Source organism: Pseudorca crassidens, chromosome 2 (assembly GCF_039906515.1).
Source record: "Pseudorca crassidens isolate mPseCra1 chromosome 2, mPseCra1.hap1, whole genome shotgun sequence".
Taxonomy (NCBI): Eukaryota; Metazoa; Chordata; class Mammalia; order Artiodactyla; family Delphinidae; genus Pseudorca; species Pseudorca crassidens.
The window spans coordinates 109,687,891-109,832,069 of record NC_090297.1 but is presented as its reverse complement, the minus strand read 5'-3'; positions in this window follow the sequence as shown (position 1 = coordinate 109,832,069).

Genomic DNA, 144,179 nt, shown 5'->3' with positions numbered 1-144,179 from the left:
TCCTTTGGTAGCGGGCAGCACAGCTTCTGCTTTGGATGATACATTCTGGTCTGGATGTGCACTGCAACGGAAAGGACGCTGAAGTGAGGACCCTAGAACCTTAGAGACACTCAACCCAGGAGAACCACTTGCCTCGTTCAAACCTGTGCCGTTTCAACCTTTGCCTGGTGGCTTCACCGATTAAATGTGTGTGTGTGTGTCTGCAATGATGTGAGTCAGTATAAATTGTAGCTACAGTTTGTAAGCCATAGCAAGGTTTTAATTGAGACAAATAAAGAAATATAGAAGGAAGGAAGGAAAGAAGAAAGAGAGGAAAAATGGGTGAAAGGAGAAGAGAAATGGAGAGGGGTAGTAAAAACAAAAATATAAAAATTGAGAGAGAGACAGACAGACAGAGACAGGAGAGAGAAGGAAAGAATAAGAAGAAAGGTCAGGGGCAATGAGGACAAATGTATTATCCTTCCACAGCAGATACTGTGGAATTTAGAACATGATTTTCTTGGATGTAAGTCCTGTCTCAAAAATTAACCAGCTGTGTGACTTTGAGCAAGGTACTTAACTTCTCTGTACTCTTCTTAAAGTTGTTGTAAGGATTAATGAGCATATGAAACTCCACACAAACACATGTAAATACACAGGTAAATATGAGTGTAAAGATATGTGTGTGTGTGTGTGCTCACGTGGTCACACACACACACACGAGAACCAAAACACGTTGAGTACTCTTGTAAAGATTTTGACCTTTTATATAAATATCAAACAGTTGTAATGGAGCTTGTTAACCACTCTGTAAGAGAATTCATAGAAAAGGCTCATCTAGAGACAAAACGACCGTTTAGATCGATACTAAATTCTAGGTGAGAATGCACATCTTAGAGAGGGAAGTCATGGATCCTCAGGCACTGAACACACGGGGGTGGAACATTGGTCCCCGACTCCCAGAGCAGGACATGGCCGCTTTACCACCTCCTCATGTCCTTGCTGCTCTGAGCTCCCTGGGCCTCTGCCCCCTGCTCCCTGAGGAGCTCTCCTCCCTTGCTGCACTGGCCTTTCCCTTCAGGGCAGCCCTGCCCTAGAGTTGGTGCCACCCTCTCCTTACCAGCTCCACTCAGATCATGGCCACGACAACAGCACCACCACACATGCCACCAGTACCCTAAACACAGGACTCTGGTCACACCCTGGACCCCCATCTCAGCCCCCACCCCACACACTTCAGATGTTGACTTGTAGCCCAAGAGAGGTGGGTCCCAAATGATACGGACGAGAGAGGTGCCCACACAAGTCCTTTCTTTCTGACCAGCCAGCCAGTGCGCAAGCCCCAGCTGCCCGCAGAGTTTTGGACCAGGTAGAACCAAGCTCCCAAGAGCTGCGTTCCTTTGCCCGACATACCTGATTTCACCAGTGGCTGGAACATGGAGATGCTGAGGCTTTTGAGATGCTCTAACACTGCACACCTTTTATACGTCTCAAATCCCTCTTGGAAGCCATGGGGTGGCCTACGATTGGGGCGTGCTAGGCCCCAGTCACAATAGGATGCATCTGCCCTTCCTCAAACTTGAGGTTTTACTCAACTCCTGGGCTGGCAAACTCACTCTCGGTTTGATGGTGCTTGAGGATGACAGTGCCTTCACGTGAGCCCTGGCCCTATTTCCCCATCACTTTATGAGCTGTGGCTTCCTCGTGTTTCCAAACCCACTCGTAACGTTTCCCCTAGAAGCTTGACGTCTGGGATGGTGCTAAGCAAGCATGCAGGACACTGCTGGGTGTGGGAGCGGTGAGGGTAGTGTTCCAGGATATTCCGGTTGGTGGGGGAAGGTGTGGGCCGATCAGCGTGCACAGCGAGCCTTGTTGTAAGAGAAACAACTACTGAGGTGTGAGTGGCTCTTGGGGAGACACAGTAAACTCAGCAAAGTTGGGACCATGACTAAACCTAGACTCAGAGCCACATTCAGCCTGATCTGGAAACAAACCTGGGCATCCCACTTTGATTTTTCACCTGCCGTAATATAAACAAAAAATGGGGGCTGCGGCTCTCTCTCCTGCCTCTTGGTCAGCAAAACATTAGTTTTCATTCACAGAAACTGGGCGGATACAGTGGACAGTACGTATCTCACTTACAGGTGTATAAGTCACGCAGACTGCAGGCTTCTCAGGAAATGATTATCATAAGGTGGAGAGGCTGGGGAGCTAAGAAACTTTGACCTGGCATGGGCTCCTGGACGAGTCACCCGTTCTGGCTCCTGGAATCTGAAATCCCAGGGCTTAAGGGCTGATGCGTCCTTCCCGTTCCACTTAGAGATTCCAGAACAAAGAGGGATGCCACAGGGCAGGGACCAGGATGAAAATGTTGAAACAACATCCATCAAAGGATGAAACATACCTTAAATAGTTCCCCAATTAGTGTTCCGACTGGGGCTCTGATCTTCACCAGCTGGGTGACTTTGGGCACTTTACATCTTTGCGCACCAGTTTCCTCATCTGCTACACAGGATAACCACACACTGCATGTCAGCTGAAAGGCTTATTTTGGACAACATGTGTAAGCATGTGCACACTGTTGGGCACAGAATAAGGGCTCAGTGATGGTTGGGTGCTCCGTTTAGTTGGGCTGTGAAAGCTGGGGCAAAGCCCAGTCTTAGAATTAGGGAGGAGGTCGTTGCCACATTTGAAGGCAAGTAGCGGCACTTGCCACCAGTGTCCTAAGACCTTGACTGACACAAATGGAAATGGGCAAGCCAGTCCTGAGGACGGCACATTTCATTCTCAGACCTGGAATTTAGCCACAGCTCAGCTGCAAGCACTACAGTAACCCTAGATCTTGGGAATTCACACTGCAGCATGAGAAGACAGCCTTGGATATCAATGGTGCCTCCTCTGGGACTCACCGTAAGGGCAGGCTATGCATGGGCTCTGCCCCGAAGGAAACCCAGAGGATCCCAGGCCTTCCCGGGAGAAGAACCCCTTCTGCCTGTTGTCACTCTGACAGAGGCAACCCTGATAGGCTTGGAGAGAGATTTCACCTCAGGTCCCTAGTAGCAGAGAAGAAAGGCCACGAGGAGCATGTGTTCTTGGATAAATAATAATTCATCAAGACGTAGTGAGCTCACACAACACACCAGGCCCTGGGGACGGTGGCAAGCCAGGAGGGCCAGAGCCTCCCTGGTCCCTATACTTCTTCACATCCTCTTCTCCGCCTACTGCTTCCAACTCTGTAGATACTTTTCAATGGTTTGCCTTGGATTAGCTGAAGAACTCAAACCCACTTGTGGCCGTAGCAATGCCTACGTAACTAGAGAAAATGTGAACGTCTGAAGATCCATGAGTTTGGGTGTTACATCCAGTCCATCTTTTCTGGCCTAAGCCCTCACTACCCAGAAAAGATTTTGTTGGGTGTGGAATCTGCTATCTCAAGCATGCATTATGTAGTATTGCATCTACCAACAGAGAACATAGGAACATGTCCTCTAGGAGCCACAGGTACAAATAAACGCTTATCCTTGGGATGGTATTGTTCCCTCACGTTCATTGGCATCACTCTTTCTCTTCCTCCAAACCTCTGCCTCTCATATACAAACACACAGACACACACAGACACAGAAACACACACACACACACACACACACACACACACAAACAAATGCAGAAGGGACAAATGGGTCCAAGGAGATTTCAGCAGAACTTGGGCCTAGGCTAAGCTCACTGTATCTTCTGTGCCAGGCATCTGTGAATGAACACCAGACCGGGGCCCGTGCACACATATGCAGGGGAAGGCCGAGCTGACCCTCTGGGGCCGGCCGCATCAACAGACAGGGTTCCGGACAAAGGACTCCTGGTGGCTGGAGCTAGAGCCTCTCTGCTGAAATCCATCGCCAGCTGGGCATCCCCTGGGGCACAGCAGGGTGTGTGCCATCATCTGGGTGGCTGAGAGACACCCTCCCTGTTCAAAGGGTCTTGTCCCAGGAGGATGAGGGAGGAGCAGTCCTCCCCTGACTGTCAGAATCTCTGCTCGAGTGTGTAATTCAGGCTTTGAAGTCGGAGCTATTTTCATTTTACAGCTTCGAAAGTTTCCGTTCGCTAAGGTTACTTAAGGAAAAAGCAGGGAAAAGAAGATTTAACCCAGCCCTGCCAGGCTCCAGGATATGTGTGTGTGTTCTTCTTCTTGCACTATACTACCTTCTAGGGAATTTCTTTGTTTGCAGAAGCTGGGAGGACGACGCCTGCCCAGCGGGGGCCTCTGGGATGCTGCTCCATCTTCTGTTCTCCATGGTGGAGGTGGAAGTCTTCACACGAGTGGAAGTCTTCACACGCGGAGTATTTACTCTGAATAATAAACCCGTGTGTGTCTTTGATATGAACGTGTACCCTTGTATAAACACGTGTGAATGTGTGACTGTTTGAAGGTACTGCCTTTGCCTTCCCAACGGATCAGTGAGTTTTAAGTTCTGGAAAGACGGGATCCATGCTTTATGCTTCTTCTAGCCACTAGCACGGTCAGAGCACTTGCCATGATGCAAAGATAAGGACCAGGGTTTGAATCTCACCTCCACCATGTGCAAGGTGTTGTTACATTGAACACATAAGGAGCTTCTCTTCACCTTGCCACTACCTCTCATAGGAAGAGCAAGACCTGCTTCCATATGGTGGTATCTGTGTGTGTGAGCGCTTGGCACACACCGTGCCCTTTCCATGCTTACTCATCTTATCTGCCTCTTCCTGGGTGTAGGGTCTCCCTCCAAGAGACATGCCTGGCTGTGTACATTGATAGGCAAATGTCACTGTGGGTCAGAGATGCCCAGGACTGTCTCAACAGCAGGAATCATCATGGGCAGGTGTTACAAAGGGAAGTTTGTGGAAGAAAAGGGCAACCACACAATGTGGTGAATAGGCCCTGGACAAAATGCCATTTCCGCCTTTGAACACCCCTCGGATGTTTTGGTCTACACAACTCTTCCTTGTACTGGCCTCAAGATGTGCCCTGCCCCTCACACCTTGTTCTTACTAAAGGTGTGGAGCCCATGTCGTCAGGTTGGTGGTAATAAGTGGAGGGTCTTGCTGCTCTGTCAGGAAGTGGAGAATAATAATAAAAGCAAGAGCTAACATTCATCCAACATTTACTATGTGTTACATCCTACTTACTATTTATTTACATTGTCTCATTGAAGACCCCTCCCCGTCAACCCCAGGTTGCAGGTATTATTCTGCCCACTATACACATGAGTAAAATGAGGCCTAGGGAAGTATTGGATTCAGTCCATCATAGACATGCATCTGGCATCCAAACCCACTATGACGGGATAAAGCAAAATTCCGCAAGGTGGTCCACACATAACCCCGTGTGCACACAATCCTAGTATGATAATTAGTGGAGGAGAAAATTAAGGGAAGCCCAGAGAGGCAAAATTCAACCTTGTCTTAATCAGCTGAGGGGGGAGGGTGAGGAAATAGAGAATAAGAACCCAAATGAGAGTTCTGGGGCAAGTTCATGTATATGAGGCAAGAGAGGAGCTATTTGGAGCCTGTGCTGAATGAGGTATCTGAGGATGGGGAATTGGCTCAAAGAGCTCATCATTTTCAGGGAGTTCACTTAAGGTGTCTAGAGCTTTTCAATTCATTTTGTGTGTCATCGTTGAGTTCTGTTGAATGCAACGCTCTGTTGGAAATATTTACGACACATGGGTCTGGAAACTGGACGCGCCCCCCAGCATTCCGTGGTGTCAAATGGTGAAGGAGGCTGCAGAGGCTATGTGCTCTCTCCACCACGGACAGGGGCTGAGACGTTGAAGACTGGCCTCCTGGGAACAACTAGCACTCGCAGCATTGGCTGCTGCTCTACGCAGTCCTGGAACGCACTGCTGCTTACTTACACACATCCCGCTGTCCTTCCGCTCTGAACCTCCCTTCTCCCGGTGTTCTTCCTGGAAAGACATTTTCTGGGAGCCCTGTGGTGGATGTCATTATGACACAGATGGCCAAGTTCTCCTTCCTACCCTCAACAACCTCAGTGTTCTCTCTCTGTCTCCTTTGAATTCTGAGGGCAGGAATGACGTATCTGTGGCTTCCAAGTCGTCCATGAGTTAGACGTCTTCCGGTCAAACTGATTTTTTTTGTCTTCATGGTCTGAGCTTGCTTTCCTTACGGGGATTAAACCAAGAATACTGGAGGCTTGTGTGTGAGTTTGTGCTTCCACAACATCCCACACATTCTAAACAAAGGGAGGGGCAGGTACTTAGGAAGGATGCGATGATGCATTGCTGCTTGAGATGGATGGATTGGTGATGGGTACATAGGTAGATGGATGGAGCCTCACTGAAGGGTATGAACAGAGGTGGTGGAGGACGAAGAGACCAGCCAACCATGGAACCAATGCTAAACTAAACCTAAAACTTTTGTCTTTAGCATATTCTGAATCCTACATGCTCTGCGATCTATGTTGGGGATAATTCACACATTTAGTTTATGTTTTGTTCCTTTCTGATTCCTTTGGGTACTTCTGTGGATTTTCAGTGATTCCCTTGTAGCCCAAAAACATGAAATGGGAGGCAGGTATAGGAAAAGAGATGCAAAGACCTCAATTTGGGGACTTTTAGTGAGAGAAGGATTCGGTGGAAAAGTATGGGTGTAGTGGATGTAATAGAAAGAAGAACTTTGGCTTACCTGTGGGCCTGAGGTTACCACCGGTTACTCAGGTTACCCTGATACCGCAAGGATTTAGGGAATGGAAAGTAAGAGGGCAGTGAGAGAAAAATAGCCCAGGAGAAACCCCAAGCTAGGGAATCAATGGGTGCTATGACTTTAAAACCTATTGACAGTGGGGCTTCCCTATTGGCGCAGTGGTTGAGAGTCCGCCTGCCGATGCAGGGGACGCGGGTACATGCCCCGGTCCGGGACGATCCCACATGCCACGGAGCGGCTGGGCCCATGAGCCACGGCCACTGAGCCTGCGCGTCCAGAGCCTGTGTTCTGCAACGGGAAAGGCCACAACAGTGAGAGGCCCGCGTACCGCAAAAAAAAAAAAAAAAAGTGAAAGTAAAGAAAACTAACTAAAGGTCCTTTGGTTACCACCATCAGTGCATATAGAAAAAGAATATATATTGACAGCGGATATGTGTGTGTGATGGATGTATGATTTTTACATAGACTGTCTCCTACTTACACATTTTGATAGCTTGAACAAAATCTCGTCTTTTCTTTTACCAGAGGTAGGGATTTTGAGGCCCGGTGCTCAATTCATTTTGACCCACATGCCCCTAGAGTATTCTCTGAATTTCCCTTTATTTGCCTCTGCTCTACTATTTAGCTCATGACTGAGTTTCCCTTACTCTTTTTGTGCCTCCGTTTTCGAGACGGGCATCATCTCCCTTGGGTCCAAAGGCTGTTCTCATTTTGCAAGTATGGCGGGATGTGTCTCCATGCGGCTGAAGTGCCCATCTCTCCTCTTCACCCTGCAGGACCAAGGAAAATGTCCTTCAGCTCAGAAGTGCATCTCCCCATGCCTTCTGCTCTACCTGCACCCACATGCCCAGCCCTCCTAGGGCTCATATTTAGGCAGCAGGATACAAAATCTGCAGGAGTTAACGACTGTAAGATGACGAAATAATCAAACCGACACATTCATGGCAGCGGAATTGTGTTTAATTGTTTGAAAAACTGGAGCAGAGACCAAGTGTGCTAGGAAAGGGTGGTCGGGCATGTTGCTTAAGTTTCCAAGAAGCCAAAAGGGTGAAGTATACAAGTCTGCAAACAAGATTAGAAGGTTTAGAACCGGATCCTTTTCTAAATGGAAATTGCAGCTGCTAATTCATAAGAAATGTTGATCCAGGAAGCTGCCAGCTTGGTGCTGCCTTTTCCACAAGTGTAGCTGCTTCCAGAAGCTGGTGCTGAGCGGTGCTGACAGGTAGCTGGCTGAGAGAGGGGAGTGGGCTTCAAGTTCTCTGTTCTGCAGGGAGCTTGGCCTCTTGCCCATGCCTGCAGTTTACTTCTGCTTGGACTTCTGGCACTGCTGAGGGGCTGGGCACGTTGGGACAGAGGGCTCCTTGGCCTTCGGTGGAGGTTGGCAAGGCTGCTTGCTGTGCTTAGGTGGAGTTTAGCAGTGTTTTGGTGGGGGGAAACAATACTTTACTGGGGGGCAGCATTGCCGCGGAGGGGCACAGTACTGCTGAGGTGGGGGACAGCAATACTTTGGTGAGGGGCAGCAATACTTTGGTGGGGTGCAGCATTGCTGGGATGGAGGGCAGCAATCCTTTGGTAGCGGGCAGCACAGCTTCTGCTTTGGATGATACATTCTGGTCTGGATGTGCACTGCAACGGAAAAGACACTGAAGTGAGGAACTCTAGAACCTTAGAGACACTCAACCCAGGAGAACCACTTGCCTCGTTCAAACCTGTGCCGTTTCAACCTTTGCCTGGTGGCTTCACCGATTAAACGTGTGTGTGTGTGTCTGCAATGATGTGAGTCAGTATAAATTGTAGCTACAGTTTGTAAGCCATAGCAAGGTTTTAATTGAGACAAATAAAGAAATATAGAAGGAAGGAAGGAAAGAAGAAAGAGAGGAAAAATGGGTGAAAGGAGAAGAGAAATGGAGAGGGGTAGAAAAAACAAAAATATAAAAATTGAGAGAGAGACAGACAGACAGAGACAGGAGAGAGAAGGAAAGAATAAGAAGAAAGGTCAGGGGCAATGAGGACAAATGTATTATCCTTCCACAGCAGATACTGTGGAATTTAGAACATGATTTTCTTGGATGTGAGTCCTGTCTCAAAAATTAACCAGCTGTGTGACTTTGAGCAAGGTACTTAACTTCTCTGTACTCTTCTTAAAGTTGTTGTAAGGATTAATGAGCATATAAAACTCCACACAAACACATGTAAATACACAGGTAAATATGAGTGTAAAGATATATGTGTGTGTGTGTGCTCACGTGGTCACACACACACACACGAGAACCAAAACACGTTGAGTACTCTTGTAAAGATTTTGACCTTTTATATAAATATCAAACAATTGTAATGGAGCACGTTAACCACTCTGTAAGAGAATTCATAGAAAAGACTCATCTAAGACAAAACGACCGTTTAGATCGATACTAAATTCTAGGGGAGAATGCACATCTTAGAGAGGGAAGTCATGGATCCCCAGGCACTGAGCACACGGGGGTGGAACAATGGTCCCCGACTCCCAGAGCAGGACATGGCCGCTTTACCACCTCCTCATGTCCTTGCTGCTCTGAGCTCCCTGGGCCTCTGCCCCCTGCTCCCTAAGGAGCTCTCCTCCCTCGCTGCACTGGCTTTGCCCTTCAGGGCAGCCCTGCCCTAGAGTTGGTGCCACTCTCTCCTAATCAGCTCCACTCAGCTCCTGGCCACGACAACAGCGTCACCACACACGCCAGCAGGACCCTCAACACAGGACTCTGGTCACACCCTGGACCCCCATCTCAGCCCCCACCCCACAACTTCAGATGTTGACTTGTAGCCCAAGAGAGGTGGGTCCCAAATGATACGGACGAGAGAGGTGCCCACACAAGGCCTTTCTTTCTGACCAGCCAGCCAGTGCGCAAGCCCCAGCTGCCCTCAGAGTTTTGGACCAGGTAGAACCAAGCTCCCAAGAGCTGCGTTCCTTTGCCCGACATACCTGATTTCACCAGTGGCTGGAACGTGGAGATGCTGAGGCTTTTGAGATGCTCTAAGACTGCACACCTTTTATACGTCTCAAATCCCTCTTGCAAGCCATGAGGTGGCCTACGATTGGGGTGTGCTAGGCCCCAGTCACAATAGGATGTATCTGCCCTTCCTCAAACTTGAGGTTTTACTCATCTCCTGGGCTGACAAACTCACTCTCGGTTTGACGGTGCTTGAGGATGACAGTGCCTTCACGCGAGCCCTGGCCCCATTTCGCCAGCACGTTACGAGCCGTGGCTTCCTCGTGTTTCCAAACCCACTCGTGATGTTTTCCCCTAGAAGCTTGACTTCTGGGATGGTGCTAAGCAAGCATGCAGGACACTGCTGGGTGTCGGAGCGGTGAGGGTAGTGTTCCAGGATATTCCATTTGGTGTGGGAAGGTGTGGGCCGATCAGCGTGCACAACGATCCTTGTTGTAAGAGAAACAACTACTGAGGGTTGAGTGGCTCTTGGGTAGACACAGTAAACTCAGCAAAGTTGGGACCTTGACTTTACCTAAACTCAGAGCCACATTTAGCCTGATCTGGAAACAAACCTGGGCAAATCACTTTGATTTTTCACCTGCTGTAATATAAACAACAAATGGGGCCTGCAGCTCTCTGTGCTGCCTCTTGGTCAGCAAAACATTAGTCTTCATTCACAGAAACTGGGTGGTTACTGTTGAGAGTACGTATCTCACTTACAGGTGTATAAGTCACGCAGACTGCAGGCTTCTCAGGAAATCATTATCATAAGTTGCAGAGGCTGGGGAGCTAAGAAACTTTGACCTGGCATGAGCTGCTGGACGTGTCACCCGTTCTGGCTCCAGGAATCTGAAATCCCAGTGCTTAAGGGCTAATGCGTCCTTCCCGTTCCACTTAGAGATTCCAGAACAAAGAAGGATGCCACAAGGCAGGGACCAGGATGAAAATGTTGAAACAACATCCATCAAAGGATGAAACATACATTAAAAAATTCCCCAATTAGTGTTCCGACTGGGGCTCTGATCTTCACCAGCTGGGTGACTTTGGGCACTATACATCTATGAGCACCAGTTTCCTCATCTGCTAAACAGGATAACCCCATACTGCATGTCAGCTGAAAGGCTTATTTTGGACAACATGCGTAAGCATGTGCACACTGTTGGGCACAGAATAAGGGCTCAACGATGGTTGGGTGCTCCGTGGAGTCGGGCTCTGAAAGCTGGGGAAAAGCCCACTCTTAGAAGTAGGGAGGAGGTCGTTGCCACATTTGAAGGCAAGTAGCGGCACTTGCCGTCAGTGTCCTAAGACCTTGACTGACAGAAATGGAAATGGGCAAGCCAGGCCTGAGGACGGCACGTTTCATTCTCAGACCTGGAACTTAGCCACAGCTCAGCTGCAAGCACTACAGTAACCCTAGATCTTGGGAATTCACACTGCAGCATGAGAAGACAGCCTTGGATATCGATGGTGCCTCCTCTGGGACTCACCGTAAGGGCAGGCTATACATGGGCTTGGCCCCGAAGGAAACCCAGAGGATCCCAGGCCTTCCCGGGAGAAGAACCCCTTCTGCCTGTTGTCACTCTGACAGAGGCAACCCTGATAGGCTTGGAGAGAGATTTCAGCTCAGGTCCCTAGTAGCAGAGAGGAAAGGCCACGTGGGGCATGTGTTCTGGGATAACTAATAATTCATCAAGACGTAGTGAGCTCACACAACACACCAGGCCCTGGGGACGGTGGCCAGCAAGGAGGGCCAGAGCCTCCCTGGTCCCTAAACTGTTTCACATCCTCTTCTCCGCCTACTGCTTCCAACTCTGTAGATACTTTTCAATGGTTTGCCTTGGATGAGCTGAAGAACTCAAACCCACTTGTGGCCGTAGCAATGCCTACGTAACTAGAGAAAATGTGAACGTCTGAAGATCCATGAGTTTGGGTGTTACATCCAGTCCATCTTTTCTGGCCTAAGCCCTCACTACCCAGAACAGATTTTGTTGGGTGTGGAATCTGCTATCTCAAGCATGCATTATGTAGTATTGCATCTACCAACAGAGAACATAGGAACATGTCCTCTAGGAGCCACAGGTACAACTAAACGCTTATTCTTGGGATGGTGTTGTTCCCTGACATTCATTGGCATCACTCTTTGTCTTCTTCCAAACCTCTGACTCTCATATACAAACACACAGACACAGAAACACACACACACACACACACACATACAGAAGGCAGAAGGGACAATTGGGACCAAAGAGGTCACAGCAGAACCTGGCCACAGGCTCAGCCCACTGTATCTACTGTGCCAGGCATCTGTGAATGAACACCAGGCCGGGGCCCGTGCACATATATGCAGGGGAAGGCCGACCTGAACCTCTGGGGCCGACCGCATCAACAGACAGGGTTCCGGACAAAGGACTCCTGGTGGCTGGAGCTAGAGCCTCTCTGCTGAAATCCATTGCCAGCTGGGCATCCCCTGGGGCACGGCAGAGTGTGTGCCATCATCTGAGCAGCTGAGAGACGCCCTCAGTGTTCAAGGGGTCTTGTCCCGGGAGGATGAGGGAGGGGCAGTCCTCCTCTGACTGTCACAATCTCTGCTCGAGTTTCTAATTCAGGCCTTGAAATTGGAGCTATTTTCATTTTACAGCTTCGAAAGTTTCCGTTCGCTAAGGTTACTTAAGGAAAAAGTAGGGAAGAGAGGATTAAACCCACCCCTGCCAGGCTCCCGGATATGTGTGTGTGTTCTTCTTCTTGCACTATACTACCTTCTAGGGAATATCTTTGTTTGGAGAAGCTGGGAGGACGACGCCTGCCCAGCGGGCGCCTCTGGGACGCTGCTCCATCTTCTGTTCTCCATGGTCAGTGGAAGTCTTCACATGCGGAGTATTTACTCTGAATAATAACCTCGTGTGTGTCTTTGATATGAACGTGTACCCCTGTATAAGCACGTGTGAATGTGTGATTGTTTGAAGGTACTGTCTTTGCCTTCCCAACGGGTCAGTGAGTTTTAAGTTCTGGAAAGACAGGATCCACGCTTTATGCTTCTTCTAGTCACTAGCTCGGTCAGAGCACTTGCCATGTTGCAAAGATAAGGACCAGGGTTTGAATCTCACCTCCACCATGTGCAAGGTGTTGTTACACTGAACACGTAAGGAGCTTCTCTTCACCTTGCCACTACCTCTCATAGGAGGAGCAAGACCTGCTTCCATATCGTGGTATCTGTGTGTGTGAGCGCTTGGCACACACCGTGCCCTTTCCATGCTTACTCAGCTTATCAGCCTCCCCCTGGGAGTAGTGTCTGCCGCCAAGAGACATGGCTGGCAGTGTACCTTGATAGGCAAATGTCACTGTGGGCCAGAGCTGCCCAGGACGGCCTCAACAGCAGGAATCATCATGGGCAGGTGTTACAAAGGGAAGTTTGTGGAAGAAAAGGGCAACCACATAATGTGGCGAATAGGCCCTGGACAAAATACCATTTCCGCCTGTGAACACCCCTCGGATGCTTTGGTCTACAAAACTCTTCCTTGTTCTGGCCCCAAGATGTGCCCTGCCCCTCACACCTTGTTCTTACTAAAGGTGTGGAGCCCATGTCATCAGGTTGGTGGTAATAAGTGGAGGGTCTTGCTGCTCTGTCAGGAAGTGGAGAATAATAATAAAAGCAGGAGCTAACATTCATCCAACATTTACTATGTGTTACATCCTACTTACTATTTATTTACATTGTCTCATTGAAGACCCCTCCCCGTCAACCCCAGGTTGCAGGTATTATTCTGCCCACTATACACATGAGTAAAGTGAGGCCTAGGGAAGTATTGGATTCAGTCCATCATAGACATGCATCTGGCATCCAAACCCACTATGACGGGATAAAGCAAAATTCCGCAAGGTGGTCCACACATAACCCCGTGTGCTCACAATCCTAGTGTGATAATTAGTGGAGGAGAAAATTAACTGAAGCCCAGAGAGGCAAAATTCAACCTTGTCTTAATCAGCTGAGGGAGGGAGGGTGAGGAAATAGAGAATAAGAACCCAAATGAGAGTTCTGGGGCAAGGTCATGTATGTGAGGCAGGAGAGGAGCTATTTGGAGCTGTGCGGACTGAGGTATCTGAGGATGGGGAATTGGCTCAAAGAGCTCATCATTTTCAGGGAGTCCACTTAAGGTGTCTACAGCTTTTCAATTCATTTTGTGTGTCATCGTTGAGTTCTGTTGAATGCAACGCTCTGTTGGAAATATTTACGACACATAGGTCTGGAAACTGGACGCGCCCCCCAGCTTTCCGTGGTGTCAATGGTGCAGGTGGCTGCAGAGGCTATGTGCTCTCTCCACCACGGACAGGAGCTGAGACGTTGAAGACTGGCCTCCTGGGAACAACTAGCACTCGCAGCACTGGCTACTGCTCTGCGCAGTCCTGGAATGCACTGCTGCTAACTTACACACATCCCGCTCTCCTTCTGCTCTGAACCTCCCTTCTCCCGGTGTTCTTCCTGGAAAGACATTTTCTGGGAACCCTGTGGTGGATGTCATTATGACACAGATGACCAAGTCCTCCTTCCTCCCCTCAACAGCCCTCAGTGTTCTCTCTCTGTCTCCTCTGAGTTCTGAGGGCAGGAATGACGTATCTGTGGCTTCCAAGTCGCCCATGAATTAGACGCCTTCCGGTCAAACTGATTTTTGTTGTATTGACGGTCTGAGCTTGCTTTCATCACGGGGAGTAAACCAAGAATACTGGAGCCTTGTGTGCGAGTTTGTGCTTCCACAGCATCCCTCGCATTCTAAACGAAGGGAGGGGCAGGTACTTACGAAGGATGCGATGATGCATTGCTGCTTGGGATGGATGGATCGGTGATGGATAAATAGGTAGATGGATGGAGCCTAACTGGAGGGCATGAACAGTGGTGGTGGAGGACGAAGAGACCATCCAAGCATGGAACCAATGCTAAACTAAAACTAAACATTTTGTCTTTAGCGTATTCTGAATTCTAAAAATCTGCTATCTATGTTGGGGATAATTCGCAAATTTAGTTTATATTTTGTTCCTTTCTGATTCCTTTGGGCACTTCTGTGGATTTTCAGTGATTCCCCTGTAGCCCAGTTACGTGAAATGGGAGACAGGTACAGGAAAAGTGATGCAAAGACCTCAATGTGGGGACTCTTAGTGAGAGAAAGATTCGGTGTAAAGGTATGGGTGTAGTGGACGTAATAGAAAGAAGTTTGGATTACCTGTGGGCCTGAGGTTACCACCGTTTACTCAGGTTACCCTGATACCGCAAGGAGTTAGGGAATGGAAAGTAACAGGGCAGTGAGAGAAAAATAGCCCAGGAGAAACCCCAAGCTAGAGAATCAATGTGTGCTATGACTTTAAAAATTATTCACAGTGGATACGTGTGTGTGATGGATGTATGATTTTTTTTTAACATCTTTATTGTGGTATAATTGCTTTACAATGGTGTGTTAGTTTTTGCTTTATAACAAAGTGAGTCAGCTATACATATACATATGTTCCCATATCTCTTCCCTCTTGCATCTCCCTCCCTCCCACCCTCCCTATCCCACCCCTCCTGGCGGTCACAAAACACCGAGCTGATATTCCTGTGCCATGTCGCTGCTTCCCACTAGCTATCTACCTTACATTTGTTACTGTATATATGTCCATGCCTCTCTCTCGCCCTGTCACAGCTCACCCTTCCCCCTCCCCATATCCTCAAGTCCGTTCTCCAGTAGGTCTGTGTCTTACTCCTGGCTTACCCCTAGGTTCTTCATGACATTTTTTTCTCTTAAATTCCATATATATGTGTTAGCATACGGTATTTGTGTTTCTCTTTCTGACTTACTTCACTCTGTATGACAGACTCTAGGTCTATCCACCTCATTACAGATAGCTCAATTTCATTTCTTTTTATGGCTGAGTAATATTCCATTGTATATATGTGCCACATCTCCTTTATCCATTCATCCGATGATGGGCACTTAGGTTGTTTCCATCTCCGGGCTATTGTAAATAGAGCTGCAATGAACATTTTGGTACATGACTCTTTTTGAATTTTGGTTTTCTCAGGGTATATGCCCAGTAGTGGGATTGCTGGGTCATATGGTAGTTCTATTTGTAGTTTTTTAAGGAACCTCCATACTGTTCTCCATAGTGGCTGAACCAATTCACATTCCCACCAGCAGGGCAAGAGTGTTCCCTTTCCTCCACACCCTCTCCAGCATTTATTGTTTCTAGATTTTTTGAGGATGGCCATTCTGACTGCTGTGAGATGATATCTCATTGAAGTTTTGATTTGCATTTCATTAATTATTAATGATATTGAGCATTCTTTCATGTCTTTGTTGGCAGTCTGTATATCTTCTTTGGAGAAATGTCTATTTAGGTCGTCTGCCCATTTTTGGACTGGGTTGTTTGTTTTTTTGCTACTGACCTGCATGAGCTGCTTGTAAATTTTGGAAATTAATCCTTTGTCAGTTGCTTCATTTGCAAATATTTTCTCCCATGATATATGATTTTTACATAGACTGTCTCTTACACATTTTGTTAGCTTGAACAAAATCTCGTCTTTTCCTTTACCAGTGGGAGAGTTTTTGAGGCCGGGTTCTCAATTCATTTTCACCCACATGCCCTTGGAGTATTCTCTGAATTTCCATTTATTTGCCTCTACTCTACTCTTGAGCTCCTGGCTGGGTTTCCCTTACTCTTTCTGTGCCTCCGTTTTCGAGACGGATATCATCTCCCTTGGGTCCAAAGGCTGTTCTCATTTTCAAAGTATGGGGGGATGTGTCTCCATGCGGCTGAAGTGCCCATCTCTCATCCTCACCCTGGCAGGACCATGGAAAATGTCCTTCAGCTCAGAAGTGCATCTCCCCATGCCTTCTGCTCAACCTGCACCCACATGCCCAGCCCTCCTAGGGCTCATATTTAGGCAGCAGGATACAAAATCTGCAGGAGTTAACGACTGTAAGATGACGAAATAATCAAACCGACACATTCATGGCAGCGAAATTGTGTTTAATTGTTTGAAAAACTGGAACAGAGACCAAGTGTGCTAGGAAAGGATGGTCGGGCATGTTGCTTAAGTTTCCAGGAAGACAAAAGGGTGAAGTATACAAGTCTGCAAAGAAGATTAGACGGTTTAGAACCGGATCCTTTTCTAAATGGAAATTGCAGCTGCTAATTCATAAGAAATGTTGATCCAGGAAGCTGCCATCTTGGTGCTGGCTTTTCCACAAATGTGGCTGCTTCCAGAAGCCGGGGGTGAGCGGTGCTGACAGCTAGCTGGCTGAGAGAGGGGAGTTGGCTTCATGTTCTCTGTTCTGCAGGGAGCTTGGCCTCTGGCCCATGCCTGCGGTTTAATTCTGCTTGGACTTCTGGCACTGCTGAGGGTCTGGGCACTTTGGGATACAGGGCTCCTTGCCCTTGGGTGGAGGTTGGCAAGGCTGCTTGCTGTGCTGAGGTGGAGTTTAGCAGTGTTTTGGTGGGGAGAAACAGTACTTTACTGGGGGCAGCATTGCCGCGGAGGGGGACAGTACTGCTGAGGTGGGGGACAGCAATCCTTTGGTGAGGGGCAGCAATATTTTGGTGGGGTGCAGCATTGCTGGGATGGAGGGCAGCAATCCTTTGGTAGCGGGCAGCACAGCTTCTGCTTTGGATGATACATTCTGGTCTGGATGTGCACTGCAACGGAAAAGACACTGAAGTGAGGAACTCTAGAACCTTAGAGACACTCAACCCAGGAGAACCACTTGCCTCGTTCAAACCTGTGCCGTTTCAACCTTTGCCTGGTGGCTTCACCGATTAAATGTGTGTGTGTGTCTGCAATGATGTGAGTCAGTATAATTGTAGCTACAGTTTGTAAGCCATAGCAAGGTTTTAATTGAGACAAATAAAGAAATATAGAAGGAAGGAAGGAAAGAAGAAAGAGAGGAAAAATGGGTGAAAGGAGAAGAGAAATGGAGAGGGGTAGTAAAAACAAAAATATAAAAATTGAGAGAGAGACAGACAGACAGAGACAGGAGAGAGAAGGAAAGAATAAGAAGAAAGGTCAGGGGCAATGAGGACAAATGTATTATCCTTCCACAGCAGATACTGTGGAATTTAGAACATGATTTTCTTGGATGTGAGTCCTGTCTCAAAAATTAACCAGCTGTGTGACTTTGAGCAAGGTACTTAACTTCTCTGTACTCCTCTTAAAGTTGTTGTAAGGATTAATGAGCATATAAAACTCCACACAAACACATGTAAATACACAGGTAAATATGAGTGTAAAGATATATGTGTGTGTGTGTGCTCGCGTGGTCACACACACACACACACACACACACACACGAGAACCAAAACACGTTGAGTACTCTTGTAAAGATTTTGACCTTTTATATAAATATCAAACAATTGTAATGGAGCATGTTAACCACTCTGTAAGAGAATTCATAGAAAAGGCTCATCTAGAGACAAAACGACCGTTTAGATCGATACTAAATTCTAGGGGAGAATGCACATCTTAGAGAGGGAAGTCATGGATCCCCAGGCACTGAGCACACGGGGGTGGAACAATGGTCCCTTACTCCCAGAGCAGGACATGGCCGCTTTACCACCTCCTCATGTCCTTGCTGCTCTGAGCTCCCTGGGCCTCTGCCCCCTGCTCCCTGAGGAGCTCTCCTCCCTCGCTGCACTGGCCTTTCCCTTCGGGGCAGCCCTGCCCTAGAGTTGGTGCCACCCTCTCCTAATCAGCTCCACTCAGCTCCTGGCCACAACAACAGCGCCACCACACATGCCACCAGTACCCTAAACACAGGACTCTGGTCACACCCTGGACCCCCATCTCAGCCCCCACCCCACACACTTCAGATGTTGACTTGTAGCCCAAGAGAGGTGGGTCCCAAATGATACGGACGAGAGAGGTGCCCACACAAGTCCTTTCTTTCTGACCAGCCAGCCAGTGCGCAAGCCCCAGCTGCCCGCAGAGTTTTGGACCAGGTAGAACCAAGCTCCCAAGAGCTGCGTTCCTTTGCCCGACATACCTGATTTCACCAGTGGCTGGAACGTGGAGATGCTGAGGCTTTTGAGATGCTCTAAGACTGCACACCTTTTATACGTCTCAAATCCCTCTTGGAAGCCATGAGGTGGCCTACGATTGGGGCGTGCTAGACCCTAGTCACAATAGGATTCATCTGTCCTTCCTCAAACTTGAGGTTTTACTCATCTCCTGGGCTGGCAAACTCACTCTCGGTTTGATGGTGCTTGAGGATGACAGTGCCTTCACGTGAGCCCTGGCCCTATTTCCCCATCACTTTACGAGCCGTGGCTTCCTCGTGTTTCCAAACCCATTCGTGACGTTTTCCACTAGAAGCTTGACTTCTGGGATGGTGCTAAGCAAGCATGCAGGACACTGCGGGGTGTGGGAGCGGTTAGGGTAGTGTTCCAGGATATTCCATTTGGTGTGGGAAGGTGTGGGCCGATCAGCGTGCACAGCGAGCCTTGTTGTAAGAGAAACAACTACTGAGGGGTGAGTGGCTCTTGGGGAGACACAGTAAACTCAGCAAAGTTGGGACCATGACTAAACCTAGACTCAGAGCCACATTCAGCCTGATCTGGAAACAAACCTGGGCAACGCACTTTGATTTTTCACCTGCTGTAATATAAACAAAAAATGGGGGCTGCGGCTCTCTCTCCTGCCTCTTGGTCAGCAAAACATTAGTCTTCATTCACCCAGAAACTGGGTGATTACTGTTGAGAGTACGTATCTCACTTACAGGTGTGTAAGTCAACCTGACTGCAGGCTTCTCAGGGAAATGATTATCATAAGGTGGAGAGGCTGGGGAGCTAAGAAACTCTGACCTGGCATGGGCTCCTGGACAAGTCACCCGTTCTGGCTCCTGAAATCTGATCTCCCAGGGCTTAAGGGCTGACGCGTCCTTCCCGTCCCACTTAGAGATTCCAGAACAAAGAGGGATGCCACCGGGCAGGGACCAGGATGAAAATGTTGAAACAACATCCATCAACGGATGAAACATACATTAAATAATTCCCCAATTAGTGTTCCGACTGGGGCTCTGATCTTCACCAGCTGGGTGACTTTGGGCACTTTACATCTTTGCGCACCAGTTTCCTCATCTGCTACACAGGATAACCGCATACTGCATGTCAGTGGAAAGGCTTATTTTGGACAACATGTGTAAGCATGTGCACACTGTTGGGCACAGAATAAGGGCTCAGTGATGGTTGGGTGCTCCGTGTAGTTGGGCTCTGAAAGCTGGGGAAAAGCCCACTCTTAGAATTAGGGAGGAGGTCGTTGCCACATTTGAAGGCAAGTAGCGGCACTTGCCACCAGTGTCCTAAGACATTGACTGACAGAAATGGAAATGGGCAAGCCAGGCCTGAGGACGGCACGTTTCATTCTCAGACCTGGAATTTAGCCACAGCTCAGCTGCAAGCACTACAGTAACCCTAGATCTTGGGAATTCACACTGCAGCATGAGAAGACAGCCTTGGATATCAGTGGTGCCTCCTCTGGGACTCACCGTAAGGGAAGGCTATGCATGAGCTCGGCCCCGAAGGAAACCCAGAGGATCCCAGGCCTTCCCAGGAGAAGAACCCCTTCCGTCTGTTGTCACTCTGACAGAGGCAACCCTGATAGGCTTGGCGAGAGATTTCAGCTCAGGTCACTAGTAGCAGAGAAGAAAGGCCACGTGGAGCATGTGTTCTTGGATAACTCATAATTCATCAAGACGTAGTGAGCTCACACAACACACCAGGCCCTGGGAACGGTGGCCAGACAGGAGGGCCAGAGCCTCCCTGGTCCCTAAACTATTTCACATCCTCTTCTCCGCCTACTGCTTCCAACTCTGTAGATACTTTTCAATGGTTTGCCTTGGATTAGATTAAGAACTCAAACCCACTTGTGGCCGTAGCAATGCCTACGTAACTAGAGAAAATGTGAACGTCTGAAGATCCATGAGTTTGGGTGTTACATCCAGTCCATCTTTTCTGGCCTAAGCCCTCACTACCCAGAACAGATTTTGTTGGGTGTGGAATCTGCTACCTCAAGCATGCGTTATGTAGTATTGCATCTACCAACAGAGGACATAGGAACATGTCCTCTTGGAGCCAGAGGTACAAATAAACGCTTTTCCTTGGGATGGTATTGTTCCCTGACGTTCACTGGCATCACTCTTTGTCTTCCTCCAAACCTCTGCCTCTCATATACAAACACACAGACACACACAGACACAGAAACACACACACACACACACAGACACACACACACACAAACAAATGCAGAAGGGACAAATGGGTCCGAGGAGGTTTCAGCAAAACTTGGGCCTAGGCTAAGCTCACTGTATCTTCTGTGCCAGGCATCTGTGAATGAACACCAGACCAGGGCCCGTGCACATATATGCAAGGGAAGGCCGAGCTGACCCTCTGGGACCGGCCGCATCAACAGACAGGGTTCCGGACAAAGGACTCCTGGTGGCTGGAGCTAGAGCCTCTCTGCTGAAATCCATCGCCAGCTGGGCATCCCCTGGGGCACGGCAGGGTGTGTGCCATCATCTGGGCGGCTGAGAGACGCCCTCCCTGTTCAAAGGGTCTTGTCCCGGGATGATGAGGGAGGGGCAGTCCTCCCCTGACTGTCAGAATCTCTGCTCGAGTGTGTAATTCAGGCTTTGAAGTCGGAGCTATTTTCATTTTACAGCTTCGAAAGTTTCCGTTCGCTAAGGTTACTTAAGGAAAAAGCAGGGAAGAGAGGACTTAACCCAGCCCTGCCAGGATCCAGGATATGTGTGTGTGTTCTTTTTCTTGCACTATACTACCTTCTAGGGAATTTCTTTGTTTGCAGAAGCTGGGAGGACGACGCCTGCCCGGCGGGGGCCTCTGGGACGCTGCTCCATCTTCTATTCTCCATGGTCAGTGGAAGTCTTCACACGAGGAGTATTTACTCTGAATAATAACCCCGTGTGTGTCTTTGATATGAACGTGTACCCTTGTATAAACACGTGTGAATGTGTGACTGTTTGAAGGTACTGCCTTTGCCTTCCCAACGGATCAGTGAGTTTTAAGTTCTGGAAAGACGAGATCCACGCTTTATGCTTCTTCTAGCCACTAGCACGGTCAGAGCACTTGCCATGTTGCAAAGATAAGGACCAGGGTTTGAATCTCACCTCCACCATGTGCAAGGTGTTGTTACACTGAACACGTAAGGAGCTTCTCTTCACCTTGCCACTACCTCTCATAGGAGGAGCAAGACCTGCTTCCATATTGTGGTATCTGTGTGTGTGAGCGCTTGGCACACACCGTGCCCTTTCCATGCTTACTCAGCTTATCAGCCTCCCCCTGGGAGTAGTGTCTGCCGCCAAGAGACATGGCTGGCAGTGTACCTTGATAGGCAAACGTCACTGTGGGCCAGAGCTGCCCAGGACTGCCTCAACAGGAGGAATCATCATGGGCAGGTGTTACAAATGGAAGTTTGTGGAAGAAAAGGGCAACCACTCAATGTGGCGAATAGGCCCTGGACGAAATGCCATTTCCGCCTTTGAACACCCCTCGGATGCTTTGGTCTACACAACTCTTCCTTGTCCTGGCCCCAAGATGTGCCCTGCCCCTCACACCTTGTTCTTACTAAAGGTGTGGAGCCCATGTCGTCAGGTTGGTGGTAATAAGTGGAGGGTCTTGCTGCTCTGTCAGGAAGTGGAGAATAATAATAAAAGCAGGAGCTAACATTCATCCAACATTTACTATGTGTTACATCCTACTTACTATTTATTTACATTGTCTCATTGAAGACCCCTCCCCGTCAACCCCAGGTTGCAGGTATTATTCTGCCCACTATACACATGAGTAAAGTGAGGCCTAGGGAAGTATTGGATTCAGTCCATCATAGACATGCATCTGGCATCCAAACCCACTATGACGGGATAAAGGAAAATTCCACAAGATGGTCCACACATAACCCCGTGTGCACACAATCTTAGTGTGATAATTAGTGGAGGAGAAAATTAACTGAAGCCCAGAGAGGCAAAATTCAACCTTGTCTTAATCAGCTGAGGGAGGGAGGGTGAGGAAATAGAGAATAAGAACCCAAATGAGAGTTCTGGGGCAAGGTCATGTATGTGAGGCAGGAGAGGAGCTATTTGGAGCCTGTGGGGACTGAGGTATCTGAGGATGGGGAATTGGCTCAAAGAGCTCATCATTTTCAGGGAGTCCACTTAAGGTGTCTACAGCTTTTCAATTCATTTTGTGTGTCATCGTTGAGTTCTGTTGAATGCAACGCTCTGTTGGAAATATTTACGACACATAGGTCTGGAAACTGGACACGCCCCCCAGCTTTCTGTGGTGTCAAATGGTGCAGGTGGCTGCAGAGGCTATGTGCTCTCTCCACCACGGACAGGAGCTGAGACGTTGAGGACTGGCCTCCTGGGAACAACTAGCACTCGCAGCATTGGCTACTGCTCTGCGCAGTCCTGGAATGCACTGCTGCTTACTTACACACATCCCGCTCTCCTTCTGCTCTGAACCTCCCTTCTCCCGGTGTTCTTCCTGGAAAGACATTTTCTGGGAACCCTGTGGTGGATGTCATTATGACACAGATGGCCAAGTTCTCCTTCCTCCCCTCAACAGCCCTCAGTGTTCTCTCTCTGTCTCCTCTGAGTTCTGAGGGCAGGAATGACGTATCTGTGGCTTCCAAGTCGCCCATGAATTAGACGCCTTCTGGTCAAACTGATTTTTCTTGTCTTGATGTCCTTAGCTTGCTTTCATCACGGGGAGTAAACCAAGAATACTGGAGCCTTGTGTGCGAGTTTGTGCTTCCACAGCATCCCTCACATTCTAAACGAAGGGGGGGCAGGTACTTACGAAGGATGCGATGATGCATTGCTGCTTGGGATGGATGTATTGGTGATCAATAAATAGGTAGATGGATGGAGCCTAACTGGAGGGCATGAACAGTGGTGGTGGAGGACGAAGAGACCAGCCAAGCATGGAAGCAATGCTAAACTAAAACTAAAACTTTTGTCTTTAGCGTATTCTGAAATCTACATGCTCTGCGATCTATGTTGGGGATAATTCACACATTTAGTTTATGTTTTGTTCCTTTCTGATTCCTTTGGGCACTTCTGTGGATTTTCAGTGATTCCCTTGTAGCCCAGAGACGTGAAATGGGAGACAGGTACAGGAAAAGAGATGCAAAGACCTCAATGTGGGGACTCTTAGTGAGAGAAGGATTCGGTGGAAAGGTATGGGTGTAGTGGACGTAATAGAAAGAAGAAGTTTGGATTACCTGTGGGCCTGAGGTTACCACTGGTTACTCAGGTTACCCTGATACCGCAAGGAGTTAGGGAATGGAATGTAAGAGGGCAGTGAGAGAAAAATAGCCCAGGAGAAACCCCAAGCTAGAGAATCAATGTGTGCTATGACTTTAAAAATTATTCACAGTGGAGGGCTTCCCTGGTGGCGCAGTGGTTGGGAGTCCACCTGCCGATGCAGGGGACACGGGTTCGTGCCCCGGTCCGGGAAGATCCCACATGCTGCGGAGTGGCTGGGCCCGTGAGCCATGGCCGCTGAGCCTGCGCATCCGGAGCCTGTGCTCCGCAACGGGAGAGGCCAAAACAGTGAGAGGCCCACGTACTGCAAAAAAAAAAAAAAAAAAAAATTATTCACAGTGGATATATGTGTGTGATGGATGTATGATTTTTTTTAAAATCTTTATTGGGGTATAATTGCTTTACAATGGTGTGTTAGTTTCTGCTTTATAACAAAGTGAATCAGTTATACATATACATATGTTCCCATATCTCTTCCCTCTTGCGTCTCCCTCCCTCCCACCCTCCCTATCCCACCCCTCCTGGCGGTCACAAAACACCGAGCCGATATTCCTGTGCCATGTCGCTGCTTCCCACTAGCTATCTACCTTACATTTGTTACTGTATATATGTCCATGCCTCTCTCTCGCCCTGTCACAGCTCACCCTTCCCCCTCCCCATATCCTCAAGTCCGTTCTCCAGTAGGTCTGTGTCTTACTCCTGGCTTACCCCTAGGTTCTTCATGACATTTTTTTCCCTTAAATTCCATATATATGTGTTAGCATACGGTATTTGTGTTTCTCTTTCTGACTTACTTCACTCTGTATGACAGACTCTAGGTCTATCCACCTCATTACAGATAGCTCAATTTCATTTCTTTTTATGGCTGAGTAATATTCCATTGTATATATGCGCCACATCTCCTTTATCCATTCATCCGATGATGGGCACTTAGGTTGTTTCCATCTCCGGGCTATTGTAAATAGAGCTGCAATGAACATTTTGGTACATGACTCTTTCTGAATTTTGGTTTTCTCAGGGTATATGTCCAGTAGTGGGATTGCTGGGTCATATGGTAGTTCTATTTGTAGTTTTTTAAGGAACCTCCATACTGTTCTCCATAGTGGCTGAACCAATTCACATTCCCACCAGCAGGGCAAGAGTGTTCCCTTTCCTCCACACCCTCTCCAGCATTTATTGTTTCTAGATTTTTTGAGGATGGCCATTCTGACTGCTGTGAGATGATATCTCAATGAAGTTTTGATTTGCATTTCTCTAATTATTAATGATGTTGAGCATTCTTTGATGTGTTTGTTGGCAGTCTGTATATCTTCTTTGGAGAAATGTCTATTTAGGTCGTCTGCCCATTTTGGGACTGGGTTGTTTGTTTTTTTGCTACTGAGCTGCATGAGCTGCTTGTAAATTTTGGAAATTAATCCTTTGTCAGTTGCGTCATTTGCAAATATTTTCTCCCATGATATATGATTTTTACATAGACTGTCTCTTACACATTTTGTTAGCTTGAACAAAATCTCGTCTTTTCCTTTACCAGTGGGAGAGTTTTTGAGGCCGGGTCCTCAATTCATTTTCACCCACATGCCCTTGGAGTACTCTCTGAATTTCCATTTATTTGCCTCTACTCTACTCTTGAGCTCCTGGCTGGGTTTCCCTTACTCTTTCTGTGCCTCCGTTTTCGAGACGGGCATCATCTCCCCAGTGTCCAAAGGCTATTCTCATTTTCAAAGTATGGGGGGATGTGTCTCCATGCGGCTGAAGTGCCCATCTCTCCTCTTCACCCTGCAGGACCAAGGAAAATGTCCTTCAGCTCAGAAGTGCATCTCCCCATGCCTTCTGCTCTACCTGCACCCACATGCCCAGCCCTCCTAGGGCTCATATTTAGGCAGCAGGATACAAAATCTGCAGGAGTTAACGACTGTAAGATGACGAAATAATCAAACCGACACATTCATGGCAGCGGAATTGTGTTTAATTGTTTGAAAAACTGGAGCAGAGACGAAGTGTGCTAGGAAAGGGTGGTCGGGCATGCTGCTTAAGCTTCCAAGCAGCCAAAAGGGCGAAGTATACAAGTCAGCAACGAAGATTAGAAGGTTTAGAACCGGATCCTTTTCTAAATGGAAATTGCAGCTGCTAATTCATAAAAAATGTTGATCCAGGAAGCTGCCATCTTGGTGCTGCCTTTTCCACAAATATGGCTGCTTCCAGAAGCCGGGGGTGAGCGCTGCTGACAGCTAGCTGGCTGAGAGAGGGGAGTTGGCTTCATGTTCTCTGTTCTGCAGGGAGCTTGGCCTCTGGCCCATGCCTGGGGTTCACTTCTGCTTGGACTTCTGGCACTGCTGAGGGTCTGGGCACTTTGGGATAGAGGGCTCCTTGCCCTTGGGTGGAGGTTGGCAAGGCTGCTTACTGTGCTGAGGTGGAGTTTAGCAGTGTTTTGGTGGGGGGAAACAGTACTTTACTGGGGGGCAGCATTGCCGCGGAGGGGGACAGTACTGCTGAAGTGGGGGACAGCAATACTTTGGTGAGGGGCAGCAATATTTTGGTGGGGTGCAGCATGGCTGGGATGGAGGGCAGCAATCCTTTGGTAGCGGGCAGCACAGCTTCTGCTTTGGATGATACATTCTGGTCTGGATGTGCACTGCAACGGAAAAGACACTGAAGTGAGGAACTCTAGAACCTTAGAGACACTCAACCCAGGAGAACCACTTGCCTCGTTCAAACCTGTGCCGTTTCAACCTTTGCCTGGTGCCTTCACCGATTAAATGTGCATCTGTTTGTGTGCAATGAGGTGAGTCAGTATAAATTGTAGCTACAGTTTGTAAGCCATAGCAAGGTTTTAATTGAGACAAATAAAGAAATATAGAAGGAAAGAAAGAAAGATGGAAGAGAGGGAAAAAGGGGGGAAAGGAGAAGAGTAATGGAGAGGGCTAGGAAAAACAAAGATAAAAAAATGAGAGAGACAGACAGACAGAGACAGGAGAGAGAAGGAAAGAATAAGAAGGAAGGTCAGGGGCAATGAGGACAAATGTATTATCCTTCCACAGCAGATACTGTGGAATTTAGAACACGATTTTCTTGGATGTGAGTCCTGTCTCAAAAATTAACCAGCTGTGTGACTTTGAGCAAGGTACTTAACTTCTCTGTACTCTTCTTAAAGTTGTTGTAAGGATTAATGAGCATATAAAACTCCACACAAACACATGTAAATACACAGGTAAATATGAGTGTAAAGATATATGTGTGTGTGTGTGCTCGCGTGGTCACACACACACACACACACACACACACACACGAGAACCAAAACACGTTGAGTACTCTTGTAAAGATTTTGACCTTTTATATAAATATCAAACAATTGTAATGGAGCATGTTAACCACTCTGTAAGAGAATTCGTAGAAAAGACTCATCTAGAGACAAAAGGACCGTTTAGATCGATACTAAATTCTAGGGGAGAATGCACATCTTAGAGAGGGAAGTCATGGATCCCCAGGCACTGAGCACACGGGGGCGGAACAATGGTCCCCAACTCCCAGAGCAGGACATGGCCGCTTTATCACCTCCTCTTGTCCTTGCTGCTCTGAGCTCCCTGGGCCTCTGCCCCCTGCTCCCTGAGGAGCTCTCCTCCCTCGCTGCACTGGCCTTTCCCTTCAGGGCAGCCCTGCCCTAGAGTTGGTGCTACCTTCTCCTAACAGGCTCCGCTCAGCTCCTGGCCACGACAACAGCGCCACCACACACACCAGCAGGACCCTCAAGACAGGACTCTGGTCACACCCTGGACCCCCATCTCAGCCCCCACCCCACACACTTCAGATGTTGACTTGTAGCCCAAGAGAGGTGGGTCCCAAATGATACGGACGAGAGAGGTGCCCACACAAGTCCTTTCTTTCTGACCAGCCAGCCAGTGCGCAAGCCCCAGCTGCCCTCAGAGTTTTGGACCAGGTAGAACCAAGCTCCAAAGAGCTGCGTTCCTTTGCCCGACATACCTGATTTCACCAGTGGCTGGAACGTGGAGATGCTGAGGCTTTTGAGATGCTCTAAGACTGCACACCTTTTATACGTCTCAAATCCCTCTTGGAAGCCATGAGGTGGCCTACGATTGGGGCGTGCTAGGCCCCAGTCACAATAGGATGCATCTGCCCTTCCTCAAGCTTCAGGTTTTACTCATCTCCTGGGCTGGCAAACTCACTCTCGGTTAGATGGTGCTTGAGGATGACAGTGCCTTCACGCGAGCCCTGGCCCCATTTCGCCATCATTTTACGAGCCGTGGCTTCCTCGTGTTTCCAAACCCACTCGTGACGTTTCCCCTAGAACCTTGACTTCTGGGATGGTGCTAAGCAAGCGTGCAGGACACTGCTGGGTGTCGGAGCGGTGAGGGTAGTGTTCCAGGATATTCCGGTTGGTGGGGGAAGGTGTGGGCCGATCAGCGTGCACAGCGAGCCTTGTTGTAAGAGAAACAACTACTGAGGGGTGAGTGGCTCTTGGGGAGACACAGTAAACTCAGCAAAGTTGGAACCATGACGTAACCTAGATTCAGAGCCACATTCAGCCTGAACTGGAAACAAGCCTTGGCAAGCCGCTTTGATTTTGTACCTGCTGTAATATAAACAAAAAATGGGGGTTGCAGCTCTCTCTGCTGCCTCTTGGTCAGCAAAACATTAGTCTTCATTCACAGAAACTGGGCGGTTACTGTTGAGAGTACATATCTCACTTACAGGTGTATAAGTCACGCAGACTGCAGGCTTCTCAGGGAAATGATTATCGTAAGTTGCAGAGGCTGGGGAGCTAAGAAACTTTGACCTGGCATGGGCTGCTGGACGATTCACCCAGTCTGACTCCTAGAATCTGATCTCCCAGGGCTTAAGGACTGATGCGTCCTTCCTGTTCCACTTAGAGCTTCCAGAACAAAGAAGGATGCCATAGGGCAGGGACAAGGATGAAAAGGTTGAAACAACATCCATCAAAGGATGAAACATACCTTAAATAATTCCCCAATTAGTGTTCTGACTGGGGCTCTGATCTTCACCAGCTGGGTGACTTTGGGCACTTTACATCTTTGCGCACCAGTTTCCTCATCTGCTACACAGGATAACCCCATACTGCATGTCAGCTGAAAGGCTTATTTTGGACAACATGTGTAAGCATGTGCACACTTTTGGGCACAAAATAAGGGCTCAGTGATGGTTGGGTGCTCCGTGTAGTTGGGCTCTGAAAGCTGGGGAAAAGCCCACTCTTAGAGGTAGGGAGGAGGTCGTTGCCACATTTGAAGGCAAGTAGCGGCACTTGCTACCAGTGTCCTAAGACCTTGACTGACACAAATGGAAATGGGCAAGCCAGGCCTGAGGACGGCACGTTTCATTCTCAGACCTGGAATTTAGCCACAGCTCAGCTACAAGCCTGACAGTAACCCTAGATCTTGGGAATTCACACTGCAGCATGAGAAGACAGCCTTGGATATCAATGGTGCCTCCTCTGGGACTCACCGTAAGGGCAGGCTATGCATGGGCTCTGCCCCTAAGGAAAACCAGAGGATCCCAGGCCTTCCCGGGAGAAGAACCCCTTCCGCCTGTTGTCACTCTGACAGAAGCAACCCTGATAGGCTTGGAGAGAGATTTCAGCTCAGGTCCCTAGTAGCAGAGAGGAAAGGCCACGTGGGGCATGTGTTCTGGGATAACTCATAATTCATCAAGACGTAGTGAGCTCACACAACGCACCAGGCCCTGGGGACGGAGGTCAGCAAGGAGGGCCAGAGCCTCCCTGGTCCCTAAACTGTTTCACATCCTCTTCTCCGCCTACTGCTTCCAACTCTGTAGATACTTTTCAATGGTTTGGCTTGGATTAGCTGAAGAACTCAAACCCACTTGTGGCCGTAGCAATGCCTACGTAACTAGAGAAAATGTGAACGTCTGAAGATCCATGAGTTTGGGTGTTACATCCAGTCCATCGTTTCTGGCCTAAGCCCTCACTACCCAGAACAGATTTTGCTGGGTGTGGAATCTGCTACCTCAAGCATGCATTACGTAGTATTGCATCTACCAACAGAGGACATAGGAACATGTCCTCTAGGAGCCACAGGTACAACTAAACGCTTATCCTTGGAATGGTATTGTTCCCTGACATTCATTAGCATCACTCTTTGTCTTCCTCCAAACGTCTGCCTCTCATATACAAACACACACAGACACAGAAACACACACACACACACACACACACAAACACACACACACACACACACACACGGCAGAAGGGACAATTGGGACTAAGGAGGTCTCAGCAGAACCTGGGCACAGGCTAAGACCACTGTATCTACTGTGCCAGGCATCTGTGAATGAACACCAGGCCGGGGCCCGTGCACACATATGCAGGGGAAGGCCGAGCTGACCCTCTGGGGCCGGCCGCATCAACAGACAGGGTTCCGGACAAAGGACTCCTGGTGGCTGGAGCTAGAGCCTCTCTGCTGAAATCCATCGCCAGCTGGGCAACACCTGGGGCACGGCAGGGTGTGTGCCATCATCTGGGCGGCTGAGAGACGCCCTCCCTGTTCAAGGGGTCTTGTCCCGGGAGGATGAGGGAGGGGCAGTCCTCCCCTGACTGTCACAATCTCTGCTCGAGTTTCTAATTCTGGCCTTGAGTTCGGAGCTATTCTCATTTTACAGCTTCGAAAGGTTTTGTTCGTTAAGATTACTTAAGGAAATAGTAGGCAAGAGAGGATTTAACCCAGCCCTGCCAGGCTCCAGGATACGTTTTTGTGTTCCTTCTCCTGCACTATACTACCTTCTAGGGAATTTCTTTGTTTGGAAGATGTAACTGTATTCTTCCCTGAGGAAGGCAGCCTTCTTTCAAAGGCCTCAACATCATCCTCTTTATCCGGAGATCTTTCTGCTTGGAAATTCACTCAAGGTCAAGGGTCAATAATCTGATGGAATGTTGCAGAAGCCTGGGGAGGCTCTGAACTGTATGCTCTGGGGCGATGCACATGAACAAGAAAGACAATGTGAGCATGTGTGTTGGTGCATTGGAGTGTCTGTGAGTGTGTGTGGGTGAGTGAAGACATACTTCAGGTGATTGACATCTTATGAAGGTTTGTCTGTGTGTGTTGTGTGTGGCCTCACTTGAGGGGTCATGAATGGATCTATGTGGGAATATGAACTTGAGTGTGCGAGGGTGAGTGTGCACAGGGCTGAGAGTCAAGAGGTATGCACAGGTGTTGCTGACTCCATAGATAAAATGTGAAAAGAACTTATGTAACAGGTGGCTCCTAGGCTCTGCACCAGCTGCCCTGCCGGCCTATGTGCCTGCGCCCACCCTGCCAGGCAGCCAGCTCAGTCCTACAGCGTGGAGCAGATGGGAGGCTGACGACTGTCCCAGCGGGGGCCTCTGGGACGCTGCTCCATCTTCTGTTCTCCATGGTCAGTAGAAGTCTTCACACGTAGAGAATTTATGCTGAATAAAAACCCCGTGTTTGTCTTTGATATGAACGTGTACCCCTGTATAAACACGTGTGAAAGTGTAACTGTGTGAAAGTACTGCTTTTGCCTTCCCAACGGATCAGTGAGTTTTAAGTTCTGGAAAGACGGGATCCAGGCTTTATGCTTCTTGTAGCCACTAGCACGGTCAGAGCACTTGCCGTGTTGCAAAGATAAGGACCAGGGTGTGAATCTCACCTCCACCATGTGCAAGGTGTTGTTACATTGAACACGTAAGGAGCTTCTCTTCACCTTGCCACTACCTCTCATAGGAGGAGCAAGACCTGCTTCAATATGGTGGTATCTGTGCGTGTGAGCGCTTGGCACATTCCGTGCCCTTTCCATGCTTCCTCATCTTATCTGCCTCCTCCTGGGTGTAGGGTCTCCCTCCGAAAGACATGCCTGGCTGTGTACCTTGATAGGCAAATGTCACTGTGGGCCAGAGCTGCCCAGGACTGCCTCAACAGCAGGAATCATCATGGGCAGGTGTTACAAAGGGAAGTTTGTGGAAGAAAAGGGCAACCACACAATGTGGCGAATAGGCCCTGGACAAAATACCATTTCCGCCTTTGAACACCCCTCGGATGCTTTGGTCTACACAACTCTTCCTTGTCCTGGCCCCAAGATGTGCCCTGCCCCTCACACCTTGTTCTTACTAAAGGTGTGGAGCCCATGTTGTCAGGTTGGTGGTAATAAGTGGAGGGTCTTGCTGCTCTGTCAGGAAGTGGAGAATAATAATAAAAGCAAGAGCTAACATTCATCCAACATTTACTATGTGTTACATCCAACTTACTATTTATTTACATTGTCTCATTGAAGACCCCTCCCCGTCAACCCCAGGTTGCAGGTATTATTCTGCCCACTATACACATGAGTAAAGTGAGGCCTAGGGAAGTATTGGATTCAGTCCATCATAGGCATGCATCTGGCATCCAAACCCACTATGACGGGATAAAGCAAAATTCCGCAAGGTGATCCACACATAACCCCGTGTGCACACAATCCTAGTATGATAATTAGTGGGGGAGAAAATTAAGGGAAGCCCAGAGAGGCAAAATTCAACCTTGTCTTAATCAGCTGAGGGGGGAGGATGAGGAAATAGAGAATAAGAACCCAAATGAGAGTTCTGGGGCAAGTTCATGTATATGAGGCAAGAGAGGAGCTATTTGGAGCCTGTGCTGAGTGAGGTATCTGAGGATGGGGAATTGGCTCAAAGAGCTCATCATTTTCAGGGAGTTCACTTAAGGTGTCTACAGCTTTTCAATTCTTTTTGTGTGTCATCGTTGAGTTCTGTTGAATGCAACGCTCTGTTGGAAATATTTACGACACATGGGTCTGGAAACTGGACGCGCCCCCCAGCATTCCGTGGTGTCAAATGGTGAAGGAGGCTGTAGAGGCTATGTGCTCTCTCCACCACGGACAGGGGCTGAGACGTTGAAGACTGGCCTCCTGGGAACAACTAGCACTCGCAGCATTGGCTGCTGCTCTACGCAGTCCTGGAACGCACTGCTGCTTACGTACACACATCCCGCTGTCCTTCCGCTCTGAACCTCCCTTCTCCCGGTGTTCTTCCTGGAAAGACATTTTCTGGGAGCCCTGTGGTGGATGTCATTATGACACAGATGACCAAGTTCTCCTTCCTCCCCTCAACAGCCCTCAGTGTTCTCTTTCTGTCTCCTCTGAATTCTGACGGCAGGAATGACGTATCTGTGGCTTCCAAGTCGTCCATGAATTAGACGTCTTCCGGTCAAACTGATTTTTTTTGTCTTCATGGTCTGAGCTTGCTTTCCTTACGGGGATTAAACCAAGAATACTGGAGGCTTGTGTGTGAGTTTGTGCTTCCACAACATCCCACACATTCTAAACAAAGGGAGGGGCAGGTACTTAGGAAGGATGCGATGATGCATTGCTGCTTGGGATGGATGGATTGGTAATGGGTAAATAGGTAGATGGATGGAGCCTAACTGGAGGGCATGAACAGAGGTGGTGGAGGACGAAGAGATGAGCCAAGCATGGAAGCAATGCTAAACTAAACCTAAAACTTTTGTCTTTAGCGTATTCTGAATCCTACATGCTCTATGATCTATGTTGCGGATAATTCACACATTTAGTTTATGTTTTGTTCCTTTCTGATTCCTTTGGGCACTTCTGTGGATTTTCAGTGATTCCCTTGTAACCCAGAAACATAAAATGGGAGGCAGGTATAGGAAAAGAGATGCAAAGACCTCAATTTGGGGACTTTTAGTGAGAGAAGGATTCGGTGGAAAAGTATGGGTGTAGTGGATGTAATAGAAAGAAGAACTTTGGCTTACCTGTGGGCCTGAGGTTACCACCGGTTACTCAGGTTACCCTGATACCGCAAGGATTTAGGGAATGGAAAGTAAGAGGGCAGTGAGAGAAAAATAGCCCAGGAGAAACCCCAAGCTAGGGAATCAATGGCTGCTATGACTTTAAAAACTCTTGACACTGGGTCTTCCCTATTGGCGCAGTGGTTGAGAGTCCGCCTGCCGATGCAGGGGACGCGGGTACGTTCCCCGGTCCGGGAGGATCCCACATGCCGCGGAACGGCTGGGCCCGTGAGCCATGGCCACTGAGCCTGCGCGTCCAGAGCCTGTGCTCCGCAACGGGAAAGGCCACAACAGTGACAGGCCCGCGTATAGAAAAAAAAAAAAATATTGACAGCGGATATGTGTGTGTGATGGATGTATGATTTTTACATAGACTGTCTCCTACTTACACATTTTGATAGCTTGAACAAAATCTCGTCTTTTCTTTTACCTGAGGTAGGGATTTTGAGGCCCGGTCCTCAATTCATTTTGACCCACATGCCCCTGGAGTATTCTCTGAATTTCCCTTTATTTGCCTCTGCTCTACTATTTAGCTCATGGCTGGGTTTCCCTTACTCTTTTTGTGCCTCCGTTTTCGAGACGGGCATCATCTCCCTTGTGTCCAAAGGCTGTTCTCATTTTGCAAGTATGGCGGGATGTGTCTCCATGCGGCTGAAGTGCCCATCTCTCCTCTTCACCCTGCAGGACCAAGGAAAATGTCCTTCAGCTCAGAAGTGCATCTCCCCATGCCTTCTGCTCTACCTGCACCCACATGCCCAGCCTTCCTAGGGCTCTTATTTAGGCAGCAGGATACAAAATCTGCAGGAGTTAACGACTGTAAGATGACGAAATAATCAAACCGACACATTCATGGCAGCGAAATTGTGTTTAATTGTTTGAAAAACTGGAGCAGAGACCAAGTGTGCTAGGAAAGGGTGGTCGGGCATGTTGCTTAAGTTTCCAAGAAGCCAAAAGGGCGAAGTATACAAGTCTGCAAAGAAGATTAGAAGGTTTAGAACCGGATCCTTTGCTAAATGGAAATTGCAGCTGCTAATTCATAAGAAATGTTGATCCAGGAAGCTGCCATCTTGGTGCTGGCTTTTCCACAAATGTGGCTGCTTCCAGAAGCCGGGGGTGAGCGGTGCTGACAGCTAGCTGGCTGAGAGAGGGGAGTTGGCTTCATGTTCTCTGTTCTGCGGGGAGCTTGGCCTCTGGCCCATGCCTGCGGTTTACTTCTGCTTGGACTTCTGGCACTGCTGAGGGTCTGGGCACTTTGGGATAGAGGGCTCCTTGCCCTTGGGTGGAGGTTGGCAAGGCTGCTTGCTGTGCTGAGGTGGAGTTTAGCAGTGTTTTGGTGGGGGGAAACAGTACTTTACTGGGGGGCAGCATTGCCACGGAGGGGGACAGTACTGCTGAGGTGGGGGACAGCAATACTTTGGTGAGGGGCAGCAATACTTTGGTGGGGTGCAGCATTGCTGGGATGGAGGGCAGCAATCCTTTGGTAGCGGGCAGCACAGCTTCTGCTTTGGATGATACATTCTGGTCTGGATGTGCACTGCAACGGAAAAGACACTGAAGTGAGGAACTCTAGAACCTTAGAGACACTCAACCCAGGAGAACCACTTGCCTCGTTCAAACCTGTGCCGTTTCAACCTTTGCCTGGTGGCTTCACCGATTAAACGTGTGTGTGTGTGTCTGCAATGATGTGAGTCAGTATAAATTGTAGCTACAGTTTGTAAGCCATAGCAAGGTTTTAATTGAGACAAATAAAGAAATATAGAAGGAAGGAAGGAAAGAAGAAAGAGAGGAAAAATGGGTGAAAGGAGAAGAGAAATGGAGAGGGGTAGAAAAAACAAAAATATAAAAAATGAGAGAGAGACAGACAGACAGAGACAGGAGAGAGAAGGAAAGAATAAGAAGAAAGGTCAGGGGCAATGAGGACAAATGTATTATCCTTCCACAGCAGATACTGTGGAATTTAGAACATGATTTTCTTGGATGTGAGTCCTGTCTCAAAAATTAACCAGCTGTGTGACTTTGAGCAAGGTACTTAACTTCTCTGTACTCTTCTTAAAGTTGTTGTAAGGATTAATGAGCATATAAAACTCCACACAAACACATGTAAATACACAGGTAAATATGAGTGTAAAGATATATGTGTGTGTGTGTGCTCACGTGGTCACACACACACACACGAGAACCAAAACACGTTGAGTACTCTTGTAAAGATTTTGACCTTTTATATAAATATCAAACAATTGTAATGGAGCATGTTAACCACTCTATAAGAGAATTCATAGAAAAGACTCATCTAGAGACAAAAGGACCGTTTAGATCGATACTAAATTCTAGGGGAGAATGCACATCTTAGAGAGGGAAGTCATGGATCCCCAGGCACTGAGCACACGGGGGTGGAACAATGGTCCCCGACTCCCAGAGCAGGACATGGCCGCTTTACCACCTCCTCATGTCCTTGCTGCTCTGAGCTCCCTGGGCCTCTGCCCCCTGTTCCCTGAGGAGCTCTCCTCCCTCGCTGCACTGGCCTTTCCCTTCAGGGCAGCCCTGCCCTAGAGTTGGTTCCACCCTCTCCTAATCAGCTCCGCTCAGCTTCTGGCCACGACAACAGCACCACCACACACACCAGCAGGACCCTCAAGACAGGACTCTGGTCACACCCTGGACCCCCATCTCAGCCCCCACCCCACACACTTCAGATGTTGACTTGTAGCCCAAGAGAGGTGGGTCCCAAATGATACGGATGAGAGAGGTGCCCACACGAGGCCTTTCTTTCTGACCAGCCAGCCAGTGCGCAAGCCCCAGCTGCCCGCAGAGTTTTGGACCAGGTAGAACCAAGCTCCCAAGAGCTGCGTTCCTTTGCCCGACATACCTGATTTCACCAGTGGCTGGAACGTGGAGATGCTGAGGCTTTTGAGATGCTCTAAGACTGCACACCTTTTATACGTCTCAAATCCCTCTTGGAAGCCATGAGGTGGCCTACGATTGGGGCATGCTAGGCCCCAGTCACAATAGGATGCATCTGCCCTTCCTCAAACTTGAGGTTTTACTCATCTCCTGGGCTGGCAAACTCACTCTCGGTTTGATGGTGCTTGAGGATGACAGTGCCTTCACGTGAGCCCTGGCCCTATTTCCCCATCACTTTACGAGCCGTGGCTTCCTCGTGTTTCCAAAGCCACTCGTGACGTTTCCCCTAGAAGCTTGACTTCTGGGATGGTGCTAAGCAAGCATGCAGGACACTGCTGGGTGTCGGAGCGGTGAGGGTAGTGTTCCAGGATATTCCGGTTGGTGGGGGAAGGTGTGGGCCGATCAGCGTGCACAGCGAGCCTTGTTGTAAGAGAAACAACTACTGAGGGGTGAGTGGCTCTTGGGGAGACACAGTAAACTCAGCAAAGTTGGGACCATGACTAAACCTAGACTCAGAGCCACATTCAGCCTGATCTGGAAACAAACCTGGGCAACCCACTTTGATTTTTCACCTGCTGTAATATAAACAAAAAATGGGGGCTGCGGCTCTCTCTGCTGCCTCTTGGTCAGCAAAACATTAGTCTTCATTCACAGAAACTGGGCGGATACTGTTGAGAGTACGTATCTCACTTACAGGTGTATAAGTCACGCAGACTGCAGGCTTCTCAGGAAATCATTATCATAAGGTGGAGAGGCTGGGGAGCTAAGAAACTTTGACCTGGCATGGGCTGCTGGACGAGTCACCCATTCTGGCTTCTGGTATCTGAAATCCCAGGGCATAAGGGATGATGCGTCCTTCCCGTTCCACTTAGAGATTCCAGAACAAAGAGGGATGCCACAGGGCAGGGACCAGGATGAAAATGTTGAAACAACATCCATCAACGGATGAAACATACATTAAATAATTCCCCAATTAGTGTTCCGACTGGGGCTCTGATCTTCACCAGCTGGGTGACTTTGGGCACTTTACATCTTTGCGCACCAGTTTCCTCATCTGCTACACAGGATAACCGCATACTGCATGTCAGCTGAAAGGCTTATTTTGGACAACATGTGTAAGCATGTGCACACTGTTGGGCACAAAATAAGGGCTCAGTGATGGTTGAGTCCTCCGTGTAGTTGGGCTCTGAAAGCTGGGGCAAAGCCCACTCTTAGAAGTAGGGAGGAGGTCGTTGCCACATTTGAAGGCAAGTAGCGGCACTTGCCACCAGTGTCCTAAGACCTTGACTGACACAAATGGAAATGGGCAAGCCAGTCCTGAGGACGGCACGTTTCATTCTCAGACCTGGAACTTAGCCACAGCTCAGCTGCAAGCACTACAGTAACCCTAGATCTTGGGAATTCACACTGCAGCATGAGAAGACAGCCTTGGACATCAATGGTGCCTCCTCTGGGACTCACCGTAAGGGCAGGTATGCATGGGCTCGGCCCCGAAGGAAACCAACAGGATTCCAGGCCTTCCCGGGAGAAGAACCCCTTCCGTCTGTTGTCACTCTGACAGAGGCAACCATGATAGGCTTGGAGAGAGATTTCAGCTCAGCTCCCTAGTAGCAGAGAAGAAAGGTCACGTGGAGCATGTGTTCTTGGATAACTCATAATTCATCAAGACGTAGTGAGCTCACACAACACACCAGGCCCTGGGAACGGTGGCCAGACAGGAGGGCCAGAGACTCCCTAGTCCCTAAACTGTTTCACATCCTCTTCTCCGCCTACTGCTTCCAACTCTGTAGATACTTTTCAATGGTTTGCCTTGGATTAGCTGAAGAACTCAAACCCACTTGTGGCCGTAGCAATGCCTACGTAACTAGAGAAAATGTGAACGTCTGAAGATCCATGAGTTTGGGTGTTACATCCAGTCCATCTTTTCTGGCCTAAGCCCTCACTACCCAGAACAGATTTTGTTGGGTGTGGAATCTGCTACCTCAAGCATGCGTTATGTAGTATTGCATCTACCAACAGAGGACATAGGAACATATCCTCTTGGAGCCAGTGGTACAAATAAACGCTTTTCCTTGGGATTGTATTGTTCCCTGACGTTCATTGGCATCACTCTTTGTCTTCCTCCAGACCTCTGCCTCTCATATACAAACACACAGACACACACAGACACAGAAACACACACACACACACACAGACACACACACACACAAACAAATGCAGAAGGGACAAATGGGTCCGAGGAGGTTTCAGCAAAACTTGGGCCTAGGCTAAGCTCACTGTATCTTCTGTGCCAGGCATCTGTGAATGAACACCAGACCAGGGCCCGTGCACATATATGCAAGGGAAGGCCGAGCTGACCCTCTGGGACCGGCCGCATCAACAGACAGGGTTCCGGACAAAGGACTCCTGGTGGCTGGAGCTAGAGCCTCTCTGCTGAAATCCATCGCCAGCTGGGCATCCCCTGGGGCACGGCAGGGTGTGTGCCATCATCTGGGCGGCTGAGAGACGCCCTCCCTGTTCAAAGGGTCTTGTCCCGGGAGGATGAGGGAGGGGCAGTCCTCCCCTGACTGTCAGAATCTCTGCTCGAGTGTGTAATTCAGGCTTTGAAGTCGGAGCTATTTTCATTTTACAGCTTCGAAAGTTTCCGTTCGCTAAGGTTACTTAAGGAAAAAGCAGGGAAGAGAGGACTTAACCCAGCCCTGCCAGGCTCCAGGATATGTGTGTGTGTTCTTTTTCTTGCACTATACTACCTTCTAGGGAATTTCTTTGTTTGGAGAAGCTGGGAGGACGACGCCTGCCCAGCGGGCGCCTCTGGGACGCTGCTCCATCTTCTGTTCTCCATGGTGGAGGTGGAAGTCTTCACACGAGTGGAAGTCTTCACACGAGGAGTATTTACTCTGAATAATAAACCCGTGTGTGTCTTTGATATGAACGTGTACCCTTGTATAAACACGTGTGAATGTGTGACTGTTTGAAGGTACTGCCTTTGCCTTCCCAACGGATCAGTGAGTTTTAAGTTCTGGAAAGACGGGATCCACGCTTTATGCTTCTTCTAGCCACTAGCACGGTCAGAGCACTTGCCATGTTGCAAAGATAAGGACCAGGGTTTGAATCTCACCTCCACCATGTGCAAGGTGTTGTTACACTGAACACGTAAGGAGCTTCTCTTCACCTTGCCACTACCTCTCATAGGAGGAGCAAGACCTGCTTCCATATTGTGGTATCTGTGTGTGTGAGCGCTTGGCACACACCGTGCCCTTTCCATGCTTACTCAGCTTATCAGCCTCCCCCTGGGAGTAGTGTCTGCCGCCAAGAGACATGGCTGGCAGTGTACCTTGATAGGCAAACGTCACTGTGGGCCAGAGCTGCCCAGGACTGCCTCAACAGCAGGAATCATCATGGGCAGGTGTTACAAATGGAAGTTTGTGGAAGAAAAGGGCAACCACTCAATGTGGCGAATAGGCCCTGGACGAAATGCCATTTCTGCCTGTGAAGACCCCTCGGATGCTTTGGTCTACACAACTCTTCCTTGTCCTGGCCCCAAGATGTGCCCTGCCCCTCACACCTTGTTCTTACTAAAGGTGTGGAGCCCATGTCGTCAGGTTGGTGGTAATAAGTGGAGGGTCTTGCTGCTCTGTCAGGAAGTGGAGAATAATAATAAAAGCAGGAGCTAACATTCATCCAACATTTACTATGTGTTACATCCTACTTACTATTTATTTACATTGTCTCATTGAAGACCCCTCCCCGTCAACCCCAGGTTGCAGGTATTATTCTGCCCACTATACACATGAGTAAAGTGAGGCCTAGGGAAGTATTGGATTCAGTCCATCATAGACATGCATCTGGCATCCAAACCCACTATGACGGGATAAAGGAAAATTCCACAAGATGGTCCACACATAACCCCGTGTGCACACAATCTTAGTGTGATAATTAGTGGAGGAGAAAATTAACTGAAGCCCAGAGAGGCAAAATTCAACCTTGTCTTAATCAGCTGAGGGAGGGAGGGTGAGGAAATAGAGAATAAGAACCCAAATGAGAGTTCTGGGGCAAGGTCATGTATGTGAGGCAGGAGAGGAGCTATTTGGAGCCTGTGGGGACTGAGGTATCTGAGGATGGGGAATTGGCTCAAAGAGCTCATCATTTTCAGGGAGTCCACTTAAGGTGTCTACAGCTTTTCAATTCATTTTGTGTGTCATCGTTGAGTTCTGTTGAATGCAACGCTCTGTTGGAAATATTTACGACACATAGGTCTGGAAACTGGACACGCCCCCCAGCTTTCTGTGGTGTCAAATGGTGCAGGTGGCTGCAGAGGCTATGTGCTCTCTCCACCACGGACAGGAGCTGAGACGTTGAGGACTGGCCTCCTGGGAACAACTAGCACTCGCAGCATTGGCTACTGCTCTGCGCAGTCCTGGAATGCACTGCTGCTTACTTACACACATCCCGCTCTCCTTCTGCTCTGAACCTCCCTTCTCCCGGTGTTCTTCCTGGAAAGACATTTTCTGGGAACCCTGTGGTGGATGTCATTATGACACAGATGGCCAAGTTCTCCTTCCTCCCCTCAACAGCCCTCAGTGTTCTCTCTCTGTCTCCTCTGAGTTCTGAGGGCAGGAATGACGTATCTGTGGCTTCCAAGTCGCCCATGAATTAGACGCCTTCCGGTCAAACTGATTTTTGTTGTCTTGATGGTCTGAGCTTGCTTTCATCACGGGGAGTAAACCAAGAATACTGGAGCCTTGTGTGCGAGTTTGTGCTTCCACAGCATCCCTCACATTCTAAACGAAGGGAGGGGCAGGTACTTACGAAGGATGCGATGATGCATTGCTGCTTGGGATGGATGTATTGGTGATCGATAAATAGGTAGATGGATGGAGCCTAACTGGAGGGCATGAACAGTGGTGGTGGAGGACGAAGAGACCAGCCAAGCATGGAAGTAATGCTAAACTAAAACTAAAACTTTTGTCTTTAGCGTATTCTGAAATCTACATGCTCTGCGATCTATGTTGGGGATAATTCACACATTTAGTTTATGTTTTGTTCCTTTCTGATTCCTTTGGGCACTTCTGTGGATTTTCAGTGATTCCCTTGTAGCCCAGAGACGTGAAATGGGAGACAGGTACAGGAAAAGAGATGCAAAGACCTCAATGTGGGGACTCTTAGTGAGAGAAGGATTCGGTGGAAAGGTATGGGTGTAGTGGACGTAATAGAAAGAAGAAGTTTGGATTACCTGTGGGCCTGAGGTTACCACTGGTTACTCAGGTTACCCTGATACCGCAAGGAGTTAGGGAATGGAATGTAAGAGGGCAGTGAGAGAAAAATAGCCCAGGAGAAACCCCAAGCTAGAGAATCAATGTGTGCTATGACTTTAAAAATTATTCACAGTGGAGGGCTTCCCTGGTGGCGCAGTGGTTGGGAGTCCACCTGCCGATGCAGGGGACACGGGTTCGTGCCCCGGTCCGGGAAGATCCCACATGCTGCGGAGTGGCTGGGCCCGTGAGCCATGGCCGCTGAGCCTGCGCATCCGGAGCCTGTGCTCCGCAACGGGAGAGGCCAAAACAGTGAGAGGCCCACGTACTGCAAAAAAAAAAAAAAAAAAAAAATTATTCACAGTGGATATATGTGTGTGATGGATGTATGATTTTTTTTAAAATCTTTATTGGGGTATAATTGCTTTACAATGGTGTGTTAGTTTCTGCTTTATAACAAAGTGAATCAGTTATACATATACATATGTTCCCATATCTCTTCCCTCTTGCGTCTCCCTCCCTCCCACCCTCCCTATCCCACCCCTCCTGGCGGTCACAAAACACCGAGCCGATATTCCTGTGCCATGTCGCTGCTTCCCACTAGCTATCTACCTTACATTTGTTACTGTATATATGTCCATGCCTCTCTCTCGCCCTGTCACAGCTCACCCTTCCCCCTCCCCATATCCTCAAGTCCGTTCTCCAGTAGGTCTGTGTCTTACTCCTGGCTTACCCCTAGGTTCTTCATGACATTTTTTTCCCTTAAATTCCATATATATGTGTTAGCATACGGTATTTGTGTTTCTCTTTCTGACTTACTTCACTCTGTATGACAGACTCTAGGTCTATCCACCTCATTACAGATAGCTCAATTTCATTTCTTTTTATGGCTGAGTAATATTCCATTGTATATATGCGCCACATCTCCTTTATCCATTCATCCGATGATGGGCACTTAGGTTGTTTCCATCTCCGGGCTATTGTAAATAGAGCTGCAATGAACATTTTGGTACATGACTCTTTCTGAATTTTGGTTTTCTCAGGGTATATGTCCAGTAGTGGGATTGCTGGGTCATATGGTAGTTCTATTTGTAGTTTTTTAAGGAACCTCCATACTGTTCTCCATAGTGGCTGAACCAATTCACATTCCCACCAGCAGGGCAAGAGTGTTCCCTTTCCTCCACACCCTCTCCAGCATTTATTGTTTCTAGATTTTTTGAGGATGGCCATTCTGACTGCTGTGAGATGATATCTCAATGAAGTTTTGATTTGCATTTCTCTAATTATTAATGATGTTGAGCATTCTTTGATGTGTTTGTTGGCAGTCTGTATATCTTCTTTGGAGAAATGTCTATTTAGGTCGTCTGCCCATTTTGGGACTGGGTTGTTTGTTTTTTTGCTACTGAGCTGCATGAGCTGCTTGTAAATTTTGGAAATTAATCCTTTGTCAGTTGCGTCATTTGCAAATATTTTCTCCCATGATATATGATTTTTACATAGACTGTCTCTTACACATTTTGTTAGCTTGAACAAAATCTCGTCTTTTCCTTTACCAGTGGGAGAGTTTTTGAGGCCGGGTCCTCAATTCATTTTCACCCACATGCCCTTGGAGTACTCTCTGAATTTCCATTTATTTGCCTCTACTCTACTCTTGAGCTCCTGGCTGGGTTTCCCTTACTCTTTCTGTGCCTCCGTTTTCGAGACGGGCATCATCTCCCCAGTGTCCAAAGGCTATTCTCATTTTCAAAGTATGGGGGGATGTGTCTCCATGCGGCTGAAGTGCCCATCTCTCCTCCTCACCCTGGCACGACCAAGGAAAATGTCCTTCAGCTCAGAAGTGCATCTCCCCATGCCTTCTGCTCTACCTGCACCCACATGCCCAGCCTTCCTAGGGCTCTTATTTAGGCAGCAGGATACAAAATCTGCAGGAGTTAACGACTGTAAGATGACGAAATAATCAAACCGACACATTCATGGCAGCGGAATTGTGTTTAATTGTTTGAAAAACTGGAGCAGAGACGAAGTGTGCTAGGAAAGGGTGGTCGGGCATGCTGCTTAAGCTTCCAAGCAGCCAAAAGGGCGAAGTATACAAGTCAGCAACGAAGATTAGAAGGTTTAGAACCGGATCCTTTTCTAAATGGAAATTGCAGCTGCTAATTCATAAAAAATGTTGATCCAGGAAGCTGCCATCTTGGTGCTGCCTTTTCCACAAATGTGGCTGCTTCCAGAAGCCGGGGGTGAGCGGTGCTGACAGCTAGCTGGCTGAGAGAGGGGAGTTGGCTTCATGTTCTCTGTTCTGCAGGGAGCTTGGCCTCTGGCCCATGCCTGGGGTTCACTTCTGCTTGGACTTCTGGCACTGCTGAGGGTCTGGGCACTTTGGGATAGAGGGCTCCTTGCCCTTGGGTGGAGGTTGGCAAGGCTGCTTACTGTGCTGAGGTGGAGTTTAGCAGTGTTTTGGTGGGGGGAAACAGTACTTTACTGGGGGGCAGCATTGCCGCGGAGGGGGACAGTACTGCTGAAGTGGGGGACAGCAATACTTTGGTGAGGGGCAGCAATATTTTGGTGGGGTGCAGCATGGCTGGGATGGAGGGCAGCAATCCTTTGGTAGCGGGCAGCACAGCTTCTGCTTTGGATGATACATTCTGGTCTGGATGTGCACTGCAACGGAAAAGACACTGAAGTGAGGAACTCTAGAACCTTAGAGACACTCAACCCAGGAGAACCACTTGCCTCGTTCAAACCTGTGCCGTTTCAACCTTTGCCTGGTGCCTTCACCGATTAAATGTGCATCTGTGTGTGTGCAATGAGGTGAGTCAGTATAAATTGTAGCTACAGTTTGTAAGCCATAGCAAGGTTTTAATTGAGACAAATAAAGAAATATAGAAGGAAAGAAAGAAAGATGGAAGAGAGGGAAAAAGGGGGGAAAGGAGAAGAGTAATGGAGAGGGCTAGGAAAAACAAAGATAAAAAAATGAGAGAGACAGACAGACAGAGACAGGAGAGAGAAGGAAAGAATAAGAAGGAAGGTCAGGGGCAATGAGGACAAATGTATTATCCTTCCACAGCAGATACTGTGGAATTTAGAACACGATTTTCTTGGATGTGAGTCCTGTCTCAAAAATTAACCAGCTGTGTGACTTTGAGCAAGGTACTTAACTTCTCTGTACTCTTCTTAAAGTTGTTGTAAGGATTAATGAGCATATAAAACTCCACACAAACACATGTAAATACACAGGTAAATATGAGTGTAAAGATATATGTGTGTGTGTGTGCTCGCGTGGTCACACACACACACACACACACACACACGAGAACCAAAACACGTTGAGTACTCTTGTAAAGATTTTGACCTTTTATATAAATATCAAACAATTGTAATGGAGCATGTTAACCACTCTGTAAGAGAATTCATAGAAAAGACTCATCTAGAGACAAAAGGACCGTTTAGATCGATACTAAATTCTATGGGAGAATGCACATCTTAGAGAGGGAAGTCATGGATCCCCAGGCACTGAGCACACGGGGGCGGAACAATGGTCCCCAACTCCCAGAGCAGGACATGGCCGCTTTATCACCTCCTCTTGTCCTTGCTGCTCTGAGCTCCCTGGGCCTCTGCCCCCTGCTCCCTGAGGAGCTCTCCTCCCTCGCTGCACTGGCCTTTCCCTTCAGGGCAGCCCTGCCCTAGAGTTGGTGCTACCTTCTCCTAACAGGCTCCGCTCAGCTCCTGGCCACGACAACAGCGCCACCACACACACCAGCAGGACCCTCAAGACAGGACTCTGGTCACACCCTGGACCCCCATCTCAGCCCCCACCCCACACACTTCAGATGTTGACTTGTAGCCCAAGAGAGGTGGGTCCCAAATGATACGAACGAGAGAGGTGCCCACACAAGTCCTTTCTTTCTGACCAGCCAGCCAGTGCGCAAGCCCCAGCTGCCCGCAGAGTTTTGGACCAGGTAGAACCAAGCTCCAAAGAGCTGCGTTCCTTTGCCCGACATACCTGATTTCACCAGTGGCTGGAACGTGGAGATGCTGAGGCTTTTGAGATGCTCTAAGACTGCACACCTTTTATACGTCTCAAATCCCTCTTGCAAGCCATGAGGTGGCCTACGATTGGGGCGTGCTAGGCCCCAGTCACAATAGGATGCATCTGCCCTTCCTCAAGCTTCAGGTTTTACTCATCTCCTGGGCTGGCAAACTCACTCTCGGTTAGATGGTGCTTGAGGATGACAGTGCCTTCACGCGAGCCCTGGCCCCATTTCGCCATCACTTTACGAGCCGTGGCTTCCTCGTGTTTCCAAACCCACTCGTGACGTTTCCCCTAGAACCTTGACTTCTGGGATGGTGCTAAGCAAGCGTGCAGGACACTGCTGGGTGTCGGAGCGGTGAGGGTAGTGTTCCAGAATATTCCGGTTGGTGGGGGAAGGTGTGGGCCGATCAGCGTGCACAGCGAGCCTTGTTGTAAGAGAAACAACTACTGAGGGGTGAGTGGCTCTTGGGGAGACACAGTAAACTCAGCAAAGTTGGGACCATGACGTAACCTAGATTCAGAGCCACATTCAGCCTGAACTGGAAACAAGCCTTGGCAAGCCGCTTTGATTTTGTACCTGCTGTAATATAAACAAAAAATGGGGGTTGCAGCTCTCTCTGCTGCCTCTTGGTCAGCAAAACATTAGTCTTCATTCACAGAAACTGGGCGGTTACTGTTGAGAGTACATATCTCACTTACAGGTGTATAAGTCACGCAGACTGCAGGCTTCTCAGGGAAATGATTATCGTAAGTTGCAGAGGCTGGGGAGCTAAGAAACTTTGACCTGGCATGGGCTGCTGGACGATTCACCCAGTCTGACTCCTAGAATCTGATCTCCCAGGGCTTAAGGACTGATGCGTCCTTCCTGTTCCACTTAGAGCTTCCAGAACAAAGAAGGATGCCATAGGGCAGGGACAAGGATGAAAAGGTTGAAACAACATCCATCAAAGGATGAAACATACCTTAAATAATTCCCCAATTAGTGTTCTGACTGGGGCTCTGATCTTCACCAGCTGGGTGACTTTGGGCACTATACATCTGTGAGCACCAGTTTCCTCATCTGCTAAACAGGATAACCCCATACTGCATGTCAGCTGAAAGGCTTATTTTGGACAACATGCGTAAGCATGTGCACACTGTTGGGCACAGAATAAGGGTTCAACGATGGTTGGGTGCTCCGTGGAGTCGGGCTCTGAAAGCTGGGGAAAAGCCCACTCTTAGAAGTAGGGAGGAGGAGGTCATTGCCACATTTGAAGGCAAGTAGCGGCACTTGCTACCAGTGTCCTAAGACCTTGACTGACACAAATGGAAATGGGCAAGCCAGGCCTGAGGACGGCACGTTTCATTCTCAGACCTGGAATTTAGCCACAGCTCAGCTACAAGCCTGACAGTAACCCTAGATCTTGGGAATTCACACTGCAGCATGAGAAGACAGCCTTGGATATCAATGGTGTCTCCTCTGGGACTCACCGTAAGGGCAGGCTATGCATGGGCTCGGCCCCGAAGGAAACCCAGAGGATTCCAGGCCTTCCCGGGAGAAGAACCCCTTCCGCCTGTTGTCACTCTGACAGAAGCAACCCTGATAGGCTTGGAGAGAGATTTCAGCTCAGGTCCCTAGTAGCAGAGAGGAAAGGCCACGTGGGGCATGTGTTCTGGGATAACTAATAATTCATCAAGACGTAGTGAGCTCACACAACGCACCAGGCCCTGGGGACGGAGGTCAGCAAGGAGGGCCAGAGCCTCCCTGGTCCCTAAACTGTTTCACATCCTCTTCTCCGCCTACTGCTTCCAACTCTGTAGATACTTTTCAATGGTTTGGCCTGGATTAGCTGAAGAACTCAAACCCACTTGTGGCCGTAGCAATGCCTACGTAACTAGAGAAAATGTGAACGTCTGAAGATCCATGAGTTTGGGTGTTACATCCAGTCCATCGTTTCTGGCCTAAGCCCTCACTACCCAGAACAGATTTTGCTGGGTGTGGAATCTGCTACCTCAAGCATGCATTACGTAGTATTGCATCTACCAACAGAGGACATAGGAACATGTCCTCTAGGAGCCACAGGTACAACTAAACGCTTATCCTTGGAATGGTATTGTTCCCTGACATTCATTACCATCACTCTTTGTCTTCCTCCAAACCTCTGCCTCTCATATACAAACACACACAGACACAGAAACACACACACACACACACACAAACACACACACACACACACGGCAGAAGGGACAATTGGGACCAAGGAGGTCTCAGCAGAACCTGGGCACAGGCTAAGACCACTGTATCTACTGTGCCAGGCATCTGTGAATGAACACCAGGCCGGGGCCCATGCACACATATGCAGGGGAAGGCCGAGCTGACCCTCTGGGGCCGGCCGCATCAACAGACAGGGTTCCGGACAAAAGACTCCTGGTGGCTGGAGCTAGAGCCTCTCTGCTGAAATCCATCGCCAGCTGGGCAACACCTGGGGCACGGCAGGGTGTGTGCCATCATCTGGGCGGCTGAGAGACGCCCTCCCTGTTCAAGGGGTCTTGTCCCGGGAGGATGAGGGAGGGGCAGTCCTCCCCTGACTGTCACAATCTCTGCTCGAGTTTCTAATTCTGGCCTTGAGTTCGGAGCTATTCTCATTTTACAGCTTCGAAAGGTTTTGTTCGTTAAGATTACTTAAGGAAATAGTAGGCAAGAGAGGATTTAACCCAGCCCTGCCAGGCTCCAGGATACGTTTTTGTGTTCCTTCTCCTGCACTATACTACCTTCTAGGGAATTTCTTTGTTTGGAAGATGTAACTATATTCTTCCCTGAGGAAGGCAGCCTTCTTTCAAAGGCCTCAACATCATCCTCTTTATACGGAGATCTTTCTGCTTGGAAATTCACTCAAGGTCAAGGGTCAATAATCTGATGGAATGTTGCAGAAGCCTCGGGAGGCTCTGAACTGTATGCTCTGGGGCGATGCACATGAACAAGAAAGACAATGTGAGCATGTGTGTTGGTGCATTGGAGTGTCTGTGAGTGTGTGTGGGTGAGTGAAGACATACTTCAGGTGATTGACATCTTATGAAGGTTTGTCTGTGTGTGTTGTGTGTGGCCTCACTTGAGGGATCATGAATGGATCTATGTGGGAATATGAACTTGAGTGTGCGAGGGTGAGTGTGCACAGGGCTGAGAGTCAAGAGGTATGCACAGGTGTTGCTGACTCCATAGATAAAATGTGAAAAGAACTTATGTAACAGGTGGCTCCTAGGCTCTGCACCAGCTGCCCTGCCGGCCTATGTGCCTGCGCCCACCCTGCCAGGCAGCCAGCTCAGTCCTACAGCGTGGAGCAGATGGGAGGCCGACGACTGTCCCAGCGGGGGCCTCTGGGACGCTGCTCCATCTTCTGTTCTCCATGGTCAGTAGAAGTCTTCACACGTAGAGAATTTATGCTGAATAAAAACCCCGTGTTTGTCTTTGATATGAACGTGTACCCCTGTATAAACACGTGTGAAAGTGTAACTGTGTGAAAGTACTGCTTTTGCCTTCCCAACGGATCAGTGAGTTTTAAGTTCTGGAAAGACGGGATCCAGGCTTTATGCTTCTTGTAGCCACTAGCACGGTCAGAGCACTTGCCGTGTTGCAAAGATAAGGACCAGGGTGTGAATCTCACCTCCACCATGTGCAAGGTGTTGTTACATTGAACACGTAAGGAGCTTCTCTTCACCTTGCCACTACCTCTCATAGGAGGAGCAAGACCTGCTTCAATATGGTGGTATCTGTGCGTGTGAGCGCTTGGCACATTCCGTGCCCTTTCCATGCTTCCTCATCTTATCTGCCTCCTCCTGGGTGTAGGGTCTCCCTCCGAAAGACATGCCTGGCTGTGTACCTTGATAGGCAAATGTCACTGTGGGCCAGAGCTGCCCAGGACTGCCTCAACAGCAGGAATCATCATGGGCAGGTGTTACAAAGGGAAGTTTGTGGAAGAAAAGGGCAACCACACAATGTGGCGAATAGGCCCTGGACAAAATACCATTTCCGCCTTTGAACACCCCTCAGATGCTTTGGTCTACAAAACTATTCCTTGTCCTGGCCCCAAGATGTGCCCTGCCCCTCACACCTTGTTCTTACTAAAGGTGTGGAGCCCATGTCGTCAGGTTGGTGGTAATAAGTGGAGGGTCTTGCTGCTCTGTCAGGAAGTGGAGAATAATAATAAAAGCAAGAGCTAACATTCATCCAACATTTACTATGTGTTACATCCTACTTACTATTTATTTACATTGTCTCATTGAAGACCCCTCCCCGTCAACCCCAGGTTGCAGGTATTATTCTGCCCACTATACACATGAGTAAAGTGAGGCCTAGGGAAGTATTGGATTCAGTCCATCATAGGCATGCATCTGGCATCCAAACCCACTATGACGGGATAAAGCAAAATTCCGCAAGGTGATCCACACATAACCCCGTGTGCACACAATCCTAGTATGATAATTAGTGGAGGAGAAAATTAAGGGAAGCCCAGAGAGGCAAAATTCAACCTTGTCTTAATCAGCTGAGGGGGGAGGATGAGGAAATAGAGAATAAGAACCCAAATGAGAGTTCTGGGGCAAGTTCATGTATATGAGGCAAGAGAGGAGCTATTTGGAGCCTGTGCTGAGTGAGGTATCTGAGGATGGGGAATTGGCTCAAAGAGCTCATCATTTTCAGGGAGTTCACTTAAGGTGTCTACAGCTTTTCAATTCTTTTTGTGTGTCATCGTTGAGTTCTGTTGAATGCAACGCTCTGTTGGAAATATTTACGACACATGGGTCTGGAAACTGGACGCGCCCCCCAGCATTCCGTGGTGTCAAATGGTGAAGGAGGCTGTAGAGGCTATGTGCTCTCTCCACCACGGACAGGGGCTGAGACGTTGAAGACTGGCCTCCTGGGAACAACTAGCACTCGCAGCATTGGCTGCTGCTCTACGCAGTCCTGGAACGCACTGCTGCTTACGTACACACATCCCGCTGTCCTTCCGCTCTGAACCTCCCTTCTCCCGGTGTTCTTCCTGGAAAGACATTTTCTGGGAGCCCTGTGGTGGATGTCATTATGACACAGATGACCAAGTTCTCCTTCCTCCCCTCAACAGCCCTCAGTGTTCTCTCTCTGTCTCCTCTGAATTCTGACGGCAGGAATGACGTATCTGTGGCTTCCAAGTCGTCCATGAATTAGACGTCTTCCGGTCAAACTGATTTTTTTTGTCTTCATGGTCTGAGCTTGCTTTCCTTACGGGGATTAAACCAAGAATACTGGAGGCTTGTGTGTGAGTTTGTGCTTCCACAACATCCCACACATTCTAAACAAAGGGAGGGGCAGGTACCTAGGAAGGATGCGATGATGCATTGCTACTTGGGATGGATGGATTGGTAATGGGTAAATAGGTAGATGGATGGAGCCTAACTGGAGGGCATGAACAGAGGTGGTGGAGGACGAAGAGATGAGCCAAGCATGGAAGCAATGCTAAACTAAACCTAAAACTTTTGTCTTTAGCGTATTCTGAATCCTACATGCTCTATGATCTATGTTGCGGATAATTCACACATTTAGTTTATGTTTTGTTCCTTTCTGATTCCTTTGGGCACTTCTGTGGATTTTCAGTGATTCCCTTGTAACCCAGAAACATAAAATGGGAGGCAGGTATAGGAAAAGAGATGCAAAGACCTCAATTTGGGGACTTTTAGTGAGAGAAGGATTCGGTGGAAAAGTATGGGTGTAGTGGATGTAATAGAAAGAAGAACTTTGGCTTACCTGTGGGCCTGAGGTTACCACCGGTTACTCAGGTTACCCTGATACCACAAGGATTTAGGGAATGGAAAGTAAGAGGGCAGTGAGAGAAAAATAGCCCAGGAGAAACCCCAAGCTAGGGAATCAATGGCTGCTATGACTTTAAAAACTCTTGACACTGGGTCTTCCCTATTGGCGCAGTGGTTGAGAGTCCGCCTGCCGATGCAGGGGACGCGGGTACGTTCCCCGGTCCGGGAGGATCCCACATGCCGCGGAACGGCTGGGCCCGTGAGCCATGGCCACTGAGCCTGCGCGTCCAGAGCCTGTGCTCCGCAACGGGAAAGGCCACAACAGTGACAGGCCCGCGTATAGAAAAAAAAAAAAATATTGACAGCGGATATGTGTGTGTGATGGATGTATGATTTTTAAATAGACTGTCTCCTACTTACACATTTTGATAGCTTGAACAAAATCTCGTCTTTTCTTTTACCTGAGGTAGGGATTTTGAGGCCCGGTCCTCAATTCATTTTGACCCACATGCCCCTGGAGTATTCTCTGAATTTCCCTTTATTTGCCTCTGCTCTACTATTTAGCTCATGGCTGGGTTTCCCTTACTCTTTTTGTGCCTCCGTTTTCGAGACGGGCATCATCTCCCTTGTGTCCAAAGGCTGTTCTCATTTTGCAAGTATGGCGGGATGTGTCTCCATGCGGCTGAAGTGCCCATCTCTCCTCTTCACCCTGCAGGACCAAGGAAAATGTCCTTCAGCTCAGAAGTGCATCTCCCCATGCCTTCTGCTCTACCTGCACCCACATGCCCAGCCTTCCTAGGGCTCTTATTTAGGCAGCAGGATACAAAATCTGCAGGAGTTAACGACTGTAAGATGACGAAATAATCAAACCGACACATTCATGGCAGCGAAATTGTGTTTAATTGTTTGAAAAACTGGAGCAGAGACCAAGTGTGCTAGGAAAGGGTGGTCGGGCATGTTGCTTAAGTTTCCAAGAAGCCAAAAGGGCGAAGTATACAAGTCTGCAAAGAAGATTAGAAGGTTTAGAACCGGATCCTTTGCTAAATGGAAATTGCAGCTGCTAATTCATAAGAAATGTTGATCCAGGAAGCTGCCATCTTGGTGCTGGCTTTTCCACAAATGTGGCTGCTTCCAGAAGCCGGGGGTGAGCGGTGCTGACAGCTAGCTGGCTGAGAGAGGGGAGTTGGCTTCATGTTCTCTGTTCTGCGGGGAGCTTGGCCTCTGGCCCATGCCTGCGGTTTACTTCTGCTTGGACTTCTGGCACTGCTGAGGGTCTGGGCACTTTGGGATAGAGGGCTCCTTGCCCTTGGGTGGAGGTTGGCAAGGCTGCTTGCTGTGCTGAGGTGGAGTTTAGCAGTGTTTTGGTGGGGGGAAACAGTACTTTACTGGGGGGCAGCATTGCCACGGAGGGGGACAGTACTGCTGAGGTGGGGGACAGCAATACTTTGGTGAGGGGCAGCAATACTTTGGTGGGGTGCAGCATTGCTGGGATGGAGGGCAGCAATCCTTTGGTAGCGGGCAGCACAGCTTCTGCTTTGGATGATACATTCTGGTCTGGATGTGCACTGCAACGGAAAAGACACTGAAGTGAGGAACTCTAGAACCTTAGAGACACTCAACCCAGGAGAACCACTTGCCTCGTTCAAACCTGTGCCGTTTCAACCTTTGCCTGGTGGCTTCACCGATTAAACGTGTGTGTGTGTGTCTGCAATGATGTGAGTCAGTATAAATTGTAGCTACAGTTTGTAAGCCATAGCAAGGTTTTAATTGAGACAAATAAAGAAATATAGAAGGAAGGAAGGAAAGAAGAAAGAGAGGAAAAATGGGTGAAAGGAGAAGAGAAATGGAGAGGGGTAGAAAAAACAAAAATATAAAAAATGAGAGAGAGACAGACAGACAGAGACAGGAGAGAGAAGGAAAGAATAAGAAGAAAGGTCAGGGGCAATGAGGACAAATGTATTATCCTTCCACAGCAGATACTGTGGAATTTAGAACATGATTTTCTTGGATGTGAGTCCTGTCTCAAAAATTAACCAGCTGTGTGACTTTGAGCAAGGTACTTAACTTCTCTGTACTCTTCTTAAAGTTGTTGTAAGGATTAATGAGCATATAAAACTCCACACAAACACATGTAAATACACAGGTAAATATGAGTGTAAAGATATATGTGTGTGTGTGTGCTCACGTGGTCACACACACACACACGAGAACCAAAACACGTTGAGTACTCTTGTAAAGATTTTGACCTTTTATATAAATATCAAACAATTGTAATGGAGCATGTTAACCACTCTATAAGAGAATTCATAGAAAAGACTCATCTAGAGACAAAAGGACCGTTTAGATCGATACTAAATTCTAGGGGAGAATGCACATCTTAGAGAGGGAAGTCATGGATCCCCAGGCACTGAGCACACGGGGGTGGAACAATGGTCCCCGACTCCCAGAGCAGGACATGGCCGCTTTACCACCTCCTCATGTCCTTGCTGCTCTGAGCTCCCTGGGCCTCTGCCCCCTGTTCCCTGAGGAGCTCTCCTCCCTCGCTGCACTGGCCTTTCCCTTCAGGGCAGCCCTGCCCTAGAGTTGGTTCCACCCTCTCCTAATCAGCTCCGCTCAGCTTCTGGCCACGACAACAGCACCACCACACACACCAGCAGGACCCTCAAGACAGGACTCTGGTCACACCCTGGACCCCCATCTCAGCCCCCACCCCACACACTTCAGATGTTGACTTGTAGCCCAAGAGAGGTGGGTCCCAAATGATACGGATGAGAGAGGTGCCCACACGAGGCCTTTCTTTCTGACCAGCCAGCCAGTGCGCAAGCCCCAGCTGCCCGCAGAGTTTTGGACCAGGTAGAACCAAGCTCCCAAGAGCTGCGTTCCTTTGCCCGACATACCTGATTTCACCAGTGGCTGGAACGTGGAGATGCTGAGGCTTTTGAGATGCTCTAAGACTGCACACCTTTTATACGTCTCAAATCCCTCTTGGAAGCCATGAGGTGGCCTACGATTGGGGCATGCTAGGCCCCAGTCACAATAGGATGCATCTGCCCTTCCTCAAACTTGAGGTTTTACTCATCTCCTGGGCTGGCAAACTCACTCTCGGTTTGATGGTGCTTGAGGATGACAGTGCCTTCACGTGAGCCCTGGCCCTATTTCCCCATCACTTTACGAGCCGTGGCTTCCTCGTGTTTCCAAAGCCACTCGTGACGTTTCCCCTAGAAGCTTGACTTCTGGGATGGTGCTAAGCAAGCATGCAGGACACTGCTGGGTGTCGGAGCGGTGAGGGTAGTGTTCCAGGATATTCCGGTTGGTGGGGGAAGGTGTGGGCCGATCAGCGTGCACAGCGAGCCTTGTTGTAAGAGAAACAACTACTGAGGGGTGAGTGGCTCTTGGGGAGACACAGTAAACTCAGCAAAGTTGGGACCATGACTAAACCTAGACTCAGAGCCACATTCAGCCTGATCTGGAAACAAACCTGGGCAACCCACTTTGATTTTTCACCTGCTGTAATATAAACAAAAAATGGGGGCTGCGGCTCTCTCTGCTGCCTCTTGGTCAGCAAAACATTAGTCTTCATTCACAGAAACTGGGCGGATACTGTTGAGAGTACGTATCTCACTTACAGGTGTATAAGTCACGCAGACTGCAGGCTTCTCAGGAAATCATTATCATAAGGTGGAGAGGCTGGGGAGCTAAGAAACTTTGACCTGGCATGGGCTGCTGGACGAGTCACCCATTCTGGCTTCTGGTATCTGAAATCCCAGGGCATAAGGGATGATGCGTCCTTCCCGTTCCACTTAGAGATTCCAGAACAAAGAGGGATGCCACAGGGCAGGGACCAGGATGAAAATGTTGAAACAACATCCATCAACGGATGAAACATACATTAAATAATTCCCCAATTAGTGTTCCGACTGGGGCTCTGATCTTCACCAGCTGGGTGACTTTGGGCACTTTACATCTTTGCGCACCAGTTTCCTCATCTGCTACACAGGATAACCGCATACTGCATGTCAGCTGAAAGGCTTATTTTGGACAACATGTGTAAGCATGTGCACACTGTTGGGCACAAAATAAGGGCTCAGTGATGGTTGAGTCCTCCGTGTAGTTGGGCTCTGAAAGCTGGGGCAAAGCCCACTCTTAGAAGTAGGGAGGAGGTCGTTGCCACATTTGAAGGCAAGTAGCGGCACTTGCCACCAGTGTCCTAAGACCTTGACTGACACAAATGGAAATGGGCAAGCCAGTCCTGAGGACGGCACGTTTCATTCTCAGACCTGGAACTTAGCCACAGCTCAGCTGCAAGCACTACAGTAACCCTAGATCTTGGGAATTCACACTGCAGCATGAGAAGACAGCCTTGGACATCAATGGTGCCTCCTCTGGGACTCACCGTAAGGGCAGGTATGCATGGGCTCGGCCCCGAAGGAAACCAACAGGATTCCAGGCCTTCCCGGGAGAAGAACCCCTTCCGTCTGTTGTCACTCTGACAGAGGCAACCATGATAGGCTTGGAGAGAGATTTCAGCTCAGCTCCCTAGTAGCAGAGAAGAAAGGTCACGTGGAGCATGTGTTCTTGGATAACTCATAATTCATCAAGACGTAGTGAGCTCACACAACACACCAGGCCCTGGGAACGGTGGCCAGACAGGAGGGCCAGAGACTCCCTAGTCCCTAAACTGTTTCACATCCTCTTCTCCGCCTACTGCTTCCAACTCTGTAGATACTTTTCAATGGTTTGCCTTGGATTAGCTGAAGAACTCAAACCCACTTGTGGCCGTAGCAATGCCTACGTAACTAGAGAAAATGTGAACGTCTGAAGATCCATGAGTTTGGGTGTTACATCCAGTCCATCTTTTCTGGCCTAAGCCCTCACTACCCAGAACAGATTTTGTTGGGTGTGGAATCTGCTACCTCAAGCATGCGTTATGTAGTATTGCATCTACCAACAGAGGACATAGGAACATATCCTCTTGGAGCCAGTGGTACAAATAAACGCTTTTCCTTGGGATTGTATTGTTCCCTGACGTTCATTGGCATCACTCTTTGTCTTCCTCCAGACCTCTGCCTCTCATATACAAACACACAGACACACACAGACACAGAAACACACACACACACACACAGACACACACACACACAAACAAATGCAGAAGGGACAAATGGGTCCGAGGAGGTTTCAGCAAAACTTGGGCCTAGGCTAAGCTCACTGTATCTTCTGTGCCAGGCATCTGTGAATGAACACCAGACCAGGGCCCGTGCACATATATGCAAGGGAAGGCCGAGCTGACCCTCTGGGACCGGCCGCATCAACAGACAGGGTTCCGGACAAAGGACTCCTGGTGGCTGGAGCTAGAGCCTCTCTGCTGAAATCCATCGCCAGCTGGGCATCCCCTGGGGCACGGCAGGGTGTGTGCCATCATCTGGGCGGCTGAGAGACGCCCTCCCTGTTCAAAGGGTCTTGTCCCGGGAGGATGAGGGAGGGGCAGTCCTCCCCTGACTGTCAGAATCTCTGCTCGAGTGTGTAATTCAGGCTTTGAAGTCGGAGCTATTTTCATTTTACAGCTTCGAAAGTTTCCGTTCGCTAAGGTTACTTAAGGAAAAAGCAGGGAAGAGAGGACTTAACCCAGCCCTGCCAGGCTCCAGGATATGTGTGTGTGTTCTTTTTCTTGCACTATACTACCTTCTAGGGAATTTCTTTGTTTGGAGAAGCTGGGAGGACGACGCCTGCCCAGCGGGCGCCTCTGGGACGCTGCTCCATCTTCTGTTCTCCATGGTGGAGGTGGAAGTCTTCACACGAGTGGAAGTCTTCACACGAGGAGTATTTACTCTGAATAATAAACCCGTGTGTGTCTTTGATATGAACGTGTACCCTTGTATAAACACGTGTGAATGTGTGACTGTTTGAAGGTACTGCCTTTGCCTTCCCAACGGATCAGTGAGTTTTAAGTTCTGGAAAGACGGGATCCACGCTTTATGCTTCTTCTAGCCACTAGCACGGTCAGAGCACTTGCCATGTTGCAAAGATAAGGACCAGGGTTTGAATCTCACCTCCACCATGTGCAAGGTGTTGTTACACTGAACACGTAAGGAGCTTCTCTTCACCTTGCCACTACCTCTCATAGGAGGAGCAAGACCTGCTTCCATATTGTGGTATCTGTGTGTGTGAGCGCTTGGCACACACCGTGCCCTTTCCATGCTTACTCAGCTTATCAGCCTCCCCCTGGGAGTAGTGTCTGCCGCCAAGAGACATGGCTGGCAGTGTACCTTGATAGGCAAACGTCACTGTGGGCCAGAGCTGCCCAGGACTGCCTCAACAGCAGGAATCATCATGGGCAGGTGTTACAAATGGAAGTTTGTGGAAGAAAAGGGCAACCACTCAATGTGGCGAATAGGCCCTGGACGAAATGCCATTTCTGCCTGTGAAGACCCCTCGGATGCTTTGGTCTACACAACTCTTCCTTGTCCTGGCCCCAAGATGTGCCCTGCCCCTCACACCTTGTTCTTACTAAAGGTGTGGAGCCCATGTCGTCAGGTTGGTGGTAATAAGTGGAGGGTCTTGCTGCTCTGTCAGGAAGTGGAGAATAATAATAAAAGCAGGAGCTAACATTCATCCAACATTTACTATGTGTTACATCCTACTTACTATTTATTTACATTGTCTCATTGAAGACCCCTCCCCGTCAACCCCAGGTTGCAGGTATTATTCTGCCCACTATACACATGAGTAAAGTGAGGCCTAGGGAAGTATTGGATTCAGTCCATCATAGACATGCATCTGGCATCCAAACCCACTATGACGGGATAAAGGAAAATTCCACAAGATGGTCCACACATAACCCCGTGTGCACACAATCTTAGTGTGATAATTAGTGGAGGAGAAAATTAACTGAAGCCCAGAGAGGCAAAATTCAACCTTGTCTTAATCAGCTGAGGGAGGGAGGGTGAGGAAATAGAGAATAAGAACCCAAATGAGAGTTCTGGGGCAAGGTCATGTATGTGAGGCAGGAGAGGAGCTATTTGGAGCCTGTGGGGACTGAGGTATCTGAGGATGGGGAATTGGCTCAAAGAGCTCATCATTTTCAGGGAGTCCACTTAAGGTGTCTACAGCTTTTCAATTCATTTTGTGTGTCATCGTTGAGTTCTGTTGAATGCAACGCTCTGTTGGAAATATTTACGACACATAGGTCTGGAAACTGGACACGCCCCCCAGCTTTCTGTGGTGTCAAATGGTGCAGGTGGCTGCAGAGGCTATGTGCTCTCTCCACCACGGACAGGAGCTGAGACGTTGAGGACTGGCCTCCTGGGAACAACTAGCACTCGCAGCATTGGCTACTGCTCTGCGCAGTCCTGGAATGCACTGCTGCTTACTTACACACATCCCGCTCTCCTTCTGCTCTGAACCTCCCTTCTCCCGGTGTTCTTCCTGGAAAGACATTTTCTGGGAACCCTGTGGTGGATGTCATTATGACACAGATGGCCAAGTTCTCCTTCCTCCCCTCAACAGCCCTCAGTGTTCTCTCTCTGTCTCCTCTGAGTTCTGAGGGCAGGAATGACGTATCTGTGGCTTCCAAGTCGCCCATGAATTAGACGCCTTCCGGTCAAACTGATTTTTGTTGTCTTGATGGTCTGAGCTTGCTTTCATCACGGGGAGTAAACCAAGAATACTGGAGCCTTGTGTGCGAGTTTGTGCTTCCACAGCATCCCTCACATTCTAAACGAAGGGAGGGGCAGGTACTTACGAAGGATGCGATGATGCATTGCTGCTTGGGATGGATGTATTGGTGATCGATAAATAGGTAGATGGATGGAGCCTAACTGGAGGGCATGAACAGTGGTGGTGGAGGACGAAGAGACCAGCCAAGCATGGAAGTAATGCTAAACTAAAACTAAAACTTTTGTCTTTAGCGTATTCTGAAATCTACATGCTCTGCGATCTATGTTGGGGATAATTCACACATTTAGTTTATGTTTTGTTCCTTTCTGATTCCTTTGGGCACTTCTGTGGATTTTCAGTGATTCCCTTGTAGCCCAGAGACGTGAAATGGGAGACAGGTACAGGAAAAGAGATGCAAAGACCTCAATGTGGGGACTCTTAGTGAGAGAAGGATTCGGTGGAAAGGTATGGGTGTAGTGGACGTAATAGAAAGAAGAAGTTTGGATTACCTGTGGGCCTGAGGTTACCACTGGTTACTCAGGTTACCCTGATACCGCAAGGAGTTAGGGAATGGAATGTAAGAGGGCAGTGAGAGAAAAATAGCCCAGGAGAAACCCCAAGCTAGAGAATCAATGTGTGCTATGACTTTAAAAATTATTCACAGTGGAGGGCTTCCCTGGTGGCGCAGTGGTTGGGAGTCCACCTGCCGATGCAGGGGACACGGGTTCGTGCCCCGGTCCGGGAAGATCCCACATGCTGCGGAGTGGCTGGGCCCGTGAGCCATGGCCGCTGAGCCTGCGCATCCGGAGCCTGTGCTCCGCAACGGGAGAGGCCAAAACAGTGAGAGGCCCACGTACTGCAAAAAAAAAAAAAAAAAAAAAATTATTCACAGTGGATATATGTGTGTGATGGATGTATGATTTTTTTTAAAATCTTTATTGGGGTATAATTGCTTTACAATGGTGTGTTAGTTTCTGCTTTATAACAAAGTGAATCAGTTATACATATACATATGTTCCCATATCTCTTCCCTCTTGCGTCTCCCTCCCTCCCACCCTCCCTATCCCACCCCTCCTGGCGGTCACAAAACACCGAGCCGATATTCCTGTGCCATGTCGCTGCTTCCCACTAGCTATCTACCTTACATTTGTTACTGTATATATGTCCATGCCTCTCTCTCGCCCTGTCACAGCTCACCCTTCCCCCTCCCCATATCCTCAAGTCCGTTCTCCAGTAGGTCTGTGTCTTACTCCTGGCTTACCCCTAGGTTCTTCATGACATTTTTTTCCCTTAAATTCCATATATATGTGTTAGCATACGGTATTTGTGTTTCTCTTTCTGACTTACTTCACTCTGTATGACAGACTCTAGGTCTATCCACCTCATTACAGATAGCTCAATTTCATTTCTTTTTATGGCTGAGTAATATTCCATTGTATATATGCGCCACATCTCCTTTATCCATTCATCCGATGATGGGCACTTAGGTTGTTTCCATCTCCGGGCTATTGTAAATAGAGCTGCAATGAACATTTTGGTACATGACTCTTTCTGAATTTTGGTTTTCTCAGGGTATATGTCCAGTAGTGGGATTGCTGGGTCATATGGTAGTTCTATTTGTAGTTTTTTAAGGAACCTCCATACTGTTCTCCATAGTGGCTGAACCAATTCACATTCCCACCAGCAGGGCAAGAGTGTTCCCTTTCCTCCACACCCTCTCCAGCATTTATTGTTTCTAGATTTTTTGAGGATGGCCATTCTGACTGCTGTGAGATGATATCTCAATGAAGTTTTGATTTGCATTTCTCTAATTATTAATGATGTTGAGCATTCTTTGATGTGTTTGTTGGCAGTCTGTATATCTTCTTTGGAGAAATGTCTATTTAGGTCGTCTGCCCATTTTGGGACTGGGTTGTTTGTTTTTTTGCTACTGAGCTGCATGAGCTGCTTGTAAATTTTGGAAATTAATCCTTTGTCAGTTGCGTCATTTGCAAATATTTTCTCCCATGATATATGATTTTTACATAGACTGTCTCTTACACATTTTGTTAGCTTGAACAAAATCTCGTCTTTTCCTTTACCAGTGGGAGAGTTTTTGAGGCCGGGTCCTCAATTCATTTTCACCCACATGCCCTTGGAGTACTCTCTGAATTTCCATTTATTTGCCTCTACTCTACTCTTGAGCTCCTGGCTGGGTTTCCCTTACTCTTTCTGTGCCTCCGTTTTCGAGACGGGCATCATCTCCCCAGTGTCCAAAGGCTATTCTCATTTTCAAAGTATGGGGGGATGTGTCTCCATGCGGCTGAAGTGCCCATCTCTCCTCCTCACCCTGGCACGACCAAGGAAAATGTCCTTCAGCTCAGAAGTGCATCTCCCCATGCCTTCTGCTCTACCTGCACCCACATGCCCAGCCTTCCTAGGGCTCTTATTTAGGCAGCAGGATACAAAATCTGCAGGAGTTAACGACTGTAAGATGACGAAATAATCAAACCGACACATTCATGGCAGCGGAATTGTGTTTAATTGTTTGAAAAACTGGAGCAGAGACGAAGTGTGCTAGGAAAGGGTGGTCGGGCATGCTGCTTAAGCTTCCAAGCAGCCAAAAGGGCGAAGTATACAAGTCTGCAAAGAAGATTAGAAGGTTTAGAACCGGATCCTTTTCTAAATGGAAATTGCAGCTGCTAATTCATAAAAAATGTTGATCCAGGAAGCTGCCATCTTGGTGCTGCCTTTTCCACAAATGTGGCTGCTTCCAGAAGCCGGGGGTGAGCGGTGCTGACAGCTAGCTGGCTGAGAGAGGGGAGTTGGCTTCATGTTCTCTGTTCTGCAGGGAGCTTGGCCTCTGGCCCATGCCTGGGGTTCACTTCTGCTTGGACTTCTGGCACTGCTGAGGGTCTGGGCACTTTGGGATAGAGGGCTCCTTGCCCTTGGGTGGAGGTTGGCAAGGCTGCTTACTGTGCTGAGGTGGAGTTTAGCAGTGTTTTGGTGGGGGGAAACAGTACTTTACTGGGGGGCAGCATTGCCACGGAGGGGGACAGTACTGCTGAGGTGGGGGACAGCAATACTTTGGTGAGGGGCAGCAATACTTTGGTGGGGTGCAGCATTGCTGGGATGGAGGGCAGCAATCCTTTGGTAGCGGGCAGCACAGCTTCTGCTTTGGATGATACATTCTGGTCTGGATGTGCACTGCAACGGAAAAGACACTGAAGTGAGGAACTCTAGAACCTTAGAGACACTCAACCCAGGAGAACCACTTGCCTCGTTCAAACCTGTGCCGTTTCAACCTTTGCCTGGTGCCTTCACCGATTAAATGTGCATCTGTGTGTGTGCAATGAGGTGAGTCAGTATAAATTGTAGCTACAGTTTGTAAGCCATAGCAAGGTTTTAATTGAGACAAATAAAGAAATATAGAAGGAAAGAAAGAAAGATGGAAGAGAGGGAAAAAGGGGGGAAAGGAGAAGAGTAATGGAGAGGGCTAGGAAAAACAAAGATAAAAAAATGAGAGAGACAGACAGACAGAGACAGGAGAGAGAAGGAAAGAATAAGAAGGAAGGTCAGGGGCAATGAGGACAAATGTATTATCCTTCCACAGCAGATACTGTGGAATTTAGAACATGATTTTCTTGGATGTGAGTCCTGTCTCAAAAATTAACCAGCTGTGTGACTTTGAGCAAGGTACTTAACTTCTCTGTACTCTTCTTAAAGTTGTTGTAAGGATTAATGAGCATATAAAACTCCACACAAACACATGTAAATACACAGGTAAATATGAGTGTAAAGATATATGTGTGTGTGTGTGCTCGCGTGGTCACACACACACACACACACACACACACACACGAGAACCAAAACACGTTGAGTACTCTTGTAAAGATTTTGACCTTTTATATAAATATCAAACAATTGTAATGGAGCATGTTAACCACTCTGTAAGAGAATTCATAGAAAAGACTCATCTAGAGACAAAAGGACCGTTTAGAACGATACTAAATTCTAGGGGAGAATGCACATCTTAGAGAGGGAAGTCATGGATCCCCAGGCACTGAGCACACGGGGGCGGAACAATGGTCCCCGACTCCCAGAGCAGGACATGGCCGCTTTATCACCTCCTCTTGTCCTTGCTGCTCTGAGCTCCCTGGGCCTCTGCCCCCTGCTCCCTGAGGAGCTCTCCTCCCTCGCTGCACTGGCCTTTCCCTTCAGGGCAGCCCTGCCCTAGAGTTGGTGTTACCTTCTCCTAACAGGCTCCGCTCAGCTCCTGGCCACGACAACAGCGCCACCACACACACCAGCAGGACCCTCAAGACAGGACTCTGGTCACACCCTGGACCCCCATCTCAGCCCCCACCCCACACACTTCAGATGTTGACTTGTAGCCCAAGAGAGGTGGGTCCCAAATGATACGGACGAGAGAGGTGCCCACACAAGTCCTTTCTTTCTGACCAGCCAGCCAGTGCGCAAGCCCCAGCTGCCCTCAGAGTTTTGGACCAGGTAGAACCAAGCTCCAAAGAGCTGCGTTCCTTTGCCCGACATACCTGATTTCACCAGTGGCTGGAACGTGGAGATGCTGAGGCTTTTGAGATGCTCTAAGACTGCACACCTTTTATACGTCTCAAATCCCTCTTGCAAGCCATGAGGTGGCCTACGATTGGGGCGTGCTAGGCCCCAGTCACAATAGGATGCATCTGCCCTTCCTCAAGCTTCAGGTTTTACTCATCTCCTGGGCTGGCAAACTCACTCTCGGTTAGATGGTGCTTGAGGATGACAGTGCCTTCACGCGAGCCCTGGCCCCATTTCGCCATCACTTTACGAGCCGTGGCTTCCTCGTGTTTCCAAACCCACTCGTGACGTTTCCCCTAGAACCTTGACTTCTGGGATGGTGCTAAGCAAGCGTGCAGGACACTGCTGGGTGTCGGAGCGGTGAGGGTAGTGTTCCAGGATATTCCGGTTGGTGGGGGAAGGTGTGGGCCGATCAGCGTGCACAGCGAGCCTTGTTGTAAGAGAAACAACTACTGAGGGGTGAGTGGCTCTTGGGGAGACACAGTAAACTCAGCAAAGTTGGAACCATGACGTAACCTAGATTCAGAGCCACATTCAGCCTGAACTGGAAACAAGCCTTGGCAAGCCGCTTTGATTTTGTACCTGCTGTAATATAAACAAAAAATGGGGGTTGCAGCTCTCTCTGCTGCCTCTTGGTCAGCAAAACATTAGTCTTCATTCACAGAAACTGGGCGGTTACTGTTGAGAGTACATATCTCACTTACAGGTGTATAAGTCACGCAGACTGCAGGCTTCTCAGGGAAATGATTATCATAAGTTGCAGAGGCTGGGGAGCTAAGAAACTTTGACCTGGCATGGGCTACTGGACGATTCACCCAGTCTGACTCCTAGAATCTGATCTCCCAGGGCTTAAGGACTGATGCGTCCTTCCTGTTCCACTTAGAGCTTCCAGAACAAAGAAGGATGCCATAGGGCAGGGACAAGGATGAAAAGGTTGAAACAACATCCATCAAAGGATGAAACATACCTTAAATAATTCCCCAATTAGTGTTCTGACTGGGGCTCTGATCTTCACCAGCTGGGTGACTTTGGGCACTATACATCTGTGAGCACCAGTTTCCTCATCTGCTAAACAGGATAACCCCATACTGCATGTCAGCTGAAAGGCTTATTTTGGACAACATGCGTAAGCATGTGCACACTGTTGGGCACAGAATAAGGGTTCAACGATGGTTGGGTGCTCCGTGGAGTCGGGCTCTGAAAGCTGGGGAAAAGCCCACTCTTAGAAGTAGGGAGGAGGAGGTCATTGCCACATTTGAAGGCAAGTAGCGGCACTTGCTACCAGTGTCCTAAGACCTTGACTGACACAAATGGAAATGGGCAAGCCAGGCCTGAGGACGGCACGTTTCATTCTCAGACCTGGAATTTAGCCACAGCTCAGCTACAAGCCTGACAGTAACCCTAGATCTTGGGAATTCACACTGCAGCATGAGAAGACAGCCTTGGATATCAATGGTGTCTCCTCTGGGACTCACCGTAAGGGCAGGCTATGCATGGGCTCGGCCCCGAAGGAAAACCAGAGGATCCCAGGCCTTCCCGGGAGAAGAACCCCTTCCGCCTGTTGTCACTCTGACAGAAGCAACCCTGATAGGCTTGGAGAGAGATTTCAGCTCAGGTCCCTAGTAGCAGAGAGGAAAGGCCACGTGGGGCATGTGTTCTGGGATAACTAATAATTCATAAAGACGTAGTGAGCTCACACAACGCACCAGGCCCTGGGGACGGAGGTCAGCAAGGAGGGCCAGAGCCTCCCTGGTCCCTAAACTGTTTCACATCCTCTTCTCCGCCTACTGCTTCCAACTCTGTAGATACTTTTCAATGGTTTGGCCTGGATTAGCTGAAGAACTCAAACCCACTTGTGGCCGTAGCAATGCCTACGTAACTAGAGAAAATGTGAACGTCTGAAGATCCATGAGTTTGGGTGTTACATCCAGTCCATCGTTTCTGGCCTAAGCCCTCACTACCCAGAACAGATTTTGCTGGGTGTGGAATCTGCTACCTCAAGCATGCATTACGTAGTATTGCATCTACCAACAGAGGACATAGGAACATGTCCTCTAGGAGCCACAGGTACAACTAAACGCTTATCCTTGGAATGGTATTGTTCCCTGACATTCATTACCATCACTCTTTGTCTTCCTCCAAACCTCTGCCTCTCATATACAAACACACACAGACACAGAAACACACACACACACACACACAAACACACACACACACACACGGCAGAAGGGACAATTGGGACCAAGGAGGTCTCAGCAGAACCTGGGCACAGGCTAAGACCACTGTATCTACTGTGCCAGGCATCTGTGAATGAACACCAGGCCGGGGCCCATGCACACATATGCAGGGGAAGGCCGAGCTGACCCTCTGGGGCCGGCCGCATCAACAGACAGGGTTCCGGACAAAAGACTCCTGGTGGCTGGAGCTAGAGCCTCTCTGCTGAAATCCATCGCCAGCTGGGCAACACCTGGGGCACGGCAGGGTGTGTGCCATCATCTGGGCGGCTGAGAGACGCCCTCCCTGTTCAAGGGGTCTTGTCCCGGGAGGATGAGGGAGGGGCAGTCCTCCCCTGACTGTCACAATCTCTGCTCGAGTTTCTAATTCTGGCCTTGAGTTCGGAGCTATTCTCATTTTACAGCTTCGAAAGGTTTTGTTCGTTAAGATTACTTAAGGAAATAGTAGGCAAGAGAGGATTTAACCCAGCCCTGCCAGGCTCCAGGATACGTTTTTGTGTTCCTTCTCCTGCACTATACTACCTTCTAGGGAATTTCTTTGTTTGGAAGATGTAACTATATTCTTCCCTGAGGAAGGCAGCCTTCTTTCAAAGGCCTCAACATCATCCTCTTTATACGGAGATCTTTCTGCTTGGAAATTCACTCAAGGTCAAGGGTCAATAATCTGATGGAATGTTGCAGAAGCCTCGGGAGGCTCTGAACTGTATGCTCTGGGGCGATGCACATGAACAAGAAAGACAATGTGAGCATGTGTGTTGGTGCATTGGAGTGTCTGTGAGTGTGTGTGGGTGAGTGAAGACATACTTCAGGTGATTGACATCTTATGAAGGTTTGTCTGTGTGTGTTGTGTGTGGCCTCACTTGAGGGATCATGAATGGATCTATGTGGGAATATGAACTTGAGTGTGCGAGGGTGAGTGTGCACAGGGCTGAGAGTCAAGAGGTATGCACAGGTGTTGCTGACTCCATAGATAAAATGTGAAAAGAACTTATGTAACAGGTGGCTCCTAGGCTCTGCACCAGCTGCCCTGCCGGCCTATGTGCCTGCGCCCACCCTGCCAGGCAGCCAGCTCAGTCCTACAGCGTGGAGCAGATGGGAGGCCGACGACTGTCCCAGCGGGGGCCTCTGGGACGCTGCTCCATCTTCTGTTCTCCATGGTCAGTAGAAGTCTTCACACGTAGAGAATTTATGCTGAATAAAAACCCCGTGTTTGTCTTTGATATGAACGTGTACCCCTGTATAAACACGTGTGAAAGTGTAACTGTGTGAAAGTACTGCTTTTGCCTTCCCAACGGATCAGTGAGTTTTAAGTTCTGGAAAGACGGGATCCAGGCTTTATGCTTCTTGTAGCCACTAGCACGGTCAGAGCACTTGCCGTGTTGCAAAGATAAGGACCAGGGTGTGAATCTCACCTCCACCATGTGCAAGGTGTTGTTACATTGAACACGTAAGGAGCTTCTCTTCACCTTGCCACTACCTCTCATAGGAGGAGCAAGACCTGCTTCAATATGGTGGTATCTGTGCGTGTGAGCGCTTGGCACATTCCGTGCCCTTTCCATGCTTCCTCATCTTATCTGCCTCCTCCTGGGTGTAGGGTCTCCCTCCGAAAGACATGCCTGGCTGTGTACCTTGATAGGCAAATGTCACTGTGGGCCAGAGCTGCCCAGGACTGCCTCAACAGCAGGAATCATCATGGGCAGGTGTTACAAAGGGAAGTTTGTGGAAGAAAAGGGCAACCACACAATGTGGCGAATAGGCCCTGGACAAAATACCATTTCCGCCTTTGAACACCCCTCAGATGCTTTGGTCTACAAAACTATTCCTTGTCCTGGCCCCAAGATGTGCCCTGCCCCTCACACCTTGTTCTTACTAAAGGTGTGGAGCCCATGTCGTCAGGTTGGTGGTAATAAGTGGAGGGTCTTGCTGCTCTGTCAGGAAGTGGAGAATAATAATAAAAGCAAGAGCTAACATTCATCCAACATTTACTATGTGTTACATCCTACTTACTATTTATTTACATTGTCTCATTGAAGACCCCTCCCCGTCAACCCCAGGTTGCAGGTATTATTCTGCCCACTATACACATGAGTAAAGTGAGGCCTAGGGAAGTATTGGATTCAGTCCATCATAGGCATGCATCTGGCATCCAAACCCACTATGACGGGATAAAGCAAAATTCCGCAAGGTGATCCACACATAACCCCGTGTGCACACAATCCTAGTATGATAATTAGTGGAGGAGAAAATTAAGGGAAGCCCAGAGAGGCAAAATTCAACCTTGTCTTAATCAGCTGAGGGGGGAGGATGAGGAAATAGAGAATAAGAACCCAAATGAGAGTTCTGGGGCAAGTTCATGTATATGAGGCAAGAGAGGAGCTATTTGGAGCCTGTGCTGAGTGAGGTATCTGAGGATGGGGAATTGGCTCAAAGAGCTCATCATTTTCAGGGAGTTCACTTAAGGTGTCTACAGCTTTTCAATTCTTTTTGTGTGTCATCGTTGAGTTCTGTTGAATGCAACGCTCTGTTGGAAATATTTACGACACATGGGTCTGGAAACTGGACGCGTCCCCCAGCATTCCGTGGTGTCAAATGGTGAAGGAGGCTGTAGAGGCTATGTGCTCTCTCCACCACGGACAGGGGCTGAGACGTTGAAGACTGGCCTCCTGGGAACAACTAGCACTCGCAGCATTGGCTGCTGCTCTACGCAGTCCTGGAACGCACTGCTGCTTACGTACACACATCCCGCTGTCCTTCCGCTCTGAACCTCCCTTCTCCCGGTGTTCTTCCTGGAAAGACATTTTCTGGGAGCCCTGTGGTGGATGTCATTATGACACAGATGACCAAGTTCTCCTTCCTCCCCTCAACAGCCCTCAGTGTTCTCTCTCTGTCTCCTCTGAATTCTGACGGCAGGAATGACGTATCTGTGGCTTCCAAGTCGTCCATGAATTAGACGTCTTCCGGTCAAACTGATTTTTTTTGTCTTCATGGTCTGAGCTTGCTTTCCTTACGGGGATTAAACCAAGAATACTGGAGGCTTGTGTGTGAGTTTGTGCTTCCACAACATCCCACACATTCTAAACAAAGGGAGGGGCAGGTACTTAGGAAGGATGCGATGATGCATTGCTGCTTGGGATGGATGGATTGGTAATGGGTAAATAGGTAGATGGATGGAGCCTAACTGGAGGGCATGAACAGAGGTGGTGGAGGACGAAGAGATGAGCCAAGCATGGAAGCAATGCTAAACTAAACCTAAAACTTTTGTCTTTAGCGTATTCTGAATCCTACATGCTCTATGATCTATGTTGCGGATAATTCACACATTTAGTTTATGTTTTGTTCCTTTCTGATTCCTTTGGGCACTTCTGTGGATTTTCAGTGATTCCCTTGTAACCCAGAAACATAAAATGGGAGGCAGGTATAGGAAAAGAGATGCAAAGACCTCAATTTGGGGACTTTTAGTGAGAGAAGGATTCGGTGGAAAAGTATGGGTGTAGTGGATGTAATAGAAAGAAGAACTTTGGCTTACCTGTGGGCCTGAGGTTACCACCGGTTACTCAGGTTACCCTGATACCGCAAGGATTTAGGGAATGGAAAGTAAGAGGGCAGTGAGAGAAAAATAGCCCAGGAGAAACCCCAAGCTAGGGAATCAATGGCTGCTATGACTTTAAAAACTCTTGACACTGGGTCTTCCCTATTGGCGCAGTGGTTGAGAGTCCGCCTGCCGATGCAGGGGACGCGGGTACGTTCCCCGGTCCGGGAGGATCCCACATGCCGCGGAACGGCTGGGCCCGTGAGCCATGGCCACTGAGCCTGCGCGTCCAGAGCCTGTGCTCCGCAACGGGAAAGGCCACAACAGTGACAGGCCCGCGTACAGAAAAAAAAAAAATATTGACAGCGGATATGTGTGTGTGATGGATGTATGATTTTTACATAGACTGTCTCCTACTTACACATTTTGATAGCTTGAACAAAATCTCGTCTTTTCTTTTACCTGAGGTAGGGATTGTGAGGCCCGGTCCTCAATTCATTTTGACCCACATGCCCCTGGAGTATTCTCTGAATTTCCCTTTATTTGCCTCTGCTCTACTATTTAGCTCATGGCTGGGTTTCCCTTACTCTTTTTGTGCCTCCGTTTTCGAGACGGGCAACATCTCCCTTGTGTCCAAAGGCTGTTCTCATTTTGCAAGTATGGCGGGATGTGTCTCCATGCAGCTGAAGTGCCCATCTCTCCTCTTCACCCTGCAGGACCAAGGAAAATGTCCTTCAGCTCAGAAGTGCATCTCCCCATGCCTTCTGCTCTACCTGCACCCACATGCCCAGCCCTCCTAGGGCTCATATTTAGGCAGCAGGATACAAAATCTGCAGGAGTTAACGACTGTAAGATGATGAAATAATCAAACCGACACATTCATGGCAGCGAAATTGTGTTTAATTGTTTGAAAAACTGGAGCAGAGACCAAGTGTGCTAGGAAAGGGTGGTCGGGCATGTTGCTTAAGTTTCCAAGCAGCCAAAAGGGCGAAGTATACAAGTCTGCAAAGAAGATTAGAAGGTTTAGAACCGGATCCTTTGCTAAATGGAAATTGCAGCTGCTAATTCATAAGAAATGTTGATCCAGGAAGCTGCCATCTTGGTGCTGGCTTTTCCACAAATGTGGCTGCTTCCAGAAGCCGGGGGTGAGCGGTGCTGACAGCTAGCTGGCTGAGAGAGGGGAGTTGGCTTCATGTTCTCTGTTCTGCGGGGAGCTTGGCCTCTGGCCCATGCCTGCGGTTTACTTCTGCTTGGACTTCTGGCACTGCTGAGGGTCTGGGCACTTTGGGATAGAGGGCTCCTTGCCCTTGGGTGGAGGTTGGCAAGGCTGCTTGCTGTGCTGAGGTGGAGTTTAGCAGTGTTTTGGTGGGGGGAAACAGTACTTTACTGGGGGGCAGCATTGCCACGGAGGGGGACAGTACTGCTGAGGTGGGGGACAGCAATACTTTGGTGAGGGGCAGCAATACTTTGGTGGGGTGCAGCATTGCTGGGATGGAGGGCAGCAATCCTTTGGTAGCGGGCAGCACAACTTCTGCTTTGGATGATACATTCTGGTCTGGATGTGCACTGCAACGGAAAAGACACTGAAGTGAGGAACTCCAGAACCTTAGAGACACTCAACCCAGGAGAACCACTTGCCTCGTTCAAACCTGTGCCGTTTCAACCTTTGTCTGGTGGCTTCACCGATTAAACGTGTGTGTGTGTGTCTGCAATGATGTGAGTCAGTATAAATTGTAGCTACAGTTTGTAAGCCATAGCAAGGTTTTAATTGAGACAAATAAAGAAATATAGAAGGAAGGAAGGAAAGAAGAAAGAGAGGAAAAATGGGTGAAAGGAGAAGAGAAATGGAGAGGGGTAGAAAAAACAAAAATATAAAAAATGAGAGAGAGACAGACAGACAGAGACAGGAGAGAGAAGGAAAGGATAAGAAGAAAGGTCAGGGGCAATGAGGACAAATGTATTATCCTTCCACAGCAGATACTGTGGAATTTAGAACATGATTTTCTTGGATGTGAGTCCTGTCTCAAAAATTAACCAGCTGTGTGACTTTGAGCAAGGTACTTAACTTCTCTGTACTCTTCTTAAAGTTGTTGTAAGGATTAATGAGCATATAAAACTCCACACAAACACATGTAAATACACAGGTAAATATGAGTGTAAAGATATATGTGTGTGTGTGTGCTCACGTGGTCACACACACACACACGAGAACCAAAACACGTTGAGTACTCTTGTAAAGATTTTGACCTTTTATATAAATATCAAACAATTGGAATGGAGCATGTTAACCACTCTGTAAGAGAATTCATAGAAAAGACTCATCTAGAGACAAAACAACCGTTTAGATCGATACTAAATTCTAGGGGAGAATGCACATCTTAGAGAGGGAAGTCATGGATCCCCAGGCACTGAGCACACGGGGGTGGAACAATGGTCCCCGACTCCCAGAGCAGGACATGGCCGCTTTACCACCTCCTCATGTCCTTGCTGCTCTGAGCTCCCTGGGCCTCTGCCCCCTGTTCCCTGAGGAGCTCTCCTCCCTCGCTGCACTGGCCTTTCCCTTCAGGGCAGCCCTGCCCTAGAGTTGGTTCCACCCTCTCCTAATCAGCTCCGCTCAGCTTCTGGCCACGACAACAGCACCACCACACACGCCAGCAGGACCCTCAAGACAGGACTCTGGTCACACCCTGGACCCCCATCTCAGCCCCCACCCCACACACTTCAGATGTTGACTTGTAGCCCAAGAGAGGTGGGTCCCAAATGATACGGATGAGAGAGGTGCCCACACGAGGCCTTTCTTTCTGACCAGCCAGCCAGTGCGCAAGCCCCAGCTGCCCGCAGAGTTTTGGACCAGGTAGAACCAAGCTCCCAAGAGCTGCGTTCCTTTGCCCGACATACCTGATTTCACCAGTGGCTGGAACGTGGAGATGCTGAGGCTTTTGAGATGCTCTAAGACTGCACACCTTTTATACGTCTCAAATCCCTCTTGGAAGCCATGAGGTGGCCTACGATTGGGGCGTGCTAGGCCCCAGTCACAATAGGATGCATCTGCCCTTCCTCAAACTTGAGGTTTTACTCATCTCCTGGGCTGGCAAACTCACTCTCGGTTTGATGGTGCTTGAGGATGACAGTGCCTTCACGTGAGCCCTGGCCCTATTTCCCCATCACTTTACGAGCCGTGGCTTCCTCGTGTTTCCAAAGCCACTCGTGACGTTTCCCCTAGAAGCTTGACTTCTGGGATGGTGCTAAGCAAGCATGCAGGACACTGCTGGGTGTCGGAGCGGTGAGGGTAGTGTTCCAGGATATTCCGGTTGGTGGGGGAAGGTGTGGGCCGATCAGCGTGCACAGCGAGCCTTGTTGTAAGAGAAACAACTACTGAGGGGTGAGTGGCTCTTGGGGAGACACAGTAAACTCAGCAAAGTTGGGACCATGACTAAACCTAGACTCAGAGCCACATTCAGCCTGATCTGGAAACAAACCTGGGCAACCCACTTTGATTTTTCACCTGCTGTAATATAAACAAAAAATTGGGGCTGCGGCTCTCTCTTCTGCCTCTTGGTCAGCAAAACATTAGTCTTCATTCACAGAAACTGGGCGGATACTGTTGAGAGTACGTATCTCAGTTACAGGTGTATAAGTCACGCAGACTGCAGGCTTCTCAGGAAATCATTATCATAAGGTGGAGAGGCTGGGGAGCTAAGAAACTTTGACCTGGCATGGGCTCCTGGACGAGTCACCCGTTCTGGCTTCTGGTATCTGAAATCCCAGGGCATAAGGGATGATGCGTCCTTCCCGTTCCACTTAGAGATTCCAGAACAAAGAGGGATGCCACAGGGCAGGGACCAGGATGAAAATGTTGAAACAACATCCATCAACGGATGAAACATACATTAAATAATTCCCCAATTAGTGTTCCGACTGGGGCTCTGATCTTCACCAGCTGGGTGACTTTGGGCACTTTACATCTTTGCGCACCAGTTTCCTCATCTGCTACACAGGATAACCGCACACTGCATGTCAGCTGAAAGGCTTATTTTGGACAACATGTGTAAGCATGTGCACACTGTTGGGCACAAAATAAGGGCTCAGTGATGGTTGGGTGCTCCGTGTAGTTGGGCTCTGAAAGCTGGGGCAAAGCCCACTCTTAGAAGTAGGGAGGAGGTCGTTGCCACATTTGAAGGCAAGTAGCGGCACTTGCCACCAGTGTCCTAAGACCTTGACTGACACAAATGGAAATGGGCAAGCCAGTCCTGAGGACGGCACGTTTCATTCTCAGACCTGGAACTTAGCCACAGCTCAGCTGCAAACACTACAGTAACCCTAGATCTTGGGAATTCACACTGCAGCATGAGAAGACAGCCTTGGATATCAATGGTGCCTCCTCTGGGACTCACCGTAAGGGCAGGTATGCATGGGCTCGGCCCCGAAGGAAACCAACAGGATTCCAGGCCTTCCCGGGAGAAGAACCCCTTCCGTCTGTTGTCACTCTGACAGAGGCAACCATGATAGGCTTGGAGAGAGATTTCAGCTCAGCTCCCTAGTAGCAGAGAAGAAAGGTCACGTGGAGCATGTGTTCTTGGATAACTCATAATTCATCAAGACGTAGTGAGCTCACACAACACACCAGGCCCTGGGAACGGTGGCCAGACAGGAGGGCCAGAGGCTCCCTAGTCCCTAAACTGTTTCACATCCTCTTCTCCGCCTACTGCTTCCAACTCTGTAGATACTTTTCAATGGTTTGGTTTGGATTAGCTGAAGAACTCAAACCCACTTGTGGCCGTAGCAATGCCTACGTAACTAGAGAAAATGTGAACGTCTGAAGATCCATGAGTTTGGGTGTTACATCCAGTCCATCTTTTCTGGCCTAAGCCCTCACTACCCAGAACAGATTTTGTTGGGTGTGGAATCTGCTACCTCAAGCATGCGTTATGTAGTATTGCATCTACCAACAGAGGACATAGGAACATGTCCTCTTGGAGCCAGAGGTACAAATAAACGCTTTTCCTTGGGATTGTATTGTTCCCTGACGTTCATTGGCATCACTCTTTGTCTTCCTCCAGACCTCTGCCTCTCATATACAAACACACAGACACACACAGACACAGAAACACACACACACACACACAGACACACACACACACAAACAAATGCAGAAGGGACAAATGGGTCCGAGGAGGTTTCAGCAAAACTTGGGCCTAGGCTAAGCTCACTGTATCTTCTGTGCCAGGCATCTGTGAATGAACACCAGACCAGGGCCCGTGCACATATATGCAAGGGAAGGCCGAGCTGACCCTCTGGGACCGGCCGCATCAACAGACAGGGTTCCGGACAAAGGACTCCTGGTGGCTGGAGCTAGAGCCTCTCTGCTGAAATCCATCGCCAGCTGGGCATCCCCTGGGGCACGGCAGGGTGTGTGCCATCATCTGGGCGGCTGAGAGACGCCCTCCCTGTTCAAAGGGTCTTGTCCCGGGAGGATGAGGGAGGGGCAGTCCTCCCCTGACTGTCAGAATCTCTGCTCGAGTGTGTAATTCAGGCTTTGAAGTCGGAGCTATTTTCATTTTACAGCTTCGAAAGTTTCCGTTCGCTAAGGTTACTTAAGGAAAAAGCAGGGAAGAGAGGACTTAACCCAGCCCTGCCAGGCTCCAGGATATGTGTGTGTGTTCTTTTTCTTGCACTATACTACCTTCTAGGGAATTTCTTTGTTTGCAGAAGCTGGGAGGACGACGCCTGCCCAGCGGGCGCCTCTGGGACGCTGCTCCATCTTCTGTTCTCCATGGTGGAGGTGGAAGTCTTCACACGAGTGGAAGTCTTCACACGAGGAGTATTTACTCTGAATAATAAACCCGTGTGTGTCTTTGATATGAACGTGTACCCTTGTATAAACACGTGTGAATGTGTGACTGTTTGAAGGTACTGCCTTTGCCTTCCCAACGGATCAGTGAGTTTTAAGTTCTGGAAAGACGAGATCCACGCTTTATGCTTCTTCTAGCCACTAGCACGGTCAGAGCACTTGCCATGTTGCAAAGATAAGGACCAGGGTTTGAATCTCACCTCCACCATGTGCAAGGTGTTGTTACACTGAACACGTAAGGAGCTTCTCTTCACCTTGCCACTACCTCTCATAGGAGGAGCAAGACCTGCTTCCATATTGTGGTATCTGTGTGTGTGAGCGCTTGGCACACACCGTGCCCTTTCCATGCTTACTCAGCTTATCAGCCTCCCCCTGGGAGTAGTGTCTGCCGCCAAGAGACATGGCTGGCAGTGTACCTTGATAGGCAAACGTCACTGTGGGCCAGAGCTGCCCAGGACTGCCTCAACAGGAGGAATCATCATGGGCAGGTGTTACAAATGGAAGTTTGTGGAAGAAAAGGGCAACCACTCAATGTGGCGAATAGGCCCTGGACGAAATGCCATTTCCGCCTTTGAACACCCCTCGGATGCTTTGGTCTACACAACTCTTCCTTGTCCTGGCCCCAAGATGTGCCCTGCCCCTCACACCTTGTTCTTACTAAAGGTGTGGAGCCCATGTCGTCAGGTTGGTGGTAATAAGTGGAGGGTCTTGCTGCTCTGTCAGGAAGTGGAGAATAATAATAAAAGCAGGAGCTAACATTCATCCAACATTTACTATGTGTTACATCCTACTTACTATTTATTTACATTGTCTCATTGAAGACCCCTCCCCGTCAACCCCAGGTTGCAGGTATTATTCTGCCCACTATACACATGAGTAAAGTGAGGCCTAGGGAAGTATTGGATTCAGTCCATCATAGACATGCATCTGGCATCCAAACCCACTATGACGGGATAAAGGAAAATTCCACAAGATGGTCCACACATAACCCCGTGTGCACACAATCTTAGTGTGATAATTAGTGGAGGAGAAAATTAACTGAAGCCCAGAGAGGCAAAATTCAACCTTGTCTTAATCAGCTGAGGGAGGGAGGGTGAGGAAATAGAGAATAAGAACCCAAATGAGAGTTCTGGGGCAAGGTCATGTATGTGAGGCAGGAGAGGAGCTATTTGGAGCCTGTGGGGACTGAGGTATCTGAGGATGGGGAATTGGCTCAAAGAGCTCATCATTTTCAGGGAGTCCACTTAAGGTGTCTACAGCTTTTCAATTCATTTTGTGTGTCATCGTTGAGTTCTGTTGAATGCAACGCTCTGTTGGAAATATTTACGACACATAGGTCTGGAAACTGGACACGCCCCCCAGCTTTCTGTGGTGTCAAATGGTGCAGGTGGCTGCAGAGGCTATGTGCTCTCTCCACCACGGACAGGAGCTGAGACGTTGAGGACTGGCCTCCTGGGAACAACTAGCACTCGCAGCACTGGCTACTGCTCTGCGCAGTCCTGGAATGCACTGCTGCTTACTTACACACATCCCGCTGTCCTTCTGCTCTGAACCTCCCTTCTCCCGGTGTTCTTCCTGGAAACACATTTTCTGGGAACCCTGTGGTGGATGTCATTATGACACAGATGGCCAAGTTCTCCTTCCTCCCCTCAACAGCCCTCAGTGTTCTCTCTCTGTCTCCTCTGAGTTCTGAGGGCAGGAATGACGTATCTGTGGCTTCCAAGTCGCCCATGAATTAGACGCCTTCCGGTCAAACTGATTTTTCTTGTCTTGATGGCCTTAGCTTGCTTTCATCACGGGGAGTAAACCAAGAATACTGGAGCCTTGTGTGCGAGTTTGTGCTTCCACAGCATCCCTCACATTCTAAACGAAGGGAGGGGCAGGTACTTACGAAGGATGCGATGATGCATTGCTGCTTGGGATGGATGTATTGGTGATCAATAAATAGGTAGATGGATGGAGCCTAACTGGAGGGCATGAACAGTGGTGGTGGAGGACGAAGAGACCAGCCAAGCATGGAAGCAATGCTAAACTAAAACTAAAACTTTTGTCTTTAGCGTATTCTGAAATCTACATGCTCTGCGATCTATGTTGGGGATAATTCACACATTTAGTTTATGTTTTGTTCCTTTCTGATTCCTTTGGGCACTTCTGTGGATTTTCAGTGATTCCCTTGTAGCCCAGAGACGTGAAATGGGAGACAGGTACAGGAAAAGAGATGCAAAGACCTCAATGTGGGGACTCTTAGTGAGAGAAGGATTCGGTGGAAAGGTATGGGTGTAGTGGACGTAATAGAAAGAAGAAGTTTGGATTACCTGTGGGCCTGAGGTTACCACTGGTTACTCAGGTTACCCTGATACCGCAAGGAGTTAGGGAATGGAATGTAAGAGGGCAGTGAGAGAAAAATAGCCCAGGAGAAACCCCAAGCTAGAGAATCAATGTGTGCTATGACTTTAAAAATTATTCACAGTGGAGGGCTTCCCTGGTGGCGCAGTGGTTGGGAGTCCACCTGCCGATGCAGGGGACACGGGTTCGTGCCCCGGTCCGGGAAGATCCCACATGCTGCGGAGTGGCTGGGCCCGTGAGCCATGGCCGCTGAGCCTGCGCATCCGGAGCCTGTGCTCCGCAACGGGAGAGGCCAAAACAGTGAGAGGCCCACGTACTGCAAAAAAAAAAAAAAAAAAAAATTATTCACAGTGGATATATGTGTGTGATGGATGTATGATTTTTTTTAAAATCTTTATTGGGGTATAATTGCTTTACAATGGTGTGTTAGTTTCTGCTTTATAACAAAGTGAATCAGTTATACATATACATATGTTCCCATATCTCTTCCCTCTTGCGTCTCCCTCCCTCCCACCCTCCCTATCCCACCCCTCCTGGCGGTCACAAAACACCGAGCCGATATTCCTGTGCCATGTCGCTGCTTCCCACTAGCTATCTACCTTACATTTGTTACTGTATATATGTCCATGCCTCTCTCTCGCCCTGTCACAGCTCACCCTTCCCCCTCCCCATATCCTCAAGTCCGTTCTCCAGTAGGTCTGTGTCTTACTCCTGGCTTACCCCTAGGTTCTTCATGACATTTTTTTCCCTTAAATTCCATATATATGTGTTAGCATACGGTATTTGTGTTTCTCTTTCTGACTTACTTCACTCTGTATGACAGACTCTAGGTCTATCCACCTCATTACAGATAGCTCAATTTCATTTCTTTTTATGGCTGAGTAATATTCCATTGTATGTATGCGCCACATCTCCTTTATCCATTCATCCGATGATGGGCACTTAGGTTGTTTCCATCTCCGGGCTATTGTAAATAGAGCTGCAATGAACATTTTGGTACATGACTCTTTCTGAATTTTGGTTTTCTCAGGGTATATGTCCAGTAGTGGGATTGCTGGGTCATATGGTAGTTCTATTTGTAGTTTTTTAAGGAACCTCCATACTGTTCTCCATAGTGGCTGAACCAATTCACATTCCCACCAGCAGGGCAAGAGTGTTCCCTTTCCTCCACACCCTCTCCAGCATTTATTGTTTCTAGATTTTTTGAGGATGGCCATTCTGACTGCTGTGAGATGATATCTCAATGAAGTTTTGATTTGCATTTCTCTAATTATTAATGATGTTGAGCATTCTTTGATGTGTTTGTTGGCAGTCTGTATATCTTCTTTGGAGAAATGTCTATTTAGGTCGTCTGCCCATTTTGGGACTGGGTTGTTTGTTTTTTTGCTACTGAGCTGCATGAGCTGCTTGTAAATTTTGGAAATTAATCCTTTGTCAGTTGCGTCATTTGCAAATATTTTCTCCCATGATATATGATTTTTACATAGACTGTCTCTTACACATTTTGTTAGCTTGAACAAAATCTCGTCTTTTCCTTTACCAGTGGGAGAGTTTTTGAGGCCGGGTCCTCAATTCATTTTCACCCACATGCCCTTGGAGTACTCTCTGAATTTCCATTTATTTGCCTCTACTCTACTCTTGAGCTCCTGGCTGGGTTTCCCTTACTCTTTCTGTGCCTCCGTTTTCGAGACGGGCATCATCTCCCCAGTGTCCAAAGGCTATTCTCATTTTCAAAGTATGGGGGGATGTGTCTCCATGCGGCTGAAGTGCCCATCTCTCCTCCTCACCCTGGCACGACCAAGGAAAATGTCCTTCAGCTCAGAAGTGCATCTCCCCATGCCTTCTGCTCTACCTGCACCCACATGCCCAGCCTTCCTAGGGCTCTTATTTAGGCAGCAGGATACAAAATCTGCAGGAGTTAACGACTGTAAGATGACGAAATAATCAAACCGACACATTCATGGCAGCGGAATTGTGTTTAATTGTTTGAAAAACTGGAGCAGAGACGAAGTGTGCTAGGAAAGGGTGGTCGGGCATGCTGCTTAAGCTTCCAAGCAGCCAAAAGGGCGAAGTATACAAGTCAGCAACGAAGATTAGAAGGTTTAGAACCGGATCCTTTTCTAAATGGAAATTGCAGCTGCTAATTCATAAAAAATGTTGATCCAGGAAGCTGCCATCTTGGTGCTGCCTTTTCCACAAATGTGGCTGCTTCCAGAAGCCGGGGGTGAGCGGTGCTGACAGCTAGCTGGCTGAGAGAGGGGAGTTGGCTTCATGTTCTCTGTTCTGCAGGGAGCTTGGCCTCTGGCCCATGCCTGGGGTTCACTTCTGCTTGGACTTCTGGCACTGCTGAGGGTCTGGGCACTTTGGGATAGAGGGCTCCTTGCCCTTGGGTGGAGGTTGGCAAGGCTGCTTACTGTGCTGAGGTGGAGTTTAGCAGTGTTTTGGTGGGGGGAAACAGTACTTTACTGGGGGGCAGCATTGCCGCGGAGGGGGACAGTACTGCTGAAGTGGGGGACAGCAATACTTTGGTGAGGGGCAGCAATATTTTGGTGGGGTGCAGCATGGCTGGGATGGAGGGCAGCAATCCTTTGGTAGCGGGCAGCACAGCTTCTGCTTTGGATGATACATTCTGGTCTGGATGTGCACTGCAACGGAAAAGACACTGAAGTGAGGAACTCTAGAACCTTAGAGACACTCAACCCAGGAGAACCACTTGCCTCGTTCAAACCTGTGCCGTTTCAACCTTTGCCTGGTGCCTTCACCGATTAAATGTGCATCTGTGTGTGTGCAATGAGGTGAGTCAGTATAAATTGTAGCTACAGTTTGTAAGCCATAGCAAGGTTTTAATTGAGACAAATAAAGAAATATAGAAGGAAAGAAAGAAAGATGGAAGAGAGGGAAAAAGGGGGGAAAGGAGAAGAGTAATGGAGAGGGCTAGGAAAAACAAAGATAAAAAAATGAGAGAGACAGACAGACAGAGACAGGAGAGAGAAGGAAAGAATAAGAAGGAAGGTCAGGGGCAATGAGGACAAATGTATTATCCTTCCACAGCAGATACTGTGGAATTTAGAACACGATTTTCTTGGATGTGAGTCCTGTCTCAAAAATTAACCAGCTGTGTGACTTTGAGCAAGGTACTTAACTTCTCTGTACTCTTCTTAAAGTTGTTGTAAGGATTAATGAGCATATAAAACTCCACACAAACACATGTAAATACACAGGTAAATATGAGTGTAAAGATATATGTGTGTGTGTGTGCTCGCGTGGTCACACACACACACACACACACACACACACGAGAACCAAAACACGTTGAGTACTCTTGTAAAGATTTTGACCTTTTATATAAATATCAAACAATTGTAATGGAGCATGTTAACCACTCTGTAAGAGAATTCATAGAAAAGACTCATCTAGAGACAAAAGGACCGTTTAGATCGATACTAAATTCTATGGGAGAATGCACATCTTAGAGAGGGAAGTCATGGATCCCCAGGCACTGAGCACACGGGGGCGGAACAATGGTCCCCAACTCCCAGAGCAGGACATGGCCGCTTTATCACCTCCTCTTGTCCTTGCTGCTCTGAGCTCCCTGGGCCTCTGCCCCCTGCTCCCTGAGGAGCTCTCCTCCCTCGCTGCACTGGCCTTTCCCTTCAGGGCAGCCCTGCCCTAGAGTTGGTGCTACCTTCTCCTAACAGGCTCCGCTCAGCTCCTGGCCACGACAACAGCGCCACCACACACACCAGCAGGACCCTCAAGACAGGACTCTGGTCACACCCTGGACCCCCATCTCAGCCCCCACCCCACACACTTCAGATGTTGACTTGTAGCCCAAGAGAGGTGGGTCCCAAATGATACGAACGAGAGAGGTGCCCACACAAGTCCTTTCTTTCTGACCAGCCAGCCAGTGCGCAAGCCCCAGCTGCCCGCAGAGTTTTGGACCAGGTAGAACCAAGCTCCAAAGAGCTGCGTTCCTTTGCCCGACATACCTGATTTCACCAGTGGCTGGAACGTGGAGATGCTGAGGCTTTTGAGATGCTCTAAGACTGCACACCTTTTATACGTCTCAAATCCCTCTTGCAAGCCATGAGGTGGCCTACGATTGGGGCGTGCTAGGCCCCAGTCACAATAGGATGCATCTGCCCTTCCTCAAGCTTCAGGTTTTACTCATCTCCTGGGCTGGCAAACTCACTCTCGGTTAGATGGTGCTTGAGGATGACAGTGCCTTCACGCGAGCCCTGGCCCCATTTCGCCATCACTTTACGAGCCGTGGCTTCCTCGTGTTTCCAAACCCACTCGTGACGTTTCCCCTAGAACCTTGACTTCTGGGATGGTGCTAAGCAAGCGTGCAGGACACTGCTGGGTGTCGGAGCGGTGAGGGTAGTGTTCCAGGATATTCCGGTTGGTGGGGGAAGGTGTGGGCCGATCAGCGTGCACAGCGAGCCTTGTTGTAAGAGAAACAACTACTGAGGGGTGAGTGGCTCTTGGGGAGACACAGTAAACTCAGCAAAGTTGGGACCATGACGTAACCTAGATTCAGAGCCACATTCAGCCTGAACTGGAAACAAGCCTTGGCAAGCCGCTTTGATTTTGTACCTGCTGTAATATAAACAAAAAATGGGGGTTGCAGCTCTCTCTGCTGCCTCTTGGTCAGCAAAACATTAGTCTTCATTCACAGAAACTGGGCGGTTACTGTTGAGAGTACATATCTCACTTACAGGTGTATAAGTCACGCAGACTGCAGGCTTCTCAGGGAAATGATTATCGTAAGTTGCAGAGGCTGGGGAGCTAAGAAACTTTGACCTGGCATGGGCTGCTGGACGATTCACCCAGTCTGACTCCTAGAATCTGATCTCCCAGGGCTTAAGGACTGATGCGTCCTTCCTGTTCCACTTAGAGCTTCCAGAACAAAGAAGGATGCCATAGGGCAGGGACAAGGATGAAAAGGTTGAAACAACATCCATCAAAGGATGAAACATACCTTAAATAATTCCCCAATTAGTGTTCTGACTGGGGCTCTGATCTTCACCAGCTGGGTGACTTTGGGCACTATACATCTGTGAGCACCAGTTTCCTCATCTGCTAAACAGGATAACCCCATACTGCATGTCAGCTGAAAGGCTTATTTTGGACAACATGCGTAAGCATGTGCACACTGTTGGGCACAGAATAAGGGTTCAACGATGGTTGGGTGCTCCGTGGAGTCGGGCTCTGAAAGCTGGGGAAAAGCCCACTCTTAGAAGTAGGGAGGAGGAGGTCATTGCCACATTTGAAGGCAAGTAGCGGCACTTGCTACCAGTGTCCTAAGACCTTGACTGACACAAATGGAAATGGGCAAGCCAGGCCTGAGGACGGCACGTTTCATTCTCAGACCTGGAATTTAGCCACAGCTCAGCTACAAGCCTGACAGTAACCCTAGATCTTGGGAATTCACACTGCAGCATGAGAAGACAGCCTTGGATATCAATGGTGTCTCCTCTGGGACTCACCGTAAGGGCAGGCTATGCATGGGCTCGGCCCCGAAGGAAACCCAGAGGATTCCAGGCCTTCCCGGGAGAAGAACCCCTTCCGCCTGTTGTCACTCTGACAGAAGCAACCCTGATAGGCTTGGAGAGAGATTTCAGCTCAGGTCCCTAGTAGCAGAGAGGAAAGGCCACGTGGGGCATGTGTTCTGGGATAACTAATAATTCATCAAGACGTAGTGAGCTCACACAACGCACCAGGCCCTGGGGACGGAGGTCAGCAAGGAGGGCCAGAGCCTCCCTGGTCCCTAAACTGTTTCACATCCTCTTCTCCGCCTACTGCTTCCAACTCTGTAGATACTTTTCAATGGTTTGGCCTGGATTAGCTGAAGAACTCAAACCCACTTGTGGCCGTAGCAATGCCTACGTAACTAGAGAAAATGTGAACGTCTGAAGATCCATGAGTTTGGGTGTTACATCCAGTCCATCGTTTCTGGCCTAAGCCCTCACTACCCAGAACAGATTTTGCTGGGTGTGGAATCTGCTACCTCAAGCATGCATTACGTAGTATTGCATCTACCAACAGAGGACATAGGAACATGTCCTCTAGGAGCCACAGGTACAACTAAACGCTTATCCTTGGAATGGTATTGTTCCCTGACATTCATTACCATCACTCTTTGTCTTCCTCCAAACCTCTGCCTCTCATATACAAACACACACAGACACAGAAACACACACACACACACACACAAACACACACACACACACACGGCAGAAGGGACAATTGGGACCAAGGAGGTCTCAGCAGAACCTGGGCACAGGCTAAGACCACTGTATCTACTGTGCCAGGCATCTGTGAATGAACACCAGGCCGGGGCCCATGCACACATATGCAGGGGAAGGCCGAGCTGACCCTCTGGGGCCGGCCGCATCAACAGACAGGGTTCCGGACAAAAGACTCCTGGTGGCTGGAGCTAGAGCCTCTCTGCTGAAATCCATCACCAGCTGGGCAACACCTGGGGCACGGCAGGGTGTGTGCCATCATCTGGGCGGCTGAGAGACGCCCTCCCTGTTCAAGGGGTCTTGTCCCGGGAGGATGAGGGAGGGGCAGTCCTCCCCTGACTGTCACAATCTCTGCTCGAGTTTCTAATTCTGGCCTTGAGTTCGGAGCTATTCTCATTTTACAGCTTCGAAAGGTTTTGTTCGTTAAGATTACTTAAGGAAATAGTAGGCAAGAGAGGATTTAACCCAGCCCTGCCAGGCTCCAGGATACGTTTTTGTGTTCCTTCTCCTGCACTATACTACCTTCTAGGGAATTTCTTTGTTTGGAAGATGTAACTATATTCTTCCCTGAGGAAGGCAGCCTTCTTTCAAAGGCCTCAACATCATCCTCTTTATACGGAGATCTTTCTGCTTGGAAATTCACTCAAGGTCAAGGGTCAATAATCTGATGGAATGTTGCAGAAGCCTCGGGAGGCTCTGAACTGTATGCTCTGGGGCGATGCACATGAACAAGAAAGACAATGTGAGCATGTGTGTTGGTGCATTGGAGTGTCTGTGAGTGTGTGTGGGTGAGTGAAGACATACTTCAGGTGATTGACATCTTATGAAGGTTTGTCTGTGTGTGTTGTGTGTGGCCTCACTTGAGGGATCATGAATGGATCTATGTGGGAATATGAACTTGAGTGTGCGAGGGTGAGTGTGCACAGGGCTGAGAGTCAAGAGGTATGCACAGGTGTTGCTGACTCCATAGATAAAATGTGAAAAGAACTTATGTAACAGGTGGCTCCTAGGCTCTGCACCAGCTGCCCTGCCGGCCTATGTGCCTGCGCCCACCCTGCCAGGCAGCCAGCTCAGTCCTACAGCGTGGAGCAGATGGGAGGCCGACGACTGTCCCAGCGGGGGCCTCTGGGACGCTGCTCCATCTTCTGTTCTCCATGGTCAGTAGAAGTCTTCACACGTAGAGAATTTATGCTGAATAAAAACCCCGTGTTTGTCTTTGATATGAACGTGTACCCCTGTATAAACACGTGTGAAAGTGTAACTGTGTGAAAGTACTGCTTTTGCCTTCCCAACGGATCAGTGAGTTTTAAGTTCTGGAAAGACGGGATCCAGGCTTTATGCTTCTTGTAGCCACTAGCACGGTCAGAGCACTTGCCGTGTTGCAAAGATAAGGACCAGGGTGTGAATCTCACCTCCACCATGTGCAAGGTGTTGTTACATTGAACACGTAAGGAGCTTCTCTTCACCTTGCCACTACCTCTCATAGGAGGAGCAAGACCTGCTTCAATATGGTGGTATCTGTGCGTGTGAGCGCTTGGCACATTCCGTGCCCTTTCCATGCTTCCTCATCTTATCTGCCTCCTCCTGGGTGTAGGGTCTCCCTCCGAAAGACATGCCTGGCTGTGTACCTTGATAGGCAAATGTCACTGTGGGCCAGAGCTGCCCAGGACTGCCTCAACAGCAGGAATCATCATGGGCAGGTGTTACAAAGGGAAGTTTGTGGAAGAAAAGGGCAACCACACAATGTGGCGAATAGGCCCTGGACAAAATACCATTTCCGCCTTTGAACACCCCTCAGATGCTTTGGTCTACAAAACTATTCCTTGTCCTGGCCCCAAGATGTGCCCTGCCCCTCACACCTTGTTCTTACTAAAGGTGTGGAGCCCATGTCGTCAGGTTGGTGGTAATAAGTGGAGGGTCTTGCTGCTCTGTCAGGAAGTGGAGAATAATAATAAAAGCAAGAGCTAACATTCATCCAACATTTACTATGTGTTACATCCTACTTACTATTTATTTACATTGTCTCATTGAAGACCCCTCCCCGTCAACCCCAGGTTGCAGGTATTATTCTGCCCACTATACACATGAGTAAAGTGAGGCCTAGGGAAGTATTGGATTCAGTCCATCATAGGCATGCATCTGGCATCCAAACCCACTATGACGGGATAAAGCAAAATTCCGCAAGGTGATCCACACATAACCCCGTGTGCACACAATCCTAGTATGATAATTAGTGGAGGAGAAAATTAAGGGAAGCCCAGAGAGGCAAAATTCAACCTTGTCTTAATCAGCTGAGGGGGGAGGATGAGGAAATAGAGAATAAGAACCCAAATGAGAGTTCTGGGGCAAGTTCATGTATATGAGGCAAGAGAGGAGCTATTTGGAGCCTGTGCTGAGTGAGGTATCTGAGGATGGGGAATTGGCTCAAAGAGCTCATCATTTTCAGGGAGTTCACTTAAGGTGTCTACAGCTTTTCAATTCTTTTTGTGTGTCATCGTTGAGTTCTGTTGAATGCAACGCTCTGTTGGAAATATTTACGACACATGGGTCTGGAAACTGGACGCGCCCCCCAGCATTCCGTGGTGTCAAATGGTGAAGGAGGCTGTAGAGGCTATGTGCTCTCTCCACCACGGACAGGGGCTGAGACGTTGAAGACTGGCCTCCTGGGAACAACTAGCACTCGCAGCATTGGCTGCTGCTCTACGCAGTCCTGGAACGCACTGCTGCTTACGTACACACATCCCGCTGTCCTTCCGCTCTGAACCTCCCTTCTCCCGGTGTTCTTCCTGGAAAGACATTTTCTGGGAGCCCTGTGGTGGATGTCATTATGACACAGATGACCAAGTTCTCCTTCCTCCCCTCAACAGCCCTCAGTGTTCTCTCTCTGTCTCCTCTGAATTCTGACGGCAGGAATGACGTATCTGTGGCTTCCAAGTCGTCCATGAATTAGACGTCTTCCGGTCAAACTGATTTTTTTTGTCTTCATGGTCTGAGCTTGCTTTCCTTACGGGGATTAAACCAAGAATACTGGAGGCTTGTGTGTGAGTTTGTGCTTCCACAACATCCCACACATTCTAAACAAAGGGAGGGGCAGGTACTTAGGAAGGATGCGATGATGCATTGCTGCTTGGGATGGATGGATTGGTAATGGGTAAATAGGTAGATGGATGGAGCCTAACTGGAGGGCATGAACAGAGGTGGTGGAGGACGAAGAGATGAGCCAAGCATGGAAGCAATGCTAAACTAAACCTAAAACTTTTGTCTTTAGCGTATTCTGAATCCTACATGCTCTATGATCTATGTTGCGGATAATTCACACATTTAGTTTATGTTTTGTTCCTTTCTGATTCCTTTGGGCACTTCTGTGGATTTTCAGTGATTCCCTTGTAACCCAGAAACATAAAATGGGAGGCAGGTATAGGAAAAGAGATGCAAAGACCTCAATTTGGGGACTTTTAGTGAGAGAAGGATTCGGTGGAAAAGTATGGGTGTAGTGGATGTAATAGAAAGAAGAACTTTGGCTTACCTGTGGGCCTGAGGTTACCACCGGTTACTCAGGTTACCCTGATACCACAAGGATTTAGGGAATGGAAAGTAAGAGGGCAGTGAGAGAAAAATAGCCCAGGAGAAACCCCAAGCTAGGGAATCAATGGCTGCTATGACTTTAAAAACTCTTGACACTGGGTCTTCCCTATTGGCGCAGTGGTTGAGAGTCCGCCTGCCGATGCAGGGGACGCGGGTACGTTCCCCGGTCCGGGAGGATCCCACATGCCGCGGAACGGCTGGGCCCGTGAGCCATGGCCACTGAGCCTGCGCGTCCAGAGCCTGTGCTCCGCAACGGGAAAGGCCACAACAGTGACAGGCCTGCGTATAGAAAAAAAAAAAAATATTGACAGCGGATATGTGTGTGTGATGGATGTATGATTTTTACATAGACTGTCTCCTACTTACACATTTTGATAGCTTGAACAAAATCTCGTCTTTTCTTTTACCTGAGGTAGGGATTTTGAGGCCCGGTCCTCAATTCATTTTGACCCACATGCCCCTGGAGTATTCTCTGAATTTCCCTTTATTTGCCTCTGCTCTACTATTTAGCTCATGGCTGGGTTTCCCTTACTCTTTTTGTGCCTCCGTTTTCGAGACGGGCATCATCTCCCTTGTGTCCAAAGGCTGTTCTCATTTTGCAAGTATGGCGGGATGTGTCTCCATGCGGCTGAAGTGCCCATCTCTCCTCTTCACCCTGCAGGACCAAGGAAAATGTCCTTCAGCTCAGAAGTGCATCTCCCCATGCCTTCTGCTCTACCTGCACCCACATGCCCAGCCTTCCTAGGGCTCTTATTTAGGCAGCAGGATACAAAATCTGCAGGAGTTAACGACTGTAAGATGACGAAATAATCAAACCGACACATTCATGGCAGCGAAATTGTGTTTAATTGTTTGAAAAACTGGAGCAGAGACCAAGTGTGCTAGGAAAGGGTGGTCGGGCATGTTGCTTAAGTTTCCAAGAAGCCAAAAGGGCGAAGTATACAAGTCTGCAAAGAAGATTAGAAGGTTTAGAACCGGATCCTTTGCTAAATGGAAATTGCAGCTGCTAATTCATAAGAAATGTTGATCCAGGAAGCTGCCATCTTGGTGCTGGCTTTTCCACAAATGTGGCTGCTTCCAGAAGCCGGGGGTGAGCGGTGCTGACAGCTAGCTGGCTGAGAGAGGGGAGTTGGCTTCATGTTCTCTGTTCTGCGGGGAGCTTGGCCTCTGGCCCATGCCTGCGGTTTACTTCTGCTTGGACTTCTGGCACTGCTGAGGGTCTGGGCACTTTGGGATAGAGGGCTCCTTGCCCTTGGGTGGAGGTTGGCAAGGCTGCTTGCTGTGCTGAGGTGGAGTTTAGCAGTGTTTTGGTGGGGGGAAACAGTACTTTACTGGGGGGCAGCATTGCCACGGAGGGGGACAGTACTGCTGAGGTGGGGGACAGCAATACTTTGGTGAGGGGCAGCAATACTTTGGTGGGGTGCAGCATTGCTGGGATGGAGGGCAGCAATCCTTTGGTAGCGGGCAGCACAGCTTCTGCTTTGGATGATACATTCTGGTCTGGATGTGCACTGCAACGGAAAAGACACTGAAGTGAGGAACTCTAGAACCTTAGAGACACTCAACCCAGGAGAACCACTTGCCTCGTTCAAACCTGTGCCGTTTCAACCTTTGCCTGGTGGCTTCACCGATTAAACGTGTGTGTGTGTGTCTGCAATGATGTGAGTCAGTATAAATTGTAGCTACAGTTTGTAAGCCATAGCAAGGTTTTAATTGAGACAAATAAAGAAATATAGAAGGAAGGAAGGAAAGAAGAAAGAGAGGAAAAATGGGTGAAAGGAGAAGAGAAATGGAGAGGGGTAGAAAAAACAAAAATATAAAAAATGAGAGAGAGACAGACAGAGACAGGAGAGAGAAGGAAAGAATAAGAAGAAAGGTCAGGGGCAATGAGGACAAATGTATTATCCTTCCACAGCAGATACTGTGGAATTTAGAACATGATTTTCTTGGATGTGAGTCCTGTCTCAAAAATTAACCAGCTGTGTGACTTTGAGCAAGGTACTTAACTTCTCTGTACTCTTCTTAAAGTTGTTGTAAGGATTAATGAGCATATAAAACTCCACACAAACACATGTAAATACACAGGTAAATATGAGTGTAAAGATATATGTGTGTGTGTGTGCTCACGTGGTCACACACACACACACGAGAACCAAAACACGTTGAGTACTCTTGTAAAGATTTTGACCTTTTATATAAATATCAAACAATTGTAATGGAGCATGTTAACCACTCTATAAGAGAATTCATAGAAAAGACTCATCTAGAGACAAAACAACCGTTTAGATCGATACTAAATTCTAGGGGAGAATGCACATCTTAGAGAGGGAAGTCATGGATCCCCAGGCACTGAGCACACGGGGGTGGAACAATGGTCCCCGACTCCCAGAGCAGGACATGGCCGCTTTACCACCTCCTCATGTCCTTGCTGCTCTGAGCTCCCTGGGCCTCTGCCCCCTGTTCCCTGAGGAGCTCTCCTCCCTCGCTGCACTGGCCTTTCCCTTCAGGGCAGCCCTGCCCTAGAGTTGGTTCCACCCTCTCCTAATCAGCTCCGCTCAGCTTCTGGCCACGACAACAGCACCACCACACACACCAGCAGGACCCTCAAGACAGGACTCTGGTCACACCCTGGACCCCCATCTCAGCCCCCACCCCACACACTTCAGATGTTGACTTGTAGCCCAAGAGAGGTGGGTCCCAAATGATACGGATGAGAGAGGTGCCCACACGAGGCCTTTCTTTCTGACCAGCCAGCCAGTGCGCAAGCCCCAGCTGCCCGCAGAGTTTTGGACCAGGTAGAACCAAGCTCCCAAGAGCTGCGTTCCTTTGCCCGACATACCTGATTTCACCAGTGGCTGGAACGTGGAGATGCTGAGGCTTTTGAGATGCTCTAAGACTGCACACCTTTTATACGTCTCAAATCCCTCTTGGAAGCCATGAGGTGGCCTACGATTGGGGCATGCTAGGCCCCAGTCACAATAGGATGCATCTGCCCTTCCTCAAACTTGAGGTTTTACTCATCTCCTGGGCTGGCAAACTCACTCTCGGTTTGATGGTGCTTGAGGATGACAGTGCCTTCACGTGAGCCCTGGCCCTATTTCCCCATCACTTTACGAGCCGTGGCTTCCTCGTGTTTCCAAAGCCACTCGTGACGTTTCCCCTAGAAGCTTGACTTCTGGGATGGTGCTAAGCAAGCATGCAGGACACTGCTGGGTGTCGGAGCGGTGAGGGTAGTGTTCCAGGATATTCCGGTTGGTGGGGGAAGGTGTGGGCCGATCAGCGTGCACAGCGAGCCTTGTTGTAAGAGAAACAACTACTGAGGGGTGAGTGGCTCTTGGGGAGACACAGTAAACTCAGCAAAGTTGGGACCATGACTAAACCTAGACTCAGAGCCACATTCAGCCTGATCTGGAAACAAACCTGGGCAACCCACTTTGATTTTTCACCTGCTGTAATATAAACAAAAAATGGGGGCTGCGGCTCTCTCTGCTGCCTCTTGGTCAGCAAAACATTAGTCTTCATTCACAGAAACTGGGCGGATACTGTTGAGAGTACGTATCTCACTTACAGGTGTATAAGTCACGCAGACTGCAGGCTTCTCAGGAAATCATTATCATAAGGTGGAGAGGCTGGGGAGCTAAGAAACTTTGACCTGGCATGGGCTGCTGGACGAGTCACCCATTCTGGCTTCTGGTATCTGAAATCCCAGGGCATAAGGGATGATGCGTCCTTCCCGTTCCACTTAGAGATTCCAGAACAAAGAGGGATGCCACAGGGCAGGGACCAGGATGAAAATGTTGAAACAACATCCATCAACGGATGAAACATACATTAAATAATTCCCCAATTAGTGTTCCGACTGGGGCTCTGATCTTCACCAGCTGGGTGACTTTGGGCACTTTACATCTTTGCGCACCAGTTTCCTCATCTGCTACACAGGATAACCGCATACTGCATGTCAGCTGAAAGGCTTATTTTGGACAACATGTGTAAGCATGTGCACACTGTTGGGCACAAAATAAGGGCTCAGTGATGGTTGAGTCCTCCGTGTAGTTGGGCTCTGAAAGCTGGGGCAAAGCCCACTCTTAGAAGTAGGGAGGAGGTCGTTGCCACATTTGAAGGCAAGTAGCGGCACTTGCCACCAGTGTCCTAAGACCTTGACTGACACAAATGGAAATGGGCAAGCCAGTCCTGAGGACGGCACGTTTCATTCTCAGACCTGGAACTTAGCCACAGCTCAGCTGCAAGCACTACAGTAACCCTAGATCTTGGGAATTCACACTGCAGCATGAGAAGACAGCCTTGGACATCAATGGTGCCTCCTCTGGGACTCACCGTAAGGGCAGGTATGCATGGGCTCGGCCCCGAAGGAAACCAACAGGATTCCAGGCCTTCCCGGGAGAAGAACCCCTTCCGTCTGTTGTCACTCTGACAGAGGCAACCATGATAGGCTTGGAGAGAGATTTCAGCTCAGCTCCCTAGTAGCAGAGAAGAAAGGTCACGTGGAGCATGTGTTCTTGGATAACTCATAATTCATCAAGACGTAGTGAGCTCACACAACACACCAGGCCCTGGGAACGGTGGCCAGACAGGAGGGCCAGAGACTCCCTAGTCCCTAAACTGTTTCACATCCTCTTCTCCGCCTACTGCTTCCAACTCTGTAGATACTTTTCAATGGTTTGCCTTGGATTAGCTGAAGAACTCAAACCCACTTGTGGCCGTAGCAATGCCTACGTAACTAGAGAAAATGTGAACGTCTGAAGATCCATGAGTTTGGGTGTTACATCCAGTCCATCTTTTCTGGCCTAAGCCCTCACTACCCAGAACAGATTTTGTTGGGTGTGGAATCTGCTACCTCAAGCATGCGTTATGTAGTATTGCATCTACCAACAGAGGACATAGGAACATATCCTCTTGGAGCCAGTGGTACAAATAAACGCTTTTCCTTGGGATTGTATTGTTCCCTGACGTTCATTGGCATCACTCTTTGTCTTCCTCCAGACCTCTGCCTCTCATATACAAACACACAGACACACACAGACACAGAAACACACACACACACACACAGACACACACACACACAAACAAATGCAGAAGGGACAAATGGGTCCGAGGAGGTTTCAGCAAAACTTGGGCCTAGGCTAAGCTCACTGTATCTTCTGTGCCAGGCATCTGTGAATGAACACCAGACCAGGGCCCGTGCACATATATGCAAGGGAAGGCCGAGCTGACCCTCTGGGACCGGCCGCATCAACAGACAGGGTTCCGGACAAAGGACTCCTGGTGGCTGGAGCTAGAGCCTCTCTGCTGAAATCCATCGCCAGCTGGGCATCCCCTGGGGCACGGCAGGGTGTGTGCCATCATCTGGGCGGCTGAGAGACGCCCTCCCTGTTCAAAGGGTCTTGTCCCGGGAGGATGAGGGAGGGGCAGTCCTCCCCTGACTGTCAGAATCTCTGCTCGAGTGTGTAATTCAGGCTTTGAAGTCGGAGCTATTTTCATTTTACAGCTTCGAAAGTTTCCGTTCGCTAAGGTTACTTAAGGAAAAAGCAGGGAAGAGAGGACTTAACCCAGCCCTGCCAGGCTCCAGGATATGTGTGTGTGTTCTTTTTCTTGCACTATACTACCTTCTAGGGAATTTCTTTGTTTGGAGAAGCTGGGAGGACGACGCCTGCCCAGCGGGCGCCTCTGGGACGCTGCTCCATCTTCTGTTCTCCATGGTGGAGGTGGAAGTCTTCACACGAGTGGAAGTCTTCACACGAGGAGTATTTACTCTGAATAATAAACCCGTGTGTGTCTTTGATATGAACGTGTACCCTTGTATAAACACGTGTGAATGTGTGACTGTTTGAAGGTACTGCCTTTGCCTTCCCAACGGATCAGTGAGTTTTAAGTTCTGGAAAGACGGGATCCACGCTTTATGCTTCTTCTAGCCACTAGCACGGTCAGAGCACTTGCCATGTTGCAAAGATAAGGACCAGGGTTTGAATCTCACCTCCACCATGTGCAAGGTGTTGTTACACTGAACACGTAAGGAGCTTCTCTTCACCTTGCCACTACCTCTCATAGGAGGAGCAAGACCTGCTTCCATATTGTGGTATCTGTGTGTGTGAGCGCTTGGCACACACCGTGCCCTTTCCATGCTTACTCAGCTTATCAGCCTCCCCCTGGGAGTAGTGTCTGCCGCCAAGAGACATGGCTGGCAGTGTACCTTGATAGGCAAACGTCACTGTGGGCCAGAGCTGCCCAGGACTGCCTCAACAGCAGGAATCATCATGGGCAGGTGTTACAAATGGAAGTTTGTGGAAGAAAAGGGCAACCACTCAATGTGGCGAATAGGCCCTGGACGAAATGCCATTTCTGCCTGTGAAGACCCCTCGGATGCTTTGGTCTACACAACTCTTCCTTGTCCTGGCCCCAAGATGTGCCCTGCCCCTCACACCTTGTTCTTACTAAAGGTGTGGAGCCCATGTCGTCAGGTTGGTGGTAATAAGTGGAGGGTCTTGCTGCTCTGTCAGGAAGTGGAGAATAATAATAAAAGCAGGAGCTAACATTCATCCAACATTTACTATGTGTTACATCCTACTTACTATTTATTTACATTGTCTCATTGAAGACCCCTCCCCGTCAACCCCAGGTTGCAGGTATTATTCTGCCCACTATACACATGAGTAAAGTGAGGCCTAGGGAAGTATTGGATTCAGTCCATCATAGACATGCATCTGGCATCCAAACCCACTATGACGGGATAAAGGAAAATTCCACAAGATGGTCCACACATAACCCCGTGTGCACACAATCTTAGTGTGATAATTAGTGGAGGAGAAAATTAACTGAAGCCCAGAGAGGCAAAATTCAACCTTGTCTTAATCAGCTGAGGGAGGGAGGGTGAGGAAATAGAGAATAAGAACCCAAATGAGAGTTCTGGGGCAAGGTCATGTATGTGAGGCAGGAGAGGAGCTATTTGGAGCCTGTGGGGACTGAGGTATCTGAGGATGGGGAATTGGCTCAAAGAGCTCATCATTTTCAGGGAGTCCACTTAAGGTGTCTACAGCTTTTCAATTCATTTTGTGTGTCATCGTTGAGTTCTGTTGAATGCAACGCTCTGTTGGAAATATTTACGACACATAGGTCTGGAAACTGGACACGCCCCCCAGCTTTCTGTGGTGTCAAATGGTGCAGGTGGCTGCAGAGGCTATGTGCTCTCTCCACCACGGACAGGAGCTGAGACGTTGAGGACTGGCCTCCTGGGAACAACTAGCACTCGCAGCATTGGCTACTGCTCTGCGCAGTCCTGGAATGCACTGCTGCTTACTTACACACATCCCGCTCTCCTTCTGCTCTGAACCTCCCTTCTCCCGGTGTTCTTCCTGGAAAGACATTTTCTGGGAACCCTGTGGTGGATGTCATTATGACACAGATGGCCAAGTTCTCCTTCCTCCCCTCAACAGCCCTCAGTGTTCTCTCTCTGTCTCCTCTGAGTTCTGAGGGCAGGAATGACGTATCTGTGGCTTCCAAGTCGCCCATGAATTAGACGCCTTCCGGTCAAACTGATTTTTGTTGTCTTGATGGTCTGAGCTTGCTTTCATCACGGGGAGTAAACCAAGAATACTGGAGCCTTGTGTGCGAGTTTGTGCTTCCACAGCATCCCTCACATTCTAAACGAAGGGAGGGGCAGGTACTTACGAAGGATGCGATGATGCATTGCTGCTTGGGATGGATGTATTGGTGATCGATAAATAGGTAGATGGATGGAGCCTAACTGGAGGGCATGAACAGTGGTGGTGGAGGACGAAGAGACCAGCCAAGCATGGAAGTAATGCTAAACTAAAACTAAAACTTTTGTCTTTAGCGTATTCTGAAATCTACATGCTCTGCGATCTATGTTGGGGATAATTCACACATTTAGTTTATGTTTTGTTCCTTTCTGATTCCTTTGGGCACTTCTGTGGATTTTCAGTGATTCCCTTGTAGCCCAGAGACGTGAAATGGGAGACAGGTACAGGAAAAGAGATGCAAAGACCTCAATGTGGGGACTCTTAGTGAGAGAAGGATTCGGTGGAAAGGTATGGGTGTAGTGGACGTAATAGAAAGAAGAAGTTTGGATTACCTGTGGGCCTGAGGTTACCACTGGTTACTCAGGTTACCCTGATACCGCAAGGAGTTAGGGAATGGAATGTAAGAGGGCAGTGAGAGAAAAATAGCCCAGGAGAAACCCCAAGCTAGAGAATCAATGTGTGCTATGACTTTAAAAATTATTCACAGTGGAGGGCTTCCCTGGTGGCGCAGTGGTTGGGAGTCCACCTGCCGATGCAGGGGACACGGGTTCGTGCCCCGGTCCGGGAAGATCCCACATGCTGCGGAGTGGCTGGGCCCGTGAGCCATGGCCGCTGAGCCTGCGCATCCGGAGCCTGTGCTCCGCAACGGGAGAGGCCAAAACAGTGAGAGGCCCACGTACTGCAAAAAAAAAAAAAAAAAAAAATTATTCACAGTGGATATATGTGTGTGATGGATGTATGATTTTTTTTAAAATCTTTATTGGGGTATAATTGCTTTACAATGGTGTGTTAGTTTCTGCTTTATAACAAAGTGAATCAGTTATACATATACATATGTTCCCATATCTCTTCCCTCTTGCGTCTCCCTCCCTCCCACCCTCCCTATCCCACCCCTCCTGGCGGTCACAAAACACCGAGCCGATATTCCTGTGCCATGTCGCTGCTTCCCACTAGCTATCTACCTTACATTTGTTACTGTATATATGTCCATGCCTCTCTCTCGCCCTGTCACAGCTCACCCTTCCCCCTCCCCATATCCTCAAGTCCGTTCTCCAGTAGGTCTGTGTCTTACTCCTGGCTTACCCCTAGGTTCTTCATGACATTTTTTTCCCTTAAATTCCATATATATGTGTTAGCATACGGTATTTGTGTTTCTCTTTCTGACTTACTTCACTCTGTATGACAGACTCTAGGTCTATCCACCTCATTACAGATAGCTCAATTTCATTTCTTTTTATGGCTGAGTAATATTCCATTGTATATATGCGCCACATCTCCTTTATCCATTCATCCGATGATGGGCACTTAGGTTGTTTCCATCTCCGGGCTATTGTAAATAGAGCTGCAATGAACATTTTGGTACATGACTCTTTCTGAATTTTGGTTTTCTCAGGGTATATGTCCAGTAGTGGGATTGCTGGGTCATATGGTAGTTCTATTTGTAGTTTTTTAAGGAACCTCCATACTGTTCTCCATAGTGGCTGAACCAATTCACATTCCCACCAGCAGGGCAAGAGTGTTCCCTTTCCTCCACACCCTCTCCAGCATTTATTGTTTCTAGATTTTTTGAGGATGGCCATTCTGACTGCTGTGAGATGATATCTCAATGAAGTTTTGATTTGCATTTCTCTAATTATTAATGATGTTGAGCATTCTTTGATGTGTTTGTTGGCAGTCTGTATATCTTCTTTGGAGAAATGTCTATTTAGGTCGTCTGCCCATTTTGGGACTGGGTTGTTTGTTTTTTTGCTACTGAGCTGCATGAGCTGCTTGTAAATTTTGGAAATTAATCCTTTGTCAGTTGCGTCATTTGCAAATATTTTCTCCCATGATATATGATTTTTACATAGACTGTCTCTTACACATTTTGTTAGCTTGAACAAAATCTCGTCTTTTCCTTTACCAGTGGGAGAGTTTTTGAGGCCGGGTCCTCAATTCATTTTCACCCACATGCCCTTGGAGTACTCTCTGAATTTCCATTTATTTGCCTCTACTCTACTCTTGAGCTCCTGGCTGGGTTTCCCTTACTCTTTCTGTGCCTCCGTTTTCGAGACGGGCATCATCTCCCCAGTGTCCAAAGGCTATTCTCATTTTCAAAGTATGGGGGGATGTGTCTCCATGCGGCTGAAGTGCCCATCTCTCCTCCTCACCCTGGCACGACCAAGGAAAATGTCCTTCAGCTCAGAAGTGCATCTCCCCATGCCTTCTGCTCTACCTGCACCCACATGCCCAGCCTTCCTAGGGCTCTTATTTAGGCAGCAGGATACAAAATCTGCAGGAGTTAACGACTGTAAGATGACGAAATAATCAAACCGACACATTCATGGCAGCGGAATTGTGTTTAATTGTTTGAAAAACTGGAGCAGAGACGAAGTGTGCTAGGAAAGGGTGGTCGGGCATGCTGCTTAAGCTTCCAAGCAGCCAAAAGGGCGAAGTATACAAGTCAGCAACGAAGATTAGAAGGTTTAGAACCGGATCCTTTTCTAAATGGAAATTGCAGCTGCTAATTCATAAAAAATGTTGATCCAGGAAGCTGCCATCTTGGTGCTGCCTTTTCCACAAATGTGGCTGCTTCCAGAAGCCGGGGGTGAGCCGTGCTGACAGCTAGCTGGCTGAGAGAGGGGAGTTGGCTTCATGTTCTCTGTTCTGCAGGGAGCTTGGCCTCTGGCCCATGCCTGGGGTTCACTTCTGCTTGGACTTCTGGCACTGCTGAGGGTCTGGGCACTTTGGGATAGAGGGCTCCTTGCCCTTGGGTGGAGGTTGGCAAGGCTGCTTACTGTGCTGAGGTGGAGTTTAGCAGTGTTTTGGTGGGGGGAAACAGTACTTTACTGGGGGGCAGCATTGCCACGGAGGGGGACAGTACTGCTGAGGTGGGGGACAGCAATACTTTGGTGAGGGGCAGCAATACTTTGGTGGGGTGCAGCATTGCTGGGATGGAGGGCAGCAATCCTTTGGTAGCGGGCAGCACAGCTTCTGCTTTGGATGATACATTCTGGTCTGGATGTGCACTGCAACGGAAAAGACACTGAAGTGAGGAACTCTAGAACCTTAGAGACACTCAACCCAGGAGAACCACTTGCCTCGTTCAAACCTGTGCCGTTTCAACCTTTGCCTGGTGCCTTCACCGATTAAATGTGCATCTGTGTGTGTGCAATGAGGTGAGTCAGTATAAATTGTAGCTACAGTTTGTAAGCCATAGCAAGGTTTTAATTGAGACAAATAAAGAAATATAGAAGGAAAGAAAGAAAGATGGAAGAGAGGGAAAAAGGGGGGAAAGGAGAAGAGTAATGGAGAGGGCTAGGAAAAACAAAGATAAAAAAATGAGAGAGACAGACAGACAGAGACAGGAGAGAGAAGGAAAGAATAAGAAGGAAGGTCAGGGGCAATGAGGACAAATGTATTATCCTTCCACAGCAGATACTGTGGAATTTAGAACACGATTTTCTTGGATGTGAGTCCTGTCTCAAAAATTAACCAGCTGTGTGACTTTGAGCAAGGTACTTAACTTCTCTGTACTCTTCTTAAAGTTGTTGTAAGGATTAATGAGCATATAAAACTCCACACAAACACATGTAAATACACAGGTAAATATGAGTGTAAAGATATATGTGTGTGTGTGTGCTCGCGTGGTCACACACACACACACACACACACACACACACGAGAACCAAAACACGTTGAGTACTCTTGTAAAGATTTTGACCTTTTATATAAATATCAAACAATTGTAATGGAGCATGTTAACCACTCTGTAAGAGAATTCATAGAAAAGACTCATCTAGAGACAAAAGGACCGTTTAGATCGATACTAAATTCTAGGGGAGAATGCACATCTTAGAGAGGGAAGTCATGGATCCCCAGGCACTGAGCACACGGGGGCGGAACAATGGTCCCCGACTCCCAGAGCAGGACATGGCCGCTTTATCACCTCCTCTTGTCCTTGCTGCTCTGAGCTCCCTGGGCCTCTGCCCCCTGCTCCCTGAGGAGCTTTCCTCCCTCGCTGCACTGGCCTTTCCCTTCAGGGCAGCCCTGCCCTAGAGTTGGTGTTACCTTCTCCTAACAGGCTCCGCTCAGCTCCTGGCCACGACAACAGCGCCACCACACACACCAGCAGGACCCTCAAGACAGGACTCTGGTCACACCCTGGACCCCCATCTCAGCCCCCACCCCACACACTTCAGATGTTGACTTGTAGCCCAAGAGAGGTGGGTCCCAAATGATACGGACGAGAGAGGTGCCCACACAAGTCCTTTCTTTCTGACCAGCCAGCCAGTGCGCAAGCCCCAGCTGCCCGCAGAGTTTTGGACCAGGTAGAACCAAGCTCCAAAGAGCTGCGTTCCTTTGCCCGACATACCTGATTTCACCAGTGGCTGGAACGTGGAGATGCTGAGGCTTTTGAGATGCTCTAAGACTGCACACCTTTTATACGTCTCAAATCCCTCTTGCAAGCCATGAGGTGGCCTACGATTGGGGCGTGCTAGGCCCCAGTCACAATAGGATGCATCTGCCCTTCCTCAAGCTTCAGGTTTTACTCATCTCCTGGGCTGGCAAACTCACTCTCGGTTAGATGGTGCTTGAGGATGACAGTGCCTTCACGCGAGCCCTGGCCCCATTTCGCCATCACTTTACGAGCCGTGGCTTCCTCGTGTTTCCAAACCCACTCGTGACGTTTCCCCTAGAACCTTGACTTCTGGGATGGTGCTAAGCAAGCGTGCAGGACACTGCTGGGTGTCGGAGCGGTGAGGGTAGTGTTCCAGGATATTCCGGTTGGTGGGGGAAGGTGTGGGCCGATCAGCGTGCACAGCGAGCCTTGTTGTAAGAGAAACAACTACTGAGGGGTGAGTGGCTCTTGGGGAGACACAGTAAACTCAGCAAAGTTGGAACCATGACGTAACCTAGATTCAGAGCCACATTCAGCCTGAACTGGAAACAAGCCTTGGCAAGCCGCTTTGATTTTGTACCTGCTGTAATATAAACAAAAAATGGGGGTTGCAGCTCTCTCTGCTGCCTCTTGGTCAGCAAAACATTAGTCTTCATTCACAGAAACTGGGCGGTTACTGTTGAGAGTACATATCTCACTTACAGGTGTATAAGTCACGCAGACTGCAGGCTTCTCAGGGAAATGATTATCATAAGTTGCAGAGGCTGGGGAGCTAAGAAACTTTGACCTGGCATGGGCTACTGGACGATTCACCCAGTCTGACTCCTAGAATCTGATCTCCCAGGGCTTAAGGACTGATGCGTCCTTCCTGTTCCACTTAGAGCTTCCAGAACAAAGAAGGATGCCATAGGGCAGGGACAAGGATGAAAAGGTTGAAACAACATCCATCAAAGGATGAAACATACCTTAAATAATTCCCCAATTAGTGTTCTGACTGGGGCTCTGATCTTCACCAGCTGGGTGACTTTGGGCACTATACATCTGTGAGCACCAGTTTCCTCATCTGCTAAACAGGATAACCCCATACTGCATGTCAGCTGAAAGGCTTATTTTGGACAACATGCGTAAGCATGTGCACACTGTTGGGCACAGAATAAGGGTTCAACGATGGTTGGGTGCTCCGTGGAGTCGGGCTCTGAAAGCTGGGGAAAAGCCCACTCTTAGAAGTAGGGAGGAGGAGGTCGTTGCCACATTTGAAGGCAAGTAGCGGCACTTGCTACCAGTGTCCTAAGACCTTGACTGACACAAATGGAAATGGGCAAGCCAGGCCTGAGGACGGCACGTTTCATTCTCAGACCTGGAATTTAGCCACAGCTCAGCTACAAGCCTGACAGTAACCCTAGATCTTGGGAATTCACACTGCAGCATGAGAAGACAGCCTTGGATATCAATGGTGTCTCCTCTGGGACTCACCGTAAGGGCAGGCTATGCATGGGCTCGGCCCCGAAGGAAAACCAGAGGATCCCAGGCCTTCCCGGGAGAAGAACCCCTTCCGCCTGTTGTCACTCTGACAGAAGCAACCCTGATAGGCTTGGAGAGAGATTTCAGCTCAGGTCCCTAGTAGCAGAGAGGAAAGGCCACGTGGGGCATGTGTTCTGGGATAACTAATAATTCATAAAGACGTAGTGAGCTCACACAACGCACCAGGCCCTGGGGACGGAGGTCAGCAAGGAGGGCCAGAGCCTCCCTGGTCCCTAAACTGTTTCACATCCTCTTCTCCGCCTACTGCTTCCAACTCTGTAGATACTTTTCAATGGTTTGGCCTGGATTAGCTGAAGAACTCAAACCCACTTGTGGCCGTAGCAATGCCTACGTAACTAGAGAAAATGTGAACGTCTGAAGATCCATGAGTTTGGGTGTTACATCCAGTCCATCGTTTCTGGCCTAAGCCCTCACTACCCAGAACAGATTTTGCTGGGTGTGGAATCTGCTATCTCAAGCATGCATTACGTAGTATTGCATCTACCAACAGAGGACATAGGAACATGTCCTCTAGGAGCCACAGGTACAACTAAACGCTTATCCTTGGAATGGTATTGTTCCCTGACATTCATTACCATCACTCTTTGTCTTCCTCCAAACCTCTGCCTCTCATATACAAACACACACAGACACAGAAGCACACACACACACACACACACACACAAACACACACACACACACACACGGCAGAAGGGACAATTGGGACCAAGGAGGTCTCAGCAGAACCTGGGCACAGGCTAAGACCACTGTATCTACTGTGCCAGGCATCTGTGAATGAACACCAGGCCGGGGCCCGTGCACACATATGCAGGGGAAGGCCGAGCTGACGCTCTGGGGCCGGCCGCATCAACAGACAGGGTTCCGGACAAAGGACTCCTGGTGGCTGGAGCTAGAGCCTCTCTGCTGAAATCCATCGCCAGCTGGGCAACACCTGGGGCACGGCAGGGTGTGTGCCATCATCTGGGCGGCTGAGAGACGCCCTCCCTGTTCAAGGGGTCTTGTCCCGGGAGGATGAGGGAGGGGCAGTCCTCCCCTGACTGTCACAATCTCTGCTCGAGTTTCTAATTCTGGCCTTGAGTTCGGAGCTATTCTCATTTTACAGCTTCGAAAGGTTTTGTTCGTTAAGATTACTTAAGGAAATAGTAGGCAAGAGAGGATTTAACCCAGCCCTGCCAGGCTCCAGGATACGTTTTTGTGTTCCTTCTCCTGCACTATACTACCTTCTAGGGAATTTCTTTGTTTGGAAGATGTAACTATATTCTTCCCTGAGGAAGGCAGCCTTCTTTCAAAGGCCTCAACATCATCCTCTTTATCCGGAGATCTTTCTGCTTGGAAATTCACTCAAGGTCAAGGGTCAATAATCTGATGGAATGTTGCAGAAGCCTGGGGAGGCTCTGAACTGTATGCTCTGGGGCGATGCACATGAACAAGAAAGACAATGTGAGCATGTGTGTTGGTGCATTGGAGTGTCTGTGAGTGTGTGTGGGTGAGTGAAGACATACTTCAGGTGATTGACATCTTATGAAGGTTTGTCTGTGTGTGTTGCGTGTGGCCTCACTTGAGGGGTCATGAATGGATCTATGTGGGAATATGAACTTGAGTGTGCGAGGGTGAGTGTGCACAGGGCTGAGAGTCAAGAGGTATGCACAGGTGTTGCTGACTCCATAGATAAAATGTGAAAAGAACTTATGTAACAGGTGGCTCCTAGGCTCTGCACCAGCTGCCCTGCCGGCCTATGTGCCTGCGCCCACCCTGCCAGGCAGCCAGCTCAGTCCTACAGCGTGGAGCAGATGGGAGGCCGACGACTGTCCCAGCGGGAGCCTCTGGGACGCTGCTCCATCTTCTGTTCTCCATGGTCAGTAGAAGTCTTCACACGTAGAGAATTTATGCTGAATAAAAACCCCGTGTTTGTCTTTGATATGAACGTGTACCCCTGTATAAACACGTGTGAAAGTGTAACTGTGTGAAAGTACTGCTTTTGCCTTCCCAACGGATCAGTGAGTTTTAAGTTCTGGAAAGACGGGATCCAGTCTTTATGCTTCTTGTAGCCACTAGCACGGTCAGAGCACTTGCCGTGTTGCAAAGATAAGGACCAGGGTGTGAATCTCACCTCCACCATGTGCAAGGTGTTGTTACATTGAACACGTAAGGAGCTTCTCTTCACCTTGCCACTACCTCTCATAGGAGGAGCAAGACCTGCTTCAATATGGTGGTATCTGTGCGTGTGAGCGCTTGGCACATTCCGTGCCCTTTCCATGCTTCCTCATCTTATCTGCCTCCTCCTGGGTGTAGGGTCTCCCTCCGAAAGACATGCCTGGCTGTGTACCTTGATAGGCAAATGTCACTGTGGGCCAGAGCTGCCCAGGACTGCCTCAACAGCAGGAATCATCATGGGCAGGTGTTACAAAGGGAAGTTTGTGGAAGAAAAGGGCAACCACACAATGTGGCGAATAGGCCCTGGACAAAATACCATTTCTGCCTTTGAACACCCCTCGGATGCTTTGGTCTACACAACTCTTCCTTGTCCTGGCCCCAAGATGTGCCCTGACCCTCACACCTTGTTCTTACTAAAGGTGTGGAGCCCATGTCGTCAGGTTGGTGGTAATAAGTGGAGGGTCTTGCTGCTCTGTCAGGAAGTGGAGAATAATAATAAAAGCAAGAGCTAACATTCATCCAACATTTACTATGTGTTACATCCTACTTACTATTTATTTACATTGTCTCATTGAAGACCCCTCCCCGTCAACCCCAGGTTGCAGGTATTATTCTGCCCACTATACACATGAGTAAAGTGAGGCCTAGGGAAGTATTGGATTCAGTCCATCATAGGCATGCATCTGGCATCCAAACCCACTATGACGGGATAAAGCAAAATTCCGCAAGGTGATCCACACATAACCCCGTGTGCACACAATCCTAGTATGATAATTAGTGGAGGAGAAAATTAAGGGAAGCCCAGAGAGGCAAAATTCAACCTTGTCTTAATCAGCTGAGGGGGGAGGATGAGGAAATAGAGAATAAGAACCCAAATGAGAGTTCTGGGGCAAGTTCATGTATATGAGGCAAGAGAGGAGCTATTTGGAGCCTGTGCTGAGTGAGGTATCTGAGGATGGGGAATTGGCTCAAAGAGCTCATCATTTTCAGGGAGTTCACTTAAGGTGTCTACAGCTTTTCAATTCTTTTTGTGTGTCATCGTTGAGTTCTGTTGAATGCAACGCTCTGTTGGAAATATTTACGACACATGGGTCTGGAAACTGGACGCGCCCCCCAGCATTCCGTGGTGTCAAATGGTGAAGGAGGCTGTAGAGGCTATGTGCTCTCTCCACCACGGACAGGGGCTGAGACGTTGAAGACTGGCCTCCTGGGAACAACTAGCACTCGCAGCATTGGCTGCTGCTCTACGCAGTCCTGGAACGCACTGCTGCTTACGTACACACATCCCGCTGTCCTTCCGCTCTGAACCTCCCTTCTCCCGGTGTTCTTCCTGGAAAGACATTTTCTGGGAGCCCTGTGGTGGATGTCATTATGACACAGATGACCAAGTTCTCCTTCCTCCCCTCAACAGCCCTCAGTGTTCTCTCTCTGTCTCCTCTGAATTCTGACGGCAGGAATGACGTATCTGTGGCTTCCAAGTCGTCCATGAATTAGACGTCTTCCGGTCAAACTGATTTTTTTTGTCTTCCTGGTCTGAGCTTGCTTTCCTTACGGGGATTAAACCAAGAATACTGGAGGCTTGTGTGTGAGTTTGTGCTTCCACAACATCCCACACATTCTAAACAAAGGGAGGGGCAGGTACTTAGGAAGGATGCGATGATGCATTGCTGCTTGGGATGGATGGATTGGTAATGGGTAAATAGGTAGATGGATGGAGCCTAACTGGAGGGCATGAACAGAGGTGGTGGAGGACGAAGAGATGAGCCAAGCATGGAAGCAATGCTAAACTAAACCTAAAACTTTTGTCTTTAGCGTATTCTGAATCCTACATGCTCTATGATCTATGTTGCGGATAATTCACACATTTAGTTTATGTTTTGTTCCTTTCTGATTCCTTTGGGCACTTCTGTGGATTTTCAGTGATTCCCTTGTAACCCAGAAACATAAAATGGGAGGCAGGTATAGGAAAAGAGATGCAAAGACCTCAATTTGGGGACTTTTAGTGAGAGAAGGATTCGGTGGAAAAGTATGGGTGTAGTGGATGTAATAGAAAGAAGAACTTTGGCTTACCTGTGGGCCTGAGGTTACCACCGGTTACTCAGGTTACCCTGATACCGCAAGGATTTAGGGAATGGAAAGTAAGAGGGCAGTGAGAGAAAAATAGCCCAGGAGAAACCCCAAGCTAGGGAATCAATGGCTGCTATGACTTTAAAAACTCTTGACACTGGGTCTTCCCTATTGGCGCAGTGGTTGAGAGTCCGCCTGCCGATGCAGGGGACGCGGGTACGTTCCCCGGTCCGGGAGGATCCCACATGCCGCGGAACGGCTGGGCCCGTGAGCCATGGCCACTGAGCCTGCGCGTCCAGAGCCTGTGCTCCGCAACGGGAAAGGCCACAACAGTGACAGGCCCGCGTACAGAAAAAAAAAAAATATTGACAGCGGATATGTGTGTGTGATGGATGTATGATTTTTACATAGACTGTCTCCTACTTACACATTTTGATAGCTTGAACAAAATCTCGTCTTTTCTTTTACCTGAGGTAGGGATTGTGAGGCCCGGTCCTCAATTCATTTTGACCCACATGCCCCTGGAGTATTCTCTGAATTTCCCTTTATTTGCCTCTGCTCTACTATTTAGCTCATGGCTGGGTTTCCCTTACTCTTTTTGTGCCTCCGTTTTCGAGACGGGCATCATCTCCCTTGTGTCCAAAGGCTGTTCTCATTTTGCAAGTATGGCGGGATGTGTCTCCATGCGGCTGAAGTGCCCATCTCTCCTCTTCACCCTGCAGGACCAAGGAAAATGTCCTTCAGCTCAGAAGTGCATCTCCCCATGCCTTCTGCTCTACCTGCACCCACATGCCCAGCCCTCCTAGGGCTCATATTTAGGCAGCAGGATACAAAATCTGCAGGAGTTAACGACTGTAAGATGACGAAATAATCAAACCGACACATTCATGGCAGCGAAATTGTGTTTAATTGTTTGAAAAACTGGAGCAGAGACCAAGTGTGCTAGGAAAGGGTGGTCGGGCATGTTGCTTAAGTTTCCAAGAAGCCAAAAGGGCGAAGTATACAAGTCTGCAAAGAAGATTAGAAGGTTTAGAACCGGATCCTTTGCTAAATGGAAATTGCAGCTGCTAATTCATAAGAAATGTTGATCCAGGAAGCTGCCATCTTGGTGCTGGCTTTTCCACAAATGTGGCTGCTTCCAGAAGCCGGGGGTGAGCGGTGCTGACAGCTAGCTGGCTGAGAGAGGGGAGTTGGCTTCATGTTCTCTGTTCTGCAGGGAGCTTGGCCTCTGGCCCATGCCTGCGGTTTACTTCTGCTTGGACTTCTGGCACTGCTGAGGGTCTGGGCACTTTGGGATAGAGGGCTCCTTGCCCTTGGGTGGAGGTTGGCAAGGCTGCTTGCTGTGCTGAGGTGGAGTTTAGCAGTGTTTTGGTGGGGGGAAACAGTACTTTACTGGGGGGCAGCATTGCCACGGAGGGGGACAGTACTGCTGAGGTGGGGGACAGCAATACTTTGGTGAGGGGCAGCAATACTTTGGTGGGGTGCAGCATTGCTGGGATGGAGGGCAGCAATCCTTTGGTAGCGGGCAGCACAACTTCTGCTTTGGATGATACATTCTGGTCTGGATGTGCACTGCAACGGAAAAGACACTGAAGTGAGGAACTCCAGAACCTTAGAGACACTCAACCCAGGAGAACCACTTGCCTCGTTCAAACCTGTGCCGTTTCAACCTTTGTCTGGTGGCTTCACCGATTAAACGTGTGTGTGTGTGTCTGCAATGATGTGAGTCAGTATAAATTGTAGCTACAGTTTGTAAGCCATAGCAAGGTTTTAATTGAGACAAATAAAGAAATATAGAAGGAAGGAAGGAAAGAAGAAAGAGAGGAAAAATGGGTGAAAGGAGAAGAGAAATGGAGAGGGGTAGAAAAAACAAAAATATAAAAAATGAGAGAGAGACAGACAGACAGAGACAGGAGAGAGAAGGAAAGGATAAGAAGAAAGGTCAGGGGCAATGAGGACAAATGTATTATCCTTCCACAGCAGATACTGTGGAATTTAGAACATGATTTTCTTGGATGTGAGTCCTGTCTCAAAAATTAACCAGCTGTGTGACTTTGAGCAAGGTACTTAACTTCTCTGTACTCTTCTTAAAGTTGTTGTAAGGATTAATGAGCATATAAAACTCCACACAAACACATGTAAATACACAGGTAAATATGAGTGTAAAGATATATGTGTGTGTGTGTGCTCACGTGGTCACACACACACACACGAGAACCAAAACACGTTGAGTACTCTTGTAAAGATTTTGACCTTTTATATAAATATCAAACAATTGGAATGGAGCATGTTAACCACTCTGTAAGAGAATTCATAGAAAAGACTCATCTAGAGACAAAACAACCGTTTAGATCGATACTAAATTCTAGGGGAGAATGCACATCTTAGAGAGGGAAGTCATGGATCCCCAGGCACTGAGCACACGGGGGTGGAACAATGGTCCCCGACTCCCAGAGCAGGACATGGCCGCTTTACCACCTCCTCATGTCCTTGCTGCTCTGAGCTCCCTGGGCCTCTGCCCCCTGTTCCCTGAGGAGCTCTCCTCCCTCGCTGCACTGGCCTTTCCCTTCAGGGCAGCCCTGCCCTAGAGTTGGTTCCACCCTCTCCTAATCAGCTCCGCTCAGCTTCTGGCCACGACAACAGCACCACCACACACGCCAGCAGGACCCTCAAGACAGGACTCTGGTCACACCCTGGACCCCCATCTCAGCCCCCACCCCACACACTTCAGATGTTGACTTGTAGCCCAAGAGAGGTGGGTCCCAAATGATACGGATGAGAGAGGTGCCCACACGAGGCCTTTCTTTCTGACCAGCCAGCCAGTGCGCAAGCCCCAGCTGCCCGCAGAGTTTTGGACCAGGTAGAACCAAGCTCCCAAGAGCTGCGTTCCTTTGCCCGACATACCTGATTTCACCAGTGGCTGGAACGTGGAGATGCTGAGGCTTTTGAGATGCTCTAAGACTGCACACCTTTTATACGTCTCAAATCCCTCTTGGAAGCCATGAGGTGGCCTACGATTGGGGCGTGCTAGGCCCCAGTCACAATAGGATGCATCTGCCCTTCCTCAAACTTGAGGTTTTACTCATCTCCTGGGCTGGCAAACTCACTCTCGGTTTGATGGTGCTTGAGGATGACAGTGCCTTCACGTGAGCCCTGGCCCTATTTCCCCATCACTTTACGAGCCGTGGCTTCCTCGTGTTTCCAAAGCCACTCGTGACGTTTCCCCTAGAAGCTTGACTTCTGGGATGGTGCTAAGCAAGCATGCAGGACACTGCTGGGTGTCGGAGCGGTGAGGGTAGTGTTCCAGGATATTCCGGTTGGTGGGGGAAGGTGTGGGCCGATCAGCGTGCACAGCGAGCCTTGTTGTAAGAGAAACAACTACTGAGGGGTGAGTGGCTCTTGGGGAGACACAGTAAACTCAGCAAAGTTGGGACCATGACTAAACCTAGACTCAGAGCCACATTCAGCCTGATCTGGAAACAAACCTGGGCAACCCACTTTGATTTTTCACCTGCTGTAATATAAACAAAAAATTGGGGCTGCGGCTCTCTCTTCTGCCTCTTGGTCAGCAAAACATTAGTCTTCATTCACAGAAACTGGGCGGATACTGTTGAGAGTACGTATCTCAGTTACAGGTGTATAAGTCACGCAGACTGCAGGCTTCTCAGGAAATCATTATCATAAGGTGGAGAGGCTGGGGAGCTAAGAAACTTTGACCTGGCATGGGCTCCTGGACGAGTCACCCGTTCTGGCTTCTGGTATCTGAAATCCCAGGGCATAAGGGATGATGCGTCCTTCCCGTTCCACTTAGAGATTCCAGAACAAAGAGGGATGCCACAGGGCAGGGACCAGGATGAAAATGTTGAAACAACATCCATCAACGGATGAAACATACATTAAATAATTCCCCAATTAGTGTTCCGACTGGGGCTCTGATCTTCACCAGCTGGGTGACTTTGGGCACTTTACATCTTTGCGCACCAGTTTCCTCATCTGCTACACAGGATAACCGCACACTGCATGTCAGCTGAAAGGCTTATTTTGGACAACATGTGTAAGCATGTGCACACTGTTGGGCACAAAATAAGGGCTCAGTGATGGTTGGGTGCTCCGTGTAGTTGGGCTCTGAAAGCTGGGGCAAAGCCCACTCTTAGAAGTAGGGAGGAGGTCGTTGCCACATTTGAAGGCAAGTAGCGGCACTTGCCACCAGTGTCCTAAGACCTTGACTGACACAAATGGAAATGGGCAAGCCAGTCCTGAGGACGGCACGTTTCATTCTCAGACCTGGAACTTAGCCACAGCTCAGCTGCAAACACTACAGTAACCCTAGATCTTGGGAATTCACACTGCAGCATGAGAAGACAGCCTTGGATATCAATGGTGCCTCCTCTGGGACTCACCGTAAGGGCAGGTATGCATGGGCTCGGCCCCGAAGGAAACCAACAGGATTCCAGGCCTTCCCGGGAGAAGAACCCCTTCCGTCTGTTGTCACTCTGACAGAGGCAACCATGATAGGCTTGGAGAGAGATTTCAGCTCAGCTCCCTAGTAGCAGAGAAGAAAGGTCACGTGGAGCATGTGTTCTTGGATAACTCATAATTCATCAAGACGTAGTGAGCTCACACAACACACCAGGCCCTGGGAACGGTGGCCAGACAGGAGGGCCAGAGGCTCCCTAGTCCCTAAACTGTTTCACATCCTCTTCTCCGCCTACTGCTTCCAACTCTGTAGATACTTTTCAATGGTTTGGTTTGGATTAGCTGAAGAACTCAAACCCACTTGTGGCCGTAGCAATGCCTACGTAACTAGAGAAAATGTGAACGTCTGAAGATCCATGAGTTTGGGTGTTACATCCAGTCCATCTTTTCTGGCCTAAGCCCTCACTACCCAGAACAGATTTTGTTGGGTGTGGAATCTGCTACCTCAAGCATGCGTTATGTAGTATTGCATCTACCAACAGAGGACATAGGAACATGTCCTCTTGGAGCCAGAGGTACAAATAAACGCTTTTCCTTGGGATTGTATTGTTCCCTGACGTTCATTGGCATCACTCTTTGTCTTCCTCCAGACCTCTGCCTCTCATATACAAACACACAGACACACACAGACACAGAAACACACACACACACACACAGACACACACACACACAAACAAATGCAGAAGGGACAAATGGGTCCGAGGAGGTTTCAGCAAAACTTGGGCCTAGGCTAAGCTCACTGTATCTTCTGTGCCAGGCATCTGTGAATGAACACCAGACCAGGGCCCGTGCACATATATGCAAGGGAAGGCCGAGCTGACCCTCTGGGACCGGCCGCATCAACAGACAGGGTTCCGGACAAAGGACTCCTGGTGGCTGGAGCTAGAGCCTCTCTGCTGAAATCCATCGCCAGCTGGGCATCCCCTGGGGCACGGCAGGGTGTGTGCCATCATCTGGGCGGCTGAGAGACGCCCTCCCTGTTCAAAGGGTCTTGTCCCGGGAGGATGAGGGAGGGGCAGTCCTCCCCTGACTGTCAGAATCTCTGCTCGAGTGTGTAATTCAGGCTTTGAAGTCGGAGCTATTTTCATTTTACAGCTTCGAAAGTTTCCGTTCGCTAAGGTTACTTAAGGAAAAAGCAGGGAAGAGAGGACTTAACCCAGCCCTGCCAGGCTCCAGGATATGTGTGTGTGTTCTTTTTCTTGCACTATACTACCTTCTAGGGAATTTCTTTGTTTGGAGAAGCTGGGAGGACGACGCCTGCCCAGCGGGCGCCTCTGGGACGCTGCTCCATCTTCTGTTCTCCATGGTGGAGGTGGAAGTCTTCACACGAGTGGAAGTCTTCACACGAGGAGTATTTACTCTGAATAATAAACCCGTGTGTGTCTTTGATATGAACGTGTACCCTTGTATAAACACGTGTGAATGTGTGACTGTTTGAAGGTACTGCCTTTGCCTTCCCAACGGATCAGTGAGTTTTAAGTTCTGGAAAGACGAGATCCACGCTTTATGCTTCTTCTAGCCACTAGCACGGTCAGAGCACTTGCCATGTTGCAAAGATAAGGACCAGGGTTTGAATCTCACCTCCACCATGTGCAAGGTGTTGTTACACTGAACACGTAAGGAGCTTCTCTTCACCTTGCCACTACCTCTCATAGGAGGAGCAAGACCTGCTTCCATATTGTGGTATCTGTGTGTGTGAGCGCTTGGCACACACCGTGCCCTTTCCATGCTTACTCAGCTTATCAGCCTCCCCCTGGGAGTAGTGTCTGCCGCCAAGAGACATGGCTGGCAGTGTACCTTGATAGGCAAACGTCACTGTGGGCCAGAGCTGCCCAGGACTGCCTCAACAGGAGGAATCATCATGGGCAGGTGTTACAAATGGAAGTTTGTGGAAGAAAAGGGCAACCACTCAATGTGGCGAATAGGCCCTGGACGAAATGCCATTTCCGCCTTTGAACACCCCTCGGATGCTTTGGTCTACACAACTCTTCCTTGTCCTGGCCCCAAGATGTGCCCTGCCCCTCACACCTTGTTCTTACTAAAGGTGTGGAGCCCATGTCGTCAGGTTGGTGGTAATAAGTGGAGGGTCTTGCTGCTCTGTCAGGAAGTGGAGAATAATAATAAAAGCAGGAGCTAACATTCATCCAACATTTACTATGTGTTACATCCTACTTACTATTTATTTACATTGTCTCATTGAAGACCCCTCCCCGTCAACCCCAGGTTGCAGGTATTATTCTGCCCACTATACACATGAGTAAAGTGAGGCCTAGGGAAGTATTGGATTCAGTCCATCATAGACATGCATCTGGCATCCAAACCCACTATGACGGGATAAAGGAAAATTCCACAAGATGGTCCACACATAACCCCGTGTGCACACAATCTTAGTGTGATAATTAGTGGAGGAGAAAATTAACTGAAGCCCAGAGAGGCAAAATTCAACCTTGTCTTAATCAGCTGAGGGAGGGAGGGTGAGGAAATAGAGAATAAGAACCCAAATGAGAGTTCTGGGGCAAGGTCATGTATGTGAGGCAGGAGAGGAGCTATTTGGAGCCTGTGGGGACTGAGGTATCTGAGGATGGGGAATTGGCTCAAAGAGCTCATCATTTTCAGGGAGTCCACTTAAGGTGTCTACAGCTTTTCAATTCATTTTGTGTGTCATCGTTGAGTTCTGTTGAATGCAACGCTCTGTTGGAAATATTTACGACACATAGGTCTGGAAACTGGACACGCCCCCCAGCTTTCTGTGGTGTCAAATGGTGCAGGTGGCTGCAGAGGCTATGTGCTCTCTCCACCACGGACAGGAGCTGAGACGTTGAGGACTGGCCTCCTGGGAACAACTAGCACTCGCAGCACTGGCTACTGCTCTGCGCAGTCCTGGAATGCACTGCTGCTTACTTACACACATCCCGCTGTCCTTCTGCTCTGAACCTCCCTTCTCCCGGTGTTCTTCCTGGAAACACATTTTCTGGGAACCCTGTGGTGGATGTCATTATGACACAGATGGCCAAGTTCTCCTTCCTCCCCTCAACAGCCCTCAGTGTTCTCTCTCTGTCTCCTCTGAGTTCTGAGGGCAGGAATGACGTATCTGTGGCTTCCAAGTCGCCCATGAATTAGACGCCTTCTGGTCAAACTGATTTTTCTTGTCTTGATGGCCTTAGCTTGCTTTCATCACGGGGAGTAAACCAAGAATACTGGAGCCTTGTGTGTGAGTTTGTGCTTCCACAGCATCCCTCACATTCTAAACGAAGGGAGGGGCAGGTACTTACGAAGGATGCGATGATGCATTGCTGCTTGGGATGGATGTATTGGTGATCAATAAATAGGTAGATGGATGGAGCCTAACTGGAGGGCATGAACAGTGGTGGTGGAGGACGAAGAGACCAGCCAAGCATGGAAGCAATGCTAAACTAAAACTAAAACTTTTGTCTTTAGCGTATTCTGAAATCTACATGCTCTGCGATCTATGTTGGGGATAATTCACACATTTAGTTTATGTTTTGTTCCTTTCTGATTCCTTTGGGCACTTCTGTGGATTTTCAGTGATTCCCTTGTAGCCCAGAGACGTGAAATGGGAGACAGGTACAGGAAAAGAGATGCAAAGACCTCAATGTGGGGACTCTTAGTGAGAGAAGGATTCGGTGGAAAGGTATGGGTGTAGTGGACGTAATAGAAAGAAGAAGTTTGGATTACCTGTGGGCCTGAGGTTACCACTGGTTACTCAGGTTACCCTGATACCGCAAGGAGTTAGGGAATGGAATGTAAGAGGGCAGTGAGAGAAAAATAGCCCAGGAGAAACCCCAAGCTAGAGAATCAATGTGTGCTATGACTTTAAAAATTATTCACAGTGGAGGGCTTCCCTGGTGGCGCAGTGGTTGGGAGTCCACCTGCCGATGCAGGGGACACGGGTTCGTGCCCCGGTCCGGGAAGATCCCACATGCTGCGGAGTGGCTGGGCCCGTGAGCCATGGCCGCTGAGCCTGCGCATCCGGAGCCTGTGCTCCGCAACGGGAGAGGCCAAAACAGTGAGAGGCCCACGTACTGCAAAAAAAAAAAAAAAAAAAAATTATTCACAGTGGATATATGTGTGTGATGGATGTATGATTTTTTTTAAAATCTTTATTGGGGTATAATTGCTTTACAATGGTGTGTTAGTTTCTGCTTTATAACAAAGTGAATCAGTTATACATATACATATGTTCCCATATCTCTTCCCTCTTGCGTCTCCCTCCCTCCCACCCTCCCTATCCCACCCCTCCTGGCGGTCACAAAACACCGAGCCGATATTCCTGTGCCATGTCGCTGCTTCCCACTAGCTATCTACCTTACATTTGTTACTGTATATATGTCCATGCCTCTCTCTCGCCCTGTCACAGCTCACCCTTCCCCCTCCCCATATCCTCAAGTCCGTTCTCCAGTAGGTCTGTGTCTTACTCCTGGCTTACCCCTAGGTTCTTCATGACATTTTTTTCCCTTAAATTCCATATATATGTGTTAGCATACGGTATTTGTGTTTCTCTTTCTGACTTACTTCACTCTGTATGACAGACTCTAGGTCTATCCACCTCATTACAGATAGCTCAATTTCATTTCTTTTTATGGCTGAGTAATATTCCATTGTATATATGCGCCACATCTCCTTTATCCATTCATCCGATGATGGGCACTTAGGTTGTTTCCATCTCCGGGCTATTGTAAATAGAGCTGCAATGAACATTTTGGTACATGACTCTTTCTGAATTTTGGTTTTCTCAGGGTATATGTCCAGTAGTGGGATTGCTGGGTCATATGGTAGTTCTATTTGTAGTTTTTTAAGGAACCTCCATACTGTTCTCCATAGTGGCTGAACCAATTCACATTCCCACCAGCAGGGCAAGAGTGTTCCCTTTCCTCCACACCCTCTCCAGCATTTATTGTTTCTAGATTTTTTGAGGATGGCCATTCTGACTGCTGTGAGATGATATCTCAATGAAGTTTTGATTTGCATTTCTCTAATTATTAATGATGTTGAGCATTCTTTGATGTGTTTGTTGGCAGTCTGTATATCTTCTTTGGAGAAATGTCTATTTAGGTCGTCTGCCCATTTTGGGACTGGGTTGTTTGTTTTTTTGCTACTGAGCTGCATGAGCTGCTTGTAAATTTTGGAAATTAATCCTTTGTCAGTTGCGTCATTTGCAAATATTTTCTCCCATGATATATGATTTTTACATAGACTGTCTCTTACACATTTTGTTAGCTTGAACAAAATCTCGTCTTTTCCTTTACCAGTGGGAGAGTTTTTGAGGCCGGGTCCTCAATTCATTTTCACCCACATGCCCTTGGAGTACTCTCTGAATTTCCATTTATTTGCCTCTACTCTACTCTTGAGCTCCTGGCTGGGTTTCCCTTACTCTTTCTGTGCCTCCGTTTTCGAGACGGGCATCATCTCCCCAGTGTCCAAAGGCTATTCTCATTTTCAAAGTATGGGGGGATGTGTCTCCATGCGGCTGAAGTGCCCATCTCTCCTCCTCACCCTGGCACGACCAAGGAAAATGTCCTTCAGCTCAGAAGTGCATCTCCCCATGCCTTCTGCTCTACCTGCACCCACATGCCCAGCCTTCCTAGGGCTCTTATTTAGGCAGCAGGATACAAAATCTGCAGGAGTTAACGACTGTAAGATGACGAAATAATCAAACCGACACATTCATGGCAGCGGAATTGTGTTTAATTGTTTGAAAAACTGGAGCAGAGACGAAGTGTGCTAGGAAAGGGTGGTCGGGCATGCTGCTTAAGCTTCCAAGCAGCCAAAAGGGCGAAGTATACAAGTCAGCAACGAAGATTAGAAGGTTTAGAACCGGATCCTTTTCTAAATGGAAATTGCAGCTGCTAATTCATAAAAAATGTTGATCCAGGAAGCTGCCATCTTGGTGCTGCCTTTTCCACAAATGTGGCTGCTTCCAGAAGCCGGGGGTGAGCGGTGCTGACAGCTAGCTGGCTGAGAGAGGGGAGTTGGCTTCATGTTCTCTGTTCTGCAGGGAGCTTGGCCTCTGGCCCATGCCTGGGGTTCACTTCTGCTTGGACTTCTGGCACTGCTGAGGGTCTGGGCACTTTGGGATAGAGGGCTCCTTGCCCTTGGGTGGAGGTTGGCAAGGCTGCTTACTGTGCTGAGGTGGAGTTTAGCAGTGTTTTGGTGGGGGGAAACAGTACTTTACTGGGGGGCAGCATTGCCGCGGAGGGGGACAGTACTGCTGAAGTGGGGGACAGCAATACTTTGGTGAGGGGCAGCAATATTTTGGTGGGGTGCAGCATGGCTGGGATGGAGGGCAGCAATCCTTTGGTAGCGGGCAGCACAGCTTCTGCTTTGGATGATACATTCTGGTCTGGATGTGCACTGCAACGGAAAAGACACTGAAGTGAGGAACTCTAGAACCTTAGAGACACTCAACCCAGGAGAACCACTTGCCTCGTTCAAACCTGTGCCGTTTCAACCTTTGCCTGGTGCCTTCACCGATTAAATGTGCATCTGTGTGTGTGCAATGAGGTGAGTCAGTATAAATTGTAGCTACAGTTTGTAAGCCATAGCAAGGTTTTAATTGAGACAAATAAAGAAATATAGAAGGAAAGAAAGAAAGATAGAAGAGAGGGAAAAAGGGGGGAAAGGAGAAGAGTAATGGAGAGGGCTAGGAAAAACAAAGATAAAAAAATGAGAGAGACAGACAGACAGAGACAGGAGAGAGAAGGAAAGAATAAGAAGGAAGGTCAGGGGCAATGAGGACAAATGTATTATCCTTCCACAGCAGATACTGTGGAATTTAGAACACGATTTTCTTGGATGTGAGTCCTGTCTCAAAAATTAACCAGCTGTGTGACTTTGAGCAAGGTACTTAACTTCTCTGTACTCTTCTTAAAGTTGTTGTAAGGATTAATGAGCATATAAAACTCCACACAAACACATGTAAATACACAGGTAAATATGAGTGTAAAGATATATGTGTGTGTGTGTGCTCGCGTGGTCACACACACACACACACACACACACACACACGAGAACCAAAACACGTTGAGTACTCTTGTAAAGATTTTGACCTTTTATATAAATATCAAACAATTGTAATGGAGCATGTTAACCACTCTGTAAGAGAATTCATAGAAAAGACTCATCTAGAGACAAAAGGACCGTTTAGATCGATACTAAATTCTATGGGAGAATGCACATCTTAGAGAGGGAAGTCATGGATCCCCAGGCACTGAGCACACGGGGGCGGAACAATGGTCCCCAACTCCCAGAGCAGGACATGGCCGCTTTATCACCTCCTCTTGTCCTTGCTGCTCTGAGCTCCCTGGGCCTCTGCCCCCTGCTCCCTGAGGAGCTCTCCTCCCTCGCTGCACTGGCCTTTCCCTTCAGGGCAGCCCTGCCCTAGAGTTGGTGCTACCTTCTCCTAACAGGCTCCGCTCAGCTCCTGGCCACGACAACAGCGCCACCACACACACCAGCAGGACCCTCAAGACAGGACTCTGGTCACACCCTGGACCCCCATCTCAGCCCCCACCCCACACACTTCAGATGTTGACTTGTAGCCCAAGAGAGGTGGGTCCCAAATGATACGAACGAGAGAGGTGCCCACACAAGTCCTTTCTTTCTGACCAGCCAGCCAGTGCGCAAGCCCCAGCTGCCCGCAGAGTTTTGGACCAGGTAGAACCAAGCTCCCAAGAGCTGCGTTCCTTTGCCCGACATACCTGATTTCACCAGTGGCTGGAACGTGGAGATGCTGAGGCTTTTGAGATGCTCTAAGACTGCACACCTTTTATACATCTCAAATCCCTCTTGCAAGCCATGAGGTGGCCTACGATTGGGGCGTGCTAGGCCCCAGTCACAATAGGATGCATCTGCCCTTCCTCAAGCTTCAGGTTTTACTCATCTCCTGGGCTGGCAAACTCACTCTCGGTTAGATGGTGCTTGAGGATGACAGTGCCTTCACGGGAGCCCTGGCCCCATTTCGCCATCACTTTACGAGCCGTGGGTTCCTCGTGTTTCCAAACCCACTCGTGACGTTTCCCCTAGAACCTTGACTTCTGGGATGGTGCTAAGCAAGCGTGCAGGACACTGCTGGGTGTCGGAGCGGTGAGGGTAGTGTTCCAGGATATTCCGGTTGGTGGGGGAAGGTGTGGGCCGATCAGCGTGCACAGCAAGCCTTGTTGTAAGAGAAACAACTACTGAGGGGTGAGTGGCTCTTGGGGAGACACAGTAAACTCAGCAAAGTTGGGACCATGACGTAACCTAGATTCAGAGCCACATTCAGCCTGAACTGGAAACAAGCCTTGGCAAGCCGCTTTGATTTTGTACCTGCTGTAATATAAACAAAAAATGGGGGTTGCAGCTCTCTCTGCTGCCTCTTGGTCAGCAAAACATTAGTCTTCATTCACAGAAACTGGGCGGTTACTGTTGAGAGTACATATCTCACTTACAGGTGTATAAGTCACGCAGACTGCAGGCTTCTCAGGGAAATGATTATCGTAAGTTGCAGAGGCTGGGGAGCTAAGAAACTTTGACCTGGCATGGGCTGCTGGACGATTCACCCAGTCTGACTCCTAGAATCTGATCTCCCAGGGCTTAAGGACTGATGCGTCCTTCCTGTTCCACTTAGAGCTTCCAGAACAAAGAAGGATGCCATAGGGCAGGGACAAGGATGAAAAGGTTGAAACAACATCCATCAAAGGATGAAACATACCTTAAATAATTCCCCAATTAGTGTTCTGACTGGGGCTCTGATCTTCACCAGCTGGGTGACTTTGGGCACTTTACATCTTTGCGCACCAGTTTCCTCATCTGCTACACAGGATAACCACATACTGCATGTCAGCTGAAAGGCTTATTTTGGACAACATGTGTAAACATGTACACACTGTTGGGCACAAAATAAGGGCTCAGTGATGGTTGGGTGCTCCGTGTAGTTGGGCTCTGAAAGCTGGGGCAAAGCCCACTCTTAGAGGTAGGGAGGAGGTCGTTGCCACATTTGAAGGCAAGTAGCGGCACTTGCTACCAGTGTCCTAAGACCTTGACTGACACAAATGGAAATGGGCAAGCCAGGCCTGAGGACGGCACGTTTCATTCTCAGACCTGGAATTTAGCCACAGCTCAGCTACAAGCCTGACAGTAACCCTAGATCTTGGGAATTCACACTGCAGCATGAGAAGACAGCCTTGGATATCAATGGTGTCTCCTCTGGGACTCACCGTAAGGGCAGGCTATGCATGGGCTCTGCCCCGAAGGAAAACCAGAGGATCCCAGGCCTTCCCGGGAGAAGAACCCCTTCCGCCTGTTGTCACTCTGACAGAAGCAACCCTGATAGGCTTGGAGAGAGATTTCAGCTCAGGTCCCTAGTAGCAGAGAGGAAAGGCCACGTGGGGCATGTGTTCTGGGATAACTCATAATTCATCAAGACGTAGTGAGCTCACACAACGCACCAGGCCCTGGGGACGGAGGTCAGCAAGGAGGGCCAGAGCCTCCCTGGTCCCTAAACTGTTTCACATCCTCTTCTCCGCCTACTGCTTCCAACTCTGTAGATACTTTTCAATGGTTTGGCTTGGATTAGCTGAAGAACTCAAACCCACTTGTGGCCGTAGCAATGCCTACGTAACTAGAGAAAATGTGAACGTCTGAAGATCCATGAGTTTGGGTGTTACATCCAGTCCATCGTTTCTGGCCTAAGCCCTCACTACCCAGAACAGATTTTGCTGGGTGTGGAATCTGCTACCTCAAGCATGCATTACGTAGTATTGCATCTACCAACAGAGGACATAGGAACATGTCCTCTAGGAGCCACAGGTACAACTAAACGCTTATCCTTGGAATGGTATTGTTCCCTGACATTCATTAGCATCACTCTTTGTCTTCCTCCAAACCTCTGCCTCTCATATACAAACACACACAGACACAGAAACACACACACACACACACACACACAAACACACACACACACACACGGCAGAAGGGACAATTGGGACTAAGGAGGTCTCAGCAGAACCTGGGCACAGGCTAAGACCACTGTATCTACTGTGCCAGGCATCTGTGAATGAACACCAGGCCGGGGCCCGTGCACACATATGCAGGGGAAGGCCGAGCTGACCCTCTGGGGCCGGCCGCATCAACAGACAGGGTTCCGGACAAAAGACTCCTGGTGGCTGGAGCTAGAGCCTCTCTGCTGAAATCCATCGCCAGCTGGGCAACACCTGGGGCACGGCAGGGTGTGTGCCATCATCTGGGCGGCTGAGAGACGCCCTCCCTGTTCAAGGGGTCTTGTCCCGGGAGGATGAGGGAGGGGCAGTCCTCCCCTGACTGTCACAATCTCTGCTCGAGTTTCTAATTCTGGCCTTGAGTTCGGAGCTATTCTCATTTTACAGCTTCGAAAGGTTTTGTTCGTTAAGATTACTTAAGGAAATAGTAGGCAAGAGAGGATTTAACCCAGCCCTGCCAGGCTCCAGGATACGTTTTTGTGTTCCTTCTCCTGCACTATACTACCTTCTAGGGAATTTCTTTGTTTGGAAGATGTAACTGTATTCTTCCCTGAGGAAGGCAGCCTTCTTTCAAAGGCCTCAACATCATCCTCTTTATCCGGAGATCTTTCTGCTTGGAAATTCACTCAAGGTCAAGGGTCAATAATCTGATGGAATGTTGCAGAAGCCTCGGGAGGCTCTGAACTGTATGCTCTGGGGCGATGCACATGAACAAGAAAGACAATGTGAGCATGTGTGTTGGTGCATTGGAGTGTCTGTGAGTGTGTGTGGGTGAGTGAAGACATACTTCAGGTGATTGACATCTTATGAAGGTTTGTCTGTGTGTGTTGTGTGTGGCCTCACTTGAGGGGTCATGAATGGATCTATGTGGGAATATGAACTTGAGTGTGCGAGGGTGAGTGTGCACAGGGCTGAGAGTCAAGAGGTATGCACAGGTGTTGCTGACTCCATAGATAAAATGTGAAAAGAACTTATGTAACAGGTGGCTCCTAGGCTCTGCACCAGCTGCCCTGCCGGCCTATGTGCCTGCGCCCACCCTGCCAGGCAGCCAGCTCAGTCCTACAGCGTGGAGCAGATGGGAGGCCGACGACTGTCCCAGCGGGGGCCTCTGGGACGCTGCTCCATCTTCTGTTCTCCATGGTCAGTAGAAGTCTTCACACGTAGAGAATTTATGCTGAATAAAAACCCCGTGTTTGTCTTTGATATGAACGTGTACCCCTGTATAAACACGTGTGAAAGTGTAACTGTGTGAAAGTACTGCTTTTGCCTTCCCAACGGATCAGTGAGTTTTAAGTTCTGGAAAGACGGGATCCAGTCTTTATGCTTCTTGTAGCCACTAGCACGGTCAGAGCACTTGCCGTGTTGCAAAGATAAGGACCAGGGTGTGAATCTCACCTCCACCATGTGCAAGGTGTTGTTACATTGAACACGTAAGGAGCTTCTCTTCACCTTGCCACTACCTCTCATAGGAGGAGCAAGACCTGCTTCAATATGGTGGTATCTGTGCGTGTGAGCGCTTGGCACATTCCGTGCCTTTTCCATGCTTCCTCATCTTATCTGCCTCCTCCTGGGTGTAGGGTCTCCCTCCGAAAGACATGCCTGGCTGTGTACCTTGATAGGCAAATGTCACTGTGGGCCAGAGCTGCCCAGGACTGCCTCAACAGCAGGAATCATCATGGGCAGGTGTTACAAAGGGAAGTTTGTGGAAGAAAAGGGCAACCACACAATGTGGCGAATAGGCCCTGGACAAAATACCATTTCCGCCTTTGAACACCCCTCGGATGCTTTGGTCTACACAACTCTTCCTTGTCCTGGCCCCAAGATGTGCCCTGCCCCTCACACCTTGTTCTTACTAAAGGTGTGGAGCCCATGTCGTCAGGTTGGTGGTAATAAGTGGAGGGTCTTGCTGCTCTGTCAGGAAGTGGAGAATAATAATAAAAGCAAGAGCTAACATTCATCCAACATTTACTATGTGTTACATCCTACTTACTATTTATTTACATTGTCTCATTGAAGACCCCTCCCCGTCAACCCCAGGTTGCAGGTATTATTCTGCCCACTATACACATGAGTAAAGTGAGGCCTAGGGAAGTATTGGATTCAGTCCATCATAGGCATGCATCTGGCATCCAAACCCTTTATGACGGGATAAAGCAAAATTCCGCAAGGTGATCCACACATAACCCCGTGTGCACACAATCCTAGTATGATAATTAGTGGGGGAGAAAATTAAGGGAAGCCCAGAGAGGCAAAATTCAACCTTGTCTTAATCAGCTGAGGGGGGAGGATGAGGAAATAGAGAATAAGAACCCAAATGAGAGTTCTGGGGCAAGTTCATGTATATGAGGCAAGAGAGGAGCTATTTGGAGCCTGTGCTGAGTGAGGTATCTGAGGATGGGGAATTGGCTCAAAGAGCTCATCATTTTCAGGGAGTTCACTTAAGGTGTCTACAGCTTTTCAATTCTTTTTGTGTGTCATCGTTGAGTTCTGTTGAATGCAACGCTCTGTTGGAAATATTTACGACACATGGGTCTGGAAACTGGACGCGCCCCCCAGCATTCCGTGGTGTCAAATGGTGAAGGAGGCTGTAGAGGCTATGTGCTCTCTCCACCACGGACAGGGGCTGAGACGTTGAAGACTGGCCTCCTGGGAACAACTAGCACTCGCAGCATTGGCTGCTGCTCTACGCAGTCCTGGAACGCACTGCTGCTTACGTACACACATCCCGCTGTCCTTCCACTCTGAACCTCCCTTCTCCCGGTGTTCTTCCTGGAAAGACATTTTCTGGGAGCCCTGTGGTGGATGTCATTATGACACAGATGACCAAGTTCTCCTTCCTCCCCTCAACAGCCCTCAGTGTTCTCTTTCTGTCTCCTCTGAATTCTGACGGCAGGAATGACGTATCTGTGGCTTCCAAGTCGTCCATGAATTAGACGTCTTCCGGTCAAACTGATTTTTTTTGTCTTCATGGTCTGAGCTTGCTTTCCTTACGGGGATTAAACCAAGAATACTGGAGGCTTGTGTGTGAGTTTGTGCTTCCACAACATCCCACACATTCTAAACAAAGGGAGGGGCAGGTACTTAGGAAGGATGCGATGATGCATTGCTGCTTGGGATGGATGGATTGGTAATGGGTAAATAGGTAGATGGATGGAGCCTAACTGGAGGGCATGAACAGAGGTGGTGGAGGACGAAGAGATGAGCCAAGCATGGAAGCAATGCTAAACTAAACCTAAAACTTTTGTCTTTAGCGTATTCTGAATCCTACATGCTCTATGATCTATGTTGCGGATAATTCACACATTTAGTTTATGTTTTGTTCCTTTCTGATTCCTTTGGGCACTTCTGTGGATTTTCAGTGATTCCCTTGTAACCCAGAAACATAAAATGGGAGGCAGGTATAGGAAAAGAGATGCAAAGACCTCAATTTGGGGACTTTTAGTGAGAGAAGGATTCGGTGGAAAAGTATGGGTGTAGTGGATGTAATAGAAAGAAGAACTTTGGCTTACCTGTGGGCCTGAGGTTACCACCGGTTACTCAGGTTACCCTGATACCGCAAGGATTTAGGGAATGGAAAGTAAGAGGGCAGTGAGAGAAAAATAGCCCAGGAGAAACCCCAAGCTAGGGAATCAATGGCTGCTATGACTTTAAAAACTCTTGACACTGGGTCTTCCCTATTGGCGCAGTGGTTGAGAGTCCGCCTGCCGATGCAGGGGACGCGGGTACGTTCCCCGGTCCGGGAGGATCCCACATGCCGCGGAACGGCTGGGCCCGTGAGCCATGGCCACTGAGCCTGCGCGTCCAGAGCCTGTGCTCCGCAACGGGAAAGGCCACAACAGTGACAGGCCCGCGTACAGAAAAAAAAAAAAAAATATTGACAGCGGATATGTGTGTGTGATGGATGTATGATTTTTACATAGACTGTCTCCTACTTACACATTTTGATAGCTTGAACAAAATCTCGTCTTTTCTTTTACCTGAGGTAGGGATTTTGAGGCCCGGTCCTCAATTCATTTTGACCCACATGCCCCTGGAGTATTCTCTGAATTTCCCTTTATTTGCCTCTGCTCTACTATTTAGCTCATGGCTGGGTTTCCCTTACTCTTTTTGTGCCTCCGTTTTCGAGACGGGCATCATCTCCCTTGTGTCCAAAGGCTGTTCTCATTTTGCAAGTATGGCGGGATGTGTCTCCATGCGGCTGAAGTGCCCATCTCTCCTCTTCACCCTGCAGGACCAAGGAAAATGTCCTTCAGCTCAGAAGTGCATCTCCCCATGCCTTCTGCTCTACCTGCACCCACATGCCCAGCCCTCCTAGGGCTCATATTTAGGCAGCAGGATACAAAATCTGCAGGAGTTAACGACTGTAAGATGACGAAATAATCAAACCGACACATTCATGGCAGCGAAATTGTGTTTAATTGTTTGAAAAACTGGAGCAGAGACCAAGTGTGCTAGGAAAGGGTGGTCGGGCATGTTGCTTAAGTTTCCAAGAAGCCAAAAGGGCGAAGTATACAAGTCTGCAAAGAAGATTAGAAGGTTTAGAACCGGATCCTTTGCTAAATGGAAATTGCAGCTGCTAATTCATAAGAAATGTTGATCCAGGAAGCTGCCATCTTGGTGCTGGCTTTTCCACAAATGTGGCTGCTTCCAGAAGCCGGGGGTGAGCCGTGCTGACAGCTAGCTGGCTGAGAGAGGGGAGTTGGCTTCATGTTCTCTGTTCTGCGGGGAGCTTGGCCTCTGGCCCATGCCTGCGGTTTACTTCTGCTTGGACTTCTGGCACTGCTGAGGGTCTGGGCACTTTGGGATAGAGGGCTCCTTGCCCTTGGGTGGAGGTTGGCAAGGCTGCTTGCTGTGCTGAGGTGGAGTTTAGCAGTGTTTTGGTGGGGGGAAACAGTACTTTACTGGGGGGCAGCATTGCCACGGAGGGGGACAGTACTGCTGAGGTGGGGGACAGCAATACTTTGGTGAGGGGCAGCAATACTTTGGTGGGGTGCAGCATTGCTGGGATGGAGGGCAGCAATCCTTTGGTAGCGGGCAGCACAGCTTCTGCTTTGGATGATACATTCTGGTCTGGATGTGCACTGCAACGGAAAAGACACTGAAGTGAGGAACTCTAGAACCTTAGAGACACTCAACCCAGGAGAACCACTTGCCTCGTTCAAACCTGTGCCGTTTCAACCTTTGCCTGGTGCCTTCACCGATTAAATGTGCATCTGTGTGTGTGCAATGAGGTGAGTCAGTATAAATTGTAGCTACAGTTTGTAAGCCATAGCAAGGTTTTAATTGAGACAAATAAAGAAATATAGAAGGAAAGAAAGAAAGATAGAAGAGAGGGAAAAAGGGGGGAAAGGAGAAGAGTAATGGAGAGGGCTAGGAAAAACAAAGATAAAAAAATGAGAGAGACAGACAGACAGAGACAGGAGAGAGAAGGAAAGAATAAGAAGGAAGGTCAGGGGCAATGAGGACAAATGTATTATCCTTCCACAGCAGATACTGTGGAATTTAGAACACGATTTTCTTGGATGTGAGTCCTGTCTCAAAAATTAACCAGCTGTGTGACTTTGAGCAAGGTACTTAACTTCTCTGTACTCTTCTTAAAGTTGTTGTAAGGATTAATGAGCATATAAAACTCCACACAAACACATGTAAATACACAGGTAAATATGAGTGTAAAGATATATGTGTGTGTGTGTGCTCGCGTGGTCACACACACACACACACACACACACACACACACGAGAACCAAAACACGTTGAGTACTCTTGTAAAGATTTTGACCTTTTATATAAATATCAAACAATTGTAATGGAGCATGTTAACCACTCTGTAAGAGAATTCATAGAAAAGACTCATCTAGAGACAAAAGGACCGTTTAGATCGATACTAAATTCTATGGGAGAATGCACATCTTAGAGAGGGAAGTCATGGATCCCCAGGCACTGAGCACACGGGGGCGGAACAATGGTCCCCAACTCCCAGAGCAGGACATGGCCGCTTTATCACCTCCTCTTGTCCTTGCTGCTCTGAGCTCCCTGGGCCTCTGCCCCCTGCTCCCTGAGGAGCTCTCCTCCCTCGCTGCACTGGCCTTTCCCTTCAGGGCAGCCCTGCCCTAGAGTTGGTGCTACCTTCTCCTAACAGGCTCCGCTCAGCTCCTGGCCACGACAACAGCGCCACCACACACACCAGCAGGACCCTCAAGACAGGACTCTGGTCACACCCTGGACCCCCATCTCAGCCCCCACCCCACACACTTCAGATGTTGACTTGTAGCCCAAGAGAGGTGGGTCCCAAATGATACGAACGAGAGAGGTGCCCACACAAGTCCTTTCTTTCTGACCAGCCAGCCAGTGCGCAAGCCCCAGCTGCCCGCAGAGTTTTGGACCAGGTAGAACCAAACTCCAAAGAGCTGCGTTCCTTTGCCCGACATACCTGATTTCACCAGTGGCTGGAACGTGGAGATGCTGAGGCTTTTGAGATGCTCTAAGACTGCACACCTTTTATACATCTCAAATCCCTCTTGCAAGCCATGAGGTGGCCTACGATTGGGGCGTGCTAGGCCCCAGTCACAATAGGATGCATCTGCCCTTCCTCAAGCTTCAGGTTTTACTCATCTCCTGGGCTGGCAAACTCACTCTCGGTTAGATGGTGCTTGAGGATGACAGTGCCTTCACGCGAGCCCTGGCCCCATTTCGCCATCACTTTACGAGCCGTGGCTTCCTCGTGTTTCCAAACCCACTCGTGACGTTTCCCCTAGAACCTTGACTTCTGGGATGGTGCTAAGCAAGCGTGCAGGACACTGCTGGGTGTCGGAGCGGTGAGGGTAGTGTTCCAGGATATTCCGGTTGGTGGGGGAAGGTGTGGGCCGATCAGCGTGCACAGCAAGCCTTGTTGTAAGAGAAACAACTACTGAGGGGTGAGTGGCTCTTGGGGAGACACAGTAAACTCAGCAAAGTTGGGACCATGACGTAACCTAGATTCAGAGCCACATTCAGCCTGAACTGGAAACAAGCCTTGGCAAGCCGCTTTGATTTTGTACCTGCTGTAATATAAACAAAAAATGGGGGTTGCAGCTCTCTCTGCTGCCTCTTGGTCAGCAAAACATTAGTCTTCATTCACAGAAACTGGGCGGTTACTGTTGAGAGTACATATCTCACTTACAGGTGTATAAGTCACGCAGACTGCAGGCTTCTCAGGGAAATGATTATCGTAAGTTGCAGAGGCTGGGGAGCTAAGAAACTTTGACCTGGCATGGGCTGCTGGACGATTCACCCAGTCTGACTCCTAGAATCTGATCTCCCAGGGCTTAAGGACTGATGCGTCCTTCCTGTTCCACTTAGAGCTTCCAGAACAAAGAAGGATGCCATAGGGCAGGGACAAGGATGAAAAGGTTGAAACAACATCCATCAAAGGATGAAACATACCTTAAATAATTCCCCAATTAGTGTTCTGACTGGGGCTCTGATCTTCACCAGCTGGGTGACTTTGGGCACTTTACATCTTTGCGCACCAGTTTCCTCATCTGCTACACAGGATAACCACATACTGCATGTCAGCTGAAAGGCTTATTTTGGACAACATGTGTAAACATGTACACACTGTTGGGCACAAAATAAGGGCTCAGTGATGGTTGGGTGCTCCGTGTAGTTGGGCTCTGAAAGCTGGGGCAAAGCCCACTCTTAGAGGTAGGGAGGAGGTCGTTGCCACATTTGAAGGCAAGTAGCGGCACTTGCTACCAGTGTCCTAAGACCTTGACTGACACAAATGGAAATGGGCAAGCCAGGCCTGAGGACGGCACGTTTCATTCTCAGACCTGGAATTTAGCCACAGCTCAGCTACAAGCCTGACAGTAACCCTAGATCTTGGGAATTCACACTGCAGCATGAGAAGACAGCCTTGGATATCAATGGTGTCTCCTCTGGGACTCACCGTAAGGGCAGGCTATGCATGGGCTCTGCCCCGAAGGAAAACCAGAGGATCCCAGGCCTTCCCGGGAGAAGAACCCCTTCCGCCTGTTGTCACTCTGACAGAAGCAACCCTGATAGGCTTGGAGAGAGATTTCAGCTCAGGTCCCTAGTAGCAGAGAGGAAAGGCCACGTGGGGCATGTGTTCTGGGATAACTCATAATTCATCAAGACGTAGTGAGCTCACACAACGCACCAGGCCCTGGGGACGGAGGTCAGCAAGGAGGGCCAGAGCCTCCCTGGTCCCTAAACTGTTTCACATCCTCTTCTCCGCCTACTGCTTCCAACTCTGTAGATACTTTTCAATGGTTTGGCTTGGATTAGCTGAAGAACTCAAACCCACTTGTGGCCGTAGCAATGCCTACGTAACTAGAGAAAATGTGAACGTCTGAAGATCCATGAGTTTGGGTGTTACATCCAGTCCATCGTTTCTGGCCTAAGCCCTCACTACCCAGAACAGATTTTGCTGGGTGTGGAATCTGCTACCTCAAGCATGCATTACGTAGTATTGCATCTACCAACAGAGGACATAGGAACATGTCCTCTAGGAGCCACAGGTACAACTAAACGCTTATCCTTGGAATGGTATTGTTCCCTGACATTCATTAGCATCACTCTTTGTCTTCCTCCAAACCTCTGCCTCTCATATACAAACACACACAGACACAGAAACACACACACACACACACACACACAAACACACACACACACACACGGCAGAAGGGACAATTGGGACTAAGGAGGTCTCAGCAGAACCTGGGCACAGGCTAAGACCACTGTATCTACTGTGCCAGGCATCTGTGAATGAACACCAGGCCGGGGCCCGTGCACACATATGCAGGGGAAGGCCGAGCTGACCCTCTGGGGCCGGCCGCATCAACAGACAGGGTTCCGGACAAAAGACTCCTGGTGGCTGGAGCTAGAGCCTCTCTGCTGAAATCCATCGCCAGCTGGGCAACACCTGGGGCACGGCAGGGTGTGTGCCATCATCTGGGCGGCTGAGAGACGCCCTCCCTGTTCAAGGGGTCTTGTCCCGGGAGGATGAGGGAGGGGCAGTCCTCCCCTGACTGTCACAATCTCTGCTCGAGTTTCTAATTCTGGCCTTGAGTTCGGAGCTATTCTCATTTTACAGCTTCGAAAGGTTTTGTTCGTTAAGATTACTTAAGGAAATAGTAGGCAAGAGAGGATTTAACCCAGCCCTGCCAGGCTCCAGGATACGTTTTTGTGTTCCTTCTCCTGCACTATACTACCTTCTAGGGAATTTCTTTGTTTGGAAGATGTAACTGTATTCTTCCCTGAGGAAGGCAGCCTTCTTTCAAAGGCCTCAACATCATCCTCTTTATCCGGAGATCTTTCTGCTTGGAAATTCACTCAAGGTCAAGGGTCAATAATCTGATGGAATGTTGCAGAAGCCTCGGGAGGCTCTGAACTGTATGCTCTGGGGCGATGCACATGAACAAGAAAGACAATGTGAGCATGTGTGTTGGTGCATTGGAGTGTCTGTGAGTGTGTGTGGGTGAGTGAAGACATACTTCAGGTGATTGACATCTTATGAAGGTTTGTCTGTGTGTGTTGTGTGTGGCCTCACTTGAGGGGTCATGAATGGATCTATGTGGGAATATGAACTTGAGTGTGCGAGGGTGAGTGTGCACAGGGCTGAGAGTCAAGAGGTATGCACAGGTGTTGCTGACTCCATAGATAAAATGTGAAAAGAACTTATGTAACAGGTGGCTCCTAGGCTCTGCACCAGCTGCCCTGCCGGCCTATGTGCCTGCGCCCACCCTGCCAGGCAGCCAGCTCAGTCCTACAGCGTGGAGCAGATGGGAGGCCGACGACTGTCCCAGCGGGGGCCTCTGGGACGCTGCTCCATCTTCTGTTCTCCATGGTCAGTAGAAGTCTTCACACGTAGAGAATTTATGCTGAATAAAAACCCCGTGTTTGTCTTTGATATGAACGTGTACCCCTGTATAAACACGTGTGAAAGTGTAACTGTGTGAAAGTACTGCTTTTGCCTTCCCAACGGATCAGTGAGTTTTAAGTTCTGGAAAGACGGGATCCAGTCTTTATGCTTCTTGTAGCCACTAGCACGGTCAGAGCACTTGCCGTGTTGCAAAGATAAGGACCAGGGTGTGAATCTCACCTCCACCATGTGCAAGGTGTTGTTACATTGAACACGTAAGGAGCTTCTCTTCACCTTGCCACTACCTCTCATAGGAGGAGCAAGACCTGCTTCAATATGGTGGTATCTGTGCGTGTGAGCGCTTGGCACATTCCGTGCCTTTTCCATGCTTCCTCATCTTATCTGCCTCCTCCTGGGTGTAGGGTCTCCCTCCGAAAGACATGCCTGGCTGTGTACCTTGATAGGCAAATGTCACTGTGGGCCAGAGCTGCCCAGGACTGCCTCAACAGCAGGAATCATCATGGGCAGGTGTTACAAAGGGAAGTTTGTGGAAGAAAAGGGCAACCACACAATGTGGCGAATAGGCCCTGGACAAAATACCATTTCCGCCTTTGAACACCCCTCGGATGCTTTGGTCTACACAACTCTTCCTTGTCCTGGCCCCAAGATGTGCCCTGCCCCTCACACCTTGTTCTTACTAAAGGTGTGGAGCCCATGTCGTCAGGTTGGTGGTAATAAGTGGAGGGTCTTGCTGCTCTGTCAGGAAGTGGAGAATAATAATAAAAGCAAGAGCTAACATTCATCCAACATTTACTATGTGTTACATCCTACTTACTATTTATTTACATTGTCTCATTGAAGACCCCTCCCCGTCAACCCCAGGTTGCAGGTATTATTCTGCCCACTATACACATGAGTAAAGTGAGGCCTAGGGAAGTATTGGATTCAGTCCATCATAGGCATGCATCTGGCATCCAAACCCTTTATGACGGGATAAAGCAAAATTCCGCAAGGTGATCCACACATAACCCCGTGTGCACACAATCCTAGTATGATAATTAGTGGGGGAGAAAATTAAGGGAAGCCCAGAGAGGCAAAATTCAACCTTGTCTTAATCAGCTGAGGGGGGAGGATGAGGAAATAGAGAATAAGAACCCAAATGAGAGTTCTGGGGCAAGTTCATGTATATGAGGCAAGAGAGGAGCTATTTGGAGCCTGTGCTGAGTGAGGTATCTGAGGATGGGGAATTGGCTCAAAGAGCTCATCATTTTCAGGGAGTTCACTTAAGGTGTCTACAGCTTTTCAATTCTTTTTGTGTGTCATCGTTGAGTTCTGTTGAATGCAACGCTCTGTTGGAAATATTTACGACACATGGGTCTGGAAACTGGACGCGCCCCCCAGCATTCCGTGGTGTCAAATGGTGAAGGAGGCTGTAGAGGCTATGTGCTCTCTCCACCACGGACAGGGGCTGAGACGTTGAAGACTGGCCTCCTGGGAACAACTAGCACTCGCAGCATTGGCTGCTGCTCTACGCAGTCCTGGAACGCACTGCTGCTTACGTACACACATCCCGCTGTCCTTCCACTCTGAACCTCCCTTCTCCCGGTGTTCTTCCTGGAAAGACATTTTCTGGGAGCCCTGTGGTGGATGTCATTATGACACAGATGACCAAGTTCTCCTTCCTCCCCTCAACAGCCCTCAGTGTTCTCTTTCTGTCTCCTCTGAATTCTGACGGCAGGAATGACGTATCTGTGGCTTCCAAGTCGTCCATGAATTAGACGTCTTCCGGTCAAACTGATTTTTTTTGTCTTCATGGTCTGAGCTTGCTTTCCTTACGGGGATTAAACCAAGAATACTGGAGGCTTGTGTGTGAGTTTGTGCTTCCACAACATCCCACACATTCTAAACAAAGGGAGGGGCAGGTACTTAGGAAGGATGCGATGATGCATTGCTGCTTGGGATGGATGGATTGGTAATGGGTAAATAGGTAGATGGATGGAGCCTAACTGGAGGGCATGAACAGAGGTGGTGGAGGACGAAGAGATGAGCCAAGCATGGAAGCAATGCTAAACTAAACCTAAAACTTTTGTCTTTAGCGTATTCTGAATCCTACATGCTCTATGATCTATGTTGCGGATAATTCACACATTTAGTTTATGTTTTGTTCCTTTCTGATTCCTTTGGGCACTTCTGTGGATTTTCAGTGATTCCCTTGTAACCCAGAAACATAAAATGGGAGGCAGGTATAGGAAAAGAGATGCAAAGACCTCAATTTGGGGACTTTTAGTGAGAGAAGGATTCGGTGGAAAAGTATGGGTGTAGTGGATGTAATAGAAAGAAGAACTTTGGCTTACCTGTGGGCCTGAGGTTACCACCGGTTACTCAGGTTACCCTGATACCGCAAGGATTTAGGGAATGGAAAGTAAGAGGGCAGTGAGAGAAAAATAGCCCAGGAGAAACCCCAAGCTAGGGAATCAATGGCTGCTATGACTTTAAAAACTCTTGACACTGGGTCTTCCCTATTGGCGCAGTGGTTGAGAGTCCGCCTGCCGATGCAGGGGACGCGGGTACGTTCCCCGGTCCGGGAGGATCCCACATGCCGCGGAACGGCTGGGCCCGTGAGCCATGGCCACTGAGCCTGCGCGTCCAGAGCCTGTGCTCCGCAACGGGAAAGGCCACAACAGTGACAGGCCCGCGTACAGAAAAAAAAAAAAAAAATATTGACAGCGGATATGTGTGTGTGATGGATGTATGATTTTTACATAGACTGTCTCCTACTTACACATTTTGATAGCTTGAACAAAATCTCGTCTTTTCTTTTACCTGAGGTAGGGATTTTGAGGCCCGGTCCTCAATTCATTTTGACCCACATGCCCCTGGAGTATTCTCTGAATTTCCCTTTATTTGCCTCTGCTCTACTATTTAGCTCATGGCTGGGTTTCCCTTACTCTTTTTGTGCCTCCGTTTTCGAGACGGGCATCATCTCCCTTGTGTCCAAAGGCTGTTCTCATTTTGCAAGTATGGCGGGATGTGTCTCCATGCGGCTGAAGTGCCCATCTCTCCTCTTCACCCTGCAGGACCAAGGAAAATGTCCTTCAGCTCAGAAGTGCATCTCCCCATGCCTTCTGCTCTACCTGCACCCACATGCCCAGCCCTCCTAGGGCTCATATTTAGGCAGCAGGATACAAAATCTGCAGGAGTTAACGACTGTAAGATGACGAAATAATCAAACCGACACATTCATGGCAGCGAAATTGTGTTTAATTGTTTGAAAAACTGGAGCAGAGACCAAGTGTGCTAGGAAAGGGTGGTCGGGCATGTTGCTTAAGTTTCCAAGAAGCCAAAAGGGCGAAGTATACAAGTCTGCAAAGAAGATTAGAAGGTTTAGAACCGGATCCTTTGCTAAATGGAAATTGCAGCTGCTAATTCATAAGAAATGTTGATCCAGGAAGCTGCCATCTTGGTGCTGGCTTTTCCACAAATGTGGCTGCTTCCAGAAGCCGGGGGTGAGCCGTGCTGACAGCTAGCTGGCTGAGAGAGGGGAGTTGGCTTCATGTTCTCTGTTCTGCGGGGAGCTTGGCCTCTGGCCCATGCCTGCGGTTTACTTCTGCTTGGACTTCTGGCACTGCTGAGGGTCTGGGCACTTTGGGATAGAGGGCTCCTTGCCCTTGGGTGGAGGTTGGCAAGGCTGCTTGCTGTGCTGAGGTGGAGTTTAGCAGTGTTTTGGTGGGGGGAAACAGTACTTTACTGGGGGGCAGCATTGCCACGGAGGGGGACAGTACTGCTGAGGTGGGGGACAGCAATACTTTGGTGAGGGGCAGCAATACTTTGGTGGGGTGCAGCATTGCTGGGATGGAGGGCAGCAATCCTTTGGTAGCGGGCAGCACAGCTTCTGCTTTGGATGATACATTCTGGTCTGGATGTGCACTGCAACGGAAAAGACACTGAAGTGAGGAACTCTAGAACCTTAGAGACACTCAACCCAGGAGAACCACTTGCCTCGTTCAAACCTGTGCCGTTTCAACCTTTGCCTGGTGGCTTCACCGATTAAACGTGTGTGTGTGTGTCTGCAATGATGTGAGTCAGTATAAATTGTAGCTACAGTTTGTAAGCCATAGCAAGGTTTTAATTGAGACAAATAAAGAAATATAGAAGGAAGGAAGGAAAGAAGAAAGAGAGGAAAAATGGGTGAAAGGAGAAGAGAAATGGAGAGGGGTAGAAAAAACAAAAATATAAAAAATGAGAGAGAGACAGACAGACAGAGACAGGAGAGAGAAGGAAAGAATAAGAAGAAAGGTCAGGGGCAATGAGGACAAATGTATTATCCTTCCACAGCAGATACTGTGGAATTTAGAACATGATTTTCTTGGATGTGAGTCCTGTCTCAAAAATTAACCAGCTGTGTGACTTTGAGCAAGGTACTTAACTTCTCTGTACTCTTCTTAAAGTTGTTGTAAGGATTAATGAGCATATAAAACTCCACACAAACACATGTAAATACACAGGTAAATATGAGTGTAAAGATATATGTGTGTGTGTGTGCTCACGTGGTCACACACACACACACGAGAACCAAAACACGTTGAGTACTCTTGTAAAGATTTTGACCTTTTATATAAATATCAAACAATTGTAATGGAGCATCTTAACCACTCTGTAAGAGAATTCATAGAAAAGACTCATCTAGAGACAAAACAACCGTTTAGATCGATACTAAATTCTAGGGGAGAATGCACATCTTAGAGAGGGAAGTCATGGATCCCCAGGCACTGAGCACACGGGGGTGGAACAATGGTCCCCGACTCCCAGAGCAGGACATGGCCGCTTTACCACCTCCTCATGTCCTTGCTGCTCTGAGCTCCCTGGGCCTCTGCCCCCTGTTCCCTGAGGAGCTCTCCTCCCTTGCTGCACTGGCCTTTCCCTTCAGGGCAGCCCTGCCCTAGAGTTGGTTCCACCCTCTCCTAATCAGCTCCGCTCAGCTTCTGGCCACGACAACAGCACCACCACACACGCCAGCAGGACCCTCAAGACAGGACTCTGGTCACACCCTGGACCCCCATCTCAGCCCCCACCCCACACACTTCAGATGTTGACTTGTAGCCCAAGAGAGGTGGGTCCCAAATGATACGGATGAGAGAGGTGCCCACACGAGGCCTTTCTTTCTGACCAGCCAGCCAGTGCGCAAGCCCCAGCTGCCCGCAGAGTTTTGGACCAGGTAGAACCAAGCTCCCAAGAGCTGCGTTCCTTTGCCCGACATACCTGATTTCACCAGTGGCTGGAACGTTGAGATGCTGAGGCTTTTGAGATGCTCTAAGACTGCACACCTTTTATACGTCTCAAATCCCTCTTGGAAGCCATGAGGTGGCCTACGATTGGGGCGTGCTAGGCCCCAGTCACAATAGGATGCATCTGCCCTTCCTCAAACTTGAGGTTTTACTCATCTCCTGGGCTGGCAAACTCACTCTCGGTTTGATGGTGCTTGAGGATGACAGTGCCTTCACGTGAGCCCTGGCCCTATTTCCCCATCACTTTACAAGCCGTGGCTTCCTCGTGTTTCCAAAGCCACTCGTGACGTTTCCCCTAGAAGCTTGACTTCTGGGATGGTGCTAAGCAAGCATGCAGGACACTGCTGGGTGTCGGAGCGGTGAGGGTAGTGTTCCAGGATATTCCGGTTGGTGGGGGAAGGTGTGGGCCGATCAGCGTGCACAGCGAGCCTTGTTGTAAGAGAAACAACTACTGAGGGGTGAGTGGCTCTTGGGGAGACACAGTAAACTCAGCAAAGTTGGGACCATGACTAAACCTAGACTCAGAGCCACATTCAGCCTGATCTGGAAACAAACCTGGGCAACCCACTTTGATTTTTCACCTGCTGTAATATAAACAAAAAATGGGGGCTGCGGCTCTCTCTTCTGCCTCTTGGTCAGCAAAACATTAGTCTTCATTCACAGAAACTGGGCGGATACAGTTGACAGTACGTATCTCACTTACAGGTGTATAAGTCACGCAGACTGCAGGCTTCTCAGGAAATCATTATCATAAGGTGGAGAGGCTGGGGAGCTAAGAAACTTTGACCTGGCATGGGCTGCTGGACGAGTCACCCGTTCTGGCTTCTGGTATCTGAAATCCCAGGGCATAAGGGATGATGTGTCCTTCCCGTTCCACTTAGAGATTCCAGAACAAAGAGGGATGCCACAGGGCAGGGACCAGGATGAAAAGGTTGAAACAACATCCATCAACGGATGAAACATACATTAAATAATTCCCCAATTAGTGTTCCGACTGGGGCTCTGATCTTCACCAGCTGGGTGACTTTGGGCACTTTACATCTTTGCGCACCAGTTTCCTCATCTGCTACACAGGATAACCGCATACTGCATGTCAGCTGAAAGGCTTATTTTGGACAACATGTGTAAGCATGTGCACACTGTTGGGCACAAAATAAGGGCTCAGTGATGGTTGGGTGCTCCGTGTAGTTGGGCTGTGAAAGCTGGGGCAAAGCCCACTCTTAGAAGTAGGGAGGAGGTCGTTGCCACATTTGAAGGCAAGTAGCGGCACTTGCCACCAGTGTCCTAAGACCTTGACTGACACAAATGGAAATGGGCAAGCCAGTCCTGAGGACGGCACGTTTCATTCTCAGACCTGGAACTTAGCCACAGCTCAGCTGCAAGCACTACAGTAACCCTAGATCTTGGGAATTCACACTGCAGCATGAGAAGACAGCCTTGGATATCAATGGTGCCTCCTCTGGGACTCACCGTAAGGGCAGGTATGCATGGGCTCGGCCCCGAAGGAAACCAACAGGATCCCAGGCCTTCCCGGGAGAAGAACCCCTTCCGCCTGTTGTCACTCTGACAGAGGCAACCATGATAGGCTTGGAGAGAGATTTCAGCTCAGCTCCCTAGTAGCAGAGAAGAAAGGCCACGTGGAGCATGTGTTCTTGGATAACTCATAATTCATCAAGACGTAGTGAGCTCACACAACACACCAGGCCCTGGGAACGGTGGCCAGACAGGAGGGCCAGAGACTCCCTAGTCCCTAAACTTTTTCACATCCTCTTCTCCGCCTACTGCTTCCAACTCTGTAGATACTTTTCAATGGTTTGGTTTGGATTAGCTGAAGAACTCAAACCCACTTGTGGCCGTAGCAATGCCTACGTAACTAGAGAAAATGTGAACGTCTGAAGATCCATGAGTTTGGGTGTTACATCCAGTCCATCTTTTCTGGCCTAAGCCCTCACTACCCAGAACAGATTTTGTTGGGTGTGGAATCTGCTACCTCAAGCATGCGTTATGTAGTATTGCATCTACCAACAGAGGACATAGGAACATGTCCTCTTGGAGCCAGAGGTACAAATAAACGCTTTTCCTTGGGATGGTATTGTTCCCTGACGTTCATTGGCATCACTCTTTGTCTTCCTCCAAACCTCTGCCTCTCATATACAAACACACAGACACACACAGACACAGAAACACACACACACACACACACAGACACACACACACACAAACAAATGCAGAAGGGACAAATGGGTCCGAGGAGGTTTCAGCAAAACTTGGGCCTAGGCTAAGCTCACTGTATCTACTGTGCCAGGCATCTGTGAATGAACACCAGACCAGGGCCCGTGCACATATATGCAAGGGAAGGCCGAGCTGACCCTCTGGGACCGGCCGCATCAACAGACAGGGTTCCGGACAAAGGACTCCTGGTGGCTGGAGCTAGAGCCTCTCTGCTGAAATCCATCGCCAGCTGGGCATCCCCTGGGGCACGGCAGGGTGTGTGCCATCATCTGGGCGGCTGAGAGACGCCCTCCCTGTTCAAAGGGTCTTGTCCCGGGAGGATGAGGGAGGGGCAGTCCTCCCCTGACTGTCAGAATCTCTGCTCGAGTGTGTAATTCAGGCTTTGAAGTCGGAGCTATTTTCATTTTACAGCTTCGAAAGTTTCCGTTCGCTAAGGTTACTTAAGGAAAAAGCAGGGAAGAGAGGACTTAACCCAGCCCTGCCAGGCTCCAGGATATGTGTGTGTGTTCTTTTTCTTGCACTATACTACCTTCTAGGGAATTTCTTTGTTTGGAGAAGCTGGGAGGACGATGCCTGCCCAGCGGGCGCCTCTGGGACACTGCTCCATCTTCTGTTCTCCATGGTGGAGGTGGAAGTCTTCACACGAGTGGAAGTCTTCACACGAGGAGTATTTACTCTGAATAATAAACCCGTGTGTGTCTTTGATATGAACGTGTACCCTTGTATAAACACGTGTGAATGTGTGACTGTTTGAAGGTACTGCCTTTGCCTTCCCAACGGATCAGTGAGTTTTAAGTTCTGGAAAGACGGGATCCACGCTTTATGCTTCTTCTAGCCACTAGCACGGTCAGAGCACTTGCCATGTTGCAAAGATAAGGACCAGGGTTTGAATCTCACCTCCACCATGTGCAAGGTGTTGTTACACTGAACACGTAAGGAGCTTCTCTTCACCTTGCCACTACCTCTCATAGGAGGAGCAAGACCTGCTTCCATATGGTGGTATCTGTGTGTGTGAGCGCTTGGCACACACCGTGCCCTTTCCATGCTTACTCAGCTTATCAGCCTCCCCCTGGGAGTAGTGTCTGCCGCCAAGAGACATGGCTGGCAGTGTACCTTGATAGGCAAACGTCACTGTGGGCCAGAGCTGCCCAGGACTGCCTCAACAGGAGGAATCGTCATGGGCAGGTGTTACAAATGGAAGTTCGTGGAAGAAAAGGGCAACCACTCAATGTGGCGAATAGGCCCTGGACGAAATGCCATTTCTGCCTGTGAAGACCCCTCGGATGCTTTGGTCTACACAACTCTTCCTTGTCCTGGCCCCAAGATGTGCCCTGCCCCTCACACCTTGTTCTTACTAAAGGTGTGGAGCCCATGTCGTCAGGTTGGTGGTAATAAGTGGAGGGTCTTGCTGCTCTGTCAGGAAGTGGAGAATAATAATAAAAGCAGGAGCTAACATTCATCCAACATTTACTATGTGTTACATCCTACTTACTATTTATTTACATTGTCTCATTGAAGACCCCTCCCCGTCAACCCCAGGTTGCAGGTATTATTCTGCCCACTATACACATGAGTAAAGTGAGGCCTAGGGAAGTATTGGATTCAGTCCATCATAGACATGCATCTGGCATCCAAACCCACTATGACGGGATAAAGGAAAATTCCACAAGATGGTCCACACATAACCCCGTGTGCACACAATCTTAGTGTGATAATTAGTGGAGGAGAAAATTAACTGAAGCCCAGAGAGGCAAAATTCAACCTTGTCTTAATCAGCTGAGGGAGGGAGGGTGAGGAAATAGAGAATAAGAACCCAAATGAGAGTTCTGGAACAAGGTCATGTATGTGAGGCAGAGAGGAGCTATTTGGAGCCTGTGGGGACTGAGGTATCTGAGGATGGGGAATTGGCTCAAAGAGCTCATCATTTTCAGGGAGTCCACTTAAGGTGCCTACAGCTTTTCAATTCATTTTGTGTGTCATCGTTGAGTTCTGTTGAATGCAACGCTCTGTTGGAAATATTTACAACACATAGGTCTGGAAACTGGACACGCCCCCCAGCTTTCTGTGGTGTCAAATGGTGCAGTTGGCTGCAGAGGCTATGTGCTCTCTCCACCACGGACAGGAGCTGAGACGTTGAGGACTGGCCTCCTGGGAACAACTAGCACTCGCAGCACTGGCTACTGCTCTGCGCAGTCCTGGAATGCACTGCTGCTTACTTACACACATCCCGCTGTCCTTCTGCTCTGAACCTCCCTTCTCCCGGTGTTCTTCCTGGAAACACATTTTCTGGGAACCCTGTGGTGGATGTCATTATGACACAGATGGCCAAGTTCTCCTTCCTCCCCTCAACAGCCCTCAGTGTTCTCTCTCTGTCTCCTCTGAGTTCTGAGGGCAGGAATGACGTATCTGTGGCTTCCAAGTCGCCCATGAATTAGATGTCTTCCGCTCAAACTGATTTTTGTTGTCTTGACGGTCTGAGCTTGCTTTCATCACGGGGAGTAAACCAAGAATACTGGAGCCTTGTGTGCGAGTTTGTGTTTCCACAGCATCCCTCACATTCTAAACGAAGGGAGGGGCAGGTACTTACGAAGGATGCGATGATGCATTGCTGCTTGGGATGGATGTATTGGTGATCGATAAATAGGTAGATGGATGGAGCCTAACTGGAGGGCATGAACAGTGGTGGTGGAGGACGAAGAGACCAGCCAAGCATGGAAGCAATGCTAAACTAAAACTAAAACTTTTGTCTTTAGCGTATTCTGAAATCTACATTCTCTGCGATCTATGTTGGGGATAATTCACACATTTAGTTTATGTTTTGTTCCTTTCTGATTCCTTTGGGCACTTCTGTGGATTTTCAGTGATTCCCTTGTAGCCCAGAAACGTGAAACGGGAGACAGGTACAGGAAAAGACATGCAAAGACCTCAATGTGGGGACTCTTAGTGAGAGAAAGATTCGGTGGAAAGGTATGGGTGTAGTGGACGTAATAGAAAGAAGTTTGGATTACCTGTGGGCCTGAGGTTACCACTGGTTACTCAGGTTACCCTGATACCGCAAGGAGTTAGGGAATGGAAAGTAACAGGGCAGTGAGAGAAAAATAGCCCAGGAGAAACCCCAAGCTAGAGAATCAATGGGTGCTATGACTTTAAAAATTATTCACAGTGGATATGTGTGTGTGATGGATGTATGATTTTTTTTAACATCTTTATTGGGGTATAATTGCTTTACAATGGTGTGTTAGTTTCTGCTTTATAACAAATTGAATCAGTTATACATATACATATGTTCCCATATCTCTTCCCTCTTGCGTCTCCCTCCCTCCCACCCTCCCTATCCCACCCCTCCTGGCGGTCACAAAACACCGAGCCGATATTCCTGTGCCATGTCGCTGCTTCCCACTAGCTATCTACCTTACATTTGTTACTGTATATATGTCCATGCCTCTCTCTCGCCCTGTCACAGCTCACCCTTCCCCCTCCCCATATCCTCAAGTCCGTTCTCCAGTAGGTCTGTGTCTTACTCCTGGCTTACCCCTAGGTTCTTCATGACATTTTTTTCCCTTAAATTCCATATATATGTGTTAGCATACGGTATTTGTCTCTCTCTTTCTGACTTACTTCACTCTGTATGACAGACTCTAGGTCTATCCACCTCATTACATATAGCTCAATTTCATTTCTTTTTATGGCTGAGTAATATTCCATTGTATATATGCGCCACATCTCCTTTATCCATTCATCCGATGATGGGCACTTAGGTTGTTTCCATCTCCGGGCTATTGTAAATAGAGCTGCAATGAACATTTTGGTACATGACTCTTTCTGAATTTTGGTTTTCTCAGGGTATATGCCCAGTAGTGGGATTGCTGGGTCATATGGTAGTTCTATTTGTAGTTTTTTAAGGAACTTCCATACTGTTCTCCATAGTGGCTGAACCAATTCACATTCCCACCAGCAGTGCAAGAGTGTTCCCTTTCCTCCAAACCCTCTCCAGCATTTATTGTTTCTAGATTTTTTGAGGATGGCCATTCTGACTGCTGTGAGATGATATCTCAATGAAGTTTTAATTTGCATTTCTCTAATTATTAATGATGTTGAGCATTCTTTGATGTGTTTGTTGGCAGTCTGTATATCTTCTTTGGAGAAATGTCTATTTAGGTCTTCTGCCCATTTTGGGACTGGGTTGTTTGTTTTTTTGTTACTGAGCTGCATGAGCTGCTTCTAAATTTTGGAAATTAATCCTTTGTCAGTTGCTTCATTTGCAAATATTTTCTCCCATGATATATGATTTTTACATAAACTGTCTCTTACACATTTTGTTAGCTTGAACAAAATCTCGTCTTTTCCTTTACCAGTGGGACAGTTTTTGAGGCGGGGTCCTCAATTCATTTTCACCCACATGCCCTTGCAGTACTCTCTGAATTTCCATTTATTTGCCTCTACTCTACTCTTTAGCTCCTGGCTGGGTTTCCCTTACTCTTTCTGTGCCTCCGTTTTCAAGACGGGCATCATCTCCTCAGTGTCCAAAGGCTATTCTCATTTTGAAAGTATGGGGGGATGTGTCTCCATGCGGCTGAAGTGCCCATCTCTCCTCCTCACCCTGGCAGGACCAAGGAAAATGTCCTTCAGCTCAGAAGTGCATCTCCCCATGCCTTCTGCTCTACCTGCACCCACATGCCCAGCCTTCCTAGTGCTCTTATTTAGGCAGCAGGATACAAAATCTGCAGGAGTTAACAACTGTAAGATGACGAAATAATCAAACCGACACATTCATGGCAGCGGAATTGTGTTTAATTGTTTGAAAAACTGGAGCAGAGACGAAGTGTGCTAGGAAAGGGTGTTCGGGCATGCTGCTTAAGCTTCCAAGCAGCCAAAAGGGCGAAGTATACAAGTCAGCAACAAAGATTAGAAGGTTTAGAACCGGATCCTTTGTAAATGGAAATTGCAGCTGCTAATTCATAAAAAATGTTGATCCAGGAAGCTGCCATCTTGGTGCTGCCTTTTCCACAAGTGTGGCTGCTTCCAGAAGCCGGGGGTGAGCGGTGCTGACAGCTAGCTGGCTGAGAGAGGGGAGTTGGCTTCATGTTCTCTGTTCTGCAGGGAGCTTGGCCTCTGGCCCATGCCTGGGGTTTACTTCTGCTTGGACTTCTGGCACTGCTGAGGGTCTGGGCACTTTGGGATAGAGGGCTCCTTGCCCTTGGGTGGAGGTTGGCAAGGCTGCTTGCTGTGCTGAGGTGGAGTTTAGCAGTGTTTTGGTGGCGGGAAACAGTACTTTACTGGGGGGCAGCATTGCCGCGGAGGGGGACAGTACTGCTGAGGTGGGGGACAGCAATACTTTGGTGAGGGGCAGCAATATTTTGGTGGGGTGCAGCATGGCTGGGATGGAGGGCAGCAATACTTTGGTAGTGGGCAGCACAGCTTCTGCTTTGGATGATACATTCTGGTCTGGATGTGCACTGCAACGGAAAAGACACTGAAGTGAGGAACCCTAGAACCTTAGAGACACTCAACCCAGGAGAACCACTTGCCTCGTTCAAACCTGTGCCGTTTCAACCTTTGCCTGGTGGCTTCACCGATTAAATGTGCATCTGTGTGTGTGCAATGAGGTGAGTCAATATAAATTGTAGCTACAGTTTGTAAGCCATAGCAAGGTTTTAATTGAGACAAATAAAGAAATATAGAAGGAAAGAAAGAAAGATGGAAGAGAGGGAAAAATGGGGGAAAGGAGAAGAGTAATGGAGAGGGCTAGGAAAAACAAAGATAAAAAAATGAGAGAGAGAGACAAACAGAGACAGGAGAGAGAAGGAAAGAATAAGAAGAAAGGTCAGGGGCAATGAGGACAAATGTATTATCCTTCCACAGCAGATACTGTGGAATTTAGAACATGATTTTCTTGGATGTGAGTCCTGTCTCAAAAATTAACCAGCTGTGTGACTTTGAGCAAGGTACTTAACTTCTCTGTACTCTTCTTAAAGTTGTTGTAAGGATTAATGAGAGTATAAAACTCCACACAAACACATGTAGATACACAGGTAAATATGAGTGTAAAGATATATGTGTGTGTGTGTGTGCTCACGTGGTCACACACACACACACGAGAACCAAAACACGTTGAGTACTCTTGTAAAGATTTTGACCTTTTATATAAATATCAAACAATTGTAATGGAGCTTGTTAACCACTCTGTAAGAGAATTCATAGAAAAGGCTCATCTAGAGACAAAACGACAGTTTAGATCGATACTAAATTCTAGGGGAGAATGCACATCTTAGAGAGGGAAGTCATGGATCCCCAGGCACTGAGCACTCGGGAGCGGAACAATGGTCCCCAACTCCCAGAGCAGGACATGGCCGCTTTACCACCTCCTCATGTCCTTGCTGCTCTGAGCTCCCTGGGCCTCTGCCCCCTGCTCCCTGAGGAGCTCTCCTCCCTCGCTGCACTGGCCTTTCTCTTCGGGGCAGCCCTGCCCTAGAGTTGGTTCCACCCTCTCCTAATCAGCTCCACTCAGCTCCTGGCCACAACAACAGCGCCACCACACACGCCAGCAGGACCCTCAACACAGGACTCTGGTCACAGCCTGGGCCCCCATCTCAGCCCCCACCCCACACAATTCAGATGTTGACTTGTAACCCAAGAGAGGTGGGTCCCAAATGATACGGACGAGAGAGGTGCCCACACGAGGCCTTTCTTTCTGACCAGCCAGCCAGTGCGCAAG